Source organism: Diadema antillarum, unplaced genomic scaffold (genome assembly GCF_040938485.1).
Source record: "Diadema antillarum isolate AM-2024a unplaced genomic scaffold, OU_Dant_1.0 seq00000447_RagTag, whole genome shotgun sequence".
In the NCBI taxonomy this organism is placed as follows: Eukaryota; Metazoa; Echinodermata; class Echinoidea; order Diadematoida; family Diadematidae; genus Diadema; species Diadema antillarum.
In genome coordinates, this window is record NW_027271421.1 from 1,087,132 (window position 1) to 1,231,310 (window position 144,179).

General features: G+C 37.8%; 2 protein-coding genes and 1 long non-coding RNA gene across 3 annotated transcripts; 1 reads left to right on the forward strand and 2 right to left on the reverse strand.

The window, feature by feature from the left end:
- Positions 1-4,876: 4,876 nt before the first annotated feature.
- LOC139732776 (RNA polymerase-associated protein LEO1-like) lies at positions 4,877-34,652 on the forward strand. The gene is made up of 14 exons (XM_071643621.1): positions 4,877-5,039; positions 13,572-13,913; positions 15,386-15,575; positions 15,855-16,114; positions 16,838-16,921; positions 18,740-18,861; positions 20,371-20,585; positions 21,836-21,926; positions 25,369-25,466; positions 27,076-27,210; positions 28,787-28,922; positions 30,100-30,292; positions 32,268-32,359; positions 33,337-34,652. The coding sequence occupies exons 1-14, from the start codon at positions 4,982-4,984 to the stop codon at positions 33,451-33,453; spliced, it is 2,133 nt and encodes a 710-aa protein (XP_071499722.1). The 5' UTR covers positions 4,877-4,981; the 3' UTR covers positions 33,454-34,652.
- An 8,215-nt stretch (positions 34,653-42,867) lies between these two features.
- On the reverse strand, positions 42,868-115,836 carry LOC139732794 (cilia- and flagella-associated protein 337-like). Its single transcript, XM_071643637.1, has 28 exons — positions 115,730-115,836; positions 110,894-110,977; positions 106,277-106,330; positions 98,889-98,954; positions 97,234-97,268; positions 96,166-96,289; positions 95,433-95,535; positions 94,740-94,827; positions 93,767-93,900; positions 90,095-90,193; positions 86,056-86,158; positions 85,539-85,603; positions 83,751-83,815; positions 82,681-82,840; positions 79,985-80,142; positions 79,226-79,390; positions 75,215-75,330; positions 73,415-73,487; positions 72,775-72,945; positions 72,182-72,370; positions 71,226-71,388; positions 68,727-68,861; positions 66,968-67,119; positions 61,328-61,366; positions 59,246-59,387; positions 52,954-53,072; positions 44,155-44,293; positions 42,868-43,136 (listed from the first exon to the last, which is right to left on the reverse strand). Exons 1-28 carry the CDS (start codon positions 115,799-115,801, stop codon positions 42,868-42,870), a joined length of 3,282 nt encoding a protein of 1,093 aa, XP_071499738.1. The 5' UTR covers positions 115,802-115,836.
- Positions 115,837-128,648: 12,812 nt separating this feature from the next.
- LOC139732777 (uncharacterized) lies at positions 128,649-131,170 on the reverse strand. The gene is made up of 3 exons (XR_011711047.1): positions 131,126-131,170; positions 130,416-130,453; positions 128,649-129,544 (listed from the first exon to the last, which is right to left on the reverse strand). It is a non-coding gene; the product is annotated as an uncharacterized lncRNA (long non-coding RNA).
- Between the last annotated feature and the right edge of the window lie 13,009 nt (positions 131,171-144,179).

The following is a 144,179-nucleotide window of genomic DNA, read 5'->3' on the forward strand; positions in this document are numbered from 1 at the left end:
AACGTAATCGTCATTCGCAATACTGCAAAGGTCACGTTCTCATCATCCTCAACCTGTCAACCCTTGCCATCATCAATGGTTGTGGATAGTAGGCCTATAATCACTCTGCAGAAGTTAAGGAAACAATGAAATCCATCGTCAGCCGGACTATAATATTCCCATTCGGGTCCAATCGCACCTTGAATGGGGGTCGCTTTTGATCCCGATCGTGAAAGATATCGTATCTTATCTCAACAGCCCGCATTGGTTCGCGGTATTCGTATTGGAACGTATCAGAACGTAGCTGCACGCACCAATCGGGGATCATGATCGTAATGATAGTGGTAGATCGGAACCAATCATGGACTCAATCGGGACAATCTTATCGGATCGTATTTGAACGGGAGACCAGATCCAGACAGATCGTATTGCTTGAAATAGACCAATCGTGATGATGTTGCATCCAAGCGAAGCAACACGTGACTCGCATAACCTCGTATCCAAACATGAAATTTCAGACGAGTTCAACGAAACTTCCACGAGTAGTTACGAATGTCCAATCGTGGCGTTCGTAATAAATCGTACGATAGTGGGAACCCCGCTTAACGAACGCCATGATTGGCCATTCGTAACCGATCGTGGAAGTTTTGTTCAACTCATCTGAAATTTCACGTTTGGATACGAGATAACGCGAGCGGATACGAGAAGCAATGCTTGGATGCGTTCACGATAGACACGATTGGTGTATTCCAAGTAATACGATCTGTCATGATCCGGGCTCATTTCATAAAAGATGTTAATAGGATAGCAACTCTTGCTGAAATGGCAACTTCCCATATAGCAACAGCCAATTCTGGAAGCTGGATTCTTGTCGTTGTTATGACAATTGCCATTCCTGCAAGAGTTGCTATCATATCAACTTTTTATGAAGGGGTCCTGGTCTCCCGTTCAGATACAATCCGATAGGATTATCCAAATTGAGTGCACGATTGCTACCGATCTAACGCAATCATTACGATCGGGATCTCCGATCTGGTACGTGCAGCTACGTTCTGATACGTTCGATACTACCGCGAACCGATGCGCTCTGTTGAGATAGGATACGATTATTTTCACGATCTGGATCGAAAGCGACCACCATTTTTATTTTGGCCTACGATTGGACTTGAATGGGAAAATCATAGTCCGGTTGACAATGGACTTGTTTCCCTAGCTTCTGCATAGTGACTACCCACAACTATTGATGGTGGCAAGGGTCGACAGGTTGAGGATGATGACAACGTGACATGTATAGAATTGCGAAATACAATGTACCTACATTATCATCAGAGAGGAAGAAGGCAAGCAGCACCCAGACGAGCCATAACCTAAGATAGTCCCTCCTCTAAGTTATTCTAAAGAAATTGACAAATTATGACATGCTCACCCTCCCCCGAAAAACAGACATTTTAGATCAGATCATTGCCATCTTCACCCGCAGGAAAAAAAAAAAACAACAACATGCGAGACAAAAATGTTTGCGCCTTCATCTGAAATACATGTACAAGATAAAATAATGAAATGGAATCTAAAATGAGGATGACATGTTCTGAATACTAATTAACATAATATGGTTAATATACCCTCAATACCCCGTATAAGAATGTTGACCGAATCAATAGTAGGCCTACTGCTTGTGTGTCTATAATTCACGTAGTGTATCATACCTAATTATATGCCTTCTTATTTCAAAATGTCTATCTTATCGGGGAGGGTATTGGAAGTTTGGTTTGGTTTTGGCTTGATTTATTATTTTACTTAACAATGTTTAATCTAACTACAATATACACGCAACAGAAAAGTGACTCCCCTGATCAAAATGATGCCACTTTTTTAATGAAAAATGTTTAAGCAAAATTATTTGGCAGGGGTGAGAAAATGAGAGTGATCTTTAAAGTCATGTATGAAGTAACCACATTTACGACAATTGTCATACTTTTAAATGTCACATGCAGAAGTTGATTTTGTTGCGTATGTGAAACATTCGGCTTCTGGCGAATGCTTCAGTGGCGTCGTTATTTTATCATCCATGATGTCATCCTCCCCCTTTATGCGATATTAATAGCACTTTTTGCATTTCTTGCTCTATCTTTTAAGTGTGCACGGCCCACCCAACCAGGACACATCTATACTCCTTCTTACATTATGTTCACTCAGCATGTGCTGTTAAATGTTGGTTAGGCCGTACTACTATCTGATGTCAATTATTTCAATAAGCTAGATAGGTTTTGCATTTTAATGGGGATTGACCATAGCTATTTTCCTCTAAATTTGTGCTCAACCAACCATAAAAAAATGTTAAACATGAAAAGTGTCAGGATACAGTATTATAGGTGTGAGGTATTCAAACGATGGATGGTGACACAATAATTGTTTTCAGTACTTTATCATACACGAGAAACACAGTGCTTCACAGACCCCTCTTCTCTCCCCTCCCCCACAAAAAATACTCTAGTTACTACTATTGCATGCACTTGATGTGTGCTCGCTCATGCAGGATTCAGGAAATTATTCTCACTTTTATATACTGACGTTAGTCAATAGAACACTACGTGCAGACATACCATTGCCAAGATTTTGATTTGTTTTGTTTTGGCGATTTTCCTTTTAATTACGCCATTTAGATTAGGGGGAACTGTTTTTGTTGCTGTTGTGTGCCTGTCATAGGCGCCGGAAGTGGGGGGCAGGGGGGGGGGGGGGCGGCCGCCCCCCCCCCCAATCCAAAAAGTGGGGGGGGGGGGGGCAAAACGCATTTTTGCCCCCCCAAAAAGCCCCCCCCCCCAAAAAAAAAAGTAGTAATAATGATGATAAAAATAAATGAATAAACAAAGAAAATAAAATAAATATGATTATATATGAATAAAAGGGAAAAAATATGGCTACAAACGGCAGCTTTTGGACTGTAAAATGTCAAAATTTTCAAACTCGCTCGCTTCGCTCACTCGCATCCAGCAGTTGAGCCCGGTGCGCCTCCCCCTTAATTTCTAAAGCGAAAAACATAGCTACGACGGCAGTTGTTGGACTCTAGAATGTCAAAATTTTCAAGCTCGCTCGCTTCGCTCGCTCGCATTGAATCGCTATGCCATTCTCCTAATGTTGCTGACAGTAATTGCCAGTAGTTGCGCCCGATGCCCCCACCCCTTAATTTCCAAAGCGAAAGATAAATAGCTACAAACGGGAGTTTGGGGACTGTGAAATGTAAAAATTTTCAAGCTCGCTCGCTTCGCTCGCTCGCATTGAATCGTTATGCCACTCTCCTAATGTTGCTGCCAGTAATTGCCAGCAGTTGCGTCCGATGCCCCCCCTTAATTTCCAAAGCGAAAGATATAGCTACAAACGGGAGTTTTTGGACTGCAAAATGTAAAAATTCTCAAGCTCGCTCACTTTGCTCGCTCGCATTGAATCGTTATGCCATTCTCCTAATGTTGCTGCCAGTAATTGCCAGCAGTTGCGTCCGATTGGCCCCCCCTTAATTTCCAAAGCGAAAGATATAGCTACAAACGGGAGTTTTTGGACTGTAAAATGTCAAAATTCTCAAGCTCGCTCACTTTGCTCGCTCGCATTGAATCGTTATGCCATTCTCCTAATGTTGCTGCCAATAATTGCCAGCAGTTGCGCCCGATGCGCCCCCATTTATTTCAAAGCGAAATATGTAGCTACAATTAAAACTCCAGTTTTGGAACTGTAAAATATCAAAATTTTCAAGCTCGCTCGCTTCGCTCGCTCGCATTTTATTGTTATGCCATTCACCTTATGTTGCTGACAGTATATAATTTGTCGATCGTTTCACACCGTCATTCCATAATCCATGTATAAGGAAAACTTACAATGTTCCTCAATGACTGCGTTATTGAATGTATCACATTCCGTAATGTATTGTAGTCCCATTATTGCTCACGCACACACGCACTTAAGCATACAGACCGTCAAAATTACTTTATGGTTCCCCCCATGTTTCGACCCACCGTACGCCACTTTACACATATATATATATATATATATATATATATATATATATATGTATATATATACATATATATATCTATAAATAATAGATGTGTGTGCGTGCGTGTGTGTGTGTGTGTGTGTGTGTGTGTATGTGTATATTGTGTAACATATGCATGGTCTAATCTTGAGCCCCCTCCAACGTTTGCCCCCCCAATCCAAAACTGCTTCCGGCCGGCGCGCCTGTCTCTATATAATGGTAAATGATAACAATAATAATACAATATTAATCTCCCGAAATGATAGACAACTTCAATATAATATAAGCCCACGGGCACCTAATAAATAATGGTAATAAAATGCTCATACAATCACACAATCAATCATTTGGAAATGATAATCTAAATATGCAGGCTACCACCTTGTGGAATACAAAATATGACCTGCCCGCGACAGGAGTAAAATATAAAGGGAAATGTGCAAAAAATGAGCAGAAGGGAAGTGATAAAGTTTATTTTGATCATACAACACGATTAAGAAGCACGATTAGGTGAGATCCGGTGCGTTTTGTTACAATCCAAGATGATCTGATGCGATGATCACGATTAAAAATTAATCTTGTTGATCGTAGACAATTTTTGAACCGCTGATTTTCTACACTTAATTAACGCGATTACCACGATTGACCTCTTGAAAGATCATCCTATACGATCAGTGTACCGGTACCAAGATTGCGATTTCAAGCGCCAATCGTGACAGTGAGTGGGAACGTCGTAGGGAGATCCATCGACTTGCGAATTGCACACAAGTACACAACTAGTGATCAATCGCAGCGACTCGCATCCACTGCATACTGCTGTACTCTTTGCAGCTGCATGCATGCTGAGTACGTACTCGCGAAGTACACAGTGCACAAAGAACTCTGTGCGTGGAAAGTCTTTGGTACAAAGATTAGGCCTACTACCATACCCCTAATCCCCCAGATTTCACAGTGGTGAACCTGACAGATGCACTGACCATGTCGGAAGAAGAAGGACTTTCGAGGAGTGAGGCAGAGAGTGAAGGGGAGCTTCAAAGTATGTAGAAACGATATGAAGGGAAGACTATGTTGTATCTGGGCGTCATGTTGGAAATAAACGTGCATTACAAGTGAAGTGTAGGAAATTTAGGCTAATGTGTTTCACGTACAAGTACCAAAGCCTTAGTCCCGCGGTATGTCTATTTTTGTAGGTAAACTTACATTGTATGATGGGGGGTTGTGTTTCCGGACACTTAAGTTCGCGCGTGAAAACTTACCTATTTTACATAGAATATGCACCCTTCTTTACCTCAAAGACTTGATATAGACTCCTCATATACTAGACAATATACTCTGAAAACGGCGTGAGAATTAACCTGCTAAATCGTTGGATTTTCCCCTTCAAAGTGACTCCATGTACGAATGTATCAAAGAGAGTTGTGCACGCGTTGATTTTGTACGGGAAATGTATGGGGAGCGAGCGTGCACGGTGTTTACATTCTCGCCGTACGATCGACGCTATTGAACATTCGATCGAATTGGCCTAATATGACATATGTGTGTATAAATAACTCGTAACACCTTGTGAGACTTTCACTGCGTCATTTTCATTATAGACGCACTTACAGTACTGTACACGCACTTACAATACGCATCCGGTCCCACAACCTGTCCGGTCCCACAATGCTTGGTGATACATGTCATGTAGGGTGTTAAATACTACGGCGGCTCGCCTGTTTATACTCGTGAATTCAGCCCCACCGTGTGGCGTTCATCGGTAGATAAGCACGGCGGTGGGGCTTTCTTCCACAGTATAATACTCGTGAATACGGCCCCACCAAACGGCGTTTACGCGAGATGCATACGGCGGTGGGGCCGATTTCCACAGCGTAGCATCGCACGGGTGCACGCGCACTGCGGTGGGGCCTATTTCACGATTTTGCCGTAAATCCAATTACCGGACGCTTTTTTTCGTGGCTTTGAATTCCGTACTCAGAGGATGAAATTTCGGCTAAAAATAACACCACTTATTCACAGACTCCTGGAAATTACGAATTCAGCCAATTAACTTATGTCAGTTGTTCGTTCCAGTTTAAAGAAAATATGCTTCAAACATACGGTACCCCTCTAAAAATAATTGATTTTTGCGCGGTGCAAAATCGCATTGTATTATCGGACGCGATTTTCGTAATCGAATAATCGAGGTCTTTCGCACCTAGTCCTTGCACCAGAATCACAATTCATCCCACAAATCGCCGTACACATTCTCACCAAGCGGATGACAAAGAAAAAAATCGGCAAATGAGGCTCAAATTTCGTATTTTACGGTAAAATGTCTGTCTTGAACATTTCGAACAGTTAACGCAATAAAACCTTGTGAGAAATCGACAACTGGTTAGAGTATTTAACATACCTTGGATAACATACCTTGGATGTGGGCGTAAAGTTAGACTTAACTTATTTGCCCCTCAGTGTCGTCATTACATGACATTAATAACTTTTTGTTAGGCGCTGTGCAGTATTACATGGACAAAAAAATATCCCTTCGGGGTTGTGTTCTTGTCTTGACTCCAGAACCTCTCTAGGTTAGACTTGAAACTATTCACGGATGGGCTGTCAACTACAAATGATGGCAACTTATTCCACTCACTAATAACTCTTTGAGAGAAGGAGCACTGTCCCACTTTGGACTTTACATGTTTCTTCAGTATCTTAAATTTATGACCACGCGTCCTTCCTCCAACTGAGAACTCAAAAAACTCTGAAGACTTCATATCATCAATCCCATTCACAGTCTTCAAAATCTGTATCATATCAGCTCTATGCCGTCTATATGCCAATGAAGGCAATTTCAAATGTTTAAGTCTTGCTTCATAACTCAAAGGTCTGAGTGGACGTATCATTCTGGTAGCTCGATGCTGTACATTCTCTACTTTTACAATATTCTTCTTCCAGTGAGGATGCCACACCGACGAACAATATTCTAATGTTGGTCTAACAATAGACTTGTACAGTTGAATAAATCCTTTCTCATTGAAAGTAGAAAATGCATGGTTAATAATTCCGATCCTACGATTCGCTGCAGTACAAATTGTGTCCACATGATGAGTAAAATTTAACTTCTTGTCGTAATTAACTCCAAGATCTTTTACATATGTAGCTACTGGGATGGGCGGGTTTGATTCATCCATTGTATAATTGACACATGGGTTATTCCTTCCATAATGAATAACTTTACACTTTTCCTGGTTAAAAGGAAGCTGCCACTTTTTTGACCATTCCATCACTCTGGTTAGATCAGCTTGCAGATTCAGTACATCATCATTGTCATATATCTGTGAATACAACTTGGTATCATCAGCAAAAAGCTTAACTTCACATCTGCCACTTAATAACACATCAGGAAGGTCGTTTACGTACAACAGAAACAAAATCGGCCCCAGAACGCTACCGTATGGGACTCCACTAGATATCGCAGTTTGTGAAGATGAAACACCATTGACCACCACTCGTTGTGATCTTTCACTTAAAAAAGACTTAATCCACTTCAAAAGATTCCCAGTGATCCTGTACGCTTCTACTTTCCTAATCAGTCGTTCGTGAGGTACACTGTCAAACGCCTTACTATAATCTGAATATACAATCGATGTTTCCATCACTGTCTAATACAGTGTACTTTTGTCCATGTTTCTGGCACAGATAATAGCTGTGCACCACAGATTCTTCCTTTCCTAAAACCATATTGCTCCTCTGTAAATAACAGATTTGAGTCCATGTGTTGTACAATTTTGTCTCTGACAATGGTTTCCATTAGCTTGCAAATATTACTAGTCAAACTCATCGGCCGATAATTATTTGGTTTCTTCTTATCTCCTTGCTTATAAATTGGAGAAACATTAGCATTCTTCCATGCCTTTGGAAGTTCACCTTTTGACATTGACATGGTAAATAAATCTGCAATTTAGACTCTACTTCTAGTTTATGTGCTTTGTCTATACCTATACCTATGGATACCTATGGAAGATTCTGAACGCAGGCTGAACCTCTGTATTCAGATCCAGGTTTAGTCCTTGAGATGAGCTGGGTCATGACCAGGTGGCGTGGCGTCGAACTTAAATTTAATGGGTTTATTGTCCCAGAATTTATCCAAACCAACTTCAAAACTGAAGACACTGGATGCATCTACACTGTATTAAATTTCTTGGTAAACTACACATTGTATTCCATGGTTTCCTGATACGCATGTAAAATGAGTTTCTTCTTGTAGTGGTATGTGAACGAAAAATATATAACTTTTTACTATACTACTCAAAAAAAGTTAAGGACCACTTTTTAAAACGTACACATTTGTACACATTTGTACCACTTCACAATGGGCCCACTTTTCAGGATATGCAATAATGCGAGAGACATCATGCAACAACTGAAACCACCCATGTGTGAAATTGTTACAGGGTGTTTGAGGAGATTCAAGACAGCCATATTCGGGTATTTCTAGAAATACAACACCCGGTTTGAAAATTGTATACACACATTAAAAAGTGGTCCTTAACTTTTTTTGAGTAGTGTATGTCCTCTTGTACATTTTTTTATTAAACCCAAATCAGGCACTACTTCCTGATCATATTTATGAAATGATTTAAAAACGTCAATCAGGTCACCTCTTGCCCTGCGGTATGCTAAAGTTGAAAGTCTGAGGTGCCGTTGGACATTTTCTAAAGCTAATATATGTTTTTTCAAATAAGGACTCCATACCGCATGGGTGTATTCTAAATGAGGTCTTACCAAAGCTTTGTATAACAATAAAAAATTGTCTTTATTTAGATAAACAAATGTGTGTCTTATTAAATTCATAATTTTATTGGCTTTGTTTATTTGTTCCTGAAAATGTTGTTCAAACTTAAGTTTAGAATCAACCGTGACTCTATGTAGGTCCTTGCATGAATCTACGTGTGAAAGGTAATGTACAGTATTTTCAATATTCATAGTGTAATCATACAAGTTGTCTTGGTTGCCAACCGTAAGAACACAACATTTTTGGGGGTGAAACCTAAGAAGCCACTTATTCGACCAAGAAATAAGACAATCAAGATCTTTTTGCAGAAACACAGCATCTCTATTGGAAGTAACATGTTAAAAAATTTTCGTGTCACCAGCAAACAAATAAATACTACTGGAAGTTACCTGCTCGGGAAGGTCATTAATATACATAACAAACAACATAGGACCAAGGACACTTCCCTGGGGAATACCACTAATGACATCATCCCAATATGAGACAGCACCATTAACACAAACACGCTGCTTCCTCCCAAGAAGAAAGGATTTCAGCCAATCAAGCAAAGGATTAGCAATGCCGAAAGACTCAATTTTTGCTAACAATCGTCGATGCAGTACCTTGTCAATGTCTTGTCTATGGGAGCTGCACGCGCGGATTACGAGTTACGGGCCCCTTGGCGCACAACTATTCCGCATCGTTCGCGTTTGAGGACGATAGCTACAAATTTCCGATATCGATCAGTGAACTTTTGGTCCTATTATTGGAATCTTCAGCATTTTTCCTGCATGTATGTGAGTGGGATTTCATAGAATTTCAGTCGTGAAATGTGATTCAAACATGCATAAATATTAACTATGACGAGGTGCGGGTCACTCAACTATATGAAAATTTGAGGTAAAATGTGAATTTCTTTGTGTTTTTACATTTTTATGTCGCGTTTTTTGCGATTTCGGTCCACACAAAGTTCTGTTAGGCTAATCTACGAAGTCTCGGGCGTACAGAATGTCATTAGTACGCAAAAATGTGCGTGTCCGGTAATACCATACTTGCCTATACTTAGGACCGGTCGTCATGTCAGCGTCACTGGCAGCTGGCACCAACCCCATGTAACATGTTAAGGTTTGACCGTGTGCAAAAAAAAAAAAAGAGCATGTAGGCCTAGACTCTAAGGCCTAGACATAGCCCTGCCTAACCGCACCAGCGACCCCAACCCGTACCCGTAGGCCATACCGAGTCGGGGTCGCATTGCAGCCCTATGGCTATTGCTATTAAAAAAGTATTGATGTACCACCTAGAGTTCTATATGGCTTAGTATTTTGGTGACCAGAGACCAAAATACAGGATTTTACAATGAAATTCATAGCCATACTGTTGAGTGTTAGATAAGATACTTACAATCAGAGACGTGGAAATCGATTTACAATATATATGTTTTAAGAGCCCAGTGAAAGATTTTATCCGAGGTTTTAGTCCCTCTGCACTTCGTATTGTAGTAGGCCCGTTTCAGTTAGGCGCCACTTTTTGTCAACCTAGGTGTCAAAATTTCAAGTTCTCTTGTAGAGATAGAATGTCATGATTTTTTATTCCTAAGAATGTGAATTTAATGGAAAATGTAATGCCTGAGCTTAATTATTATTGCAATATTTGATACCATGAATGATTCTATTGGAGATGAAGGTAATTTTGATGAAAGATAGTGCTATAATGTCATGGACAGAGCTGAAGCACTATGTGTCCAACAGGTAATTTGAAACTGTAACATGATTAAGTGATATTTAAGCAAACTTGGTGCCAGATTTTGTGTTCTTATTTGGTTTTATTGGAAAATTGTACCACTTTGAATAAAAAATATAGTGTAAAATAGAGTATATGACTTCAAAAAGTTTCTGTTGTTTTACACTTCCTCCTTCAGGGTGTGTAATATTTCATGGAGGTAATACTTATGTTGGGGCACATACACACACTTTACTAACATTGTGAGTGTCCATCTTTTTACATTTAAAATTTCAGCTGGAAGATATGGTGGATGTGACAAAAAACAGATGTGAACGGACATTTTACACGTTGACCAATAAACAACAGAAATACATGTAAGGCAAATGATTACCCAAAGAATAGTCAGCACAAGTCAGTTCACACTAAGAAACAAATTATGTTTCACAAGAAAGTTTTGTTTCCAGCATAAATGACATCAGTAATAGCCAATAGTGGCGGATGTGACATGTGAACGGAACACCAATTTCCTTGGTATTTTGTTTTGTACACACCTTGCATATAACAAATGATTTTGCATGCAAAACCACCGAGAATACTATATTCTATAAATTCACAACTCACTGCTGGTAAGGGCTCATGTGCTGTAAAAGTTATGAATGCCTGAAATCCCATGTGGCGGATGTGACGGATTGAAGATGTGAATGGACATTTTCAATCTTCTTAAATTCATACTTGATAGTAATAGTTCAAACCATTATTGAAATTTTTATCAGCTTACATACACTGTACGATCAAAGTACATGTATAAGTTTTTTTTAGCTGACAACATGTACACTATGTTCATTGGATTCTGAATGTTTTTCAGAGTAAATTGGATCCAACATGGTGGACGTGATGCTGAAATTTAGAACAGAATTCCAAATATTCATCTTTATCATCAACTGGTAATTGTTAAGCAGTAGGGCCTACTCTGTTTGCAAGAACCACATAGAACAGTCACATTTTTAGAACACAAATCACTGCACACAAGGGTCCACATATTTTCAAGTTACAATGTATGAATGCAAGAAACTCCTTGTGGATGTGACAAAATCAGATGTGAACAGACATTTTTTACCTGCAATTGATGTGCAATTGTGGCATCCTTATTCATGAACCAGTCAAATCATAGTGTTTTTGTTAGAGCAACTATGCATTCAAGTTTTTATGCCTCCGCCCCGAAGTGGTGCCGGAGGCATTATGTTTTCGGGTTGTCCGTCCGTCCGTCCGTACGTCCATCCGCATTCGTTTACGCGATAAGTTGAGTAATATTGACTGGAATTTAACCAAACTTGGTCCAAGTATAAAATATGATAGGGCAATTACTTGATTAGATTTTGGGTGAAATCGGCCAAAGGTCAAAGGTCAAGGTCAAATCATGAAATTGTATCTGTTTAAGCGATAACTCAAGACTGGATCAAGCAAATTTCACCAAACTTTGTCGGAGGATAATGTTTGGTGGGACAATTACTTGATTGATTTTTGAGTGAAATCGGACAGAGGTCAAAGGTCAAAGATCAAGGTCAAATCCTAAAATTTATCTGTTTATGTGATAACTCAAAACTGAATGGAGCAGCTTTCCCCAAACTTGGTCCAAGGATGATGTATGATGGGGCAATTAGTTGAGTAGATTTAATAGGGGATTTTGGATAGATTAGGATCAATAATAACGGTATGATGGAGTCTTCTTATATCAGGACTGTGGCTGCTACACATGTAGTTGTAGCTACAACTTTGTACAGTGTAGGGCTGCAAATCAGCACATAGCAAGCAGTGCTGCCGCCCAGCACATCAACACACAACATCAGCAAACAATTTATATCCATATCGCAACTATTAAAGAGCATGCATATTCTCTGAGTAGCGCTGTTTTCTTGAACTGCATTCAAGTATCTACAATCGTACCTTGTATAGCATACAGGGTAAACAAGGTACATGTAGCGATGTCATGCATCATGCTGCCGCTGACTGTACCGATGTACCAAGACTTCAAAGCAATTGATGTTCAATCTAAAGTTCCCCAATCAGTCATTTTTGCTATTGATTTTAAATCCACTGTAATAAAGATGATGAGAATGGAGTGACAAAAATTGTAGAAAAGTACAAGTAAAGCTGTCTAAAAGGTACATGCTGATATACACGTAATAAACCACGTGCTGTATGTACACTTGTACAGTGTACCTGTGATTTTCACCGCTTCATTGGAACCACAATCTTCCTTTCTTGGGGCATATTTTGATGGAAACACTTCCATTGTCCATCATTAATGTCTAAAATGATACATTTAATACTTAGAAATAATCACAGGGATTTCGCAGGGATCATAATGTACTTATAATTGTACATGTATGTTTTTCGCTCAAATTGTAAAGGGGAATCACGTTCAAGGTAGTTGCAGTGCTATGTATTTCTCAAGGTTACGGTATCTCTGAAAACAGTTATTTTGTGGATCAAACTGAATGAAGGCGTACAATTCCTTTGATGCATGTGTCCAAACTTATCAGATTACTGTGCCATCTTCATGTTGCTGTTGTGTTTCTGGGTGTCGTAGTGCTTAGAAACTTATTGCCATGGATGTGAGTTTAGATACTGCTCATGGTTCATTATTTTAATTTTATTTCAACACATTGATAAAAGGAACTTGCTCAGCCAGTGGATGTTATTCTGGAAGTCCATGCATACAATATAACAGATAAACGGCAGAATACAAAGTAGATTCAGCGTACAATTATGATTTAAAAAAAAAATCACATGGAGAGATGTTTACAATCCCCACATACTGGATTTCATGTGGGATGATTAACAAGTGTATATGGGCCTTCGTTGTATACCTGGAACCAGCCTCCGCTTAAGGTGGGGCCACTGTTTATGAAATACTGTACATTAAATTTTTTTGTTTGCTGTTCACTGGACATTGACATAATACAATAAACATCAGGATTTTCTGAGTTTGCCACCACTATATGTGCGTCTGTACTGAACATCTCTAGCTTTGTGAGGCACGTGCATAGACAGGCTATTTTGTATTTACTGTATTTGTTTTCGTATACACAGGTTCTGACCATGAAGAGTTAGAAGTCCAGTCAGATGGGGATCAGGGTCACTCTGAGTTGGGAGACAGAAGTGAGGAGGAAGGACAAGAAGAAGAAGAGGAGGAAGGAGAAGAGATAGCTCCTGGGTCTGGCAGTGAGGGAGAAGAAGGGCATTCTGATGAAGGACTCATAGAGGAGGAGGAAGAAGAAGAAGAGGAACAGCAGGAAGAAGAGGGGAAAGAAGAGAGAAATGTCAATGATGATGGAGAAGATGACATGGAGGAAGGAGAAGTAGCTGAAGAAGAAGATGAAGGAGAAGATGTAATGTCTCCAGATGTAGACCAGGGGGAGCTTGAACAAGAGGGTAAGAAGATTGACTTTTGTTACTGTAATGATGTGACATCATATAACGTTAATTCAGTTTTTTTAAAAAAATATTTTATTCTGGATCTGACATTGATTACAGATAGTCTTGATTGTCAATTATGTACATTGAAAACATATTTTTCTTCAAAGCCATGTGTAGTATCAATAATTAGACATACAAAAAAAAAATGAAAACATAGATGGAGATGGCAAAAGAGCAGAGATATGATATACTTGATTTGTAGGAACATTAATCCTAAAGAATCACTCCACTACCCTGCCCACTTTTTTCTGCCTTTGTGCTTTCCATCTAATACTTTAGATTTTAAATGTACTTTAATTCACAAAGTAGGTGGTAGAATGTTATCATGTATAGTGTATACATACAAGGCATATTGTATACAGTAGTACAAAGACAAGGTACTGCATATTTTTGTTTGTTTTCACTTGAGATACAAGTAAATATTTTAAGACTCTATATATGATATCAGAGAAATGTTTGAATATAGATTGCATGAAATGGGTACATACTATATGTATGTTAGTTGTCTTTTTGAATTTGGAACAAATTAGATTTGGGTCAAAGTCAGAGAGTTTGGCACCAGATTTCTGGGTTAGATAATTAAAAGAAAATTACTATTTACATTGTAACTTCAGAATGATTCATTCCAGATCATTTCAAAGTACAGTGCAGTTTTGAATGTGGACCTACAGTAGCAATGATAAATGGGCCAAATCAATTTTAGTTGTACAAAACTGAAGAAGTCAGGGTCAAGTCTTTGCTTCCATGTACTAACTTAGTGCATACATGTTAGATACACATACTTTGTCCATGGAGATTGTATGACACACCAATACACCTGTTCTTGAAGTAATCATGATCAGTGTCTGCAACCAGGGTACACCGGTATATTTATTCATTTTACACTTTGTGAGACTCAGCCAAATTGTCTTCATATTTAGACTCTTTTATAATACACGTAACATGTTGGAACCCAGAATTTTCTGCATCTTAGAATGATAAAGATCAATTATCATGTCATAAAGATGTGAGGATACAAAATGATATTGTAATAGTATACATTTGTATATTAGACATATTGTGGTAGAACATTTTCCAGTTTGTTGTAATGTGGTTTTGTTAGGTATTTTTTTTTTTTTTGCTTTTAGATAGAAACTAGAATGGCATGTAATGTGGGTAAACTATCTGATCTCATTGTTGTTAACCAAGTATGCCATATTCTAGACTTACATGTATTATTTCTTTACAAACTTGCTTAAGTGTCTACTTATCCATCAGATAGTTTACAATTGTACTCATTGGTACAAGCTTGGTAGGGTCCCAATCATGAGTATCACCACTCATTGATAGAATTTGTTCTTAAAATGTAATGTCAATAAGGACACTCTGACACAATCGTAAAGTTTTGACACCTTAAATATCTGTCGTTACTGTATGTCATATTTCAGAAGCTGAAGATGGTGAAGAATTTCATGAAGAAGATCAAGAAGAGGAACTCGGAGAAGGAGAGTACGAGGAAATGATTGAAGAGGAAGGGGAAGAAATTAATGCAGAGGAAGAAGGAAGAGAAAGGGAAGAAGAGATAAGGGCAGAAGAGGAAGAAGGAGATTCTGAGCAGGAAGTAGAAGAGGGGCAGGAGCAAGAGATGGAGACTGAAGACAGAGAGGAGGAGGAGATTGATGCCGGTGATAGAGAGGAGGAGGAGATTGATGCCGGTGATAGAGAGGAGGAGGAGGAGATTGATGCCGGTGATAGAGAGGAGGAGGAGATTGATGCCGGTGATAGAGAGGAGGAGGAGGAGATTGATGCCGGTGATAGAGAGGAGGAGGAGGAGATTGATGCCGGTGATAGGGAGGAGGAGGAGGAGATTGATGCCGGTGATAGAGAGGAGGAGGAGGAGCTTGATGCCGGTGATAGGGAGGAGGAGGAGGAGATTGATGCCGGTGATAGGGAGGAGGAGGAAGAGGAAGAAGAAATGGAAGCTAGAGACAAGGAAGAAGATCATGTAGAAGAAGAAGATGAAGAGGCACACTCACAGGATGGAGCTATGGAACAAGAGGAAGAAGGTGATGGTGAAAGCAGACTCCTTATTAGTCAAGATGATGAGGAAGTGGAAGGTGGAAGAGGAGAACGAGAAGATGAGGAAGAACAAGAACACCAAGCAACTGTTTCTGAAGGTATGTACAAATGTATACTGGCTGGTACTGTATACACCAAATATTTCGTGAGGTTTTTATTTTTGTGAATTTGGCGAGTCAGGAGCTATTTGCGAAATTAAAGACATGCTAAAATAATGACTCTGATCCTGATATGAATGTGACTCACACGTTTACATTTCTCCATTCAGTATAGTACTCCATGATTGCGAATTTAACCACTCGCGAAATCGTCGGGAAGTCCCAATTCGCAAAAATTGAGACTCGCTAAATATATGGCGTATACAGTGATACAGAAGGCATTTGATATGAAGTGATATATAAGATTAGCGTTACTCCTTGAAAAGTAGATGCTACCCAATATCTTATCTTTCAGTATGAATTAAGAAACTTGGAAAGGATAAACCTATCTTTTATTGTCAATATTTATTACATAGAAAAGTTGCATTTCTAAAGGTCTAAGTCTATTACCAACAAGACCTAATTTGCAGCTGATATTGTGGGTCAAGTGACTAATATCTTGTGATATGTATTTTACATTAGAATTTTACTGCACTGCAAGGGATATTGGGACAGAATGTAGCCATCATGCAAACACTGATGTTGGATGTAAATATGTGGCATGGCATGTGTACTATACTATACTATGTACTATGAAGGAGAAGGGTCTTTTGAAATGTGAAATATACCCCAATAAATGAATATATGCATGGATGGTCCTATTCTGCCTCTTGTGTGACACAGGGAGTGACAGTGATGACAACATTGGAAGAAAGCCAAAAAAGAAGGTGGCAGTTGACAGTGATGTTGAAGAAGATGCAGAGATAGGTAAGTACTTCCATTCATTTTCCCCTTGCATTTATTCATTGATTTGTCTATCATGCTTTTCTTTATTCATTATGTAAATTTACAGATAGCCAAAAATTGTATTATGACAGTTTGAATTGTCATGTTCTGAAAGAGTGCCATTTAGAAGATAATTGAGACTGTCACAGTGGATAAATCAAAAGTAAAAACATATTGATTTGTCACAAAGTATACAACTCGATGCATCATTAGCATTTTCCAGCATGTGTATAGAGATGACACAAGGGCTTCAATTTGTCTATTTAAAAAAACAAAAAACAAAACTGGAGAGAAATGTATGTATTGCTCTTTTTCCATTAGATTCTCAAGTGATTGACCCCTCCCAAGTTTCATAGTTGATGCTTGCACAGTGTCATTACATGTCATCATGACATATGACAAACATGTAGAGCTCTTCCAAGACTGAAAAAAATTTCTTGTTTTTAGCTCACCTGAGCTGAAGGCTCAAGTGAGCTATTGCGATCGCTCTTTGTCCGGCGTGCGTTGTGCGTCATGCATCATGCATCATGCGCAAATTTTTTACATTTTCTTCTTGAAAAACCCATGACCGATTTTTGCCAAACTTGGCATGGGGGCTCCAGGGAGCCCAAACCCCCCAAAATTAAGGAATCTGAAAAATTTTCTTCTCTAGAACCAGAAGTGATAGAGCTAAGTTAATACTATGAGTTAGTACATTGATGACTGTAGTTTCAAGTTTGTTTATGGCCGAATCAGGGGTGTCCCCCTTGGGACCGGGGGGGGGGGGGGGGGGGGGGGGGGGGCTGGGGGACCTTATGGGGCGTATAGTATACATTTTCATCTTCTTCTTGAAAACCCCATGATGAATTTTCACCGATCTTGGCAGGTTAGGTAGCATCCCTTGGGGGACAGGATCTCAATTCCTTCAAATGGGCACTATGCCCCACCTGGAGGGGAAGGGGGGCCCAACCCACCCCCATTAGGGAATCTCTATAGATCTTCTCTAAAACCAGAAGTGATAGAGCTAACCTAATATATTGAGTTAATGTATTGATGACTGTTTCAAGTTTGTTCATGACAGAATCAGGTGTGCCCCCCCCCCCCCCCCTTGTGACCCAGGGATGGGGGTGGAATGGGTCCAAATGGGAACCTAAATTGTACATGTTCGTATTCTTCTTGAAAACCCCTTGATGAACTTTCATCAAACTTGGCAAGTAGCATACCTAGGGGGGTAGGATCTCGATTCTTCAAATGGGCACCATGCTCCCCTTGGGGACCCTAAAGGGTCCAAACCTCCAAAATTAAGAATATTCAATGATATTCTTTTCTAGAATCAGAAGTGATAGAGCTTCAAGTCTATTTTTTTCCAAACTGAATAGTCCAACTTTCTAAGTACAGTGTACTTGGCAGGTAGTTTTGCCAGTGTGATGGAATATGCAAATGGACACCATGCCCCCATCTCTCAAAGCTCCCCCACCCCCCACCCCGAGTTTCCAATGATCTTGGGTAAGAATCTGCAAGAATGCATGGAAGGTGAACTTTGGATACTCAGGTTAGCGCGAGACCCCCTCCTCTCTTGTTCTAATTTATCTCTTGTTCTTGGATTTTAATCTGTGATTTTCCTTCAATGAACTAATTTTTTGTCATATCCTACTTGTGGAATCCACTGAGTGAAAGCCACAAGATTGTTACCAGTAAATTCCTTTTTGCTCCTTTTACATGTGACAAAGAGATACCTTTATCAGCAGGAAATGTTGTCGATCACACTCTTATTTTATCTGACTGTAATGCAGTTCTCTTTGTTCAACTTCCTGTTTGTAGGACATGCTACACAGGAAGACTTGTTTGGTGATGCTGGAGACATCTCTGATGATGATGATGATAACGATGATGATAACCTGGATGATATAGTGAACCAGATTGAAGAGTCACAGGAACCTGCAGTAAGTATCACCAACTGAGATTTATTTAAGTAGCAGTTTCATTTCTTAACTTTATCAACAAGCACAATACACAGGTATAAGTTTTATCGTAAACATGACCCAGAAATCTCAAGAGAGACAAGAACATTATCTGAAAAAAAAAATAATCAGATGCAACACAGGGACTCATTCTTAAATGCCTACAGGAGTGGGATGTTTTCTGTGGTGCATTTATGTCGTGTTCATCAATTTTTAAAATGATGCTAATATGGCACAGATAGGAATGAATATGTATTAGTCAGACATGAGTGTGCCTCAACTGCACCTTGTCTCACTTAACTTTGTTCAACAAAGCTCCGAGATGAAGTCACATGATTGTGTAAATCTCATTGATTTCATTTTCAGATGACAGTAATACTCATTGGGAAATAATCTTAGTTCGGTTTGGGAGTAATACATGGTGTATGTTCTGTAGGTGGAGTGTGAAGGTGTTGTGGAGTGATTGTGTGTGATGGTGAGTGTGACATATGAACACTCCTCAGACACTGGCTCCCTGCTTGTCCAATTAGGCATTAGTACAATCCACTTTATCAGGGGAAAAAAATGAATGTATTTAGTACCCTGCACTCATAGAGACATACTTACCTGGCATTTATTTTTTCAGATATCAGTGGTCTCAACATTGATGTACAATTTTATGAATCAGTTTTTGTGTTCATGAAATAACACCACAGGATTAAGTGATCAAGATGTAATTTACTATCAAGTGCTTTCCGATACAAAGCTGTGCTGAATGAGAGGTGCATGGAAAATTGTTAGTACATAAAGACAAGTAATTGAAAGTAAATGCTGGTAATGTAAATAAAAAAACCCCCAAAACATGTGGTTAAACACTTAGAAAATTTCAGATCAACCGCCATTACTTTTAAATTGAATGTAGCTGCAATTTTTAAAACTTACAGCTTAATTTCATCGAGGGGAACAAAAACTACAATGAGTGTATCAGCAATGTTTGAATTCCAACTGTAACGCACTGATAATTTGCTCAAGTGTGGTATTGTATCATGAAATGCAGTGCATTGGCATGCAATACTTACAGTTTGTAGTAGTCGAGTGATTAGCTAATATACAGCTGTACTAAGTATGTAGGCGAAGATATGTGAACACATCTTCTGACATGAACGGGTGAAGAGAAATGATGTACAAGCAAGTCTTGATTATTATAAAAAACGTTCTCGGGACTGGCTGTTTTCTTTCATCATGTCAAAATTTTGTTATAGCCGACCAGTAAAATATGAAAAAATAAATAGATGATAATTTGGGGGTCTGAATTTTTCCCCCGTTGCATTGAGAATTTCAGCAAAACAGTGTTTGTTATGATGGGAGTGCACTATATCCTCTTGCCACATTTGTCACATACATTGGAAAACTCAAATATGGTGTATTTCAACATTCTTTGCCTAGTATCATTTCAGTTGTGTAAAGTTGTATTATTTATCAAAACATGAATAAATGTGTATGTATTGACAGGAAGGAACAGAACAAAAAGATGATGAAGAAGAATATGAAGACAGAGTGATTAGAGGAGCTGACATCAATGAAGATGGGGAGGTGATTCAAGAAGATAAGGAACAAGAAGAAATTCCAGAAACAAGGATTGACGTTGAGCTTCCAAAACTCAGTGTGGATCTAGGGGAAGAGTACCATTTTGCCAAATTGCCAAACTTCCTCAGTGTAGAGACAAGGTAGGCACAATGAACTGCAATAATTCAACATCTGGGGCCCCGTTGCAAGAAAGTTGCAATCAATTGCAAATAATTGCTAATTTTGAAACAACCATTCTGATTGGCTCAGGGTCTGCCCTATTAAGAAGACATGCATTCAACAATGATTTTGATTGGCCAGTGACAATCAGTTGCAAGTTGCGTTTAAATGCAAAGTTTCTAGCAACGGGGCCCAGGTCACATAATAAAGCATCATTTCAAGGATTGCACAAGCAAAATTTAGCACACTGAAGTGGCATAAAAACATGGCAGAGAATTCTGAGGTGAGAAGTTCACTGTAAAACTTTTGTGCACCATAGTGCAGCATACTGTACTTTATTAAGGCATTCATGGTCTGGTGTCTGGGGTCTGGTGGGATTTGGGTACATTAGTGGTAGAGCATTTTCTCTCAGTGTTATGCACTATGGGAGTTTTTAGCAGTGTTCAGCTCACTGGATTTCTTCCTCTTACCATAACATTGGGCAAAGAAATTCCTAAAAAATATACTACCGTTGACAAGCTAAGTATTAGTATGTATTTGTCGATATTCTGTCTTCAGCTCAATATCTCTGGTTTGCAACATCTAATGTCATTTGTATCAAACCAAATAAGTCTATGCCCAGGTTGCTTCCTGAATTGTTAATGAGTAATACTGTAAAAGTGGATATTTTTGCATAGATAATTTTTCATGCTTTGCTGGGTTGGAAAAATTTTGTGTGTTTTTAATTCTGCTGAATCAAGACATTCATTATTGGAACATTTATAGTTATGTTGTGCAAAAATGTTTTCGGTATTCTTATTATTTGAGCTGATTTCTGGTCATGCAAAATGTAAGAAAATTTCCACACCGCAAATATTTCCAATTGTACTGTAGCCAAGAGCATTCAATGTGTATATTTGCAGCACAATGACACAGTGAAGTTTGGATGAGTGGAGATTTTATCAGCTATGCATTATGAGAAGTACCAGAACACTTTCTTCAGTGAAGGGAGATTGATTTGGTATGTATTTAACATGTTCATTAACTTGATCTACAGTACTCATTGCATGAATATGTTTTACTTTACATTTCATCCTTCTTGAATTTTCTGGTATGCTAATGACACCTGTAAACATTTGTGTCATTAAAAAGAACCCAACTAAAGCAGTCTTGATGAGTTTTCATGCTGCTTTGATGGCTGTCTGTGTAAAGAGGAAGGAATAAGTTTGATATTCGCTCCTTCTCACTTCAGACCCTTTGACCCTCAGTTCTATGAGGATGAAGTGCATGCTGATGAGGATGAAGTCCTTGATGAGGAAGGAAGAACGAGGCTCAAGCTAAAGGTATGAGATCATTTAGTATGATTTGTCACTAATACCCAGTGAGTGAATTCATCCACATTGAGTATGACATGCTCTCATAGGCTGTATGTGAGTGCTCAAAGGCTAACCAAACGAAACCAATCCATACTGTACTGTACCATACCATGCCAGATTGGTAGTGTTCGAGCACTCTACGGAGAAAACATACTTTATTTTTGGACTGTAGTCTGAGAGGTCATACGTTATGTAGCAAAACCGGTCATGCACCTGCCACACTTACTGTACATTCAGGTTTCCCAAACAAAGAGATCCAACTCTTTGTATTATGACGTAGTGCATGTAATGTTATGCACATTTTCTTGTGCCAACTTCTGGAATGGTTATGGTAAAACTTTGGAGCACATTGGGAAGTGGTCCACTTTAGGCTTAGTATGGTGCAGTACAGTATACTTCAGGAGTATTGGGAAGTGGTCCACTTTAGGCTTAGTATGGTGCAGTACGGTATACTTCAGGAGTGTTCAAGCACTCCTCTGATACAGGTACAGAGAACTTAACTGCTAATGCATGGGTGCTATTGTAACCTGGTACAGTTGTATGATTGATTTTCCTAAAAGACATTCATGTACCCTGACAAAATATTTGACTTTAAGTCCAGACCCATGTTACTCATACAAGAAAGCTGGCCTGAGGCTGACTTCTTTGTGTCAACAATCTCTCCCCAACTTGCACTATTGCATCTTTCTTACCGTGACAACAGTATCACTTTCAACACCAGCTTTTGATACCATCTCTCAAGCTCAAACTTGCCTGAATTGCTGTATTTTCTCTCAGATCATACTCTTATTACCACTGAGGGAGGAGCTTATATTTTCATTACCATTTATTTGTTTGTTGGTTTGTTTGTCCGTGTGCAAGATGACTCAAAAAGTTGTGAACAGTTTTCGATGAAACTTGCAGGAAAGATCTAGAATGATACAAGGAACAGATAATTAAACTTTGGTAGTGATTCAGAAATGTTTTTGGATTTTATGAAGGATTTTCGATATTTTGGCAGGGAGGGCCGATGAACATGGGAGTTCGAGCTGCGCATTTTTGAGGTTTTCATACGAGCACTAAAGTGCATGTTCTAGGTTCTGCTAGGGTGAGGCGTGCTGCGCAGCTGGAAGTTGATGACGTAACAAAAGGCTTCTATACATATGCATTGGGAAATCGGATGATGCTGTACATATGGGTGGAAATCATTGATCTTTATGGAAGAACAAGACCATTGGTGGAAATTTGCTGGTTGGCGGAGGTCTGGGCTCTCAGAGTGCTTCTCTAGTTGTTTCTGCAGCTATTGTCTATCCTTTTATCTTGCCCACAGGCTTATGGTCAAAGGGCACTGTACTTTGGTTAAAAATTTTAATTTCCAACCATATCTTCAGCCAGTAATATCGTCTTGTAAGAAAATTTAAGCATGATAATCAGTTAGTTGCCCGAAATGACAGGGTAAAAGCTCAAAGGTCAAAGTAAAAGGCCTCCAAAATTAAGTTAAAATGTCATTTTCTGACCTTTGATTCCTGGAGGTACAAGGTGTATGTCAAGTGATTATGTTGTTTGGTGTCATGGATTGAAATCATTACGCCTCTTATGTTTTTGGGTTGTCCGTCCGTCCGTCTGTCCGTACGTCCGCACGTCCGCACGTCCGTACGTCCATACGTCCGTCTGCATTCGTTTACGCGATAACTTGAGTAATATTGACTGGAATTTTACCAAACTTGGTCCAAGCATAAAGTATGATGGGGCAATTACTTGATAAGATTTTGAGAGAAATCAGCCAAAGGTCAAAGGTCAAGGTCAAATCATGAAATTGTATCTGTTTACACGATAACTCAAGACTGGATCAAGCAAATTTCACCAAACTTTGTCCGAGGATGATGTATGATGGGACAATTACTGTAAAAGTGGAAATTTTCGTGGTGTTCAAATTTTCACGCATTTCGCGCAACCAGAAACTAGCGCAAAAATGAAAGCACGCGAATATTTTTGCTTGCCATAATTATGTGCCTGTGCATGATGTCTTGATTCCGCGGAATTAAAAACACGCGAAACTCTTCAGACCCGGCCAAGCGCGAAAAATTAGTCACGCGAAAATATCCACTTTTACAGTACTTGATTAGTTTTTTAGTGAAATCGGACAGAGGTCAAAGGTCAAAGATCAAGGTCAAATCCTAAGATTTATCCGTTTACATGATAACTCAAAACTGGATGAAGCAGCTTTCACCAAACCTGGTCCAAGGATGAAGGATGATGGGGCAATTAGTTGAGTAGATTTTAGTGAAATTGGCAAGAGGTCAAAGGTCAAAAGGTCAAGGTCAAATGCTAAAAATGTTGCTATTTCCCCCATATCCATGCAATGCCCGAATGTATTTTCTTGAAACTTAGTGTAGACATGTACTACTGTGTAAAGATTCTCCAGAGAGAGTTTCATGTCATAAGGTCAAAGGTCAAAAGGTCAAAGGTTAGGTGAAAATGTTGCAATTTCACTTTTCTCGCAAATGGTTCAATGTATCTTCATGAAACTTGGTACATATGCATGTATTGACTGGCAGGGATTATCTAGGGAATTAGGGTCATGGGTCAGTAGTCAGGGTCAAAGGTCGAGGTCAACTCCTCAAAATTGTACTATTTCCCTCATATACTAGTATATGTAACGCTTGCATTATTAGTTTTAAAACTTAATATATACATGTATTATCTAATGGAGATTCTCTGGGAAATTTCCAGCCAGAAGGTCAAAGGTCAAAGGTTAAGGGTCAAAGGCCAGGTTTAAATGCAAAAAAAAAAATGTTTTGTACTGTAATTACACTCTTTCTTCATACATGTACCTTGAAAATTACTCAATGCATAAACTTATAAAAGGGTCGGTCAGAAGTCAAGCAAAAATCCTCAATTCCCCAAATACGTGTACCTGCACTCTTAGATAATTATAGCAAACCTAGCCAAGGAAAGTGGACATTCAAGATATTTTTGACAAACCTGTCATTTCAATATTTTGCCAGTTATGTGAAACTGTCATCACACATTGTGAAGACATTGTACTATACACCTATTGGGAGAATCATGCATTATGGCGGAGGCATCAGTCGCCATAGCGACATTTCTAGTTTTGAAAATGTATTTGTCATGCAGATAGGGTTAAGGTCAGAGCTTTGTTATTGGTCAAGAGTAATAAACAAGATCAAAATGTAATGAAGGATCATGTACATGTGCAGTGCATATTGTAGTGATTTTGCAAGAAGCAGAGGCATTCCAGCTGACTGCAAAGCAATTTGAAATGCATAAGTTTTTATTTGTTTTAAAAAGTAGTCAAATTACCTTTTACCAGATGCCCATGTATGAATGAGATTAAACAATTGTGATGAGTCCAAAAGTGTTTAGAAGTGATATTTGTGGTTGATTTATATGATATTTGATGAAACAGGTGGAGAATACAATCAGATGGCGGAAGGTATTTGATGATGAAGGAAATGAAATTGGTAAGGAGAGCAATGCCAGGATAGTGCGATGGTCGGATGGAAGGTGAGTCTACTGATCTGCAGGTTGAATGCTTTTAGTACAATCTGAGAAAGCCAGGATATACATGTAGTAGTCAATAGGAGTTTTAAGAAAATTGGGATGTGCGGAAAAAGGGGGGGGGGGGGGGGGAGTGTATTTACTGCATGCATTTATGCAGATGTGCAAAGTTCATGTTACACATACATTCAGTGTATAGACCTATTCAGTTTTAAAACACTATACTTATGTTGGCCATAGCTTCCAAAATAAGAGGAATAGATGATTCAATAGATTATGCAATAAATCAGGTGTATAGCTACATGTATGTCAGTGCATAAATTCATGATTGCTAGAAATACTGAAGCCCCCAGTTATGGCTAAAATAGGCAGTTACATAGAAAAAAAAGGTGCCCAAACTAGACAGGTCTATTAAGTAGATCTATGTAGATTAAGTTTGTTTTTTGTTTTTTCCTGAGATTGGATGCCATACAAAATTTGATTGTGAATCCTATCATTTGTACAAATCAAAATCATGTTCAAGTGCATGTTAAGATGATCTATGGTAACACAATTGTCATATTTGGGCAATGTGACAACCCATCCCCCCCCCCCCCCCCCCCCCCCCCCCCCGGAAAAAAAAAAATAATCCATTCACACAAAGAACAAGCAGTATGAATATTTTTCACATGGTGATGAATATTCTACTTTCTATCTATACGTACATTGTAATACGAGCCAAGGGATCAACTGTACCACCAAGATCATTTATTCCCCATTGTGTATTGTGCATCATCTCCAATCTTTTCACATTTTTATTTTCTTCCTTAAAACCACATTCAGACATTTCTCCAAACTTATCACAAGCAATTTTGGGGGCAGGAAATGCAAAATTATTTAAATGATACGAGTGATCCCCTTTGGAGCCTATGGTGGGGTAAAACAATAATACCAAAGGCTCAAAAGTGCAGATTTTCAAAGTGACAGTGATGACCTGGTTGTGCAGGGTGTTTGAAAACTCACTTGCTCACTAATGCACAGTGTACAATCTACACAGGAATTGACATTTAGGCAAGGGGTAACAAGTTTGGTTGGGGCTCTGTGTTCAAGATCAACATTTTCCTCTTAACTGTGCAGGATTTTTGTCTAATACCCCCATCCCACAGAGTCTTTTTCTCATAGTTCACTCATCGGAAGCAAAGTTTTTTGCTTCCGGCCACCCACTGAAGTGTATTGGATCGCAGTCTGATGAATCAGACTTGTTTGGTCGACTATCAGTTGAGTGTCAGACCTGTGGCGCGTGATCCTCATCGGACGATCTTGCGTTATCGGATCATTGCTTGACATGTCTGACACTGACCGACACAAGTTGGATTCATCGGACTGCGATCAGATACACTGTGGTGGGTGGCCAGAATCAAGAAACTTCGCTTCTGATGAGTGACTGAAAAGAGAAGATCTTTGTGGAATGGGGTATAATTACTTGTTCAGTGATTGTCCAGTAGACCATGTTTATGTTGTTTTTTTTCCAAGAAAGATTTCAGTTCTTTCTTTTCTCATTAACCTCCAAACTGTCTCCTGAAGTATTTTCTGATGCATGCCACAAACAATTTGCCTCTTTTATTTGGTCTACTAGCCTCTCCCTACATCTTGGTCAAGAGGTGTTTGATGTCTACAAGATGAACCAGCAGGGTGATTTCAACCATCTCTTCATAAGGCAAGGAACTGGTCTCCAGGGACTGGCAGTCTTTAGAACCAAGCTTTCATTCAGGTAATTCTCAGTACCCCTGTAGAGATTGTGTGGCCCCTTTGGCCTGTATTCTACTGTAGACCAAGGTTTAAACCCAAGTTAGAATCATTCATGGTTTAGCAAAACCTAAAGTTTAATTTTGTATTCTGCTAGCGAGGTTTTGTAAAAAGTCTATTTTGTGTTTAAATTAAACCCAAAATTCTACTGTATGTTGTAAATTAAGGTATTTAACTACTTTGTGTTGTACCTCCAGTGTGTTATACCTCATATGCAGTAAGGTTACAGTCAGGTGTTTTTTTATACCCCCGCCAAACAAAGTTTGAAGGGGGTATATAGGAATCAGCGGACGGTCGGTCGGGCGGTCAGTCGGGCGGTCGGTCGGGCGGTCGGGCGGTCGGGCGGTCGGTCCGTTGCAAATCTTGCGTCGCGAACTACTTCCTCAGTTTTCAACCGATTCCCATAAAACTTGGCACAGATGTGTGCCTTGGGTTGTAGATGTGCAAGACGTATTTTTTGACAGTACCCAAAAGTACGTTGCCATGGTAACGGCATATTATGGGCAAAAATGGGTACAAATCTTGCGTCGCGAACTCCTCCCACAGTTTTTGATCAATTTTTATGAAATTAGGTACAGATGTTCATCTGAATATGTTAATGTGCAAGACACATATTTCCGCAGTGGCAAAAAGTGCGTTGCCATGGTAACGGCATGTTATTGGTAAAATATAGGGCAAAATGCTTCATGGCAAAACTGCTTCATCAGTGTTCTTCCAATTCTCATGGAATTCATATTGAATGTTTGTCTTAGGATATAGGTCAGCATGACACATTTCTTGACAGTGACAAAAAGTATGTTGCCATGGTAACAGCTCACATATTATGAGCCAAAATGATGGAAAATTTTGTGTTGCAAACTACTTCTTCAGTTTTTGCCCAATTTCCATGAAACTTGGTACAGATGTGTGCCTTTGGTTGTAGATGTGCAAGACGCATTTTTCGACAGTACCCGAAAGTACGTTGCCATGGTAACGGCATATTAATGGCAGAAGATCAAGGAAAGATCTTGCGGATTTAACTACTTCCTCAGTTTTTTGACCAAAGCTTATGAAATGTTGTTTTGACCAAAGCTTATGAAATGTTGTTTGGTGGGGGTATAACCAGTCGCTGTAGCGACATTTCTAGTTTTAATTTGTTTTGTTTTGTTTTGTTTTTTTAGATGCAATGAAATCTTATAAATCCACTGAATAGTCTAAAATGAGTGAATGGCAAGGTTGTTTAGATATGTTGATGGCACTATATGTACTTTATGTTTTGAATAAAGACTCTTTCACCAAAATTACAAGAGTATTGTTCATTGATAACTGTTGGAGAAAGATTCTTTGTGAATATTAATCAAGAATATGAGTGCATATGAATCAAATGTATGATTAACCCGTTATCAAGTGAAGATTCTATACGTAATGGTCTATGGTTCCCTGGAAGGTACAGCAATATCGAGTGTTTCAGTGACTATGGGCTAAACACGATATAGGGTTGTCATCGACACAAATGCACTGACAGATTTTTTTTTTTTTCTCTCTTTTTCTTCTTTGTGAAGACCACATTCCACAGACAGTGCAACGCATAGAAAGATGACTCTGTCCATGGCAGACCGATGCTCTAAGACTCAAAAGATTAAAGTGGTTCCCATTGCTGGCAAGGACCCAGAGGCTCAGAGGGGAGAGATGATTAAGGTGAATTTTTGATGTGGTTGCAGTCAAGAAATAGAGAGTTCAACCATGTCCTATTCATATACAACACATTCTACCCAGTGGTAGTGTGTGTAGGTGAAGATGCAAGATACTAGAATTGGATGAGATTGTACTTGTGTGTTTTCCAGCAAATTGATAGCATCTTGTTGTCACTCTATGGGAGTGAGACATAGATGAGTGCATGGACGTGGTTTTTAAACTCACATTATCACTGTCTTGTGGGTATACATGCATCCATGCTTTGAATTGGACATCAGCCTTCATGAAGGATTTCACTCTATGGAAGGGAGGATAGTAACAGATCACATATCAACAATTGTTTCCATGAATATGAAGTGAAAGTAGACAGAAGAAAAATTAAGTAATTGGATATAATTGTGGGTAATGTATTAAGTGTGTAGTTACAGAGTTCTGTGATCTTTGATAAATTTACGGTATATCAGTGCATTATCATCTCAGCCATATCACAATTTCTATTATCATATCATTTCTAGGGTGGTAGAATATATTTATACAAATGGGCACCATGCCTCCTGGTTGCTCTAGGGTGACCCCAGAGCTCCTAAATTAGAGAATCTAGCAAAAAAGATGTCTTTTTGTAAGAGCTAAATGCACTGAGTAAATGCATCAGTGCATGTGCACTTTCAAGTTTGTTTATGCTAGATCCAGGGTCTGGGACCAGATTGGCAGTCTGTTTTTACATCTCTATCTGCATGGCCAAATTTTGTACAAACTTGGCAGGTATTATCGCCAGTGTAATAGAATAAACAAAATAGACACCATGTCTCCCTGAAGACCCCTAAAGTACCAAGTTTGTCAGATTCTTCGTAGGTAATAGGCAGCGTGAATGCTTGGAAGGTGACCTTGTGATACTCAGATGAGCACTAGACCCACTTGGTCTCTCGTTATATGGCGAAATAAATAAATCATTGTCCACAAAATGTTTAACTTTGCATTTTACCAGCATTTTAAGTTAGCAAGGTATCTTTGATATAAGAGTCTCATTATAAACAAAGTCTTGTAGTGAGACTGTGAAGGTGAAGTTAGACTCCTATGATACATCTACTTTGTTTTATGATTACCAGTATGCACTTCGAGCTACCTTTTGTGTACTTAAATGTTTGTGTCAATGTTTGATTTGACCTATCTTTGTATGCAGCGAGAGGAAGAAAAATTGAGAGCAGCATTACGGAGACAGAACCAGCAGAGACGGATCAGGGAGAGATCCCACCAGCGAGGGTTGAGTGCCTCCTACCTTGAACCTGACAGGGAAGATGGCTTTGAGGAAGATGATGATACAGCTATCAGCCTCTCAGCCATCAAGAAAAACTTCAAAAGTAGTTTAGCCAAAGGTAGGACTTCTCTTCTCTAACTGTATTCTAACTGGCGTATGATATTGTCTTTTGATTTAGTGCTTGAGCAGAATACATGTAGATATTTGAAATGTAAACACGGAACAATGGTCAGTTGCAAGATCAATAATTGCAATGATTGTGAGAAGACATTCATCCTTTCAATCAGTGGTATAATAAGAAAAATATGAAAATATGGAATATATATTGCAGGAGGTAAAACCAGCCTCCTTGGATTTACATACCAGTATGTTGCAGTATGTAGACATACAAATGTACATAAAAGTTGAATGACAGAGATCCCAGTCATATCAGGATGTATCATGATTGCATCCTACAATCAAACCTAAATGCAAATTGTGCATTCCCTTAATCATTTGCCTCTGACAATTGCTGTAATACATGCATGAAAATCTCACCCAGATTATGCTTTAAAGTGTGGCTGCATTCAATAGTAGTTTGAAAACTGACAAGCAGAGACAAACTTCTGAGCTCTTTGTGTAACCACAGTGCCCTTAATTTTGTTTGATGAAGTAGTTTAAAAGATATGCCAGTAGTGGCATGTCTTGTTGTTGCTAGGTCCTGAAACTAATCGACTTGTTAAGGTGTCTGATACAACCACCTGCTTATCATGCAACTGATGATGACCCATTGAAATGCATATCGCTACTGGGTTAACAAGACCTTGTATCTACAAAGTGTCAAATGGTCAGGAGAGCAAGAAAACATGGCAGCCAAAGCACTATAACAAATGGGATAGTCTTTCCTTTTGCCTTGGTGTTTGCCATGGTGGCTTCATTTTTGGGGTAGGACAGCTAGGATTTTGACAGGACATTGCCTGGGCGCGCACCCCCCTTTTTTTTTAATACACGTGTACCAAAAGTATGAATGAAATCGCATGATGACCAACATAATATATATATGAAAAAAATCTCCCTACCGTATATGGTTCTATGCATGTGACACACATCATCAAGTGTGGTAGTCTTCTTATCCAGCAGTGACTGCGCAGAGAAGTAAAAATTCACAACTTTTGCACAGATTGTCCCATTTTCCACAAACTTTCACTGATGTGTTTTACTAGGATTTCTGCGCTTACTCAATGCGCATGGATACAAAGGTGAACTTGTCCTTTATCTGATTATCTGACCATTACTAAAAAAAAAAAAAAAAACATTTTCACCAAAAGTTGAGATACAAGGTCTTGACACCCCACCGACGATATTGCACATTGGAATGTACGCTACATAGAGACAGTCTGTTGAAGTGTTTGATCTATGGTTTTGCAGTGGAAGGTTTTCATTTGAAAGAGGAGTAAGTTAATGAAAATCGATCTAAATCAGGATATAGTCTCAGTTATTTTTTTTTTCAAAGTTTAAATCTTCTCAAAGACATGTAGTGTTACTTGTGTGAGATCATGACTTACCATGTTTTCATTGTCAGATGGATCTTTTGATGTAACACTACACTGTATCATAAGCATAGTTATAATAATGGTTTTGCAGCAGCCGTAACTTTTTTATTAAGCAATGCCATTTATGTGGGAATGGTGTATCAAGCAGAATCCACAAGGCAACAACACTTGAGTGAAGTTGAAAGTACAGCAAGGTTGTACCTTTGGCCTACAGTGACAATGATTAATAAATCAAATTCTTTGTTTATCAGGAGTATGGCAGTTAAAAAGAAGATATTCTACCAGAACTAGATATCATATCACTTATTTTGCCCTGTAATCTATTTTTTAGAATTTTATGACATGTTCTTAGTTTGCCATGTATAAATGTTTTGTTGCTAAAGTAGTTTTTCAGCAGTGGCCTTGTTGCTGTATGAAGCTGTTGAAATGATTTTAATCTTAAAGTCTTAGAAGCCCTTATTCTCTTACAAACTTAAGCAGACATCTGTGAATAGCTGTATTTGCTTTGCTCTAAGTTCTTTTCTCTCTGCTCTCATGTCTTATCTACACTACTGCATTCAGTGCATGAGAGAGGCTTGTATTCATCTGATGAAGACGAAGTAGACCAAGCCGAGAAACTTTCAAAAGTCAAGGCTCTCTACAGTGACAGTGAGGTAAGAGTGCAAAAAATATACTTTATATTGTGTGTGTGCATGTTATTAAAACCTTCTTGATAGTATTTTTTAGCAGATATAAATTTTGATGATATATTTCAAGATTTTGATATATGCAAGTATTTATGAAGAAGAATTGTGTAAATATGGCTGTCTTCAACAGTGGTAATGCTTCCATGCAAGGAAGATTATTTAATTTCACTAGCCCAAGACCCTTGCAGAATGACAAGGAGGGATTCATAATAGGCAAAGTGCAGTGAAGTAACACACCTTGAACTAACATCGAATGAGTTCAATAACAGTTAACACCTTGAACTGAAAGGCAGTTGGTATGATAACGGGTCATACCTCCAACTGATATGGAACAAGTGTAATACACTTCATATCACAGTCACAAATGATAAGTTGAAATTCAGTCTACATCGGTCTGATAAACATCCATGAAGGAGATCTCTAGCTTCTCTTAGCATATTTAAACTGTTGTCACAGTGCACTTAAACAGGCCCAGTGAACTGCAGCTGCTGTTTACCATACCTACTGTAGGTCTGCAGCGCATTGTTTTGATGTGATTTGAGACATTAACTACTCTGATTACAGAAGGATTAATGATACTTACAGCTTTCTGAAATGCCACATACATCATAATTATAGTACTCTGTTATGAAGAGAGTGACACAAAAATTATGTGAATATCATCTCTATCTATATTGGTTACTTGAAGATTTAGGCATGGAATGAATTGTATCTAGAAACATAAATGATCTCCTTGGCCAATGATTGACTGATTTCTGCTCATTGCTTCAATCCTTGCTTCATAATGTAAAAGTGATGCATGGACTAGACAGTGCATCCATGGGAGCTTTGCAGTGGGATAGCAAATGACTATTGTATGTTACAAAATTGCTCATCAAATTTTATGCGAGTGTTACTGTTGTGTCTGGCAATATCAGTGATCTTTGACTTTTAACCCTTTGTAGGACTCTGATGCAGAGAGCAAGAAACGCAAGGTTGAGGGCAATGAGGAGGAGGATGATGGTAGTGCCATGAAGAAGAAGAAGAGAGTTGCTGTGCTGTCTGATGATGAAAGTGACTGAGATAAAGTTCTGTTTTGCATTTACTGTTGAATATCTTTGCATGTAGGCATGGGAGAAGAATCACACTGTGTACTGGTACTTCCCATTCAATGGAGTATCTGTGACCAAATTCCATTAATGTCTGAATGAAATTGTTTTTCTGTTTGAACAGGGGTTTCACCATGCATTGTATTTGCTGGACATCCTCCCCTAGGCCCCAGCCATTTAGTGATGGTTGTCGTAGTTTAATTAGTGAATACATAATTGACAGTATCCTCTTGAAAACTGTGCAAATAATTTGAACCATGAAAAAATTAAATCTGCTTTTCCATGTGCATTAAACTGCATGGCAAGGTTTTAAAAGGATTACTTGTAGGATGCCTTCGTTGCCTCAATAGAAAAACAAATATGAGTAGGACGGAGAGGGAATATATTTGCTAAGATGTAATCTTTACAATGTTGATAGAACTGTACAGTAAGTAATGCAAAGATCTCTTCCTTGGATTGAAAGAAATGCATATATGTACAAGGCTCTGTGTGTAAGGACTACAAGTATTTACTTCTTGCTTACGGCATAGTGATTCACAATGAAGCTATCTTAGAAATCAGCTTGAAGTGAAATCTCTGCTGAGGTTTACTTTCTAGAATTCTTTTGTGCAAGAGCAGTTTTCAAGTCTCCTACCTGAAATAATCTTTTGATATATTAAATGTGTATGAACAGTGATGGCCATCTCAAAAGTCCATCCAAGTGTATGATACAGTCAACATTGCCGAAGTCGAATCTATGTGGACTGAAGAAGTAGCTTCACCTTAGAGAAAATTCGACTTATACAATGTATAAAAGGGATTAAAAATCAATGGAATATGAAGAGGGCTTTAAAAAGAACTTCGACTTAAGTGAGTATTCGACTTACGTGAGGTTGACTTAAGCAAGGTTGACTGTATAAATTATATTCATAACTCTAATTTCCTTCATGCTCGGTGTAAGCTAGGGCATGTTTACCTTGTAAAGACAGAAATAGTGGGAAAAGGAGTGAAGTTCTCTGACAATATAGGAGCACCCTGCTGAATGGTAACAAGGAAAGAACATTCCTTGGATGTTTCAATATAGGAGCACCCTGCTGAATGGTAACAAGGAAAGAACATTCCTTGGATGTTTCAATATAGGAGCACCCTGCTGAATGGTAACAAGGAAAGAACATTCCTTGGATGTTTCAATATAGGAGCACCTGCTGAATGGTAACAAGGAAAGAACATTCCTTGGATGTTTCAATTGGCACACATGTGAATTACATCAGTGAAATGTGTTCCCTAACTGGCAGAATGTGGAAATGTAACTTTATTGTTTTTTTTTTTATGACTTTGCCACAAAGTGTCGCTGGAGGCATTATGTTTTCTGGTTGTCCATCTGGCCATCTGTCCGTCCTTGTGTCAGTATATGTAATCAATTCTATGGACATTGTACTGTAACTTAGGAACCGTTTGAGGCATCCAGAAGAAACTTGGCATAGTGTATTATGTATGTATGAATGGATGAAGCTGAGCCCATCAACTTGTGAGTGCACAAGCTGAAAGTCAAAAGTGAAGGTCAAATTCGTAAAATTTCACAATTTACCCCCATATCTCTGTAATGCCTGACGGTATTTTCATAAAACTTGGTATATACGTATGTACATGCATTACTGCATAATGGTTCTCTTGGGAAAGTTTTGGGACAGGTTCAAAGGTCAAAAGTGAAATGAAAATGCTAAAATCTCATTTTTTTCCCCCCTCCATATCTCTGACTCCATATAACTGACTCAAATTAGCTTCTTGATAGTGAGTATGTATAATATGCATGTACTGCCAGACAGAGATTCTCCGGAGAATTCTGGGGTCATGGGGTCACAGGTCAAGGTCTGAATAATGTAGTGTACACTGTAAATGCTAATGAGAGGCTTTAACACTGTATTACATTGCTGTTTACCATACATGACTTGCTGTGCTCTGAAAATGTATGGGTTCGACATTACACATCACTTGAGGAGTTAATGTTAATTTGGGTACATAAGATCCTGTATGACTCTGATTGCTATGCGTGGAAGTTATTTGAAAGCTTTTGGGCTTTGTGAAGGATGCATGTATATTGTATGTATGTACAATTGTACAATGTATGTATGTACATTTAGGGCTTGTTAATTATTTAAGAAATGCAGTTTAGCATGATAGGCAGATTTATTTCTTCTACTTTTTTGTGACTGGTGTAAACTCAGTTGTGCATTCACTCTTTGCCTCGCTGTTCTCCATTGTCACAAGCTGATTTCTGAAGATGGGTGAATGGAATGTACTAAATGTGAGGAGGCCAGATAAAAAGCTGGGCATGCATGTCTACAGTCCACACCATATAAGGGTGTGGAAAAGGAAATGGATTTTGTCTCTTCTTAGTTTTCATCAACTCCTAAAAGCTTTTTGTAATGAGAAGTATAATGTACTGTATGCGTCACAGGAAACTGAGTCAGGTGGTAGCATGAATAGACCAGTTCGTAATTCCACTTTGCGCATGAGCAGAAAAAGGTCATTTGTACCAACAGGCATTTTGGTTTGTAAATTCACTGAGATAAGCACCTGTGATGCGATTATTATTAATATGATCCTTATCTAAATGTTGCTTGCCAGCACATCCACCTGACAGCAAGAATTGTATTTTGCAATATAAAAGAAAATAGGCTGTTATTGCATTCTATACAAAACAATGAAATGGATGCCCGCTAAATTGTCAACTGATAGAGTATTCTGATCTGATTAAATTTTTACGTCGGGCAAGCTTATGCATTATGCCGCTTTGAAAACGAGTAAAGTGCCTAACCAACTGAGAAAAAAAGAAAGGTCATTTATACCAATGTGAACATGAGCTAATTACGAACTGGCTTATAGTGTGGGAACGATGCTACCCAGCAAGTTTTGCTTTGCTATGTTTTGTGAGACACTGACGTTCCAAGGAAGAATTGTGAAAGCTTTAATAATCATGCTTACAGTGCTATTTTTTTTTTTTGAATTCCTGTACAGATGTAAATAAATGAGCAAACAAAAGATATGCTGAATATTCTCAACTGTGTGAATGGTTGTTTAGGTGTTAATATGTGAAACAAACTGTATTTACACATGGGACTTGGCTTTTAATATACTTTAAAAGTTTACCTTAATGTATGTGCTGATTGAGTGAAGGAAGCAATTGTAGTAGAATACGTAAGTGGAAGTTTGAGGGAAATTGGACAATCTGTGCAAAAGTTACAAAGTTTTAAAGTTTGAGTGCTACAGTTTGTGATGTCACATGTGGAATGATATGAAGACAACTAAAGAGAAACTAACAAAATTCTATTTTTGAAGTACACATTCCCTCAACTTATTACTAATGTTCATGTATGTTACGGGCTATATTCCCCCTGCCTTTCTGGAAGAGGCATCTGAAAGAGGCAAGTCAAGTGCTCTTTTAATTATAAAAGAGCACTTGACTTTACATTACATTACATTAATAAGGAAGGTGAAATTCTGTAAAATTTTCTTTATACCTTCTTGACATGGTTCTACAGTGTTCGTATGTGACATCACAAAGTTTAGTAGTCTTCTCATCTGGCAGTGGTGGCACAAAAACTATAGAAATTCATAATTTTTGAACGGATTGTCCCATTTTCCTGAAACTTTCACTGATGTGTTCTACTAACATTGCTGCATTCCTTCAATTCACATAGTTTAGGTGAACTTGTCCTTTAAGGCCAAAATAGATTTGAATTCTGAAGTGAATACATATTTGATTGATATCCACAGACATCATTACAGCTTTCAGCTGTATAAGAGATGAATATGTATTTGTAACTCTGTACAACATGTATTTTTGTTTTCCTTAGGTGTACAGCACTCAAGACTCATTCTAAGTCTAAGCACACAAAACTCATTGTATTGACATTTCGAAGACTTGTTTTTATTATGTTTGATATCTTATATGACTGGACGGACTACTTAAATGATTTAAAAAGAAAGCAGAATATGCCTGAGCAAAATGTGGCCTGCTTACATGAGGATTGTTTTCAATTTGAGTATTACATTTCACTGTCAAGAACAGTGTTAGTTCAAACATTGGCCTCTAACAAACTGTTACAGTAATACCCTAGGCAGACACATTTACACATTTGTAGGTGAACAAGGCGAACAATCGAACAAAAAAGTCCCAGAGCAGAAATGAACATTACAGGAAATTTCTGTACTATCTGGTGTAGTAGAGCTGATGTGATATTTTGCATTCAACAATCTCATTTTCAACACTGAGAAATATTATAGCAAATTATGTCTCAAATACAATGTACCAAATGTACATGAGTAAGCACATGGCACAGCAATTGTGATAAATGATACACAAGTAAAAATACCTCCCCCCCCCCCCCCCCCCCCCCCAAGAAAAGAAAAAGAGACAAATACACGGGAATCCGGTTATAACGAGATCGGATACAACGAGAATCTACTTATAACAACATAAATTGTCCGGTGCCAAAGAAATTTGCGGGTTAGCCTATGGGGTTTTGGAGTTCCGGATATTGCGAGATAATTTTTGGGCCTAAAAACAAAGAAAAACAAAGATGAATTTGTGCGGACATAACGACAACTTTTTATTCATTTATTTATTTTTTAAATGGAACTAAACAACAGGACAAATCATGCACTATTCGCAGCAAAGGTCAATTCTCCGTGAATATTGTCTGAATTATCGTTGCGTGCAAGCAGAGACTAACATCTGCCGGTGCCAACCAGAACGCAGTCAAGGTGACGCTCTGCAAGTTCATAAAGTCTCTTTTCGAAGGCCGTGATGGAACAGCATCGGAATATTTAGAAGCTGTAGCTTTCGCTAAAGAATATGACTAAAATGTTATCACAAACGCTACAATTCTAATTAGTGTTCTTAAATGGTGCACATGTATTTTTTGTATCCGAAATGAATGTTAAGGTAACCTTTCCAAAGATATGTAAAGGGAGTGTCTAACTGTGAGCGGTAAATGTTTGCGAAAGTAGCGAATTGTAAGTTTCGGGAGAAATTTTGAACATGTTCAAAATTTCTTTGCGATAAGAAGAACTGGTTGCAAAAATGAAAACTGTTTTCGGACTTGATTGCGACTGTTACCGAACCCTGATGAAATTTAAAATCTGCTATTATTCCTTACTTTCGCAAACATTAGCCGCTCAGTTGAATATATGTACCCAATTTACATAACTTTGATTATGAAAGAAATTGAATTAGACGTCAAAATTATAAAATATGATGAGATCATAAACTAAAATTTGAATTAACTCAACTCTAGCTAATCAAAATACTATTTAAGTTCACCAGTTACCGGGTACATGTACTGGTTTTTGTTTTCGTAAACGGCATGCACCCGTCAATCTCGCCGGGTATAAAACATTCACGCAAAGTACACATTCAACCTGGTGCTTCGCAACAGGGTGGAAGCTCATGGCGCTCTGGCGGTAAAAGTCATTATGGGTTTGACGCATCGCACTGTACAGTGACAGAGACAGAAAAATAGGATCGATGTTGGGCACAGTGTCATTGAAAGAAATAAAAAATGAAAGTATAAACTGTGATGTAAACATTCACCATAATACACATGATTTATATCAATAATTTGTCATAGAATGAAAGATAAATTTGGACTTTGTTAGTCAGTTTTCATTCATGCGAGTTATGCTAAATGCAGCATTGATAGCGCATTGACCTTACCAATAGTTGCATATTAAATTTTTCTTCATCTCTCTCTTCGAAGATGTGCAGAATGATTAACATGCGGAAACAAAAAAATAGGCCCCATATACATGATTATAGCTGACCTAGCATTTGTCAAATCTGAAACATTTGATAACAAGTATCGAAGAAAAAAAAAGAAGATAATTGTAATTATTGTGAGAACGCTCTTGCATTTTGCAGTTGCATTTCCTGTTTTTCTGTTCTTCAAAATGAAGTCGTCATATTATTAAGAGCATGTAGGCCTAACCCAATTTTAATAGAGCATGTTTATATAAAGTGTACTTTCCACAAGTGTTCAGATACAACGAGAGTCCAGATATAATGAGAAAAATCACCCGGAACCAACGATCTCGTTATAATGGGATTCCCCTGTACTACAATTAAGACATTCAAAATCATGTTATCACATGCCTAATGATATAGCATCTTTCACTGTATGTCCTAACTATTGATTGTCACTGCAATATTTACACTCTAAATCACAAAGACAATGAACAATGAAAAAAAAAAGTATTCATCGTAGGACACAAAAACTTAATATGTTGTATATACATAGTTTATCATGATTGAGAATTTCAAAGGGCAATTGCAAAATGCCCAATGTTCATTTCTTGAAAGGCCCTTGTGAGGGCAAAACACTGACATATCAACAAAGTATACACCTTTGGGGTGACAATGGAATTACCATAACTAGCCGCTACACATGAAAACTTACCAACAGACATTCCTGACTCCCCTTTTGTGTGCCCCAAAGCAAAAAATGTATTGATTTAAAATGTTTTAGGTACACTGTATACAGTAGGACCTTGATTATCTGGCCATCAATTATCCAGATTATCAGTTATCTGGATGCTGACTGGCTGACATTCTTTTTAATATTTTCATGTATTTTTCAGTGCCAAATCTCACTCAAAACAAACGTATGTTCAACCATCATTGAGAGAAAACGCAACGGAACATATTCCAATCATCGCAGTGGACTGTAGCTTTTAAAGCCAGTTTGTGAGATGATTTATATGTCAGTGACTAGTGTCACGCTTGTCACTAGCACTGAATGCACAGCAGTGGTTACAGTGCGATGCAGCAGCAGCATTTGACGATTCACAATATCAATGTCATGGTCGGTCAATATCAACCAAACAAACAATAAATAAAGGGTTATTTTATGTATACATACTGTATTTTGTTTTAAATATTTTCGTATCAACTTAGCATGACATGCTAGAAGTGCGAGGTCTTACTGTAACTGTGCTTCGTTCATCCAAGAGTGTTTCATTTGTGAATTAAGATTATATGATGGCACTGAAGACAAACTCACAAGATAATCAGTACCATATAAAGTTCAACCCAAGAGCATCTAATCTCCATGCACCATCTGCGAAGAACGGACAAGTTGGTAATGCACCTGTGCAAAAGCGGTCAAGCAGTACATTTGTATTTCCTTTCCATGGTCAACTGCATATGCCGTGAAACATGCAAAATATTGTTTGGACGTGAGATATGAATAGAGTGTGCACTGGAATAGCAGATTCTTTTGTTAAACACCATACGGGCACCTAAATTGGGCCTGTAAAAATCAAAATCTACTGAACTCAGCCTTGATTGCTTTGTACATCTTAATACAAGTTTTGCAGCAATACAAGCACACTACTCTGTTGGAATAGGCAAATTATGCCATTAAAGTACATGTCATTCTGAGACAGAAAAGAAGAGACATTGATAGCACAACCCTAATCTGTCAATTATGAAGTAAATTTTCAATTCAGTATCATACATACAAACATGAATTTTGGCCACAGATGAAGACACTCTAGTGTACACTTTGGGAACCTGGTATCCAATCTATGAGTTGATGTTATGGAAACCCCAGGTTCCTGGAAGGAACAGGTTATATGGTGTTTAACTTTATTTTACTTAGTACATGTATATTGGAAATACCATTTGCAGTAGTACTTGCCTATGAGTAACAAATATGGTGTGACTTTTAGTTGAAACAATACATAAAAAGATAACTAGTGGGAGAGAGAACACACAGATTGTTTCATCCAATGAGTTTGAAATAATAATAAAGGGTCTTTCCTTCACTTACTTTTCAAACCCTGAGGTTTTTAACAATCTGTATAATATTTCAGACAGCAAAAGTCACCAATCATTACATTAAATGGGTAAGTTGTACTTAACACTGGAATTTTCATGGGAGCCAGTTTCATAACACCAGCACCTCTACAGCCCAACTTCTTCTGCCTCAAGCCCACAGTATTTGCCATTGTCTTAAACCATATTTCCATTTTGGTCACTCAGTTTTTAGCACTGGACAGAAAAGAAATATTAATTATGTCCACTGTACCAGAAATATTACTGTTGCATCACTTGATATCATCGACCATTTGTTGATATGAAAATGTCCTCTCTTGAGAGAATACCGGTATGACAACACAACACAAAACCGAAAACATTTCTGCCCCCCCCCCCCCCCCCCCCAGCAAATACTACCTTTTGATGCACTTTTTTTAAAAACTGTTTGTATGAATCATTCCTTACAATTAAAGCACAAAACTATTAATTAATTTTCAATCTCACAGCCTTTTCCCCATTTCTTTTTAAATTTGTTTCTTACATCTATGTCACTTTTACCACACAATTTCATTCAAATTGACATTCTCTCTGCTGAAGATTTTTACTTAAGTCAACAGCGGTATATCACAATTATGGTACATCATTTGAACTATGGAACTGGGAAGGCCCTCTCTTCCAGCTAATCATTGTTTTGCTTGTGGAAAAAAAGTTGGCATCCTCCTGGGCTGTTGAATTCCCACACATGTACTGCTGGAGTACATTAATATAATATTGACTGGCCTCGAGGGAGATACCAGAATATATCGCCAAAACTGAAAGAATATTGCCCTCATCTTGGACTCGGCCAATATTCTTTCAGTGCGGGCAACATTTATCTGGTATCTCCCTCAAGGCCAGTCAATATCATAATTATTACCTATCCCCTAGGTAAATTAGGAGAATATGTGAATACGGCTATACACTATAATATAGATCAAGCCACATTTGACCACTAGTATCTGTAGATCATCACCAACATGTCGTATAATTGAAAAATTGTTCATCAATGTATATCATTCAACTCCAACTTCAAAGATACATATGTAGTTGTAACAGGCGAACTTCAAACATCTGTACGCTTTCACACTTTATTTCTGCTTCTGTTTCAATTTGGAGAGTTGTAATAACTGATGGTCACTGTGCAGTTATTGAGCACAAATGGACTAGTCATTGTTTGACGAGTAGTGCTGCTGGAAGTGGTCAACCTTGTATGAGTTGATTTATCGGCGTTCTTCTGCGGTGCGTGTAACGGACACACAGCGACGTCCTTGAATGTTTTCTCTTCGTGGTCGATCGGAATGTTTACATGAAAAGTGAATGGCGAAGCCCGGAAGAAGCAAAATACCAACGAATATTAACTGCTGACCTCCACGACCCTGCAAAATACCAACTACAATTGCCTCGCAAAACTACCTCGTATAGGTAATAATAATCAATAAACCTTTGATAAAGCACAAAAAGTACTGGCAGGTAATATTTACATTAACCTCTCTGCAATGAAAAAGAAGTTAAAATGGTTGATGACAATGTCTTGATGTGGGTGCTGATCTTCAAACATTGCCCATACTCTGTGACATCTTTTCAGCACTCTTTTTTCTCACCACTTCCTGTAGAGGGGAGAGTCTAAAGGGGCGAATAGTCTTGGGAATGCTGGAAGTCGATGATAAGACATTCCACACTCGGCTGCCACTCCTCTTATCTTTGGCTTTAGATCCAAGCTGTCCCTCCAACAAGAATCGATGTTTGAGTTTCATCTCTGCTTCATAGTCTAGGATGTACTTTGGGAAAAGGGAGCGCTCATCAAAAGAATTCTTCAACTCTTTGGATAGAGGGTGAAAAACAAAAATTAACTGCAAATAAAAATATTGTGCTGTGCAACAACACCTGCTTCAACACAAACTGGTCCAAATGCATGCTGTGCAACATAATACATAATAAAGGCTGCTGTAAGCTTGAGGAATAAACACATTTACGTAAGGAATGGTGTAATATTTTGTCTCTATTCATACTGTTTGACATACAATACGTAACAGCTATGCTCACTTGACTATACGTTTTACAATCAATTTCCCTGTAAAATTTAATCAACTTCAAATATGAAGTCTCTGCAGCGGAGTTATTACACAATGAATTGATTCTAATGACATTTGGATACCCTAAAATACTTTTTAAAGTGCTTCAGTGATTTCTTCCAGTATCCTTACTTTGTTTCATTTGATTTCAAATTTATTTTTCCAATGTAATTGCTCAAGAAGATATGAATGCTTGTAAGCAAGCAAGACCCCTCTGCACAACTAGGTAAGCACTATACAATCAAATTTGTCTATACACTTGTATACAAAGTGTATCTGTTGGATTCTATTTAAATTGAATTCATGGTTAGAATGTTAAATTTCTTGGCCAAATTGCAAGTACATTGTTAGCATCAGCTTTAAGCCATTCCATGAAATACAAAATTCAAGGAATATTTTGAAATTCCAATGTAGCCCAGATGATAATTTGAACTAGACTTTGACACATGCTTTTTTTTCCATACAACAATCCATTTCTCAACATGATTTTAAGAATTCAGGCTACAGGATAACTTTGTGTAATTTTTCCCTGCTTTTCATTAGAGATCACAATTGAGATTCCTTAAAAAACATTCTTCTCTGAATCAATTACTTTTCAGAGCAATCATGAATAATAATGAAACTCATTAAACAGTCACATCAAGTACCAAATGATACCAGACCACTGAACAGGAGACATCACTGAAGCACACATTATCTCTTTCAAGACCTTATTCCATTATTGTCATTCAATATAAAGCTGAAAGGTTAATATCAATAGCTCACCTGGACTTGAACCTTTGTTCTGGAGGATATCTGACCCAGTTTCTGCCTCCTCAGCTGACCTAAAATACTTGTGAGGATGAGCGATAAAGTCAGGCTTCTGTAGAGTTCCAACTTCATCCAACTGAGATACTCCTAGGGCCTGAGTACAAACACAGAATCATTTGATTTAAAAAAAAAAATAATGATATCAACAAGGGTGCCTAAACCCCCCTCCCCCATTAACCAACTGTGCTGAAAGCTTTGATTGCCTTGAAACTGTCATGTGTGAAAAGGCCTAAAATATTATACCCATCATTCATAAAGCATACAAGTCATGTGCTGTGTGATGCCTCTCTTTTTGAATGCTTAAAAAGAAAATGCGTGTTGACAATTTCATTCAAGACTGCTATTTATGTCACACATCATCATCTTATATGTATGAAAAGACAGAGTCTACAGTATGCATTTCATGGAGTCATAACATGTGGAATGAAGTGTAAATGTAACCACGCGTCACAAAACAATAAAGAAAGTTGTAAACCCTATTCGAATGAGACTCAAACTATGTGAGTGAAATGGGTCAATTTTTACTTTTTTCTATTTTCTGAAAAAGCAAATCTTCTTCTACATAATTTTGATGTCTGGAATTGTAAATGAATGGGATTCCCCCCCCCCCCCTGTTTTTCTAGAACATCATATTTGTAGAATAGTGTAATGGGGTACCCTCTACATACTCTTCACTTTCAACTCTAATAACTTTGTCAAAAGCTGCCTTAGAAGTTAGTAGTAGTCATGAATAAAATATGATAATAGCGTGTGCTAAATTTCAGTTTAATCTGATTATCCCTTTATTTTGGTTGCTTTACAGTTTCATATCCTGTTTTATGTCCCATTCATTGAACGGAGCACAGCTTGGTGAGATTAAGCACTTAAATAGACCCAAATCTTCAAAGCCTCTTTTTTTTTTTCAGAGTGCATAGCTGTGTTTTTTTCCATAACATTGTATTTAGCTACATAATGAAAGTCCATTTGCATTGGGTTATACATCATATCAAATCTGAGCGTCTACTCTTTGAGAATCTGCCTGAATAAAAAAATCCATGTCCGGCGACTTTGTGGTGGTTTTGAGATGCAAGTTTATAAACACCTGGGCCCAAATTCACGAAGGGGGTACAAATGAAACCATGGTTCAAACCATTGGATAAAAACCATGGAGCGCCAAGTCATTTCGTCAATGAAATGATTATTTTGTAACGAAATGACAACATTTTGTAACTAACTAAACATTTCGTCTACGAAATGGTAATTTTGGCGACAATATGACCAATTTCATAATGAAATATTCCGTGCGACACTTGGCGCCCCATGATTTTTGTCCATGGTTTAAACCATGGTTTCCTTTGTACTACCTTCATGAATTTGGGCCCTGGTGTATTGGCCAGAAGAACTTGATGCACCGTGTGCAATACATGCATACTTGCTACACTAAAGTTGTCTGATCCTCTCGCGATTAATGACTAAATCTACATTATGAAACTAAACTGTACGTGTACATAAGAAAATCACACCACAAAATCATAATTTGTTATGACAGAAATTCACAACCCTCCCAAAAAAAACCCACAACAACAACAAAAAAAAAAAACCCATTAAGCATAGATGTGGTTCATGTAGACATTATTTTGTCTCTTAAAGTCATGTAGAAGTATGGCTGTTTGTCTTATCAAGAATTTTTGTTATGCCACTTAATCTCAAGACACATGCAAGATGATTAGTTTTCAGAAATATACCTGAATAATTACAATGAGTCATGTAAACTGATGCAATGAAAAAAAGTGGATTTACGTGACGTCATGGGTTTATGTACATAATTCATGCTTTCCTGTTCTCCACTCTATCCCTTATTGTATACCAAAGATGCTTAACTGATAAGACAGGAAAGTGCGCTAATCCTGTACAAAACAAATAGACAGCGCGCAGTCCTCAAGCGTATTACGCACGTCACCTGAGACCACTAAAAGACAGCGCGTCTCAGGTGATGTGCGTCTTTGCCTGAGACCCGCTGTCTTTTAAGTAGTTGTTGTTTGTCAAACGTCTTTGAGGGAGTGTAGCTCTTGAACATTATTTTTAGATCATGTTGTTGCCAAATTTTTACCTCCATGAAATAATCTTTATTACTTTAAAATCTCGTTCTTCAAAATAATCCTCTTAATCTAACAAAAGGCAATGATTATAATTTTCAAATCTTTTTAAGATGATAAAAATACCACTACCTTTGGAAATGAATGATGTTTCTAGGTGTACTGAGTTTGTACTTAGCTCTCTTTTGGATCGTTACATAGGGTAGCCATTTTGTGTCCATTTTTATTTCGCGCCTTCGTATCTTGTTATCTCTACTATCTTTGTTGTACACTGTAGATATGACTTAAATGCAACATTTGCATCTAGAGGAATCACACGGCACAAACTTCAAAGATTTCAGCTAACATCTGATGAAGAGGAGGGTGCAAAACTCTGTGAGGTGATGTGTTAATAGGCATTCTGGAAAACAGGCTAATGATTTCAAACATTAACTTTTTGTGCATTGATCAAAGTAACAACAGTTAATGGTGTCAGCACAAAGTGCAATATACAAGCATGTACATACGTACATTATGCTTACACTGAGACTTTTAACAAAATCTTTTCATGATTTTCATATACATTGTATTATGATTGTCAATACATAGATTGTCTTCTGTATATCAATACACTTAAAGGAAATGAAAATTACAGCACATTTTGACACTTATTCCATAGCTGTGGACTTGAAAATGAGGTCAGTAGAAAAAAAAAGTCCTGTAAAAATACACACAATTGTAATTCAAGGCTGGTTTTCTGATACTGGACCTTAATTTTCAGCCAGCTTAGCCTCACCTGCTATAAGGTAAACCACACACACACACACACACACACACACACACACACACACACACACACACAAAAAAAAAAAAAACCACCCAAACTCATTGGTGTGATTGTCACATGACGTCATTGAGATGTAACTCGAGACCAATTTGCCGCGTAGCCAATGTAACAACAGATATAGAAGAGAATGTAAAATTGTTATCTTAGTATTGTCATACATTTTGGCATGGGATAGGTGTATGATGAGTATTGTCATTACATTTTGGCATGGGATAGGTGCATGATTACATAAAATCTGATAGGATTTGGATTAAAAAAAGAAGCATTTTTTTTTTTGGTCTTATTGAATTTACTGATTTTCTTAATGGACTAGTAGGAGAAAAGCTAAATTGGCCATCTGCAAAATGTAGCATCTGATCAGTCGTATCTTTGCCCAATCCACAGAAAGTCTAGTGTTGTATCTGATGTTTCATTTCATTTCATATAGGCCAATGGAAGCTAGCTAAGATAGATTTTTACTTACAGTAGTTGGCAGACTGCGTTGCAATTCATACTAGATGGGTATATGTACAGCAAATGACATGGCATTATCCTGTACACAATTTTGTCAGGCTTTTGACTGCATCCAAGTACATCTAAGTCCATATGAAACTAGAACCTGAATAATCATCTCCACTTCCAGGAGAGTCTTATTCAAGTCATGACTTGAATCTTGAATTGAATCTTATACGTCTAGGTTTACAAGATGCCGTGGTTGTCACAACATTTATGCTAAAATAATGCTCAGGAAAGTCTGGTACATGAATTCAAACTGAAATCAGGGAGATGTGCCTCCCTGGTCATACAACTACATAAACCTACATAGCACATATACTTTGCAAATGCACTGTACATAAAAGTCTATCATTAAAAGCAGTATAGTAGCTGGCTTTTGCAGGCCCTTACAAAACAAACATCTAAAATGACAACAGACTTTCCATGCACGTGCGGTGAAGACACAAGTTCTTAGATGCCATTTCATGGTTGGTCCATTTAGGGAATCTATGATTTGTCTGTCGAGGAAATGAGTGGAAAATTCAATACAAGACAAGTGCCATAATGTGTCTCGCCCATTCGAATACAAGAAATTGTATGCGATGGGATATAACAGATTAAAAAAAAGAGATGTAACAGATAAAAAGAGATATAAAAGGGTAAAAATTTATGGCAAAAAAAACACACGTGTCATAAAAACTTAAAATCGGGCCCTTAAAGTTTGTTGACCCCTGCCTGTGACCTTTGACCTTGTGGTGACCATCAACTTCCCAAGGGACATCTACCATCTAAGTTTGGTAACAAACGGACCTATGGAAAAAGTTATGACCCATAATAGAAACGCGCCGTAGAAACTTAACATTGGGCTCTAAAAGTTCGTTGATCCCTGCTTGTGACCATTGACCTTGTGGTGACCATCCACTCCTCAAGGGACATCTACCATCCAAGTTTAGTCACAAATGGAGTTATGGATCAAAAGTTATGACCCATAATAGAAATGCGCCATAAAAACTTAACATTGGGCTCTAAAAGTTGGTTGACCCATGCTTGTGACCATTGACCTTGTGGTGACCATCCACTCCCCAAGGGGCATCTACCTTCCAAGTTTGGTCACAAATGGAGTTATGGATCAAAATTTATGACCCATAATAGAAACGCACCATAAAAACTTAACATTGGGCCCTAAATTTCATTGACCCCCGCCAGTGAGCTTTGACCTTGAGATGACCTTCATTTATGGTAAAATGTGAAACTCTGTATGACCCCTCTTCCCTCGAAGTTTGATTGCAATTGAAGTCCAGAGTAAAGAGTTATTGAAGTTTTTGTAGCATTACGGACGGACGGACGGACGACGGACGGACAACGGACGGACAGACGCCGCAGGCGATCCCTTAAGCCCTTTTTACACTTGTGTTTCTTCACCCCGGACTTTCTCTGACCCAGGACTATCGTTAGTCCCGTACCAATTTTTTCAGCTTTTTACACTCGCCAGTTAGTCCCGTACTATCTCTTGTCCGGGGCTAAGGAGGAAACCACATGAATATTCATGATTACGCTGTATACTGTACACGTACACGCACGCACCGGCAGCACTTGATTACCTCGTTTCTGATTGGTCAGTGAGGGTCGGACTTCGTCTCCGTCGTTTAGCCCGGGATTATTTTTTCGTTCTGTTTACACTCACTTGCTTGGCACCGCAATTGCGGTGCTAACCCTGCTATTTTGCAGGGCCAGATAGTACGGGATTATCGGTGGGGCTAGCCCACTTTGGCAAAAACGAGTGTAAATAGAAAGTGGGGTAAGGATAGTCCCGTACCAACGGTGGGACTAAGGCCCCCCCTTAGCCCCACCGTTGGTACGGGACTAAGCAAAAATTTACAAGTGTAAAAAACCCTTTAGTCTCCCCTCACCTCCGGTGGGCTGGACAAAAACTACAAATATGACAACAACAACAACAAAAAATGCAGCGACCAAACCAGTCTATAGCGGCCAAAAACGGGAGACGAAAAGAGTGGCCTTTATAGACAGGTGGTCGCTATAGATAGATTATCCGGCTTTTGTGTGCAATGGCGTTATGCAGTCCGAAGTATTGGTTTCCATGTTGCATGCAACAGCTGACCTGACCAACCCTGTCGCCAAACCAGAAACCTCTGATTGGCTAAGCGTGTGCTGAGCAGCAGAGAACACATGCGCAGAAAGATGATCTAGTTGTGCATGTCCAGTATTATCTCATAAACTTGGTTGTCTGTTTGCTCTGATTTTGATATAACTACTAATTGCGCAAATAAAATTTCGCAGATAGTGAATCTACTGCATCTGGGTATACAGGCTAGCAATTTGTTAATTGTTTGCATATTCGTGCTATAGTAGACTTGTGTCAGGAAATAATCATAACCATTTCCCTTGATCAACTCAAACAGAAAAATACAAATATCTCTAGAGATACATCAGCATATCTGCCAAAAATGTATATGTAATATGACGCATCCATATCAGACATACAGTGTATATAGTCATGTATATGTGAAGTTTCAAGGGATTTGGTGGTAAAATATGGAAGATACGTGGAGGTGAACTTTTGCGATTTTTTTTTGTCCTTCCTTCGCACAGTACTTTAGATGACCGTTATGAAATCAAAAGCTTTAGTATCTTATCGCTGAGTTAACTGCATGGTATCGCCGGGCCTGTACATTTCACAAGCCAAAATGAACTGCATGCTTTTAGTTTCATGCTAGTTTCTAATCATGCAAATGTCCACTTTTACAGGATTTTTTTTTTTTTTTGCTCCTTATGCAAATCATATCTGATTTGAAGCAACATCTTAAACTTGGCCGAGACCAAAAGTGTAGTGAAGTGAACAAAATAATGTTCTTGCATTCTGTTGTATACCTGTTGTATACACCGGCTACGTGGTGAATTGGTCCTGAGTGTTCTGTTGATGACATCACATCAATCGTGGGCGGCATAACTAATTCTGTCTATGAAAGAAGGGGTGTTGCCAGGGCAATTAGCTATAAGTTGCCTATTCTCTAAAGTGGATTGATGGGATATGCCTCTTAAATACTGTGCATCCTCATATATATATATATATATATATTGTATATATATGTTTCAAAAGAAAAGCTGCACAAAGAGCTGGATGACAACATCTAGGCCCTCTAGAAACATGCTCTGATCTCTTTAAAAAACAAAACAAAAAATGCAACATATGAGGAATATAATGGACTATGACAGACTAATTCATTAATCATTTTCAAGCCTTTTCTCAGTACTGGTACCAGCTTGCCCTGTAGATATCCTCAATGCCATTCCTTGCATTAATAAGATGTTTTGCCGATAAATTCTCTGTTATATGTTGTTCTCTCCTAATGTTGATGAAAGAGGATCAATTATGAATGAAATATACAATGTATGACATTGATGCACTTGAATATAGGTAAATCAAATTAGTCTCGTAGCTGGTTTATCAGTCCCATGAAATACCAAGACACTTAAAGACCACAAATGTTTGACATCAGACATGTACAGAAACCAGGAACTGTACAAATATTCTCCACATGTTCATGAAAATAGAAATCATATGAAACTCCCTCCTGAAAATACGAAGAGGTTTATACATGATGTGAAGTTGGGTTAATAGGGTAGTATGAGTAAACAACAACCAGAATTACAGTTTAGTAGCGAGGGAAATGATTTTCAAAATATTACATCAACAAGAGAAGACAAAAACATTTATTTAAACATGTGACTATATTTAGAGGTCAAATAATCACTTTTCCTTTTTAGCATTCAAAGTCTCAAAAAGAGCATAACCATGCACACTGCATACATACAATCATTCCATCAAAAAGAATCACATTAGTATCCCAAAAGACATACCAAATAAAAATGGAAATTATAGTGAATGTAAAAGAATTGTTACAACAAGAAATAAAAGTAAGTTAAAAGTCATCCAAGGGACAACTGTGAGCAGAAGACATGAAAAAAAAAAAAAACAAAACAGCACAACAAAAACCACCCTACAACATATCACTTGATATCTTTCAGATATCAGTAATTACACATTGTGATATCAAACTCTCACACAATAATTTACCTGGGTCCACATAGGAGGCCTTAGTTTTTCTGCTGACTGATCAGGAAGAAGGAAATGTAAAACAATAAACAAATTTCCTTTAATTTTGCATACTACAACAATAGATCAAACGAGAAGACAGTTACATCTATGGAAACTGTCAAGAGAAATCCCACACTTCAAGCTACTGAGAGGTTTGAAAGAGGCTACCATTCAATCCATCAAGATGATGCAGCCCCAACTGGAACATCCCTCTGTTTTTTTTTTCCATTGGCTAGGGTTAGGGTTAGGGCAAGTTTCTCTTTTACATCATATCCATTTCAAATGTGAAAACTCTTGTCAGTAATTTATGTCAACCTGATTTTTCTCTTTTCAGTGACCAAAATATTCCCATCCAAATTTTTGCAGGCATCAGCTGGTTTTGTAAGATCATAGACCTTGCTAAAAAGTCTTTTTCATTGACTAGATCATGCCCTTTTGATTCAACTATACGTCAGACACCTTCATTGCCAACTCTACAGCTGCAAAGATTTTTTTTTTTTACTATGAAATATCTTAGGAAGAGGTTATCTGAGGTCAAATTAACACCACAAGGTTTAGATAAAGGTTTATGAAATGGTGACTATGGATCCTGATCAAATGAATAGCTGAGAGCAATCACATGACCAGCCTTTTCATCTGCCTTAAAGACCCCAAATTTTTCACTAGGTGTATTAAGTATACTAATGACTTGCACTAACAACTGCTCATCTGGGCAGCTCTATTGCCTGTGCATCCTAAATGCATTGTACTTGATTGTGTGTGGTTGCATTAGCTGGGAGTTGGTGCTGGCCTGGAAAATACTTTTTAAAGCTTGGTGTAATGTGCATTTACTGCATAATATTGCTAAATACTCCCATCAACATATGAAGGGCTTGTTTGCAAAAACCGATAAGTCCATTTTTGAAGATTTTGAAGTACGATCTCTGTCATAAAGTACAAAATAATACCTTTTAAATGATATATTGGTCACTACATATAAAGGCATATTTTTGAAGTTATGGTCAAAAGAAACAAAAATTTTCTTATTATTTTCTTTATTTTTCTTGACCTTTAATCGCAAATATCTCCATTTGGCAAATATGGACTTATCGGTTTTTGCAAACAAACTCTTCATATTTTCCCCTTTGTAATAAAAAAAGTAATTGATGTGCATACAGACATTCAACCTAAAGTATTGTGTTTGACACCCAGATAGAAGGAAAGTAGAATTTCCATGTTGTCCTATCACATAAGTGAAAAAAAAAAGATTAGAAGTGACTTACAGCATAAGGTCCTGCCGGTGGCTGGCCAGTTTTCTCCCAGGTCAGGTAAGGGAGGTCTGGAATTGTTCCTGGCTGTCGCCTCTCTCTTTTATTCATCCTCACTGCCTGATACTCTTTACCTATATAGCATGGCAAAAATGGAATGTTCACATCCACACAATTAAGAGGAATACATCTGCATTTTGAATTACTTGGGAACAGTTCACTGATAATCATTTGTCAAAGAACCAGTAATTGCAGGAACTCACAACATGTGATTATGCACCACAAAATCCACAAAAATGGCACATGCCAATTTCCTGGAGGGCCTGAAGATGTATCTTGTAAAGTATAGGCTATATATTAAGCAAGTCAGATTTTTCACAGATTTAGACTCCCCAAATAATTTTGTGAGTGGTTACATTCACGATCGTGGAGTGCAGCAATGGACAAAGAAATCAGTACACATTACTCATGTTCAGGAAGCAGAATTAGCAAGTTTGCCATGAAAACAAGAATGCTGTAAAATAGTGTCCATTTGAACTAATATATATATATATATTCAATCACCCTGGCGGTAATCCCTGCCAAGTTTGGTGGAAATCTGACCAATAAGTTTTCCAGACGAATATGAAAATGTAAAAAGTTTACACATGCAGGACGCCCGACGATGAATATCTCAAGAGCTATCTTGAACCTTGGCTCAGGTGAGCTTCAAATATCAAAATCAAAAATACTTAAATAAAATAACAACTCTCTCTGATAAACACAAGGATACTTTTGAATTATCATGTAAACAATGTGCTCAACGAGTATGCCACTCTTCAGGATTATCTGATAGTACACTGTACTTCATGGAAGGTAACTTGTACGTGTACAGTGTACTATGAAATTTAAAGTCCATTTCTCATGTGCATCCCTAGTCAGAGTTACAGTACATGAATTGATTTAAGTCATGAAATCTTTCCCTTAACACACACTACATGTACTTGATCTTTTTCTGTAAACTGTTTTTCATGCTATATCATCTTCAAGATGAATGGAAGCATTCCTTTTCAAGCACTCTTGTATGACTGATGTTAATGTAATTATCAACAGAGGCTACAGTAATGTGATTTGTGATAATGTTAATGTGAATGTGATCGCTAGCTAACATGACGAAGAAAATTGACTGCTGGGGAGGTGTGAAGCTAGCTAGACGTAGACGTCTCTCTCAACTCGCACGAGACATTGTTCATCTGCTGTGTCTTCGGAAGGAAAAGAGTCTTCGGTGGCTCCAGTGAGAAGTACAAAGAGAAAACACCCACCTAAGACAAGGAATCGGAATATCAGGAAATGGCAGCAGTGGTGTCCAGGTGAAAAAGCAGCAGTACAACGTCACTTCCGTCAACTTATTTTGACCAACACTCTTCCTGGTCAATCACAAATTGAGCAGTGCCTAAAAGAGGAGCCCATCTTGCATGAAAGAACCTGGCATAATATCAAAGATTACATTCTCAACAGTTTCAAGCAAAACATAGCCTGCAGCCATAGTCGTGTTGACAGTGGCTGAGTGACAGTGGCTGACTATCAGGAAGCTAAAAGGAAGGAACTCTATTTTATGGACTAATTTCATCTTGATTGGAAGACTGTCAGTACCATGATTTGATGACACGACATCTGTTGGTGCCTGGAGAACCCACTGTGGTGTTTTTATAGAATATATTTTATCCTGCAACTGCTAATTTCTTGCCAAGACCTGCTCGCTAATATCGCCAGTTTCACTCAGCAATCTTGTGTAGTCCCACATACTGAAGTTCAAGCTGCAATAGTCTCTGTCTTGCCAAGGTACACTACCTTTAATACTACCGACTACTGCATACAATACTCAAGTCATTCCACCAAATTCCCGAGCGAACAATCCAGCTGTGCAGGACATTATTGTTCTCTGAATAGCTCATCCCTGAACAGCATGTCAACTACCAGATCAACAAAGAACCTTATTAAAGATGCGCTGAAGGATGAAGACGTGTTGACAGCTATCAAGGAGGCAGTTGCACAGGTGATGGAAACCAAATTCCAGCACCTCTTTGAAAGAGTGGAGAAACAAGATGGGCTGATCCTTGATCTCGAGCAAAAGGTCAAAGCTGTTCAGCAGGAAACTGCCAATCTGAAATCTGATGCAGAGAAAGACCAACAGCTGATCAGGAATCTCCAATCCCGGCTCAATCAACAGGAGCAGTATTCCCGTAGAAACTGTGTGAGATTCTTTGGAGTCGCCGAAACCAGCGACAAGAGCACAGACACCGTTGTATGCCGCATTGCCAAGCAACAACTCGACGTCGACCTGAAACCTGAAGATATTGACCGCAGTCACCGTATCTATCGCGATCGAGACGCCCAACCAACACGCCATGGAACAGCTAGACCAAGGGCAATCATCGTGAAGCTGACATCATACAAGCATCGTCAACAGCTGCTGAGGAATTGCAGAAAACTCAAGGGTACCGGTGTGAGCATCTGTGAGGACCTCACAAACATCAACAGGAAGCTCCTTCAAGATGCCTTTCTTGCCAGCCAAAAAAGAGACAGCCACATTCTCGCTGCGTGGTCAGTAGACGGAAGAATCCTGGTCTCTGTTAAAACATCTGGAGGAAAGACGATGCGAAGGCAAATCCACAACGAGAGCGATCTGGATAGAATGTAACTCAGCTGAGCTTTTACAGGTAGAATTCTTTTTATTGTAAATTTACATATGATTATATACTGTCACCACACCGGATTTTATAGTATTACAGCTGCAATATAATATGTACTAATTCTCCAGGCATCATCTTTTGTATTACCCTTTGTTTAAACCCTGTGCTTTTGTATATTTTTTAGCTTCTTTTATTTTAACATATTAGATTTGTTATTGTTTTAATGTCTTTTAAGTCTGTACATGAATGTGTTATTTGTCATCGGCAAATTGATTTTAATCTGGATAATAGCAATGTGCAATGCCCAAACTGTTATGGTAACTTCAACCAGCATATTCAAAGTGGATATTTTGAACATGATTGTAGTTATTATCTTCCAATGGACTTTGATAATCTTGTGGATGATTTAGATACGACTAATTATTTATCGATATGTCATTTTAATTGTAGAAGTATAAAGAAGAATTTTAATTATATGGACACTTTTTTACAAACTTTCAGACATAGGTTTTCACTCATTGCTGTATCAGAAACTTGGCTTAAGCCACAAGAATACTCATCTTGCCTACTACCAAATTATGTATTTATAGATAATAGACGTAATGATAAACGTGGTGGAGGGGTGGGTTTTTACATATGTAGTGAATTAAAATTTAAACGAAGACAAGATTTGGAATTATTTGATGAAAACATTGAAACAGTTTGTATTGAGATATGCTGTCATAATGAAAATATCATTGTCATGGTTGTATATAGGCCACCTGCTGCATCTATTTCCCAGTTTCTGAATGCCCTAGAATTGCCTTTTCATAAGATTATGAGGGAAAAGAAAAACTGCTGTGTGGCTGGTGATTTCAACATTAATTTACTTTCATCTATGTCGTTTTCTGATTCCTTTATTGATATGTTTTCATCATATTCACTTTCTCCGGTAATCTCAAAACCCACTAGAATAACAACACAGTCATCTTCACTCCTCGATAATATTTTTATTAATAAGTTAGAGAATATTGTTGTCTCAGGGATATTCACATGTGATATAAGTGACCATTTACCGATATTTGCTGTTATAAGATGCAGTCGTAAGAGTAATACAGATCACAACAGATTTCAACGTGTCTTTGATGACTCCTCCATACAGTATTTTTGTAATATGCTTCGAACTTGTAATTGGGAACACGTTGTAAACAGAAATGGTGTGGATGAACAATTTGAAGCCTTTCTTGCCAAGTATCTCTTGTTTTATAATGAGTGTTTTCCATTGCAGAAGTGTGTACACAGATTGAAAAAGAAGGATAAACCATGGTTTAATAGTACACTACGGAAAATGTGTAAAAAGAAGTATTTATTGTATCGTAAGTATCTTAAGAATCGTAGTGTTAATAATGAACAGAAATTCAAACAATATCGGAATATGGTAAATAAGGAAATACGTAAGAGAAAACGTGAATATTATCATTGGAAATTTAACAATGTGCATGGGAACTTAAAGAAAACATGGTCTATCATAAATGATATCATGAATAAACAAAGACAGAGTAACTGTATAGATTCATTACAAATCAATGGTCATCTTATTGATGATAAAGAGTCTGTCGCACAACATTTTAATGAATATTTTTGCACTATAGGTAGCAATATTATTTCTGACGTAAATGATTCATCTGAATCTATTCATACTTACCTGCACAAACCTGCACAAAGCCAATCCATGTTTTTTAAACCTATCACAACTGCCGAAATATTAACCATTGTAAGTGATCTGAATATAAACAAAAGTCCTGGTGACGATGATATCCATGTCAATGTATTTAAGAAATCTATTTGTTTTGTAATGGAACCTTTATGTGCAATATTTAATTCATCTTTGGAAAATGGTATATTCCCTCGGAAGCTTAAAGTTGCGAAGGTAATTCCAGTTTTTAAAAAGGGGGATAAGCACCAATTACAAAACTATAGACCTATATCGCTGTTGTCAATTTTCACCAAATTGTTTGACAAATTAGTTTATGCTAGATTGATATCCTTCATTGATAACAATAATATTTTATATCATCAGCAGTTTGGATTTCGACATGGTTATTCCACTTATATGGCACTACTCAAATCAATGGAAAAAATATCAAATGCATTTGAAAATCATGAGTTTGTGGTTGGAATGTTTTTAGATTTAACAAAGGCATTTGATTGTATAATCATAGTATACTTATTACTAAATTGGAATATTATGGAATAAGAGGGAGTGCTCTGAATTGGTTTAAGAGTTATTTATCAGATCGTTCACAATATACAATTGTAAATGATATAAAATCAGATTTGTGTTATGTAAAAACAGGCGTCCCACAAGGCTCTGTATTGGGTCCCCTCCTTTTTTTGTTATTTGTCAATGATCTGCAATTTGTAAGTCCTTCTTTGTTTTCTATATTATTTGCAGATGACACAAACTTATTTTTCTCTGGTCGGGATGTTCATGAAGTCAATCATATGGTTAACACAGAAATGAAGAAAGTATATTCTTGGTTTGTTGCAAATCGCCTGGTGTTAAACATAGAAAAATCATGTTATATGATTTTTAAAACAAAGAATAAGGTAATAGATGAAAATGTTTTACAAATATACATAGGTAATGTTAAAATTAAACAAGTGAATAATATTACATTTCTTGGTGTGATAATTGATGATGGTTTAACATGGAAAGACCATATAAATGATGTTTGTATGAAAATAAGCAGAATTGTAGGTGTTATGAGTTATTTGAAATATGCACTTCCTTCAAAGATTCTTTTAACCATATATCACACAATGATTTCCCCCCATTTAATTTATTGTGCAATAGTATGGGGTCATACTTCATTGTACTTATTAAACCGTGTGTTATTATTACAAAAGCGTGCAATAAGAATAGTCTGTGACGTAAGCCCTTTTGAGCACACTGCAACATTATTCAAGAAAATGAAAGTTTTAAAAATTGATCAAATAGTGCAATTACAAGTGGCCATATTTGTGTTTTCATATTTTAAAGGCGTTTTACCTGTAACCTTCCATAAGTTATTTGTTGAAAATAGTGCAGTCCATAGTTATAACACAAGATGTGCTAATAACATATGTTTACCTTTTTTGCAATATAAATTTTCAAAGACTACAATTAGATATATTGGAGCTAAGTCTTGGAATGAGTTACCTGCTATTATCAAGGAATGTCCTACATTATCATCTTTTAAACGTAGATATAGAATGTTTTTAATCCAAAGTGCAGCTGAATAATTATTGGGATATTTGCCTTTTTGCTTTGTTTTGTTTTGTCTTTTGTGTGTATTTTGTCCTTTTTGCAATTTTGTGTATAATTTCTAATGGTATAGATTCATTCTAAAAATGTATATCTTTGATTGCAATTTGTAGCCTCATTTGTAAGGGAATCGGCCTTGATAAGTCCTATATGGTCTTTTGTGATTCCCACACATGCTAATTATAGCTGTTTGCATCATTCCTTTTGTTTTTTATGTAAACCTAATGTGCAATATATGTTATGTCCATGTACATGTACTTGTGTTTTTTGTATACTTTTTAGCATGTGGAATAAAATTGAATTGAATTGAATTGAAGTGATATTCATGGCACTACATTGTCCTGCATACCTAGTCTTGTGCTTTCCCAAGTGTTGACTTTCTGCAGTGGGTCAAAGTCAACCAGATTGTCCGTTTCCATGTCTTCTTCATCCTTTTTGTCTGAGCTGTCAATATCCATTCCATCTGCTTCATGACAAGATTCTGTTGGGTCCTTTTAAACAGAAAGCAATAGAAAATATATCTTTAGGTGGAACACACATTTCTCTGCATGATTGTAAAATCTTATACCAGGTGAACATGATATTCCCAGTGGTAAGAATAGCCCTGTCCTCCTGAAATGTAGTATTAAAGTCATAAGATCTTGGCTATTTTTCCACTTCACATTCAAGTTTTGTCATGTCTTGCTAAGATTCTTCATGGTCTATCATGGTATTCAAGACAGGCTGTGAGGGAAAGGGCCTGTTGAGTCCTGGAAGGATCAAATGTGCACCATGTTTCGGTCCAAGGTTTACCATGGATGCCGATATGTTCCCTCCTGGCTTGTCAGGTTCTGATGGGGTCTTTCATTTTTTCTCATGTTTTGATCAAGGTCTGACACATTCTTCACATTCTGTCAAAGTATACTATGAACAAAAAGTATATGCTGGGCAGCTGTGTAGCATGTTTGTGCCCAAGGTACCAAAAAGGTCTCCCAAGGAATAGCATTCACAGTACAGTCAAACCTGTCTGTAGCAGCCACCCAAGGGAGACAAAAAAAAAAAAAAGAAGCTGTTGTAGACAGGTGGCTGCTGCAGACAGGGTTGTTAACATGGCTTTTCTCTTGGGGGATTGTGTCTAGTGGTCGCATACGGCAGGTGGTCGCTATAGACGGTGGTCGCTATAGACAGGTTTGACTGTATCCTGAGACTTCAAAGAGACAACATCATGAATGCCTTAAAGATGAATAAGATTTTGCATTGGTCTGTTTGCTGGTTGCAAACATCCAAATCATTGGGAGGACTTTTGTACATCTTAGCTTCTTTGGTGGCATAATTTAGCCTTCTCTTTTCATATCAGCTGTAGCTATAGGTCTTGTCTCTTCATATTGTAGATGCAGAAATGTATTACCTACTGCTCAGACTTGAATGAAGTTCCCCTGCCCGGAACAGTTTTTATATTCACTCCCAGACCATGTGCCTAATGTTAGACCAAAGTAGGCAATGCACTGTACACTGTCATATGACGGGACAGAACAAGACTGAATGCGATGAAACAGCAATCATAAAAGATGACAAAACAGGACAAAATGCACACTGAACGTGGCAGAACATGATAAAATTTCAAAGGACTGTTAGATGCCAGGAAACACACATATTTTCCCTCTAGTTACGGGCCGTCTCCAGTTTTGTTACGGCCTATTGTGTGCTATCATGTATTGTTGCATTCATCCATTCTAGGTTTCTCATCTGCATCATTACTGACAAGGCAAATTTTGGGAGAGTTTGAAAATCTGTCCTGACATATACAGCAATCATGGCCTGTCAGGTTTGCCTGTCCCATCCCCCTGCTTTGTGTACACTAGTATGTCCATCCCATTTTGTCCACAGTGGTCTGAAATTCGATTGCTGTGCCCGCCAGGAACATAATGTAAATGTAGCATATCTTCAAGATCTTGAATAATGAAAACAGCTAAGGCCCAATAATGGTCATGATGACTGTGTTCAATACACTGAATGACTTATTTCTAATGCATAACACCACTGATGTATTTAGCACGAAGTGACTGTTTTGCTTTCCACTGTAAGTCACACAAATTACTAAAGGAACTTATCCACCATGGTACTCTTTATACAAAAAACAAAAACAAAAACAGAAATCTAAAGAATAAAAAAAGAGTACATTCTCAGCAAACCAACTTAACACTGCAATACATCAGATATATATGTAGGTACATGTATTTCAAAACTATTAATGTTGCTTTTGTTTATGTCTTTAGATCTGATATAACTGGTGCCATTATGAAATGGTATAGTCATATCACTTGAATGAAATATCACTGATTTACCATAATCAGTTTGATTTGTCAAAAAGTGTGAATATTTGAAAAGGGCAAAATTCTGGAGATTGCAACATCTGCCAGATAGATACCTGAAGATCACTTTCGCTTGGCACAGGTGGTGGAATGTATGGCTCAATCTTCCAGTGATCTTCCTGCAGAAATAAATAGAGTTTTTTTTCTGATTAAATAATTTACGTTCTTAACACATCTGGTAGCATGTAACAAAGGATGAATACATACATGGTGTCCACTGTGGTGTCATATCCTCTCTTGTCTCTGGGTTCTAGTTTGGCTATCCTACCATGCATTAATTAAGTGAAGTATTGAAGGCAAACCACCTACATTTTCCACTAAAGCTTCTTGTGGGATAAATTTCATGGTTGCTTTTCACACTCACAAATGCAATCAAATTAATGAAATCTTTCTGCTTCTCAAACTCCTGAAGCAAAGAGTGACAAAAGAAATCAATGTAAGATTCTATTATACAGTTTGAGACAATTAATTTCATAGCCACTCTTTTTTGTTTGGTGGGTTATGCTTTGTCTCCACTAAACACAGGGGTGATGTTTACCACACTCCATGCTTGGAAATATTTCTGGTTGACAGAGACAAGGAGAAATCATGCTAGAGTAGGGGAGCAACATTTAATGAGATTTACTTCATGGTGGTGGTTGTGATGCCATCAGGCCTGAGTACTGAACTTCTTGACACCCTTATGAAGGCAAAATAGCTATCAAGGCTTGTATACCACAACTTTCTCAGAGGAGGGTATGAAAGGTTACATTTGAGTGGATGTGCTGATAGGGAAACAGCATGTAAAAAGGCTACCTTTCTATTTCTTTGGGAAAATACAGCCAATCAATCATTCCAAGTAGCTTCAGTGTTTCCCAAATCTTTAATGCTACAAACCTGTATTACCTCCATACTGAATTTGAATAAAGTCCATCAAGAAACATGGTCAGTATCATGCACACAAATGTGACATGGTGGAGGTGTAGCACTACTCAATCCACAGCATCCTCTGGTACATACACCAGGGAATGAAACTAGCACCTTCACTAAATTCTTTATCCATAACTTGCCATAGTATGCAATATGTTACCACTGACTATGATGCCATTTGGTTTAATAGTATTCTATGTTTTTATCAAATTGCATGATAAATTACACTCATCTTTCTCAATGAGCAAGTTAAGATAAGGTGCAGTATTGAAATTTGTATTGTAAAGATGGCCTGATTTGATGCAGCCAGCAGTAAAAACATGTTGTGTCATGCACAAGACATGTATAGTAAAAGGTGTAGATGCAGCATAAACAAAATCTATTTAATCTTTCATTCCACACCATGGTCCTCAAACCAAATTCAAATTCTTTCTTTATGTAGTACAACCAGTAAACAGGAATAGTGTGACAAGATGAGATAAAACCTGGAAAAGCCAGAGGCTTGAAAAATCTGTGTCTTTCAAGTTCACATGTTTCCTTCCACCTTGTAACACAAGTGGTTAACCATTTAGATGGTAATCCTCTGATATTAGAACAAGGAAAAGTAGAATTTACGCGGTGCGTAATATATGTCCCCGCCGGAAGTAGCATTTTGTAGCAAAATGTACAATACAGGTTACAAATCAAGGTCAAAGGTCAAAGAAATCAAAGGTCAAAATTCTGTGTACAAGTTTTGAAGCCCTCACCTGCTGCCATCACATAAAGCAAACGGAATCGAAATCAAGTTAGAAATGGCGAAGGAGTAGCATTCTGTAGCCATTGTACAATATAGGTCAAAAATCAAGGTCAAAGGTCAAAGAAGTCAAAGGTCAAAATTCTGTGTAAAAGTTTTGAAGCCCTCACCTAGTGCCATCACATAAAGCAAACGGAATCGAAATCGGGTTAGAAATGGCGAAGGAGTAGCATCTTGTAGCAAAATGTACAATACAGGTCAAAAATCAAGGTCAATGGTCAAAGAAGTCAAAGGTCAAAATTCTGTGAAGAAGTTTTGAAGCCCTTACCTATTGCCATCACATAAAGCAAACAGAATCACAAGGAAATGTAGAAATTACGCGGTGCGTAATATATGTCCCCGCCGGAAGTAGCATTTAGTAGCAAAATGTACAATATAGGTAAAAAAATCAAGGTCAAAGGTCAAAGAAGTCAAAGGTCAAAATTCTGTGTAGAAGTTTTGAAGCCCTCACCTAGTGCCATCACATAAAGCAAATGGAATCGAAATCGGGTTAGAAATGGCGATGGAGTAGCATTTTGTAGCCAATGTACAATATAGGTCAAAAATCAAGGTCAAAGGTAAAAGAAGTCAAAGGTCAAAATTCTGTGTAGAAGTTTTGAAGCCCTCACCTAGTGCCATCACATAAAGCAAACGGAATCGAAATCGGGTTAGAAATGGCGAAGGAGTAGCATTTGGTAGCAAAATGTACAATATAGGTCAAAAATCAAGGTCAAAGGTCAAAGAAGTCAAAGGTCAAAATTCTGTGTAGAAGTTTTGAAGCCCTCACCTAGTGCCATCACTTAAAGCAAACGGAATCGAAATCGGGTCAGAAATGGCGAAGGAGTAGCATTTTGTAGTAAAATGTACAATACAGGTCAAAAAATCAAGGTCAAAGGTCAAAGAAGTCAAAGGTCAAAATTCTGTGTAAAAGTTTTGAAGCCCTCACCTAGTGCCATCACATAAAGCAAACGGAATCGAAATCGGGTTAGAAATGGCGAAGGAGTAGCATCTTGTAGCAAAATGTACAATACAGGTCAAAAATCAAGGTCAATGGTCAAAGAAGTCAAAGGTCAAAATTCTGTGAAGAAGTTTTGAAGCCCTTACCTATTGCCATCACATAAAGCAAACAGAATCACAAGGAAATGTAGAAATTACGCGGTGCGTAATATATGTCCCCGCCGGAAGTAGCATTTAGTAGCAAAATGTACAATATAGGTAAAAAAATCAAGGTCAAAGGTCAAAGAAGTCAAAGGTCAAAATTCTGTGTAGAAGTTTTGAAGCCCTCACCTAGTGCCATCACATAAAGCAAATGGAATCGAAATCGGGTTAGAAATGGCGATGGAGTAGCATTTTGTAGCCAATGTACAATATAGGTCAAAAATCAAGGTCAAAGGTAAAAGAAGTCAAAGGTCAAAATTCTGTGTAGAAGTTTTGAAGCCCTCACCTAGTGCCATCACATAAAGCAAACGGAATCGAAATCGGGTTAGAAATGGCGAAGGAGTAGCATTTGGTAGCAAAATGTACAATATAGGTCAAAAATCAAGGTCAAAGGTCAAAGAAGTCAAAGGTCAAAATTCTGTGTAGAAGTTTTGAAGCCCTCACCTAGTGCCATCACATAAAGCAAACGGAATCGAAATCGGGTTAGAAATGGCGAAGGAGTAGCATTTGGTAGCAAAATGTACAATATAGGTCAAAAATCAAAGTCAAAGGTCAAAGAAGTCAAAGGTCAAAATTCTGTGTAGAAGTTTTGAAGCCCTCACCTAGTGCCATCACTTAAAGCAAACGGAATCGAAATCGGGTTAGAAATGGCGAAGGAGTAGCATTTTGTAGTAAAATGTACAATACAGGTAAAAAAATCAAGGTCAAAGGTCAAAGAAGTCAAAGGTCAAAATTCTGTGTAGAAGTTTTGAAGCCCTCACCTAGTGCCATCACATAAAGCAAACGGAATCGAAATCGGGTTAGAAATGGCGAAGGAGTAGCATCTTGTAGCAAAATGTACAATACAGGTCAAAAATCAAGGTCAATGGTCAAAGAAGTCAAAGGTCAAAATTCTGTGAAGAAGTTTTGAAGCCCTTACCTATTGCCATCACATAAAGCAAACAGAATCACAAGGAAATGTAGAAATTACGCGGTGCGTAATATATGTCCCCGCCGGAAGTAGCATTTAGTAGCAAAATGTACAATATAGGTAAAAAAATCAAGGTCAAAGGTCAAAGAAGTCAAAGGTCAAAATTCTGTGTAGAAGTTTTGAAGCCCTCACCTAGTGCCATCACATAAAGCAAATGGAATCGAAATCGGGTTAGAAATGGCGATGGAGTAGCATTTTGTAGCCAATGTACAATATAGGTCAAAAATCAAGGTCAAAGGTAAAAGAAGTCAAAGGTCAAAATTCTGTGTAGAAGTTTTGAAGCCCTCACCTAGTGCCATCACATAAAGCAAACGGAATCGAAATCGGGTTAGAAATGGCGAAGGAGTAGCATTTGGTAGCAAAATGTACAATATAGGTCAAAAATCAAGGTCAAAGGTCAAAGAAGTCAAAGGTCAAAATTCTGTGTGGAAGTTTTGAAGCCCTTACCTAGTGCCATCACATAAAGCAAACGGAATCGAAATCGGGTTAGAAATGGCGAAGGAGTAGCATTTGGTAGCCAATGTACAATATAGGTCAAAAATCAAGGTCAAAGGTCAAAGAAGTCAAAGGTCTAAATTCTGTGTGGAAGTTTTGAAGCCCTCACCTAGTGCCATCACATAAAGCAAACGGAATCGAAATCGGGTTAGAAATGGCGAAGGAGTAGCATTTTGAAGCAAAATGTACAATATAGGTCAAAGGTCAAGGTCAAAGGTCACAACTGAAATTCTGTGTAGAAGTTTCAAAGCTCCCATGTAGTGCTATCATATAAAGCAAACAGAATCAAAATCGGGTTAGAAATAGGGAAGGAGTAGCATTTTGAAGCAAAATGTACAATATAGGTCAATGGTCAAGGTCAAAGGTCACAACTGAAATTCTGTGTAGAAGTTTCAAAGCTCCCTTGTAGTGCTATCATATAAAGCAAACAGAATCAAAATTGGCTCATAAATGACAGAGAAGTAGCAAATTGAACATTTTGATCACACACGGACGCACAGACGGACGGACAGACGGACGGACACACAGACACACACACGTACGGAGCCCGTTTCATAGTCCCCTGCTCGAACTCGTTCGGCGGGGACAAAAATCGGGTTAGAAATGGTGAAGGAGTAGCATTTTGTAGCCAATGTACAATATAGGTCAAAAATCAAGGTCAAAGGTCAAAGAAGTCAAAGGTCAAAATTCTGTGTAGAAGTTTTGAAGCCCTCACCTAGTGCCATCACTTAAAGCAAACGGAATCGAAATCGGGTTAGAAATGGCAAAGGAGTAGCATTTTGTAGTAAAATGTACAATACAGGTCAAAAAATCAAGGTCAAAGGTCAAAGAAGTCAAAGGTCAAAATTCTGTGTACACGTTTTGAAGCCCTCAACTAGTGCCATCACATAAAGCAAACGGAATCGAAATCGGGTTAGAAATGGCGAAGGAGTAGCATTTTGTAGCAAAATGTACAATATAGGTCAAAGGTCAAGGTCAAAGGTCACAACTGAAATTCTCTGTAGAAGTTTCAAAGCTCCCACATAGTGCTATCATATAAAGCAAACAGAATCAAAATTGGCTCATAAATGACAGAGAAGTAGCAAATTGAAGATTTTGATCACACACGGACGCACACACGGACACACGGACGGACACACACGGACGGACACACACACGTACGGAGCCCGTTTCATAGTCCCCTGCTCGAACTCGTTCGGCGGGGACAATGATGTAACCTATACAAAAAATGCAATGATTAAAAAAAAAATCAAGATAATGCTAAAAGCACTTCTTTCTGTGGTCTATGAATAATGGTCCTTGGTAACAAAGATGATAAGATGATATTATCAATATTTTCTTCCAGTAGTTATTACACTTTTCAGTCTGTAAAATCCAAATCATCTCAATCTTGGAATTCAAGAGTTCATGAATTACCTGTCCAAATGCTCCTATGTGGTTGCCATAGATATCTGTGAGCTGTACGCTGCAGTCAGCAGATGCAGAAATGATCAGCAATCGATCATTGCGTTCACAAAAACACAGATGGTTGATGCTATCAGTATGAAGGTGCCATGACGACAGAAGGGCTGGATGAAAAAAAAGAAGAAGTATATTGCAACTGTAAGCTTGACCCACAAGTGAGGAAGATATCAAACAAAGTATTTCAAATCATTTGCATATGATGCATGTATTGCTGGGCTGAGGACATTAGCTATATCCAAAGTTAGGAGAAAACTAACAGGCAGCAAGCTGAGTTGAAATACTTGCAATGCACTGCACATATCATTCCCATGATGAAAGCCTATGTAATGCCACAGATTCTAGAAAGCATCCAATGGCAGATGCATGTGTAGGTCATGTGACCATACATAACTGTACACCAATTTCAGAACAACATGTTCTTAGCACACTTGTTACACAATGTACTCTCGAGTCAACTGCTATTCCAAAATACAATAGACACTACACACAGTGCATGAATTGAGTACAGTTCATGTCCTGTTCACACAGCATTGTTACACTGGCTTTGACCTGTCATCATTTTTCACACTATCATTTAATGAATATAATAGTCTTTCTTGTTCAACCCTTCTTATCATATCATTTCCCCAATTGACTACTGTCCATAAAGTTACAGCTGAAAATGGTTATTTTTTAGTCATTATTTGGTAACCTTTGACCTTTGACAATGAGTGATTCAGTTTAACATCTTCATCCCATTTGCAGCAGCATACCTGGGGCAGGATGAAGGAAAATCCAATATGCAATTACAAGATGTGGGACGCACAGACAGACAGATGGACAATTGAAAAATATATAATGCCTCAGGCATAGTTTAGGGCAGAGACATAATGACATAAAGTTTCAAACTCATGATGTCAATTCAATTAAGCTACAAGGGAATTTACACTGGTACAAACTATGTGAGGTACAGTGCAGTTCTCACATTCTAAAACCCATACCCGTACACTACATTGCCTCGAGGAACTCACAGTTGTGCATTGTAGTGTGACAATGTATCACAAAACCCATAAGCAGTTGCCAGATACAATTTTTAGCTCAGGTTAAATTCTAAAAGAGATTTTCAGCTTCATAAAGTACAGGTGTATCTCACTTGTAAAAATTGGTTGCATACAACCCACCAAAACAAAAAACTGTAAATCAGATATGTAAGAGTGCTACCTCCGTATCATGGGACTATGACGGGTCTGTTCAAGTAGGCCTATACCGAATGACCCTCTATTTGTGTGTGGAACAACATGGGATATAAAAACTCAAAATAAATACTTTCATTCATCATTTACTTCCAAATCTTGGGATAGATTAGGGTATCTCTGTCAAAACAACATAACAACCCAAAAACCAAGTTGAAACAAATGCATAATTTCAGGCCTACCTGAAAATCAACCACAGTGACCATGTGTAGGTTTTGTGGGGCAAGGTCAAATAAAATAAAAAATGCACGAAACAAGCACACAGATTGTGAAGTAGCAAAGTAACTGAAAGTAATGGAAGTAACACAGAACAACACAATGGCTGTTGGAGGTTAAGATAAGTGTTTTCAAAGTCTGTAATTAATATGATACATCATGACCACAAGAAAACAGTAGTAGTGGGTGTATAGGTCAATGTATTAAAATTGATTCGAAGTGATAGACATTAAAACTTTGGGTGTAGAGACTTAAAGACTTACGTGGTGGTGTGTTTGTGATGCTCTCAGGTTGGTGCAAACAATACTCTTGGATCTTCCAGACTTTGATGGTGCCTTCACTGTCACCTGTTACTAAATAGTGACTGTCAGAACTCACTGCCATGACTATATGCCCAACTGCAATAAAAAAACAACACACAAACAGCAAATGATCACTTACATTGTAGTGCCAAACAGTTACCAGCATATTTTGTGTTCCCTTGGTTTGTATTTCTAATCACTTCCTGCCAATAACTATACCTGAAACAGATACAGTGTATATGATGTGTAGTGAGGTAAAGTTCAACAGAATGACAACAATAAACACAGAATCTTGTCAATATGTGACCGGCGGCAACGGTTTCAGGCAAAAGTCGAGAATTTTGAAAATTCATTTTTTAACTGAATCACATTGCCCATTTTCTAAGCTTTGCATTGATATAAAACACTTGTACTCTTCTGCACCATAAGTGGGCATAGAAAATGAAATATAATGCTCTTTTTAAGTTGTTAGCCTGACAAAATTGCGAGAAAACGGGCTGTGAAGATTCACCTCTTTCTCAAAGACAATGTTCGAGCGGCGATGCAAGGTGAGAATCACCCATCCGTACGATGGTGCCAATCGATACTAAGCTCCGCCTCTAGCAACCACATCGCCTTCTGATTGGCTCACTGAGAGAGTCAAATTTCCCAGGCACCTTAAATGGAGCCGAAAAACGATGCGTTTCGCTTGGTTTTGTTTTATGTCTTTCAAGATGGTGGATACGATAATTGCAAGGTTGATAGGTGTACGTATGTATGGTGAACGCATTACCCTATGGCATCCACACACTATGACCGTGTATGCATGTAACAGGAGCGGGTGGCGATTCTGCACATTTATAAATCACATTTTTATTGTGGTTGATTTGTCTTTATCATTGGGGACCCTTTTGAAAGCAGAAAATTGCTAAAGCTGGCAAGTGTCACCCTTCCTGTTTGTTTTTCGTTTTTTACAAGCCCTGCATATGTTGCTTTGTCCGGTGGTGTATACAATAATTATTAAAACAAACAAACTAACATGACCTGTTAGTTTGGTGCAATTTTGACTTGTAGTATTTGAATATTGGTCATATGTGACCGCTCCTTTCCTCTCGTCTACTGTCCTTTGAGTCAACCTGTTGTCATAATATTTACTTTACGAGTAGACATATTTGAGAATATAAGTTTTCTTTTCACACGATTATGTCATGCTGCAAGTGACAGGTGAGTTTCCGATAGCATGATGCATGATTTGTGAAGTGATATGCGATTCTGATGTGATCAAACTATGTTCCCCATGAATCTGTTTTCACGTTGGAAATTAGTGCTGCTGTTCACTTTTTGTTTCACTAGCCCCTTCCGTTGTCGAACATTGTGGTTGAATAGCTTGGATAGAAAGCCAAACAAAAAGCACGCACTACAGAGCGAGCGTATCTATTGTAGCAAGAACAATGGAGCATGTAATCATGCTCGTGTGGACAAAGTATTCCCGAAACGCTGCAAGACATGTCTCCGGAAGCCGAACTTAAAAATGTGTGCGACACACCAGCCAATCGCATGCGAGACCCTGCGCTGTAGCAACACCGGGAATAATATTGGCGCGGCGTTCGAAAGAAGCTCGAAACTGATGAGTGCGATCCAACATAGGGTGTTTAAAATTCCATTTTCAATAGGAAAAACTTAGTCTTGTGCTATGAAATTTAGTGTACATGTAGAAAACATATCAAAGATTTGATTTCTGCAAAAGAGCCTAAATCGACAAAAACAATGGTCAAAATCTTTGTACCCCGCCTAGGAGGGAGTTTGCTCTTGCAACTTTTGCCTGAGACCGTTGTCGCGGGTCACATACGTATTTATACATATTGACAATATTCAATTTGTAATTGAAATTGTATGTATTTATATGTTTTTGTATAATCTTTCAATATTTTGAGCACACAGGGACATATGCACTATGAGATATGGGCTACAGTGTATATAAGTACTGTTATTTTTTTATTATTATTATTATTATTATTATTATTATTATTATTATTATTATTATTATTATTATTATCATTATTATTATTATTATTGTTGTTATTATTATTATTACTATTATAATTATCATATAAAGTAAAGTTTCACATCATTGGCAAGAAACTGAAATGGCATGCACCAAAGTTTTATAGCAATACTTTAGGCCACTATATTTGAAAAAATAAAATTGAAGATAAAACAAAGAGCCAATTATGTGAAATGACTTTTTAAAAATGTATAAACAGGAAAACACATGCATATACACATTTATGAATTCTTTTAAACCAGAAAGCTTGTGTTAATCCAGGTAGTAAAGTGACAACCATAACCGTGAAACACTGATTCATAAAATCAAAAGAAGGAAAAGACAATGAATTTACCTACTGGAATGATATATTAGGGAGCATGATTAAAAACAAAGTTAGACATAAAGATACAGGGATATATCTTATGCTAACATACCATGTTGGTGAGCCACAAATTCTGCCAGCAGCAAGTTTTTACTAGAGTTCCAGAAGCGCACCCAACCATTGCCACCACATGATACCAAGTTGGCTCCACCACCTGCAGACAAATGCTTGCGGCCCTCAAGAAACACGAGTCGTTTGATGAAGTAATCATTCACCTGGGAAAGGTGTGTAACAATCATCACATTAAAAAATTGGCACATCTGTGTATTAGAATGAAAAATTCTCATGCAGAAAAGTCGAATGTGGGAGACATACCAAAAATTCTGGGCCCCGATATAAGGTCTTCATCTCACAAAGACCTACTTTTCCCCCACTTCCTATGCAAAAGGAAATCAGAGCTTTGTATGGAGAATGCTGCAATGTACATTGTAATGAACTCTGTTCATCAATAATATTTTCTGTATGATCACAATATGACTATATGTGATGCAGGCATGATGTGTGTAGAAACCCTGGACAATGTTCCAATATTCACGATCACTCATGACTTGCTCTGAAGAATGATTTTATATAGTCAATTAGCGACATAAATGTTACATGAACTGAGAATAAAAGGCATTACACTGTAGTTTCCATTGAAAAAACGGAACTCAAGAATCCCTATGAATACAACTGTGCTATTGCTAATAGTAGCTAACTCATAGGAGTGTAGTGATGTAGCTACTTTTGATTCTTTGAAAGACTGAATCTAATACTGTTTCTAAAAATCATTTTGCTACATAGTGTACCTTCTTTGACCTTAAAAGAAAGGCATAATGGCTGATATTGGTGTCATATGTCAGCTAATGTAAGACAGCACGGGAAACAATATCTTGAAGTACCAATTTTTTTAATTCAATAATCCATTGTGGTTTAAAGTTTAAGTTTTAGTTTAAACATGATATTGTCATAGTCCTTGTTTGAACAGTTAACTGTATATCCTTATTCTACATACAGCATTAAAATCACCTCATCACTTTCACTAGTTTGACTCTCGCCAGAGGGCGGTCTCTTTCCAGGCACATCATGTTCTCCTACCAGACCTGCAGCCTTCGTTCCTTTCCTGGCAGTCATGATGTGATGCTGGCGGCTACTCTGGGATGAGTGTAGCTGGGTTTGCTGTCTTTGTGCGCTTGGAGAGATACTTCCATGAAGGCCCTGAGAAAGTCAGACAAATATTCAATTACAAAGCGACTGATGCACAGTAAAACAGATCTTATTTGATGGTACAGAAAGAATCATATGACTCTATCATTTAGTTGCATGATAAGGGATGGCAAATGCACAAACTATAAAGTATGTACATGTACTTCGACCGAACAGCATGCATGTACATCTTGACAAAATCATAACAGATAAATATCTTGTACATGACAAAAAGCAGCAGTTTTTTTTTTCATCAAAATTCTGTGAAGGTCTTTCAAACTTTGCAACAATTTGAAAACTTATCCAGGATCTCATGAGTTTATATCATACTTCTGTAACAAAGTTGAGAGGCAGCTGTCTTAAAACATCCCTAGATAACAGCTACAGCATTCAACAAAGTGACCATGTGTCTGTACCACTTTTGACTTCTCCCTAGTTTTGGCCATCTTTCTCAGGAAGCGCTGCTGAAGATGTCTTGAGGCAACCTCTGACCCTGTATTCCAGATAACAATTTCACCATCGTAGCTCCCAGTGGCCAGAGTGTGAGGACCAGTGAAAGATGCACCCAGAATATCGTCTTGATGCTCCTAGCAGTATAGTGTATAATACCAGTGAACACATTAACACTTATAAACCTGGTGTCTTGGTACTCTGTACTGCACCATTAGATATAAACCATTCTTACAGGTAGAAGCATGCAAATTTTTTGAAAAATATATTTTGTTTTGATAGGGTTCCATTTTTTTCTCTTTTCTTTCTTTAAAACAACAAGAAGCATGCTATTGCCCAATGTAATAAAATGCATTATATATATATACTTTTTTCTCAGGAGGTACATACCATCGAAAATTAGATAGTCTTATACCATAAAAACTCAATAATACACGGGACTACACGAAGTAACATGACAACTCACAGAATGCACATTTACAATGCGTGGTATTTGATGGACAAAATTTACACAGAGGGAAAAAAAAGAAGTAATCTAAATATGACTCTTGCTTGAATTGGTGTTAAATGATGCTGAATAGATTCTCAACAGTTTCCTTGTCTCACCTTCCCTCCTCTCCATTCAGATGGCTCAACAAGATATTGGTTGATTTGCTGATTGCGAAACACTGTGATGTACCTTGAAGAGCATGATAAAAAAGGAGGAAATACCTCAAAAGCCGATTGTCAATAATGGGAAATGTTTTATGAATACATCAGACAAAACAATAAGTCACAACAAGACTTAAAACATCTAACTATGATGGGAAATTACCAAAAACCTTGCTAGTGAGATAGTTTACGTAAATCTTTGTCACACTTCCTCAGCTGAATGTGCAGTAGCACAGACTAAACATAACTAAACAAATCACAACATGTAACACGCATTCTGTGCACTACAGGATAACAATTCTAGAATATCTCAGTACCAGTGTTAAAATATCAAATCTTGATCTTGATCTTGTTTAACTTACAAAACATCTCCCTCAAGGCTTCAGAATGTAACAGAATTATCAATTCGAATTTTAGAAGGCAGAGAGACAGAGAGAGAAAATATTCATCTTTACAACTTTTTTTTTCTGACACATTTAAGACATGAACAGATACAATAAATGAATCTACAGACAACTATCTCTGATAAAAGATTGTAAATCTGCAAATATCTTTCTCACTTAAAATGACTGTTACTTGTACCTCTTGCTAATGGTACAAAGTGGCAACCATCTCTATATCTCATAATTTACGACAATCTAACAGCATAGGCTGTTAAAGATGATATAAAGTTTTGGTACCTCAAAAGTTTCCCTGCATTTTCTTGTCTTAGTTGGTGTTTCAGGTTAAAGTACCTTTCATATAACTAACACTGTGAGACTTACTCGCCCCAAAGTGCTCTCATGTCTTAGTAATCATGCAATACTAAGTAATGGTTTCGTACCAGAGCTGCCGCTGTATGGCGGCAAGGTAGTACATGTATTGTACGAAACCATTATTGCATGATAACTGCGACCAGCAGCGTGCAGCCCCATACAAAACATGTGTACGCATAGCTAACTGCGTCCAGCAGCCCCATACGCATAGCGTAATGGGGCTTCGCATTGTAGCATCTAGGATCATGCGCACACATCACATGCACACAAATTTCAAATCCATGAACGGATAAGATGTTTGTGTGCACATGCGCTGGCCGTCGTATTCAGTGTATGTAGCTCTCCCTAGGTCCTCTCGATCGAGTCACATTCAGTCATCAATTTGAACAGAAAGGGACTATTGGCAAAACCAAACGTTGCCCGAAGCCTGTTCTCAATACTTCAACTTAATTGGTAAGTCTTCAAATTGAAGAAATTTTTGGATTTTAAGTTGATATCTACCCGCGATACTAAATCTGTCATGATCCTGAATGCTACAATGCGACGTCCCATTACGCTATGCGTATGGGGCTGCTGGTCACAGTTAATTGCATGATTACTGAGACATGAGAGCACTTTGAGGCGAGTAAGTCTCACAGTGTCAGTTATATGAAAGGTACTTTAACCTGAAACACAAAAATTCAGGGAAACTTTTGAGGTACCAAAACTTTATATTATCTTTAATGTATGCCTCTTTCAGATTAAGATTCATATTTTATTTCATTGTCTGTAGGAAATTCTCTCTGTTGGCATTTATACAAAGAGGGATACACACACACATACATACATACATACATACATATATACATAGATACACACAAAAATATCTAAAATATTCAACATCTAACTTAGCACAGAAAAGAAATTTGCTGGAGGTTATTAGTTTGAGTGGTTTGAGGTGACTAAGGGTTGGCTTGCTTCTAGCTAACAATGACCTGAGTCAATGAAATATGCTTCCTACCTGTCCCATCCGATGACAATGAGGGCTCTCTTCATGACCTCTATCTGACTAATGTCCACAGGGTTGCCCATCCCAGCATTCAAGAGATGATGACAGTGACCATTGAAATCCCACATCTTTAGACAAAAGACACAATATTCCTTGGGGTTATTTGAACCTCCTCTCTGCATAGAGTGATTTTCCATATTCAAAGGACAGACTTTAAGAAGAAAATAATTCCTCCGGCGACACTTCGTGGCTGAGGCATAAAAACAAATATAAATAAATGGATCAAAGTTTAGCTGCACTGAATTATTCACTATTGTATATGGAACAATACAAGGATTTAAAACTAAAGTAAACACAGGCACAGGGTCTATAAGATTTTGTTGTAAGTTACATTACCCCCTTAAAGTCTTTTATATTGGTTAGACAGTCACAGCATGTTCATGCATGATCATGTAACTGACAAAAGAACATGTTGTGTGAAATGTAGCATGCACCCAGTTGCAGAATGCTTGCACATATTCTAATCCTCCTTGCTTGCAAGTAGTGGAGACAAGATATATAGTTGCACAATTGTTGGGATACTTTCCAGTCTATACATGTTTGGCTCACAATGCAATCATAACAAAGAGGGAGGGGAAAATAATCCCCAAACTAACTCTTTTCATCAACAGATGTCTTCATGTAAAGTGTCCATGCATATCCTTATTGTTGAGAAAATGAAATATGCCATCTATGATTTTCTGCCTACTTCTATTATATACAAAGTTTGTTTTTTCTTTATTTGTTCAATGTGTAGTTGACGATCAATTCTGATTTACCACTGATATTCTGACAGAAAGTCTACAGTCCCTACAAGTGTGTACACATTACTACTGTCTGTTTTGCGTACATAGTATTTGCAGCATTTCCACGCACACTATCATGACTAATTGTTGGTAGAAGGGGAGACACAAAAAGAGTCACGCGTAAACACTTTAAATTCATGAAATGTACCACCCCCACCCCATCGCCCAAACAGAGCTTCAAGTAAATTCACTAGCTCCAAGTTTCAGATATTATATAGAAAACATACTAAACTTTAGTATGGACCTCATTGCTACTCTGGCTACTTATTGCTACTCCTTTGTTTGTTTGTTTGTTTGGTTTTTTTTTTTTGGGGGGGGGGTGGGGTGGTGGTGGGTTGTGGTTCTGGTCATACTTAGGTGAAGAAGGTAGGCCTACCTGATAATATCAAATGTACTTTGATAAATGCTGATGACATTGGGACAGTTTAAACTGCACATTTTTCTGGCATCAACAATATACAGTCAACCTAGCCTAAGTCGACATAATCGGGACTGAGAAAAACACGTCGACTTACGCGAAAGTCAACTTACGCGAAAGTCGACTTACGCGTAAGTCGACATTTTGTCGACTTATAAATGAAAACTAATTTCCCCTATACAGCCTAAGACCACGATGCGGATCGCTACCCAAATCTTACTTTTTTTGCCGCTAAAACATACCTACTGACATTAGCAACAATTTAGGTTTAGTTCATGCATAAATCTCGCGCGGATTAGTAACGACAATGCACAATTCCCAAATCTCTAGAGAGATTTTGAGAGAGCTGGATCGGAAACCTGGGCCCATTTCTAGACACTGTACATTTTAAATTTGATTTGAAAAATCAAACGCATATTCCCCAAATTGCATGCGGCTTTGTGACTTAAATATAAGTGCGTTGCTGCAAAGATATGCATATAAATTCGTATGATTCTGGCGAGATAATTTTCAGTGCTGACTGAGTGTGATTTTCCTTCCCTAAGTCGCCATATTTGTTTTGCTTTTAAAAATTTCTATTGCTATACTCTGAAAATGAATTGTTCTCGATTCGCAACATGACCGCTTTGTATGGCGCGGGCCAGTCTGAAATAAAAAGAAGAAGAAAAGTTTGTTAATCCGAAAACGACATCTTTTGAGATTACTAACCTTAGTAAAAACAAATCTCTTTGCATTGTCGGACTAATTTAACTTTGGACTGAGATTTAAACCTTTGGCATAGCGAACTGTAACAATAATTTGCTACTATTTTTTCATTGACATTTCGTAAAGCAGCATGCGTTTTGGTAGTTTGAAACGTGTAAATGTTGCGATGTCTTTCCCCTGCTAGTGAAGACTAAGTTCGGTCACGGTGAAAGTTCAGTTACGAAATAAAAAATAATGCAAGTCTTTTCAACAACAACACACTTCTGTATAGATTTTTATGCGTTTAAACGCAGTTTCTAGTTTCGTTCAAAAACCGCAAGTCTTTTCTGCAAATGCTGTTGCGTTTTAAATACGTCGCTTGTGATTTGATGTACTTGCATCTGATATTTAGAATTGCGTTTAAACGCAATTGAGTTTAAGTTTCTTACAATTTTCTAGTTTCGGATGATTATCAAACGCAAGTCTTCAGCGTTCCGTTTGATTTGATGGACTTGCATTTGATTTTCGGGGTTGCGTTTAATTTTTGATTTTGCATACGAAATAAAAACAATGCATGTCTTTTCAATAATAACGCACTTACATAGATGTTTAGAGATGTGTTTAAATGCAATTTCTCATAGTTTCACACAAAAACTTCAAGTCTTCTCTGCAACGCTCTTGCGTTTAACTACAGCGTTGCGTGTGATTTGATGGACTTGCATTTGATTTTTAGAATTGCGTTTAAACGCAATTGAGTTTAAAAAAAAAAATGTTCCCTACAATTTTTTGGTTTCGTATGATTATCAAATGCAAGTCTTTTCAGCGTTCCGTGTGATATGATGGACTTCTTATTGATTTTTAGAGTTGTGTTTAAACGCAATTGAGTTTCAGGTTCGTACGTATAACTATTTTCTAGTTTCATATGATTATCAAACGCAAGCCTTTTCAGCAACGTACTTGCATTTATGTGCAAAGATGTTCGTGATCTGATACACCTGCATTTGATTTTTACTTGCATTTCATTACATGTAGTTGCATTTTAATCAATTTTCTAAAAACGGGCTCAGGTTTCTTATATCGCTTCGGAATAATTAATGTTAGAATATTTGGATAAACGGAAACACCTATTTCATGTTCTGATAATGATTCTCTACTAGGATCTATATAGGTGTACAAAATTTGTGCGTTTTGAGAATAACGAGAAGGAGAAAAGGGGGAAAGTGAACTGCTTTGGGTATTACACGTAACTCTCCAATGTAAATGAGCGTATGCCCTCTCGATTCTGACGTACATACATGTACAAGACAATGGACGCATGGCGCGAACGATACTGCGCCGTATGCTAGCGAATAACCGAGTAGAAATGATGTGAATCGGAGCGGGAAAACAATTCTTTTTCAGAGAATGGCGATAAGATTTTGAGCGGAAAAATTATGTCGACTTAGACGAGGGAATCAACACGTACATGTATGTCAGCTCAGTTGGCACTCAAAAATCAGGTCGACTTACCCGAGTTGTCGACTTATAAATGCCGAATAAGACGAAGAAATTTTCAAGGAATAACAAAGGTAAAAATCGGGACTTTTTTATCGTGTTGACTTTAAGCGAGTTGTCGACTTATGCGATGTCGACTTAAGCGAGGTTTACTGTACTGTAAAAGTGGAAATTTTCGGGCATTACGTGCAACCAGAAGCCTGTGCAAAAATGTGAATAAATCAAATGCAAGTCCATCAAATCAAACGGAACGCTGAAGACTTGCGTTTGATAATCATCCGAAACTAGAAAATTGTAAGAAACTTAAACTCAATTGCGTTTAAATGCAATTCTAAATATCAGATGCAATTACATCAAATCACAAGCAACGTATTTAAAACGCAGGAGCATTTGCAGAAAAGACTTGCGGTTTTTGAACGAAACTAGAAACTGCATTCAAACGCATAAAAATCTACACAGAAGTGTGTTGTTGTTGAAAAGACTTGCATTATTTTTTAAAATGTGAATATTCTTGCATGCCATATGTTCAAGTACATGTAGTTCATGTCTAATTTTGCAAATGAGAGTTGTGATGTTTACTACCTTAACAGTGCCATCAGAACTGCCTGTGAAGATCCTGGTTTCATTGTGGTCGAATGCAAGACAAGTAATTTCTGCATTTCCATGACAGTTGAGAAATTGCTTGACCTTCTGACCACTGTCCAGCATCCAGACGATGACTGTGGAGCCATGGCAAGCACTCACAACCTGCAAATATATTGGTACATTGGTATTATATTAAAACTGATCACCACTCATGGATGCCAATAAACTTTATGATCTCTTACCACAAGATATAATCACTCTGGAAGAAAGTTTTGTCTTAATAGAGGAAACACTGATGATAAGAAATGAATAATAAATGTTTCAACTTTGAGTTTACTTGAATAAGATCTCAGAAATAATTGGTAAAATAATAAAATGTAAATACAGTGTATATTGATTACAGTTATTGTACAGGCTGAAAAATTGATACAGGAAACAGGAATTGCAACATCTAAAATAAAATGCATATCGTCGCTGGGGTGACAAGACCTTGTATCTAAAATTTAAGTGAAAATGACTTTTTTTTTGATTAATAGTCAAATAATCAGGTTTAAAAGTGATGTCCTCTCCATATCCTTGCTGCTTTACCCCAAAAATGAAGACCATAGCATGTCAACAGAAGGCTATCCCATTAGAGACAGTGCTATGGGTGCCATTTTTTTCTCTTTCCTGAACATTTGATATTTTGTAGATATAAGGTCTTGTCGCTGCAGCGACGATACATGCATAGAGTTAAATTGCACAAGCCTATCGAACCTGATTGAATGTAGAATTGTAGATGGCCATGCTGACAGGCTTGTCATGGCTCATGACCCGGTCTTTGACCTCTGGCTTCATTTCAAGCATGGTTAGTTGATAGTTAAAAGAGATGAAGAGACGGTTGGTCATCTCGTGGAAGTACATGGAGGTGTACACTGTTTAGAAAAGAGGAAAACCAAAGTGACAACAAACTTAATAGGCTGAGTATTATCAAATATAACACACACAAAGCCCTGTGAATAAGTGTGCCTGCTGCTTCATTTGACTTTCAGCTAGGATTTCAAAAATAAAAAGTCAGACTGGAAGCAATTTTGTAACTTTCTCAAAGAATTTACATTAAATTCATCATTACATTTCTTTTAGGTCAAACATCTATATCACATGTTTTAGGAATTCCATGTATCTCACCTAGCTATACAGAAACATACAGGAAATAGACAAACATGTCTGAAGGAGAAAAAGCTATTTCATGAATACAGTAAATTGCACAAATTACCAAACTTAATGTTTGATCAAATAATCAAGATACTATGTAGATGTTTAGTGTATCTTACTTATATCTACAATAAAAAACAAAACAAAAACCAAAATTTAAAAAAAAAGTAAACCTCCAAAACCCCCCAAACAACCCAAACATTCACAATTGGCCAATAGATGATGGAGAAAAGCATGTCGTGCAAATTTCGTGATTAAACTGCCTTAACTTACACAATTGATTGTTATGACCAAAATGTCATAATTTGGGGCAAAATCTTTGTGTATCTCACATTCTGATATGGCACAGACAAACAAATGAAAACTGGCTGATGAACAAAGCTTTTCTTCTGTGACATAAGGTGAATACAAAGAATAAGCATAATAATGATCATACACATTGTCAATACACTCAGAAGAAGTTCTGTTTGTCTAACTTATGCATACATCTACAACATAAAACAATCTAGAAATGTCGCTATGGCTACTGGTACATAATGTATACATAAAGGATTTGACCTTGATCTTTGACCTCTGGCCGATTTCACTCAAAAACTAACAAAGTAATTGCCCCATCATACGTCATTCTCGGACAAAGTTTGGTGAAATTTGCTTGATCCAGATTACAGTTACCACGTAAATGGATACAATTTCCTGATTTGACCCTGACCTTTGACCTTAGGCCTCGGGCCGATTGCACCAAAAAGTCTAATCAAGTAATTGCCCCATCATACTTTCTACTTGGACCAAGCTTGGTAAAATTCCACTCAATATTACTCAAGTTAATCACGTAAACGAATGGGGACGGAAGTACGGATGGATGGACAATAAGAAAACACAAGGCAAGTGCCAAAATGTGTCTCGCCCATTCACGTAGAAGAAATTAATGTTTTTCTAAACCCCGGAAGTTCATTGACTCTGTCTGTGACCTTGACCTTGTGATGACCTTCAACTCCCCAAGGGACATCTACCATCTGAGTTTGGTCACAAACGGACATACGGATCAAAAGTTATGAGCTATAGTTGAAACATGCCATAAAAACTTAACATTGGGCCCTAAAAGTTCGTTGACCCCTGCCTGTGACCTTTGACCTTGTGATGACCTTCAACCACCAAGGGACATCTACCATCTAAGTTTGGTCACAAATGGACACAAGGATCAAAAGTTATGAGCCATATAAATCGAAATGTGCCGTAAAAACCTGACATTGGGCCCAAAAAGTTTGTTGACCCCTGTCTGTGACCTTTGACCATGTAGTGACCGTCAACTCCCCAAGGGACATCTACGCTCTAAATCTGGTCATAAACGGACATAGGGATCAAAAGTTATGAGCCACAATCGAAACGCGCCGTAAAAACTTAACATTGGGCCCTAAAAGTTTGTTGACCCGTCTGTGACCTTTGACCTTGAGGTGACCGTCAACTCCCCAAGGGACATCTACTCTCTACGTTTGGTCACAAACTGACAGATACATAAAAAGTTATGAGCCATAATCGAAATACGCCGTAAAAGCTTAACATTTGGCCCTAAAATTCATTGACCCCTGTCTGTGACCTTTGACCTTGAGGTGACCTTCAAGTTTGGTAAAATGTGTAACTTTGTATAACCACTCTTCCCTCCAAGTTTAATTGAAATTAAAGTCCTCAATAGAGAGTTATTCAAGTTTTTGCAGCATTACGGACGGACGACAGACGGACAGACAGACGCTGCAGGCAATCCCTCAGTCTCCCCACACCTCCAGTGGGCTCGACAATAAACACCTCCGGCACCCTTCGGGCGCAGGCATAACAATCAAACCTGATGAATAACTAACAAACGATAAAAATTAAATGCAATCTTATGAATAAATCAGCATAATCACATTATCCAAAAAAAAAACATTAAAGCCATAGTTCAATTCTCTACATCTCTCTTAGTAAAAACAAATTTAACAAATTGATACATGAAGTATTTGTTTTTTTTTCAATTTTGAAAATTATACAAATGACCCTGTGAGACTTAATTGAACTCTAATTCAGTCTGATCATATAATTAAAAAAAAATTGGACAAAAAATGACAAAGAAGAAGCATTAGTAGCTTGTGGATGGCCAACATTATGCTGGATGACCGACACCGGACAATGGACACTGGACACCTTGCCAAGGCATAACCTTATTGGACCTATTCTGGTCAAATGAGTTAAATGAGCTCGCTTCATACTGTGATACAAGAACTCACTCTCTGTCCCCTTGGGGAACATTCCAGCAATCCTTTGCAAGCAGACTTGGAGCTGTACATCCCAGATTCTCAACACCTTATCCTTGGAGAAGCTGACTAGCTGTCCTCGGGAAAAGTTGAACTGGACATGCATCACAGGAGCCATGTGACCACGCAGAAGCTAGTTACATTAGACACAAAACACATTTAATAGTTTGACAACAAAATGTTTGTCTTCTTTTCTTGCCTGGAAAATATCCACACTTTATCATGCCGTGAAATATCTAGATGTTGCTTTTTGATTGGCAAAACATGTCTCATGCCCACACAGTTTGTCCCACTCTTGACTGATGTGCTTACATGATTTAACACCACAGAAGAATATTCTATCAAGTCTGACAGAATGGAGAAAACATGCAACTAGGACTCATTCACATAGTCATTTGTCAAGGATATGTCTTAAAATATACTACATGTATTAGGCTGGTGCAGGTATTTTTCTCCCTTTTAATATATTGCTCTCTAACGTCTAATCTTTTCAATGCAAGTATACATGTATGAGAAACAAACTGAATGTGTGAACTTTTGTTCTTCTATATTTTTGTAACACTAACCACGCTTTGTTCGCCAACTGGCAAGCTAGCTAAATTGCTTTCTTCATTCATTAGCAAAGATGTCTAGAAACTAATTGTCACTGAATATAGAGAATGCTATCCTTCTAATCCCTATTCAATTGGAATCCCATTTTCTTTGCTCATTTCTTTGTTCATTTATATCAATCCTTATTGTGTCATTTTGACCTTCCAGTTGAACCAAGGCACATTGCCACACCTTAGTGGGTTTTGTGCTAATCTACAACTAGGTAAATTTTGGATGGATTACTGAATGGTGAATAAGAAAGCTTGGCAAATTTAGCGAAGTACCTGGGCACATAAAGGGTTGATTGACTTCCTGCTCTAATAAAAAGTTTTCATAGGAACGCATGTTCATACTCATACGTAATCTGATCGGAAAAGAGTATTTCTTTTTTTTTCTTCTTTTTTTTTTGCCAAAGAGTGCATAGAAAGCAACAAGTCTGAATAAATACTCACCCCAACAGCCTTTGAGACAACATATGGGTTCCACAGACACACATGATGGTCTACTCCAGCAGTGGCTGTACAAATCAAGAAAATCCACTACAACATGCTTTCAGAGCTCTCAGAAACATGCACATTTACATATGATTTACGACAGCAACACTAGAAATCATTCAAATCTTTTATGGATAAAAAAGAATCTAACCACAATAAAAAGTTGAACTCAATAAATTTGGCAAGGTGCAGCAACCAATTATTACAAACCATTTGGAAGTAATAAGAATTTCATGACCACGATAAATGCACAAGGTGGTCTAAACATAGCATCTCAAGTTCCAACCATAGACCTAGAGATGATTTTTTTCCCCCGTTTTCAGACAGACACATTGCTTTCTATGTACATACACAAAGTGGTGTTCTTTGCCTTTACATGCAAAATGTAAATAACACAAACATTGCTATACCTTGGGCAGGTTCCATTAAAAAAATGTTGCTTTGGAGGAAACAATTGTACAAATAAAAGCATCAGGCATGCAATGCCACAACTGCATTTTCATTTGACATTATATAACTTTTGGTGTTTTTTCCCCAGATACAATGTATCTGTCTGATTTTCTTTAATTCTCTTTGATCTGATTTATACCACTCATGTAACAGTATCTGCAGCATATTTCCCCCCTCTCTGATATTTCTTAATTTCCTTATAATTATGTCAAGAAGTAGAAATAATTTTGAAATTTTTCTGTGTAAAAAATTTACATAAATCAACATATGAACATATTGAAGATTTCACATATCTTTTCACATATCTTTTCTTGCTGGAAAATTAATGCTTGCTGTACATTAATTCGGATTCATCTAATGCTTCTTACATAATGAAAGTACCACATTATCAGAAGAAGAGGTAGCATCATAATGTATGGAAAAACCTGGCTATGCAGACCATTATTACTTCTGCCAAGGGAGGAGGTTATGTTTTTGTTACCATTGGTTTGTTTGTTTGTCCTTGTGCAAAATAACTCAAAAAGTGATTAACGGATTTGGATGAAACTTACAGGAAAGGTTGAAAATGACACAAGTATTGAAACAATTAAATTTTGGTAGTGATCTGAGAATTTTGGGGGAATTTATGATGGATTTTTCATATTTTGACAGGTAGGGTCACTGAACTTGGGAGTTAAAGCTACGCATTTTTGAGGTTTTCAAATGCGCACTAAAGTGCATGCTCCAGTTTCTGCAGCTGGGTGAGGCGCGCCGCGCAGCTGAGGGTTTATGACGTAACAAAGGCTTCTATTTTGGGAAATCGGGCGATTTTTCAGCATGTATACCTATGGGTGTGGAAATCACTGATCTCTATGGAAGAGCCCAGTAGTGGAGAGGAGAAAAATTTCTTTGGGAAGAGCAAGATCATCGGTGGAAAGTAGCTGCTTGGCGGAGGTCTGCACTCTCAGAGTGCTTTTCTAGTTCCATATATGTGTAAAGTCTGTCTGTCAAGAGGGGAGTCACTGGTCTAAAAATTACATTGTACTTTCTTTTATTTCAATTTGTGTTTGTCAATCCATACTTTTTAATGTATATGCATGTATTATATATTATTCGTTATACTTTGTAATTCTGTGTATCCTTTGTATATCTTTATTTTTATTTCCATGATTATGAGGAAATAAACTGAATTGAATTAAATTGAATTAAATTGAATTTCATACCTGTAAAGCAAAATAATTTCAGGCCAGTCACTATCAAACAAGCCAGGATAGGAAAATGGTTATAATTATATAAAAATTAAGAGACATAACATACCGATGAGATTCAGTCCTTCATGGTAGGCAAATGCATTTACCCCTTGTGAGATGTTGAATGAATTCCTGTCAAATAAACATTGAAATGCTGTCAGAGTTTCATTTCTTAGAACATGATTGCTATATAAGTAACATATAACAAACAAGAGACCGAGTTCCATCCATTCTTACAGCCTGTCACCTCGGAAGAATATAGCAAACTTGGAGCTTTGGAGGGACATTCACAGGGGCATGTTATCCACTTGAATATTCAATCACACTGGTAGTAATACCTACCAAGTCCGTAGAAATTTGACCATGTCTTTTAAAAGAAGAAGATCAAGATGTGAAAACTGGTCCCAAATTGGTCCCAGCCTAAAGGCCCCCCCCCCCCATGTGCAAAGAACAAAACAAAACAAAACAACACAACGTAACCATAGAATTTGTACACTCATCAATCTTCCTTGGCAGGCAGTAGATGAAATTGAACAATTATCAACCTTTGAAATGACTAAACAAAGACAAGCAGGAAGCCTTACGTTTTCATCTTTTGCTTGGCTTTCTCAATCCATCCCAGCACCATGGCACTTTGGTAGGTGGTAGAGCATGAGATGAAGCAGTTGAGGTGTTGAGCATACCTCACTATCAATGAATAACAACAGCACAATTCTTATGTGGAATGTCAGACTCTACATAAGTATGTCTGAGTTTCTACAGTATTCTTATCGTATGAAGTTCATACTGATGAACTGATAACAAAATTAAGGTACATTTCTACAGTGCAGCTAAGATACACTAAGAATGAGACAGTCTTAAAAACATTTCCAAAATCCAGAGCTATCAAAAAACTATATCACTACTTTAAAAACAAATATGATGTATTACATCCTCATAGTCTATGGCTTCCCCAGTATTCCTGCCCTTCATTTACCCCATTTAATTTCACTTGAACATTTTGGTGAAAACATATTTCATTCTGATTGTTTAAAAAGAGTTTTAGAAAGTTTTAAAAAGAGTTTTAGTAAACACTTAATACAGTAATAGGCATGAAATTTTTACATACCTAGGATATTTATCTTTCTGACAGTGTAATTACACCAGTCCTTGTATCTGAGATGAAGATATATCACCCTATTGCAACCCATGTTAAAATCTTTAAGTAAAATTTCTCCAATATATGGCCAAACTGCCAAATAAAATTTTCTGTTAGTCAGTTATTTTCAGTTATTTACTGTATACACTGTTATTTTCACATACAGATATCTTTGCAAATGAGGGACATTTTTGCGAGATGTTTTCTTGAACTGACAGAGAGGCCTTCATAAGTGCACTAGGTTACCTTTAATTAGCGCTTGGTGACATTTTCACATGTTGTTAAATTCAGTTTTCAGGTATGATTTGCAATATTTGCGAAAATCATAACCTCGCAAAAATAACAGCTCACACAGTATTCAATTTCATTGTTCTTTAATAATATCTTTAAACATTCGTCTATTTATATTTTGCTATCAAAAAATTCTTTATTTTTTCTTTTTACATTGTTTTGTAACATCGAAAAAAATAGCGCTTCCGAAGAAAAACTTTCTGGAGCATCAATTTTCATAAAAGAATGTGATACCGTACAAATAACCTGCTAGTGGGCAAATAATTCAACATTATGGCTTTAAACACCTTTAAAACATTCCCTTATCTATATTTTCCCTCAAAGAATCCTTGACATTTCTTTACTCACATATGTGACCGTGCACCTCAAAACGAACATAAAGTCGCACACACTGATTTTGCGTGAAGACTGAAAATAAGTGAAATGGGTCAACCTAGCCGAACTTGATTTTTTCATATTTTCTGAAAGAGCAGGTCTTCTTTTACTTTATGCTAAAATTTGGTATCATAAAACAGGCAAGAAAGTGTGTTTTTTAGCAGTTTATTTGGAACATTTTTGGTAGAATAGTGTGATTAGGTGTGTCTTTAGAATCCCCTTTTCATTTCTGAAAAACCTTGTCCACACTCTTCACTTTCAACTCTAATAACTTTTGAAAGGGTAGTGCTACTGCTTTGAAAGTTGGCATTAATTATGGACAGAATTAGTTAATAAGGCATGCTTAATTTCAGTTTAATCTGATAATCCCTTCATTGTTGTTACTCTGGTGGTTTATTTCCTGTTTTTTGTCCCATTCATCGCACAGCCAGCGCGGTTTGGTAAAGATTAAGCGCTTGAATAGCCACTGTACTTCAGAGCCTCTTTTCTCAGCTCGCACTTTTCCTGAGTTTGTGCTTTCTTTCCAATATTTAGATAGGTTAGGAGAGTCCATTTGATTTGAGTTATATATCATTTTAAAGCTTAAAGTCTGCTCTTTCAGAATATGGTCTTATCTAAAAATTCATGTCTGGCGACTTTTTGTTTGTTTTGAGGTGCAGGGTCACATATAGTTCTGATCTAAAAAATAAGAAAAAATAATCATCGCTTCCAGAGGCTATCTTCTATTTCAGTCAAATTTTCATAAAAGAACATAATCCCTTGCAAACTACAACGTATCTCTCCTACATGTATCTCTAACAAGATAGTCATTTCTACTGCGAGGTTCTTTGATAAGTGTATCATTTTTATTTGATAACAAATGAAGACAGAATTAACTGACCAGAAAGAATATAATTCATTAGTGGAAAATGAGCAAAGAAAATGGGATTCCATCAGCATTTGAACCCGAGACCTCCGGATGCTAGCCTGGTGCTCTACCGACTGAGCTATAGAAGCCCTAGTTCAGTGTTCGTCCCAGAAACCTTAAATTCTCAATGCTCGGATGGTCAGAAGCTATAGCAGTGTGTTTGTGTGTGACACACATGCACACATTTAAACCTGGCATAAACCCGAAGGATAATTAAACTTAGGGATAAATGTGAGGGATCACCTAAGTGATGCAGCTTTTTGAGTATGTAACAAATGAAGACAGAATAAAATGATCAGAAAGAATATAATTTATTAGTGGAAATTTTTATTTGATGCTAACAACTATTCAAAGCGTTCTTTATTTTGCTCACTTTCTTCACATCATACTGCTCTGGACCTACTTTTGATCCCTTCTAAAGAATGACAGTATAATTCCTTCCACTTAGCTTATTTAAACAAACAAAACACACACATACACACACATATACACACACACACACACACAACTAATATGCTACTCTTCTTTCTCCCACCACTACCTACTCCAAGTATGAATAACAAGCAAACAAATACTGTAAAAGTGGAAATTTTTGCAGTGTTGAAATTCTTGTGCATTTCGCGCAACTAGAAACTAGCATGAAAATAAAAGCACATGAATATTTTTGCTTGCCATATGTTCCAGTAGTTGATGTCTTGATTAAAAACACACAAAACTCTCCTTACCGGACAGAGCGCAAAAAAATTAGTCGCGCAAAGATATCCACTATTACAGTACAGTGTGAAGGTGTAGAACAGCCATATGACTGCAAAAGTATAACAAATGTTTAGACTAGGTACTTTTCTAACATCCCCTTACACAATGAAAAACAGACTAATGGCACAAGGACACAAGTATCTTTTGTAATCAGTGACATTCAGCAGGTTTCCTGATACACCTGTACTCTCTAAAGATTCAAACACAATCTTCCTGTGTCATCCACACAGTCCTTTTTTTTTCCCCTTAGACTGAAACAAACAAACAAACAAACAAAACAGAAGAAAACTAAAAATGTTGCTATGCAACTATTATGCCTCCACCATGTCACATTGTTCTCCCAATAGGACTGTGGTACATTTTGACAATGTATTAAAGACAAGTTTCACATGGTTGGAAAGAAAAAAAAAATGAAATGACATATTTGTAAGCTTGGCACAACCATGAATGTACATTCCTTGGACCAGGTCTCATTTCGATGGCTAACATGTTTCAGAGAGCAAATATTTGGGAATTTGAAAACTTTTATTTGACCTTTGACTTCATGGACCACAACTTTCTTCAAACAATCACTTACTAATGAATTTCCAGAACGATACTTTGAGCTATTTTTCAAAATATGGGAATAGTAGTGATGTTTCAAAATTTTCACTTGATCCTTGATAGTTTAATTTAGTGGACGCACTGAAGAATCTCCGAGGTAAATGGCAACAAAAGTGAAATCTTTAATAGCATTTTTCACTTGACCTTCCATCTCATGGCCTACAACTTTCTCTGTATAATCTTTATCAGCAGTTATCATGAAAATACCGTTAGGCATTGCAGAGTTATGGGGAAAAGGATTATAACTTTGACCTTTGACCTTTTGTGTATGCATCCAAAAGTTGATAGGCATAGCTTCCTCCATTCATATATATATACATTGTACGTGTGTGTGTGTGTGTGTGTGTATAAACATTATATGGTTCTCATCCACAAAATCAATTTCGGACAGACGGAAAGATGTACGGACAACCAAAAAACATAACGCCTCTGGTGGCACTTCGTGGTGGAGGCAGGAAAAAAGAAAAATCATTTCTGAAATGAGAAGAGGCTAATGATTAATTGAATGCACTTCTTTAATTGAGAATGAAAAATGTATCATGTTATAACTTGCCTTGCCTTGCCCACTCCGAGTGACCATTGTGTCTTATCAGGCGACAGTATTTGAACCTGTCTTTCATCAGTTGCTTGAAGCTCACATTCACTATTTGTTCTGAGAAAAAAAAAAGAAGACACAGAAAAAAAATGTTGTTAATTTCTTCTGACTTTGAAATAAATATGGCAAAATATAAAAGATTGTGTTTTTTTTTACCATTTGTCAATTTGGCAATTTCTAAAAAACTAGAACTATCACTCATTGTGATTAATATACCCCCACAGACAACTAAGGGAATTAGCTCAACCAGGATTAATTTTTTTTAATAACTTTTTCCATGGAAAAAAAAAACTGTGACCATGGCAATGCACTGTTCAACAGTGAATAAATGCATTGCTCACTGTTAGTCACATGTCCCAGATCTCAATTCAAGTGCTCAAAAACTGAGTGAGCAAGATAAATAAACTGACAATTTCTATGATTTTCATTAAAAATTGTGTTACCATAGCAACACAATGTTGCACATTAAGAAAAAATGAAGTTTGCACAACTATATATCATAGCGTCACATGTGCCAAATTTCAAGCAAAATGCTAAAAGGCTGACGGGTTAGTTAAATTCACAATATTGATGTATCATTTTCATTCAGAATATACTGTTACCATGGCAACACACTTTCAACACTGACAAATTTTTGCACATCTAGGTAATGTAGAGGTAACATGTACCAAATTTGAAGCCAAAATGCTCTAAACCTGAGTTAGGAGAATCGAAATGTTTGTATGATTTTCATTCAAAATACACTGTTACCATGGCAACACATTGTTTCAACAATGATGAAATAAAAAGTTTGCGTATCTCTGTACTATAGTGGTCGCATGTGCCAAATTTCAAGCTAAATGCTCAAAGACTGAGGGAGTTAACTGAATCCACAATATTTTTGCATGATTTTCATTCAAAATATGCCATTACCATGCGTTTGCATATCTATGTACATGTACCACAGTGGTCATGTGTGCCAAATTTCAAGCTAAATGCTCAAAGACTGAGGGAGGTAGGTGAATCCACAATATTTTTGTATGATTTTCATTCAAAATATGCTGCTACCATGGCAACACATTGATCAACAATGACGAAAGATTAAGTATGCACATCCACGTACTATAGTGGTCACATGTGCCAAATTTCAAGCCAAATGCTCAAATACTGAGGGAATTAGCTGAATCCACAATATTTTTTGTATATTTTTTAGTAAAAAAATGCTGTTACCATGGCAACACATTGTTTAACAGTAACAAAAGATTAAGTCTGCCCATCTATATGCTATAGTGGTCACATGTGCCAAATTTCAAGCTAAATGCTCAAAGACTGAGGGAGATAACTGAATCCACAATATTTTTGCATGATTTTCATTCAAAATATGCCATTACCATGGCAACGCATTGATCAACAATAACGACAGATTATTGCACATCTATTTACCACACTGCTCATGGGTGCCAAATTTCAAGCTAAATGCTCAAAGACTGAGGGAGTTAACTGAATCCACAATATTTTTGTATGCTTTTTAGTAAAAAAAAAAGCTGTTACCATGGCAATGCATTGTTCAACACCGACAAAAGATTAAGTTTGCATATCTACATGCTATAGTGGTCATGTGTGCCAAATTTCAAGCCAAATGCTCAAAGACTGCTCAAGGGAGTTAACTGAATCCACAATATTTTTGTATGATTTTTCATTCAAAATATGCTGTTACTATGGCAACACATTGATCAACAATGACGAAAGAGTAAGTATGCACATCTACTGTACATACCATAGTGGTCACATGTGCCAATTTTCAAGCTAAATGCTTAAAAACTGAAGGAGTTAGGTTAATCCATACATTTTTGTACGATTGGTAAAAAAACTGCTGTTGCCATGGCAACAGATTTATTAACACACACATCAAAGGTGTCTTGCACAACTACACATTACATTGATCGCATATCCCAAATTCAAACTGAATTGCTACAAAACTGAGAGAGAAGTTCGATCCACAACATTTGGTAAGATTTTTATGAAAATCTCCCTTTGCCATGGCAACGCATTATGAAATAATAATGAAAAAGGTGTCTCGCACATCTGCCCGTGATAGTGGTCACACATGCCAAATTTGGAGTTAATTGCTCAAAAAATGAGAAAGTAGTTCGATCCATAAGTTTTTACTAATATTTGCCGTTGCCATGGCAACACATTATGCGATATTAACGAAAAAGGCGTCTTGCACATCTATCTTTGATAGCGGTCACACATGCCAAATCTGGGGTCACTTGCTCAAAAAATGAGAGAGTAGTTTGATCCACAATATTTTGTAGGATTTTTACTAAATTTGCTGTTGCCATAGCAATGCATAATAAGATACCAACAAAAGAGGTATCTTGCAATTTTCCTCTGACAGTGGTCACACATGCCAAATCTGGGGCTAATTGCTCAAAAAATGAGAGAGTAGTTCAATCCACAATTTTTATGAAAATCTGCCGTTGCCATGGCAACGCATTATTTGATACTGACGAAAAAGGTGTCTTGCACATCTACCTTTTATAGCGGTCACACATGCCAAATTTGGGGCAATTGCTAAAAAAATGAGAGACCGACCGCCCGACCGCCCGCCGACCGACCGACCACCCGGCTACCCGGCCACCCGCCTTCCAAGTGATTCCTATAATATATACCCCCTTACACACTATGTGTGGGCGGGGGTATAAAAAGCTTTTGTCAAACATTATGGAAGCTAGGAACCGCCAATGTACCTCAGAGCATGAATATGTCAGGCACATAGGTGAAAGAAGACAAGTTTAATTCCAAAATTGCTTAATTGGACTCTCTTTTTGTTTCCAAATTAATTTTCATTCATTTTTGAACTGAATTATATTATTACAGGAAGGCTGAGCACTGCAACATCTTTGTGATTCAAAAGCTACACTTTTACATGTACATAATGACATTTTAGAGCATTTAAGATCATTCATGTGAAAGAAAAGCTGCGCACAAAGAAATCTCTAAATAAAAGACTGGCGAACTTTGCACGTACCAGGGTATCAGACAATTTCTCAATCATGAGCCGCATTCACACGAAGCATAGTTTTACTGCCTGATATTTTGCTTTGCATAGTTTGGGCAGTCTGACTACAAACTTCTTGAGAAGCTACCATGAGGGAAATTTCCTGCATACACTAGAAAAATATCCCACTTATCCCAAACTATGCCTACAATGTAGTTTTGTGTAGCATGACCACACATGGCTGAAGCTTCCAGAAGTTTGCCACATGATTAAGTTCATTTTATGCTGTTTATGAATACAGGGCATTATTTTGCATGCATACTGTTAAATGTACATTCTATGTTCAAGGAGGGTGAATGGTTTATGCCAATGTAGATCATGCGTATTAGAGCCTGAAACTACGGGAAGTTTTGCATCACTCAAAGTACATGTAAGTTATCTCTGTTGTGTGATCAAGTGCTCATACAAAGGGAAGTTATTGGGAAGTAAGCTACAAGTAGTTTTGCATAGTGTAACCACAGCTATGGAACATAAAGAGAGATTGGTACCTGTTGACTGTGACATCAGTAATTTTTACACATAAATAACACACAGAAAATTCTTTCACAAAATGAAGATGTCTACAGTCAATATATATTTTTTCTCACCCTGTCCTTCTCCACCAGGCTGTTGTGGTCTGTCAAACAGTGCTATATTCGCTGAAGTGAAGTGGAAAGCATTAACATGCCCACCAGTATCTCCCATCACTAGAATGGCTTCATTCGAGTTCTTTGGGTTACTCCTTTGTAAAAACAAACCAATCAAATGAGCAAAGTGTGAGCGTGCATTTGTATCAAATTGAAAATCGCTATATGACTGTTCATGGAAAAAAAAGATAAATGGCAATGGCTTAAAAATAAAAGGGAGAACTCTGTTTTTGTCTACATCTGATAAAAAGGATTATTGCCAACAAAACTGCCCATGTGTTGCTGGGATGGCAAACACTGCAAAGCTTATCTTTGATGATGCTCCAGTGTAACATCTATAAGGCAACATGATACATTTGAACCAGCTCGTGATTACAGAAGTAATTAGGAAGACGTATACATCTGAGATGATTACAATAGTTTAACTTGCAGCTCAGTGGTTCAACAAAAGCTGTGATACAGATATTTTCATGGTGTAATCATTGCATCAACTCACAATTCATATGAAATTCATCATACATGTACAAATTGTAGTCCCAAAGCATTAAAAAATCCTCTTTACATACATGTCGTAAGACTGATGAAAACTGATACAATCCCATAAAGAATTATGTTTCTGATTTGGGTGAGTCAGGAAATTCATTCAGGCTGTCATTTCTGTGCTTGTGATACAACCCCTGCCCCCCCCCCCCCAAAAAAAAGAATTTACGAAGGCCTCTTATTTTTACAGAAATAACTGCAGCTAAACATGCAGAAAATCACTGAACCCCAGAAAGTCAGATTTCTCTGATGAGTGATACACAAGGGCACATTATAGAGCATGACTCGGTAAAACGAAAAATTATTACCGAGCATTCTGCTGGTGTACACACCAAATAATGCAGGGGAGATTTACTGTTAGAGGTGTGAGCGAAAAAGAGCATGCAAAACTCACCAGTGATCCATGCTGAGAGGGGTATGTTCAAGCCCATACACTCTGTACTGTACATTGAACTCCAGTTTGGAACTGAGATCATAAAACACTGAAAAGAAGGCCCTAATGAATAGTATGCACTGCAGCGTCATCTGAATATTTGGTGCTTTTTACAAATTGAAACACCATGTTCCAAAAGGTTTTAATTAGGGTTGACATAACTCCTAGTAAATGCACTTTACACAGAAGATTGTAGTTAATGAACCCCTTGACGCCTCTCTATACATGTAGCCCAAAGCTCACTTAAATTAACATGCAATGCAAATATAAAGTGTGTGTGTGTGTGTGTGTGTGTGTGTGTGTGTGTGTGATTAATTGCCAAGCTACCTTTGACATTAACAAATGAGAACATGTAAATCTAAAACTAATGTATACAAAGTACTACTTGTACATGGTTTTAAGCCAAAACAAATAAAAGAAAAATGATAGCAAATAAGTAAATTTTTTTTTCCAGAAAAAATCTTCCACCCATAAAATGTTGATTTTTTGGTGACGTCACATTTACTCATATACACATGTACGTGAAGTTATATCAAGCTCCATTTGTTTGTTTGTCATCACATGTAAACAAAAATCAGATGTTTGGATGGACAAACACATGTACAAATAGATTATCAAGGTATTAATAAACAACAATAAAATGCTGAACGTTACCGATCTCCTTGCTAGTAAATGCAAGAGCTATCTTGTTGATGTTTTGGAGGACAACAAATGTTGTGACCCACACGTCTCTTGGCTTTACTGATTCATTGCTAATCTACATAAGACAAAATAAGAAACAAAAGAAAAGAGGAAAGATATAGAAAATAAACATGATGGCATAAAACTGATATTAGAAATGATGAGGTAATGACAACAGTGTCTCAATAACACAGCTAAAGTTTTAGCCTTGAAATTGGATCACTATGAAAATTTGTGAATAAAGGTATGCTTTCAAATCATTTCATCTCTCACATGGCTGTCTTTGAGGCTTTACATTGTTTGGTCTGTTTGATAACTTCCATACGAGCAATAGTAAATCACAACCCAGCTTCATCTGACTTCTTTCAAATCTATGCAGGAACGTCACGGTACATACATGGAATGTGGTCCACTGCTTGACAGGAAACTGTGAAAATTCTGTGTGATTAATAAAATTCCCATTGTCAACAATGCTAAGTATGCTGCAAAAGCTGTTCAGTTATACAGTTGCGAGTGCAGCGCATGCACAGCCCTACACTAGCCATTACATTATATCTAACTTGTGGACTCATGACTTTAATAACAATCAATTTGCATAGTTACCAAGTACATTATAACTGCAACTGATATGCACTTTTGCTGTGCAGATGTTCACACCCCAGATTAGCTTATACGTGTACATTGTAAATGTGTCTCCCTTTCTCACCTTGATGGATTTCTGCGTTCGTAGTTGACTGTCAAATGTTGATATGCTGCCCTCTTTGCTCACGATGATATAGCGAGATGTATTCTTGATGTATGCTACCTTCTGCACAACATCCTTGTGAGGACTTGTGGAACAGAATAACCAGATATTACTGATGGTATGTATAGTAACATGCACAAAATCATGTCTAATATACATCTGAAATATAACTTCACGTGTTCAATAGAAGTAAAATCTTTGTATCCTTGAATGAGCAATCTGTATCATTGATAGCATTGGCTCTAGCTCTGCAAGATTTCATCAAATCAAAATTACTCAGTCTAGAACCTTCAGTCATTTAATCCAAAGTACAATCATGTCTTGCAATCTCGGCCATTTTGAATTTCTGCAGCACTATCGTTGGAGTACAATGTTCATGAGGCATTGAGTGTAATGAATGAGTAAAATCTACCCATGCAATGCCCCCCCCCCCCCCCAAAAAAAAAAGAAAAAAGTTTTGCATGTGTATACTTGGGATGACTTCAATTAGAATTGAATGACCAAGTAGTCAGTAATCAGTCTGTGTTCCCATAACCAACTCTAAAAATGGTCATATGATACATTATTTTTCAATGATTACTGCCAACCACAAAAAAGGTTGCCAACACAAGGGCATTTTGTCAAAAAGGCCAATTCTGATTATGATTGTCAAAATACTAGTTTTGTTCTTGTAGCTTTTCTTAAGGGACATATTCATCTGTGTTCGTTCATTAAGCCAAATCATCGCTGAAACTACATGGCATAGTTTTACACATTTGTATTCAAAATCAATCATACATTCCTATCACAATTTTCTCCAATATCAAATTGATCTCATAATTAAGACAGACTCAGGGCTGAGACAGACACTTGGCAATTTGCAAAATCTTTGAAAAGTATATAATATATATTTTTTTCTTCTGATGTATATGACAAAAGTAATGTAAAGTTCATAGAGAATCCTTTAGATCATTATGTGCTATAAAGAAAATCATAAATTACCATAATTGTTTTTTATCAATATAACTTTCCACTTCTTCTCAGTCTTACCTGGGGAGGTGTTTAATATCCTTCCACTGGGGTACCTGAAAGTCATAGAAAATACCATTGATCATTACAGCTCAATACTGCCTGACAACCAAATTACACTTTGAGAGTTCACTCTCTCTTCACTTTATTCTTCATGGTTGATATGCCAAAATACAGACAAATTCCACTGGACACTATATACATGTAAATGTTTACCACAGACTGACAATATTTCTCTGATAAATTCCACCCTTCGTCACAATCATTACTGAATGGTTTATTGCATCATAACAACTGGGCCCTGTTGCATAAAAGTTACTATTGTGATAACTTTGCCATCCAATGGTAACTACCATGGTAATGATACTCAACAGCCAATCAAAATCAAGAATTCCATGGAAGTTACTATTGGATGGCAAAGTTACAATAATGGTAACTTTTATGCAACGGGCCCCTGGTGATGTTGTGTCCAAAAATACAATTTCAAGTCGTAAGGCTGATGGGTGACATACGAAGCTAATATTTCATATGCATTGTAATTTCAAAAATAAATAAAAATTGTAAAGTAATATTTTGTGGCAACTGTAAAATCACACATCAAATTATTAACAGGCATTATACATGATGATTTAAAAATTGAATTATTCAATCAAATCTAATCAAAATATGTAAGTAATGCATTTTGATTAATTCCTGGAATAAACAGTCATCAGGGAGTTTTTGAAAGCATGATGCAGCTGGTATTTGAGCGTGCCATGTGCAAAATTTGCTTCTGCACATGATCAAATCCGAGAAACGTCCCATCCTGGGGAAAAATGGTACTGTATTCGGCCAAAATAGCGTTCGGTCCCGATGCAGCTGGGCAGGAGTGAGCCAGCCAGCCAGCCAGCCAGCCAGCCAGCCAATCAGCAATCTTGTCCCCATGCCTCCGTCCTAACGGGAAAGCGAAACTGCATAGATATGGGGACGGAAGTCCGAGTACGGGGACTGTCACAGGTGAATGCTTCTGTGTATTCTCGGTCTTTCCGTCCTGTAGCGAAAACTCCCTATTCACTCTTAATAATTCTTTCTTGTTTGCTGTAGAAACACTTTGCATGAATGAAATACACTGCATATAGAGGCAGGTACAACCTAACAGAGCATAGACTAGCAGATTAGAAATAATAATAATAAAAAAAAAACTTTTAACAAAACTCTTAAAGATTATGCCACCTTGCTTGTCATTAAAACTTTTAACAAAACTCTTAAAGATTATGTCACCTTGCTTGTCATGGAATATCTCAATGTCTCTGTATACACACTATACTTCCACTGCCCAGATTGGGTTAAAGGCTAATATTTCACTTGAACAGTGATACATTTTAGCTTTAAGTGGGTATCTCATTGGTTTGGAGACTAGATGGTAAACTGGTGATGACTAGAGTCTTGATGAGCATGGAGACATCTTTGCAACCACTCCATAACTTAAAGATTCCTGGAGACTAGCCTGGTCTCCAAGGAGTCTCTCCAACGAGAGAATCAAACATGTTAGACAAAAAGAATATAGAAATAATAAAATAAAAATTTTAAACCATAATTCTACTTTTCCTAAGAAACTCACATTTGTACAGAGACAAGAGACCAAAATCCAACAAAAGATATTACATGTCATTCCAATACAATATCCTCATACATACCTGTGTTGACTTTACTCTGTCATCCTTCTCTACATACTCCAGAAGAAGGTGTGATGTAAACTTGTCCTGTGAAGATGATTTACAGGACAAGATTGTGACATTTTGAAGTGCATAATAGTCAGGAAACAGCATTCATCTGATTGCATGTAAAGCTCCCTTATCCATTCATACTGATAATCTCATGTATGCCATTATTTCTGATGCCTGTCACATTTTGAACAAGAGACCAAGGAGTCTAGCACTCAGCTGAGCATCGATCATGAGTTTACCTCCCACAACATTCTTGCAGACTAGGATGGGGGGGGGGGTTGGGTGTGCGGACACTTAAGACTCTCACGTACTGACTTGCTTATTCTACTTTGAATATGCATTTACGCGCAGCTCCTCACGGACAAACAACTGTTTATGTAAGCGCGTCATTGTCAAACCAGACGCACTTTACAGTACGCGTCCGGTCCCACAACCTGTCCGGACATCCAATGACTGGGTATACTAGTCCTACTCACGAAGAACAAAGCAAAATTGGGGAGCTTTTGGGGATTTCCAGAAGGGCATGGTGTCTATTTACTATCACACTTGCAATAAATAATACCTGCCAAGTTTGTAGAGAATGTGAATAGGTGTGAAAACTGGCCCTGAATTTGGACCCAGCACCAAAGGGATAGTCCCTGGATCTGCTTCAAATAGTGTTTGAAGTGTATTTACTCAGAGCATTTCTGGTTTCATACAGGGGAGGGGTGACTCTAGGGGTATAGTGCCTATTTTTACAAATACAGTAGTCTCTGCTTAATCTGGTAGTGTCTGGCACAGCATTCCTTACCCGATTATGCGGAGACTACAAAGAAGATACCCCATACTAATCACTCACCTCTCTGAATCAGACACACAGCACGCATCACACATATGTCACTTACAGTCACAGCTCATCTAAAATCACACAGCTGCCTTACCTGTGTCTGCAGCATAATTTTGCAATCATTCATCGTGCAATCATTCATCATGCATGTGGCCTGAGGAGTGCTCATCAGGCCACATGCATATTTCTAAACATTTGCCATTTGAAACTAAATTCCTCAATGCATATGTAGCCAAATGCTGCAACAAATTGCTGCAACTAATTACGTCACCTTATCAACAAATGGGACATTTATATATATATATCAGCTGTTTCATGAAGAAACAAGAACCCATCCCACTGAATCTTGAAGAGAAACTACAGAAGCTGAAAAAGGACATCCAAGCACAGTCATACACAGCCTACTGGAATCATGTAGAATCTCTCTTCACACCTACTGACACATCAGATGAGTTTAGTTATACCTGTATGAAAAGATTCTGGAGCTTTGTGAAAAACAACAGACTAGACAGCAATGAAATTCCTTCGTTAAAGAAAGATGGAAAATCAGTGACAAGTTCAAGGGAGAAGGCAGAAGTATTGTACCGCCAGTTCATGAAGGCATTCACTCTGGAGACAAGTCCACTCTCAGATCTTCTCCCCGTAGAGTCTCCCTAATCACCCATGTCAGAAATCGACATCACCACAGCAGGCATTAAGAAGATGCTGGATAGACTCCAACCTGGAAAAGCACCTGGATCTGAGGGAATCCCAGCCCTAGTTCTGAAGAAGTTACGCTTTGTATCTTGTGTAGTTGCTCCAGCACTTTGCGCAATCTTCCATCTTTCCTCCGAAACCAGGGAAATTCCACATGACTGGTTATGGGAAAATGTGGTGCCTATCTTTAAGACGGGGGACAAAAGGAACCTAGAAAACTATCGACCCATCTGTCTTGCATTTAAGCTGTTGGAACGCATCATTGCTAGTAACATGAGAATTAGCAATAAAAGCAACATCCTGTATGACCATCAAAATAGCTTTTGCCGAAGACATTCCTGTAAGCTTCAACTTTTGGGCCTTGTTAGTGAGCTCTTGGAAGAATATGGAGGAACACAATCAGACTGAAGTTATTGTGGCCGACTTCGGAAAAGCCTTCGTTAAAGTTGGACACAGGAGATTACTTCTCAAACTGGAGTACTACAGCATCAAAGATGATTGTAGCTTCCTGAACAACTGAAAACAGCAAGTTGTACTGGAAGGCACAACTTCATCTCATGTGGAAGTAGGATCAGGTGTCCCTCAGGGTTTTCTGCTACTCTCACAAATTTATTCTGCACAACATCACATGAAGTTCAGAAGTGTACCATATTTGATTTGAATCACTTAACTAGAAATGTCGCTATGGCGACTGGTATGCCTCCGCCATGATGCATGATTCTCCTAATAGGTCTAAATAGTACATGTGGACAATGTGTGATTACATTTTCACAAAATTGGCAAAATGTTAAAATGACAAGTTTGTCACAAATGTGTTGAATATTGACCTTCCTTGACCTAGGTTTAATTGGATGAATAGGAGAGCATGTATTTGGGATTTACGGACTTTAACTTGACTTTGATCCATTCATACGTTTATAATGCATTGAGTAATTTTCAAGGTATGGAGAAAAAGTGCAGTTTCTGTATTGAATAGTAAATTGTTACCATGTTCATCGGGCCTTTGACCCTAAAATTCATAAGATAATCACTGTCAGGCAGAACATGCATAACTAGAAATGTCGCTACAGCAACTGGTTATACCCCCGCCAAACAACATTTCATAAGCTTTGGTCAAAACAACATTTCATAAGCTTTGGTCAAAAAACTGAGGAAGTAGTTAAATCCGCAAGATCTTTCCTTGATCTTCTGCCATTAATATGCCGTTACCATGGCAACGTACTTTCGGGTACTGTCGAAAAATGCGTCTTGCACATCTACAACCAAAGGCACACATCTGTACCAAGTTTCATGGAAATTTGGCAAAAACTGAGGAAGTAGTTTGCAACACAAAATTTTCCATCATTTTGGCTCATAATATGTGAGCTGTTACCATGGCAACATACTTTTTGTCACTGTCAAGAAATGTGTCATGCTGACCTATATCCTAAGACAAACATTCAATATGAATTCCATGAGAATTGGAAGAACACTGATGAAGCAGTTTTGCCATGAAGCATTTTGCCCTATATTTTACCAATAACATGCCATTACCATGGCAACGCACTTTTTGCCACTGCAGAAATATGTGTCTTGCACATTAACATATTCAGATGAACATCTGTACCTAATTTCATAAAAATTGATCAAAAACTGTGGGAGGAGTTCGCGACGCAAGATTTGTACCCATTTTTGCCCATAATATGCCGTTACCATGGCAACGTACTTTTGGGTACTGTCAAAAAATACGTCTTGCACATCTACAACCCAAGGCACACATCTGTGCCAAGTTTTATGGGAATCGGTTGAAAACTGAGGAAGTAGTTCGCGACACAAGATTTGCAACGGACCGACCGCCCGACCGACCGCCCGACCGTCCGCTGATTCCTATATACCCCCTTCAAACTTTGTTTGGCGGGGGTATAAATATGTAGTACGTTTCAAAATAACTTGAGCCACTTCCAAGATATGGAAGAAAAACTTAGTTCAGGGCAATTCCGCAGTTAGGTGGACATGACATGGATAAAAGAAATGTGCCTCTTTATCTTACTCTTTAATTTAGATATCAACTAATGCCATGGATGTTCACCAATCACTAAGGTCTTTCAAATTCAGTAGATTTTATTTTTTGTATTTATTGATTTTGCGAGATCTAAAACCATCATTTAAAATGTACATGTGGGACTGGGGATGCTGAAATTCACTTAAATGCCAATTACAGTGGGTTGCTTTGAAATTTTTTCCTCAAATTTTTGCTAAAAGGTAAAAGATGAATACATTTAAATACTCCAGAAGTCATGTGACATTTTGTCAATTACAAAAGGGTGAAATGACCTGCGGAATTACATGTACTCCGGACAAATGTAACGTTACTAACCGTAACGTTACTAACCATGCATTTGAGGGTCTAGCTAATAAATTATCGGTCGAACTGCTAAAAATATTTGCGTGAACATTTGCCATGATGCAATAATTGAAATTAATGCAACACTTTGTTTGAAGTAACTTGAAATTTTGCATACTTTTTGTTACAAGACATTGATATTTTTGTCATGTCCTTTTTTCGTAACGTTACTAACCAGCCCTTTTAGTTGCCATAGCAATTCTAATACTTATTGGATTGTTCTCATTCTTTTCTATATCATAGACCTGGGAAGGATGAACATGTTTTAACATGATTTTGACTTGAAATGAATAAATGGTGATTTAGTAATAAAAATAAATATCTAAATTTCTTTAAATGTAACGTTAATAACCGCGGAATTGCCCTTCAGCACTTTCACTTTATCTTTGACCTTTTGACCTTTGAGGCAAAAACAAAAGAAAAAAAAAAACTTTCCAGAGAATCTCTATTAGGTTATGCATACACCTAGTGTAAGAAAAAATAATAATCCTGCTGGCATTGCATAAACATGAGGGAAATAGTAAAATTTTGAAGTGTTGCCCTTGACCTTTGACCCCTGACCTTTGACCCCATGAACCCTAAATTCTCTAGATAATCACTGCCAGTCAGTACATACTATGTTCCATGAAGATATCTTGAACAATTTCCAAGGTACAAAGAAAAAGGTGAAGTTTTAATATTTTTACTTGACCTTTTGACCTTTGACCTTTGACCTCATGACCAAAACTTTCACCAGAGAATCTTAATTGGGTAATTCATGTATACACTTAGTTTCAAGAAAATATCTTCAAGCATTGCATTGACCTTTTGACCTTTGACCTTGAACATGTGCACCCAAAAGTTAATAGGCACAACTTCACCCCCTAATACACATACATGCCAAGTTTCATTAGGATACCTCAAAAGGTTTTGATAGTTACCCTGTCCACAAAATTCATTACTTACGGACGGACGGACGGACGGACGGAAGGACGGATGGACAGATGGACAACCCGAAAACATAATGCCTCCGGCACCACTTCGTGGCGGAGGCATAAAAACTGAAAAAAGAACTTCACTGCAAAGGTTTGTCCCGATTTGCTGGCCATAATGCACTGCTCCCATGGCAACACACTTCCGCTCCTTTGTTCTACACAACTTTATATTACAGTAACGATGTGTTTAAAGTTCTATATTTTAACCTGATTTCAATGAGATTCCAGACGTAATGCCATGTTACCATGGCAACACAATTTCCAATACTCTAATATACTGAAAATGTGCCTTGCACATATTTACATTGCGCTAACAGGCATGTCACATTTCATTGGAATTGTATGACAAGGCAAGTGCCATAATGTCTCTCGCCCATTCGCGTACAAGAAATTGTACCCGAATGGGATATAACAGATTAAAAAAAAGAGATATAACAGATAAAAAGAGATATAAAAGGGTAAAAATTTATGGCAAAATAGAAACACCCCATAAAAACTTAACATTGGGCCCTAAAGTTCATTGACCCCTGCCTGTGAGCTTTGACCTTGAGGTGACCTCTATATATGTGGTAAAATGTGAAACTTTGTATGACCCCTCTCCCTCAAAGTTTGATTGCAATTGGAGCCCAGAGTAAAGAGTTATGGAAGTTTTTGTAGTGTTACTGACAGACGACGGACGGACGACGGACGGACAGACGCAGCACGCGATCCCTTAGTCTCCCCTCACCTCCGGTGGGCTTGATAAAAACTGGGGAAGTAGTTCAATCTGCACACTTTTCATCTGATTTTTGGAAACACAATGCCCTGTTACCATGGCACAGCATTTGGTACTCTTGAAACAATTCTTGCACAACTTAATATAAGTTTGAAAAACTGGAGAAGTACACTTGTAATTTCATCGGCTAGTCTTTTGTCTGATTTTGAAGGCCATAATGTGCCATTACCATGGCAACATACTTTCTGCTATGTTGTAAAATATATCTTGCACAACTTTAAATTGAGCTTAGCATGTGTGCCAAATTTTGTTTGAATTGCTTGAAATCTGGAAAAGTAGTTTGATGCACAGACTTTTTACCTGATTTGGGGGCTATCTTTCCTCTCCTCATCATTTCTATAGCAGCTGCAATGCTTTAATCTGATATTGAAAGTTTGCTGATCGTCATCTTCATTGTCAGACATCTGACTTGATAACACAAATGTAGGTGTGAGTCTTGGTGATGATGGGATAACTTAGTGTTAAGGCGAGGGAGTTGCTGCACATGAAAAGTCACGGTACTGCTTTGTTTTTCCCCACTGTTTTTCTTTTTTTTTCTTGCAATAGTCTCTCCTGGACAGCACTGCTGGATTAATGGATTTCGGATGCATTGGTTAGATGAAATCAGATTTCTCAGAATTGACAATTTGCCTTGTACCACCCACTCTGGAATGTCAAACTTTCAAATAGCAAAAAAAAAAAAAAGATAAAGAAAAATGTTTCTGACCTAATGATGCATTCTTATAGGTGTGAGAGGTTCTTGCATAGGCCATTTATTTTGCAGTGTTTTGATATTTGCAAATTCTGATGGTCGATTGCCTTTTGCAAACTTAGCAATACACAGCAGTATTACCTTCTAGACAAGAAATGCAATGCATAGAGTCTCTCAGGTACGACATCACTAACTTTTCTTCTGAAAAGGCTTCAGTCTCACTCCAGCACTGCTCTTTTCAATCACAAATTCAACTATTTGTATGATATCATGCTTGCAGTATACACAGTTAAAGGCACATAGTCAAATGTGTACGCAGGCGCACGGTGCAAGTTTCCTATAGAGACCTACGCTATCGACTCCCAGCGCTTACGCTGTGGCCCACTTCCCCAAGTCCGAAGAAGTCCGATCCACTGTAGTCAATGGTCCAATCACAGTTCGGCTCATGATTTGGCTGAGGGGGATAACAGCTTTAGCAAACTTTTTTTTGTGATGTCATGATAAGAAGCACATATGCATGCACCCTGGCATTACTACAGACTGTGCGATGCGCAGAGAAGACAACGAAGGCAACGTTACTTACAAAATAGCAGCACCTACGCACTTTACTCTTGATGACAGTTCAACTTAGGTAATCTTCGTATCAATGCTAACGGTGATCGGCAGTATCATCAACAGTGCCCTCTACCCTACCGGGACTACAAAGTATGTGCCTTTAAAGAAGTTTAAAAAGCCACATAGGTTAACAGCAAATGTAAAATCTTGTGGAACCACTGTAGATGGTGTGAAGTATAGTAATCACTAACAAAAATCCAACTGGATATATGATAAAGGGATATGACGATTCTACAACCATATACAGTGTATTGTGCATATTTCATACCAGTTCACTGAAATCTCATGATCAAAGTAAGACATACAGTAAGTCCAACACAGTGAAAATCAAAGAATCAAGGTTCAGTGACATTTAGGTAATAGTTTGTTATCACCACCAAACTTTGTGTCAATCTTACCCAATTGACAGTGCCTTCTTTCGTCACATCAATCTTGTCAAAAAGCTCAGCATACTGCAAAAGAAAGTAAACATAAGAAGTTGTGATTATTAGACTGCATGCACGAAGTCTTGCAGCAAATTTTGTTGGTAAATTCTTGAAAAGTTTGCGGTCACACTGCCCAACCTATGTGAATCAAAATAGTGGACAGAGAAACTATGCATAGTTCTGTGTAGGGTGACCATGCCTCAGGTGACTCATATGAGCCTTTATTCCCATTTTGTAGAATAGATTAACCCCATTTTAACTGGGGGGTCAAATTGACCCCCCCTCGACGTTTCGCGCCACGATTCCGCAATGTGCAAAGATTTTGCAGCATCGTTTCATGACTTTTTTCATTAAAGTCTCCCGCATATTTTGAGACCAAATTTGTGACGTCCGGGTACACCGTTCTGAACTTACATAATGTTTTGCATATGCATGTCAACCCGAAAACAGCTCAAAAATTCATGATATCGCGTGCAAATCCAATGCAAATTGTGTTTTTTGGTTGAATTGATATAAATTAGATTATTTCAACTTTTAACCATTAAAATTAATCAATTCCAGTGTAGATAAGCTTGAAAAAGTGCCTGCAACAAATTTTAGCAAAAAACCAACTAGAAATGTCGCTATGGCGACTGGTATGCCTCCGCCATAATGCATGATTCTCCTAATAGGTCTATAGTACATGTGGACAATGTGTGATTACATTTTCACAAAATTGGCAAAATATTAAAATTACATGTTTGTCACAAATGTATCGAATGTTTACCTTCCTTGACCTATGTTTAATTGGATGAATAGGAGAGCATGTACTTTAACTTCGACTTTGACCCTTTCATAAGTTTACGCACTTGAGTAATTTTCAAGGTATGGAGAAAAAGTGCAATTTCTGTATTGAACAGTAAATTGTTATCATTTTCATCTGGTCTTTGATTCATAAGAGAATCACTGTCAGGCAGAACATACATAAATATGTACTAAGTTTAGAGATTACTTGAGTCGCTTCCGAGATATGGAGAAAGTAGTAAGTTCAGCACTTTCACTTGATCTTTGACATTTTGACCTTTGACCTTCTTGGCAAAAAAAAAATCCCAGAGAATCTCAAGTGGGTAATATACATGCATACATTAAGTTAAAAAAAAAATAATCCTGCTGGCATTGCATAAATATAAGGGAAATAGTAAAATTTCGAAGTATTGCCCTTGACCTTTGACCCCTGACCTTTGACCCCATGAACCCCCAATTCCCTAGCTAACTACTGCCAGTCAGTACATGCATGTATACTTTGTTCCATAAAGATACTTTGAACAATTTCCAAGATACAGAGAAAAAAGTGAAATTTTAACATTTTACTTGACCTTTTGACCTTTGACCTCATGACCCCAAACTTTCACCAAAGAATCTTAATTGGGTAATACATGTATACACTAAGTTTCAAGAAAATATCTTCAGGCAATGCATAGATATGGAGGAAATAGTGCAATTTTAAGCATTTGACCTTGACCTTTTGACCTTTGACCTTGAGCATGTGCACCCAAAAGTTGATAGGCACAACTTCACCCCCTAATACACATACATGCCAAGTTTCATTAGGATACCTCAAAAGGTATTGATAGTTACCCTGTCCACAAAATTCATTACGGACGGACGGAAGGACGGACGGACGGAAGGACGGACGGACGGACGGACGGACGGAAGGACGGACGGACGGACGGACGGACGGACGGACAACCCGAAAACATAATGCCTCCGGCACCACTTCGTGGCGGAGGCATAATGAAAAACAAAAGGTCGAAAAAACAATAAAATACATAAGAAATTAACAAAACAATAAAAAACAAAAGAAATTGATTTTGATTGTGCTATTTTTTAACAGCACAATTGTTTGCTGTGTCTTGAGGAATTCTGACACAAAAATTTAGCAATCCTTCAGTCTTTTTAATGGAGTTTTAGGTGAAAATATGATTTCATGCATAAATTTGCATTTATAAAAAATAGAAAGTCAATATTTTTCTATTGTATGACCATGTAATCTTGTAGTTGACATCCGGCTCTATCTTTAGGCACAATTTCGAGGTGATCGCGCGATCGGCGGCCGAGATCTGGGGGGGGGGGTCAAATTGACACCCCCCCCCCCCCAAGTAAAAACTTGGTCTCAAATAGCCCAGTTAAAATAGGGTTAAGCTATAATGTAGCAAGCTTTATCGTACAAAATGTAAGTAATGCACAGAAAAATGTTTTTCAGTAGCAGCAAACCAGGTACTTTTGGACCCTTCTTTTAACAGCAAAATCTGATCAGTTTTGGTGACAAAGTTTATTCGTTAGAACTAACAATATGACCAAACTGGCTCTTCCCTTTAACTTCACCAACTTGTATTTCTTGTCATTTCTCCAATTTCTCATTTCTTATTGTTTTTCTCCTACATTTGTAACTGCTGTTCCATTTCCTTTCCTTTTGGAGAAAAATGTGTGGAATAGAGGGTGACGAGAAATATCCTTATCATTACTGTAGCACAAATCAAGCTTAATATGGTTTCGCCACATATGACATACCCATAATCATAATGTCTCCAACAGAGTGTAGTGCTGAGGGATAACAAGGAAATTTTATGGGGAGAGAACCTACTTCACATAAAATTCACATCATTTCACTTTGCTGCAAAGTTGCTTCATCATAGCATGTCATGGCATGACATAATTGCTCATACATGTATCCATTTGAAACAATGATATTTTCATTAAATATTACCTAGATATTACACTTAGAATTTGGTAGTATTTAAATGAGAACAATTAAAGTGCAGTGTGCAATCAACAGGATAGCCTCTGCCTTCTCAAGCAATTACTCTACATATTCCACAATTACCTGAGTCTGCTGTCACATTTTGACAAAGTTTATTAATCTTGATTAACCCCTTCTGCACAAAGGTGATATTTCATATCAATTTGGAATAATTGGACTGTCCTAGTGAATGCTATAACTGGAAAATGAAAGTTTTAGCTAAGTTCAAGTGACCTTTGACCTTGGATATTATGGTGGTAGTTCATCTATTCTTACCAGTTAAGTTTATCATCAGATATTCTTCACTGAAGTTATGGCAGGAGAGTGGCACATTTTGTACAAGTACCCTGGACATTGACTATGTCCTTTCAAGACTATTACTCCCCACAAATGACTGCCTATTATTTTCCATCTTTCCTAAACAAAAATATCATAATTGGATGTTACTTGCTGAATTCATTGTTGCAAAATTTCATTGCATTTACTGATAGAGGATGAGTCCCGAGTCTACTCAGGCAGGTGTCTACGGGAAATGTGTGCTGTAGCAAAATCGGTCCATCCTCAAAGGGATAAAAGAAGAATGATCTTTGACACACATTTGACCTTGCACCATTGCAGGCATTTAAAGGGGATGGCTAGTAACTGATTAGTGGGAATCAGTGGGAATGCTGGGGGATGATTGTCCCAATTCTTGTGGGATTCATTTAAGAGTACATTATATATCTATTGTTGTGTGAAAATTATTTGCTTCAGAATGGTCTCATATTCAAGTAATTTGCAGTTCAATGTTTCTAGGTTAGAATGCCTGTACAGTGAAGAGGCATTAAACTGCACATTAATTGAATATGAAACTGTTCCGAAGGAAATAATTTTCACAATATATATTGGGTAATACATGCATACATCAAGTTAAAAAAAAATCCTTCAGGCATTGCATAAATATAAGGAAAGTAGTGATATTTTTAGGAGTTGACCTTGACCTTTGACCCCTGACCCCCAACTTCCCTAGATAATCACTGCCCATCGGTACATGCATATACTAAGTTCCATGAAGATACCTTGAACCATTTGCGAGATACGGAGAAAAACATGAAATTTCAACCTTTTTTTTTCACAATATAACATGTGACCTTTGACCCCGTGACCCTAAAATCCATACAAAGTACTATCCCCCAGGATATACCCTCATACCAAGTTTGATGTAAAACCATCACATGGTTCTTGAGGTACCGACAAAAACAAAACGGGACGGACGGACGGACGACCCGAAAACATAATGCCTCCGGCCACTTCGTTGGCGGAGGCATAAAAACTCAGGTTGGACTTGAACCAAAAACCTTTTGATTTCTGGAAAGGCATCACATCCACTGCACTACCGAACTTCTGCCTGATAGCCAGTAATGGTTCTAATCCCTCGTAGCAGTGGGTAGTGCACACTAATTCAAATTGAATGATTCTTGGGTTATGTTGTTTTTATTGCAACTGATTGACAAATTGCCCTTCACCAACATATACACTAAGCAGTGATTATTCTGTGTTCCCCCCCCCCCCCAAAAAAAAAAAAATAAATAAAAAAATAAATAAATAAATAAATCATGGGTACACACCTACTCAGGATGGACTTGAACCAATGACCTCCTGATTACTAGACAGGTGTCATATCCACTTAAAACTACCAAGCTTCCACCAACAGCCAGTGGTGGTTCTGATTCCTTACAGCAGTGGATAATGGATTCTTCTTTAAATTAATGATTGAGTACTATGAACTATCATGGATACAACATAAATGATTGCAGAGTTGAAGTTCTTACCTCTGTTTGTGTGCCTTTTGTCAACACAGTGTCCAGAAGATTGCAAAATTCTTCTTTATCAAGTCCATCTCTGTCTGTATATCTCTGTAAGAATGTTTAAAGATCAATGTATCAATGCCCTAACCTCCATAAGTACATTTTTGATGTGCTATTTACCTGTCTTACTTTTATCCTCTTTAGTTTTACAACTGGATACTTCTAGTTTCAAGCCAAAACATCGGTAGTTCTGGTACGCCTGCCAAAGTTGTCAAATTTCTCTCCCAAATGTGAACGTATGCCTAGGAAATGTGCGGAATAACGCTGTAATAACAAGATATTCGATGGGTAACAACAAAAATGCGAAATATTAACAAAAAGGTTCAGTCTCAGAACTTACCCAAACGGGTCAGGCTAAACTCGGACTCGGGATAACTCGGCCTCGCTCTGACGGCGGGCTGAGTTGTCTTGGTTGTCCCTCTAGATTGTAAAGTGTTGTACTATGGGAGTGCCCTGTATAGCACTTCTGGCTACTCGCAGTAATGGTCCGAGTTGTTACAACGCGTGCATCAAAAAACCTTTTGGCGCGCACGCAAAATTGGTGTGCGCCTATCAAGCACCTCTAAAAACAATCAAAGACACTTGATAAACAACAACAAAAACTTCAAAGACAGCGCGTCTCAGCAACTGAGGTGATGTGCGTGTACGCTTGAGGACCGTGCGCCGTCCATTTGTTTTGTACAGGATTAGCACGCACTTTCCTGTCTGTTCAGTTAGGCCTCGTTTGGTATTATACAGTAGAATACATGGCGATCACGAACTGTGTATAAATTGTCTGAAATAGGGTCGAGGTTTCCCTAAGACCGAGTTAGTCTGGATCCTTCTGGAATAAAAGTCGGTTTTCTGACTTTTATTATTTTTCTCAAAATACTCCAAAACGACTCATCATCCTGGCAAATAGCGTCAGCCAGGTAAGTTTCTTAGTAGACTCTTTCGATATATTGCAAGCAAATATGAAATGGTGCCAGACGGGTTTTCAAACCCTTACCAAAACTTTGTTTTCACTTTAACCCTAACCAGGCCGGGCTTTTTTGGGTGTTCTGTGGCCGGGGAGGGGTTGATTCAACCCCCCCCCCCCCGAGATCTTGGCCGTCGATCGCGCAATCGCCATGAAATTTGGCACGTGCATTACCTGTGGCATAATCTACCAAGCTATACAAAAAGAAATGGAAATTTTCGTCATAATAATTAATTATGCTAATATATGCATAAAATCATACATTTTGCTCTAAATCAGAAATTAAAGCTCCTAGAATCCTAATTTTTGGTGAAAACATTCTTTGTAGCATTCCTAACAATGTACTTGAAAAAAAAATTTGGTATCAAAATCAATTTCTTATGTATTTTATTGTTTTATGAATTTCTTATGTATTTCTGTTTTTTCGACCTTTGGTTTTATCATTTTTTTTCCACAAAATGTATGACAGAACCTATATCAAGCATAATTATGCTAAAATTAATTAGTTTCAGCCTATAAAAGTGAAAATAATCATATCTTTATGAATAAGAAGAGAAAACTCAATTTGCATAGACTTTACACACAAAATCACGTTTTTGAGCCATTATCGGTCTGACAGGCATGTATAGAACGTTATGCAGCGTCGTAACGGTATGCACGATTTTCGCGAAAATGGTGTCAAAAGATACGCGAGACATGAAAGTAAAAAGTCAGCGAACGGTGCGGTCAAAAAATTTCGCGCGGCGGAGTAGTCGCGAAAAATGTCGAGGGGGGGGTTGATTCAACTCCCCCCCCCCCCCCCCCCCCCCCCCCCCCCCCCCCGGCCTTTTTAGGGTTAAAGTGAATGAAAACTAAGTTTCGGTAAGTGCTTGAGAACCCGTCTAGCACCATTTCATTTTTTCTTGCAATATATCGAAAGAGTCCACTAAGAAACTTACCTGGCTGACGCGGTTTGCCGGAATGATGAGTCGGTTTGGAGTATTTTGAGAAAAATAATAATAGTAGGAAAACCGACTTTTATTCCAGAAGGCTCCAGACTAACTCGGTCTCGGGAAAAATTCGACCCTACTTCAGACAATTCACACACAGTTCGTGATCGCCACATTCTACTGGCCACTGCATAATACCAAATGAGGCCTAACTGAATGGACAGGAAAGTGCGTGCTATTTCATCCTGTACAAACAAAACAAAAATGACAGCGCGCGGTCCTCAGTTGCTGAGACGCGCGGTCTTTGGAGTTTTTGTTGTTGTTTATCAAGCGCCTTTGATTGTTTTAGAGGTGCTTGATCGGCGCACACTAATTTTGCATGCGTGCAAAGAGGTTTTTGATGCGCGCGTTGTAACAACTCGGACCATACTGCGAGTAGCCAGAACACGAAGCGCTAGTTTATACAGGCCGCTCCCATAGGACAACACTGTACAATCAGAGGGACATCCATTACAGCTCATCCCGCCGTCAAAGCGAAGCCGAGTTATCCCCGAGTCCGAGTTTACCCTTAACCCGTTCGGGTAAGTTCTGAGACTGAGCCTTTTTGGTTAATATTTCGCATTTTCGTCGTTACCCATCGAAAATCTTGTCATAACATCGTTATCCTGCACATTTCCTAAGCATACGTTCACATTTGGCAGTGAAATTTGACAACTTTTGCAGGCGTACCAGAACTTTGTTTGGGCTTTAATGACTACTGCATGATTAATTCATACAATGTCAAAAGGCAACACATAACACTTGCAATACAATCACCATCAGACAGTTCAATTGCAGTGAGTAGAAATCTCTACATTAGGTGTTTTCACATCAGCTTGATGTTTCGAAATAGCGTACTATTTTCTGACTTGGGAAATTTTCCCGATAGCGAAATAGCGCGCTATTTGAAAATGTGAACACAAATTAGGGCGCTAATTGTATCGCTCTGATCAAGAAAATTTCTCGAGTCCAACTCGGGAAATTTCTGAAATAGCGGGATAGTAGCACGCTATTTGATAATGTGAAAACGACTCGAGAAATTAGCGCGATGCATCCCATCTTGCCTAGCGTGTGTGACCCGATCGATTGAGGCAAACTGCACACAAATCATGACGAATTTTGAGACGGCACACACATTACTGATGCTGTTTGCACATACTCAGCTGTCAAATTAGCTCGACAAAAATTTGGGCTGATTCTCTTTGGGCTGATGTGAATAAGAAATGAAATAGCGCGCTAACTCACAATCGTGAAAAATTTCTCAAGCTTAGATTTTTATCGGGCTGATGTGAAAACGCCGAGATTGTATCTCATTAGATGATTCTGGTGTGATACCGAATGTATGGGGAAAAAAAAGCATGGTTAATTAAGCTAGGCTTTATCTGAAGTGCTGAGGATTGCTAGAATCTTCAACATTTTGAGCATACCGGTATTCAAAAGCTCTGTGGTGACAGTGCAGAAGTACCAAAGCGCAGGTTTTTATTTTCTTGAATTTTGCGAGTCAGGTGCCATTCGCGAAATTAAAGACACGGGAAAATATTGACTCTGATCACCACGTTGAATGTGATGTACACATGTACATTTCTCTGTTCAGTACAGGACTCCAGGATTGCGAATTTAACCACTCATAAATCGTCGGGAATCCCCAATTCGCGAAAATTTAGACTTGCGAAATACAGTATATGGCGTATAGGCCTACAGTACAATACGTAGTCCTGCAACATCATTATCCTTGGTATATGACTTATTCTCTGATGTTACAAAAGCCCTGCATGACAACAAACTTAGACAGCAACATAGATAATTGATAGACAATATGCCCACTCTTGCACACAAAAGTAAGATATCATTTCAATTCATTCATTCATTCATTCATTCATTCATTTCTTTATTGGTCTACAATGTATGTCAGACATAGAAATTTGAATTCCACTGGCATTACATTGCGACAAAATGATCATGATAATACAAACACATTTTACATCACAATTACATAATTACGTCTATGATAAGCACAATGAATACAAACAACACCCTACAACTCTATTACACAATACAATATATCAGTTCTTTATAACCCTATCTAAATCAAGCTACTTCAACCGTTCTCAGCCCCCAATTTTAAATTTACAAAATATACAACTTATATCAGAAAATTCAAAATAACACACACACACGCACACACACACACACACAAACACACACAAATGACTATAACATGAGTCTCAGTTGGCAACTGCCATAACAACCAGTAATATCAAACATAACTAAATAAACCCTCTGATATCCCCTATAGGGTTTTATAGAAAGTACATCAAATCACTTCCAACATCTACTATTTCAACATTCATACTTTAATACAATATACACCCAAAACCCTTTGCTCCATAACCCACACAAGAGAAGGAGAGAGAGAGAGGGAGAGAGAGAGACAGACAGACAGAGGGGGAGAGAGGAATGTGTAATTTGTCACTGGCCCATAATCCTGTTCCCTGGAGCACGCATGTGCAGATGAAACAAAACAAAACAGAAACCCCCCTCCACACAATTAAAAAATATCAAAATATAAGCTACAAACAAAAACTACCATAATCATACCGGTAAACATTTTAGTCAGAACAATAATGTCAGACACTGCCAAATATACAAAATATGAACAGCAGCTACAATATACGACTGTTTCAAAATGTGAGTTACAAACAAAAACTACCAACATAAACACCTGCCGATTAATATTTCAATCAAAACAAAAATGTCAGACACTGCCAAATATACAAAAGATTACAGAATAAATTACAAAAAGAAAAAGAAGGTGCTCTTAAAAACTAGAACAGATTGCCCTCTATGATATATTGGCAAATTGAGTATACATACCATAAATGCAGCTTTTAAAGCCTGTAGATTTTGGATGGTAAGTGTGTTTTCAATCTTGACTCCATAGATCATCACACCAGAGGAGCTGCCTAGACTAGATTCAACCTTCCTGTAAAGGCAATGCATGGTTCCAATTACAGGGCTACCTTGTACAAGAAAATCTTCTGATGAGAAGCAAACTCTGACGAGTCTTAAAAACAAAGCACACACAATGCCAAAAATACCAATAAAAATACAATTTTGTCTTCTCTTAATGACATCTTTGAAATTTAGGTTGATCATGGGAACATTTTATGCTACAAGTTCACAAGTGATGCAAGCAACATGACCGACAACCGACACTGCTACATGTGATTTGACCCCTAGCCTACATGTAACCCTGGGGTGCTCCATTAAACTTTGTACACTGTGGGAGCTCCCCGAGCAAACAGGGTGCTTGTTTTGTACTATACGGAAAAAAAATCATAACATCAGGCACTCTGAAACAAAAGTGCTCTATATTATTTCACCACCAATAGGCTGGCATTTATACTTCTGTTTTTGTTTTTTTTTTTCTCTCCTTTTTAATCTAACTTATTCAGGGATGATATTGAGGTTTAAAACAAAAGGAAATCACAATTTTCAGGTGATTTTGATACATGAAAATAGCAAAATGTGTACAGACTTGAGAAAAAAAAAATCTGAAATGAGATTTAAATTTACAGAATATCATGCCTGCTTATACCTATCATATGGAACTTACTAATTTCCAGACTGTTTCCATGGTCTTGAAAAGATCTGCAATACACACTTTAATTGTTATGTCAGATAACCTCTCTCGAGGGTGACTGCTATAGGCAGGTTTGACTGCATAACTCCGCACTGTCACTAGATGATGACAAAGTTCGATTATTGTACACTTACTTGTTGCTGCGACTTTGCTCCATGGATTGAGAGCTTCTGCCTTCTGGTGAAGAAGCCATTACTATCAAGGAAAAGAAGGAATTAAAAAGAAAATGGTCAAGCCTTATGCACCGATTATGTACAACTACAGTGTATGCAATGATTTCCCCTCCCATTTGTACCCTGTCACTGACAAACATGATGTTAAAAAGATTAGTACATACCAGAGTTAAAATCAACAAGGGGTGGTATTCTGAAATCCTTCATAGGGAGAAATTTCTTCCTAAGTCAGGAATTTTTCCTAAGTGGTATATCCCCTTCCTAAGTTTCTTCCTAAGTTTAGGAAAAAAACTTAGGAACAGACTTAGGACATCTAAGGAAGTATAGGAAGATTTTCAGAATACCACTTAGGAAAAAAAAATCCTGACTCTAATAGAAAGAAATTTCTTCCTATGAAGGATTTCAGAATACCAACCCTAGTCTATACTATGCACTTTCTGTCTTTGAACAAACTCCAGGGATCCAAGAGGTATTCACTGGTTTGTTTTTCAGCAATCCTACTAATATCAGCACACACTCATACCTTGCCTTGCTTACTAGAGTTAAACTGCTTAAGAATAAAAGTCTTTTGGACTGATGGAAACTGTTCCTGTTTTCACAATTTGAATCATACAACATGTATGCACAACAAGAAATAATATCACCTACGTATTGTATATGGATACCGTAGGTATGGGTAAACTCAGCCTAGCGGGTTAACTCGGTCCCCAGCAAGCGCATTACAAGTGGCCGAATTAACCCGCTAGGCTGAGTTTACCCGTAACTATGGTACCTGGTACAGCAGCATACAGCCTCCTAAGGAACAATATAGAAATCTATACTTGATACTTGATGAGGTAATCCCTTTGGCAGTTCAAAAAGGAAGTTACACTATACAAAGTATACTGGAAGTGAGATGATAGCAGATAGAAGAACCACCAGATACTGGAATGCCTTACCACAAGCAATAACCAATATAGCTGATCCAAGTTTATTCAAAGATACATTATTCAAACACTTTGAGTAATGTCCCCCCCTACCATGACCTATGAACCAAAGTTGAGTAAAGGAAGTAAGTTATGTTTCTGAAATTTCAATACACGCATGTATGGTGTAAAGATTTGGTGAAAGGTCATGACTCAACTATTTAATGTTGGAATCATTATTGTCATTACTGTTGTTGCATAATAATGTTCAGACTCGCTATTATAGTGTATTTATGTTTGTATATATTTTGACAATCAAAGAACTAGTACGAAGATTGAATAATTTGAAGTATTTATATGCAGAAGTGTATATAGAAATGTTTGTATTTGTCCTTCAACTGAAGTGCCATATATGTGCTTACATCTGTATGTCCATTTTGTTTGAATTGTCTGTTTTTATAATATTATTTATCCAGATGCATACAGCTTCTTTCCCTTTCTTTCCTCCCTTTCCCCTCAACTCACTCTTCTTCTTCTCCTTTATCCTTACATTTCTCCTGCTCTCTCTTTGTGCCTCCCTTTTCTTCTCCCCTAGCCTTTGTTTCTTTTTTCTCCTCTCCCCCTCACTCTGTTCCTGTCTCAGCCTCACACTACATGTAGCATCTTATCTCTCAACATTCCTCATTCCATGCCTCCTCCCTTATTCTCTAATACCCCTTTTATTAGCTTAAAGGGTTGTGATACGTCACTAATGGAGGCTATAAGATACATAAGACGTTTTTTTTTTTTTTTTTACTCAACTCTGTTTTTGTTGCAATATCATTTATATATGGTACTGAATGTATTTCCACTACTGATGTATTGATGATTTGTTTTGTTGATGTCGTAATGATTGTATTTTGTTCGTGTTTTGTATACAAATGTATGTAAGTTATTTTGTCTAACTGTATTTTTATCAATGTAAATCAGACACAATTCAGCTGTTCGGCTGCGAAGTTTGATCAATAAACCATTCCATTCCATTCCATTCCATATGGTGGTGGGCAGGTATAGCAGTCTAGTAAAACACGGTTAAATTTTGTGTGCCACTTGTGGCTTTATTTGGATGCTGATAATATACATCTGCCGCCAGCTGTACCCCAGTCCCCTATAAACTGGTACAGGGGTACATAATTAGGTGCATAGCACTGTCCGTCGCACAATAAAAAATGCTATGAAATATATGCCAAGTGCAACGTTGAAACCATTCCAGCTCCAGCTCCAGTGTATTTAAAAATATGGGAACCTGCTGGTGGCTACATCACTGTGATGAAAGGGAGGGCATCCTTTATGAAACTGGTCATTCCTTTAGAATTGACACAAACAACAAAAGTTTGACTCTGTATAGACTGTAGTCCGAGACTGAGAATGGTGATTTTTTAAACCTTTTTAAAAAGGTGAGTATACTAGGATGCTGAGAAGAACTGCTCTTTTTGCCTAAAAACCTGGATCTGGATACAGTTTACGATACATGACTGACCCTTACACGTTGGATGAGAGAAAATGTGAGGTGGATCACTTCACTGGGGTGTGCACCCTACTCTCCTTTGCCTTTGGTTGCGATGAATGAATGAAGTTTGATTCAGATATCAGTCGACAACAGTTAACACTTACAACAGCAGTACGCACGGCAGTTTGTTTATATTTCAAAGCTCTTTGATGTGATTTTGACTAGAACTATTGATGCCAGTAACCTCAACATATTAGATCAATAACCACTGATCAATACTAATTGTAGGTTTAGGGTTGGCTTAATGTTCATGCATAGAGTTCTACTCCCAACTTGACCCAAGGGACATTTGTAAGTCGAAACTCGTTACAAGTTTGCTTGAACTGAAGTGAAAACGCTGTCAGCAACAAGTTGCTGTGATTTAAATCTGTAAGTGTAGTGTAACACGGTTAGTCTTCGACCTCTAACGTTACGATAATATGATCAAGTGAAAACAAAATCAATATATCTATACAATACTAAATCAGGTACTGGTAGACTTGTCACCCTTATCAACTCTCAAACAATTAGACCCTCTGTAGGCCTGCGGCCAATCAATAATGGGGTCAATAATAGCCAACAAGGGCCTTATGATTCATGAATGTGCCAGGCTACCACTCGTACTCTCGAGTGTACTCAACTGCTTACCACGGTGCACGGTGCAAGCGCCAGCTAGGCCGGCCTTGGAAAAAGGCGTCAACGTGAAAAACCGGAGCTAATTAACTTGAAAAGAGAATTCAGACAAAGTACATCTAAAATCCTGTCCAAAAGTTGTTCCTTTCCCTGTCAGCTTTGATGTCAACGGCCCGCAAACATATTCTACGCAGCTTTTTCATTTTTCCTTCACGAAAAGGTTCTGTCTTCGCAACGTGAAAGTTCAGCAAGCGGAGGAGCTGCTGCGGCGATCCTGTCGCGACGCACAGAATTATGTGTACATTGTACGTGCGACTCTCTTGTGCTCACGATTGTTGTGTTCCTTGCCAACGGCCCAGGACATCTCGGCCTAGAAACAGCTTTGCTCTTACTCCAGCATTTCGAAACTATGCTATGGTGTGGTGGGAGGGCGTAAGCACTGTGCATGTGTATGGTACGCGTGTGATTGACAGTAAACAATAAGATGTCATGTTTGTGTGTCATGGGCGTAAATCGGGGGGGGGGGGGGGGGGGAATCCTGAATCCTCCTGAAATGGAGGGGGGGGGGGGGATGGCCTGTACAATCTCTTATGATCCCCCCCCCCCCCGACAACATCATGTTGAGAAAAAAAATGGAGGAAGCAGAAATGTGATTGTTATGTATATTGTATCAATTTTGGCATACTGCATGACGTTCGTGTGGCGTACGCCCGCCAGGTAACAGAGCTGAACAGTATTCTATATTGGGTGCTGTTCGTTATTCCGAAGGTTCGTTATTCCGAAGGTTCGAAAAAAATGTAGAAAAAGATTTTCGGATCAAGGTTCCGAAGGTTCGTTAAGCCGAAAATGAAATAAGATTCGTTATTCCGAAGGTAGAACGGTTAATCCGAAAATGATATAAGGTTCGTTATTCCGAAGGTTCGTTAATCCGAAGATGAAATAAAGCTCAAGGTTCGTTACGGACCCTATACTAGTATCACTTCGGATCAACGAACCTTCGGAATAACGAACCCTATTTCATCTTCGGATAAACGAGCCATCGGAAACAATAGACAATATCGAATTTTCATTGCGTAATATTCAAGCAGTTTTTTTTTTTTAAATTACTACAACGTATGTTGTCATTACAGTGAATTTATTTTGTCATTACAGTGAGTTTATTTCATTTTCGGAATTACGAATTTCATTTCATTTTCGGATTAACGAGCCTTATTTATTAAAACATATTTGTTCTGTTATTAAATGATTATGATAATTATGTTGTATTTTGTATGTTTAATTATATTGTTTTGTTAAAATTATGTAAGTTGTAGTTTATGGTATTTTACTCAATTATGTAAAGCGCATAGAGATTCCAGGAATATTATGCGCTATTATAAGCAGCTATTATTATTATTGTTATCATTATTATTAAGGGGGGGGGGTGTGGAGCCGGGAAATGTGCTAACGTCTTGCCAGGAAATGTGCAAATCTCTAAATTTCATCAACGGGAAATGTGCAAACGTGACGCCGGGAAATGTGCAAATGTTCAGTTTTGCCGGGAAATGTGCGAACCATTCATTTCACCTATATTATGTATAGGCTACTCGTAGATGGAAGAGAAACTCTCAATCAAAGCTGCACATGAACCATTATCATCTTTACCACCTGTCTTAGCGACAATCTTTTTTAAAAAAAAAAAAAAAAACATTTTCGGCATTTTTCTTGTATACCCCACAAGGAAATTTCACCAGATTTGGCATATAATATGTTGATGGTTATATGATCGTAATTTGTTGAAATGAGCCCCACCCCCACATATTATATATTACATATTCCACATTTTTAGCATCTCCCTGAAATAGCTACGAGGGATTTCCACCATACTTTACAGATAGCATGTTTATGGTAATAATTATGATCTTAATTTGTTCAAATGAGCCCCCCCCCCCCACACACACATACCGCCGAAGGGGGGGGGGGGGTCTAGGTAATAGCTTCAGCGTCCCTAAACTCTGATATTTTTTTGATCTTCTTCTTTCAAACCGAAAAAGATAGAGCTAAGTTAGTGCTATGAAGACAGAGCGTTAATGAATGAAATTTCATGTTTGGTTATGGCGGATCAAGGGGTCTCCAGATTTGGGGGGGGGGGGGAGGTTAAGGGCAAGGAGAGGAATTTTCTACATTTTCAGCATCTTCTTGAAATATCTACGACGGATTTTCACCAAACTTGGCAAATTGCATCTTTATGGTGATATGCTCTTGATTTGTTAAAACGAGCCCCCTCCCATACACACACACACACACACACACTGCTAAACTCTGGAATTTTCATCTTCTGTCAAACCTGAAAAGATAGAGCTTAGTTAATGCCATGAAATTTTATTTCACGTTTGATTGTGGCGAATAGAGGGGTGTTCCTATAAGGGGGGGGGAGTGAGGGGGAGGGAGGATTTTCACATATTCTGCATCCTCTTGAGAAATCTTTGACGGATTTTCACCAAACGTGGGAGGTAGCATCTCTATAGGGTGATAGAATCCCACTTTGTTTGAAGGGGCAACAAGTCCAATTTGTTACCCTTCCCCAAAGCGGGGGATAAGACCGAGGTATCCCCAACGTCATAAGCAGACGTGAAATTTCATCAAAGTATAGGTCTATACCTTCTAAAAATGTGATAAAATTGTGTTCAATTACTCTTGGTTGTAAACAAAATTTTTTCAAGTATGTATTCCTATTTTCATATAGAGGATTTTCCAGAAAATTCTGAATTCCACGCGAACGACCCCACTCCCCTCGTCTTGTTCAAGGGGCGGAGATGGTGGGGGGGGGGGGGGGTGGGGGGATCTCCATCCCCTCCCTTCTTATGGGTTGGGGCAGTGCTCATTTAAACAAACTGAGGTCATGTCACCAGATAAATACGCTACGCTACGTGCCAAGCTTGGCGAATATCTATAAAATGTACAATGTATAAGGGTTTCAAGAAGAAGCTGAATATGTGAAAAATTCGCCTCCCCCGCCCTTGAAATTAATTCATGAATTTACTATAACAGCACTCTATTAGCTCCATCACTTTTGTATAGAAGGCTTTTTTTAAAGCTGAAATGGAATTTATTACCCGAGGGATGCGTCTTGAGTTTTCAAGAAAAAGACGAAAATGTGAAAATTAAGCATCCTTTACCCCCTCCTTTTTTGGGCATCCCTTAGTGAACCTACTTCATGCATTAACAGTACTTACTAAACAAGCGCGGTACTATCTTTATATCTCTCTTACGTACGTATGGTGGGAGAGATGATATACTCACTCTCAATCCCTTAGGTTTGAGCCTTCATCTCACCCCAATCACGCCCGTCCCCCCCCCCCCGCGGTTTGTTGCCCCTTAGTGAGATTCTATTACTGTAGTGATGCTACCTCCCACGTTTGCTGAAAATCAGTCATAGATTTGTTTAAGGAGATGCTGAAAATACATTCTTTATCATCCATCCCGCAACACCCCGTATCCCCCGCCCCCGCCCCCATCAGGGCATCCCTGGATCCGGTATAATTAGGCATGAAAGTCTTCACAACACTAACTTAGCTCTATCTTCTTTTTTTTTTTTCGGGTCGACAGATCAGAAAAATCCAGAGTTTAGCGAATGGGAGACTTCAACTCCCCCCCCCCCCTTACCCCCCACCTCAATCTTCGGCGCGGGGGGGGGGGGGGGGGCTCTTTTTAACAAATTAAGATCTTATCACCATAAGGATGCTATCTGCCAAGTTTGGTGAAAATTCGTCATAGAGTTTTCAAGAAGATGGAGAACATTTGGAAAATCCCCATCACCCCCACCTACCCCCGACCAGAGCACCCCTGAACACGCCATAATCAAACATGATATCTCTGTCAGTAATGTCTTTATCGCACGAACTCTTTCGGTTCGACAGAAGTTAAAAAAAATAAAAAAAAACCAAGAGTATAATGACTCTGAGGGTTCACCCCCCCCCCCCCCCCCAATTCGGCGGTGGGGGGGGGGGGTCATTTTAACAAATTAAGTTCGAATCACCACTATCTGCCAAGTTTGGTGAAAATCCGTCATAGATTTTACAAGACTATGCAGAAAATGTGGAAAATCCCCCTCCTCCCCCTTACCCCCCTTATCAGGGCACTCCTGGACCAGTCATAATCAAACCTGAAATTTTAGTAACTAGTATCTTCATATAACATAGTTCTATATTCTTCGGTTCAACAGAAGATTACAAATTCCAGAGTTTAGGGACCTGAAGCTTCAGCTCCCCCCCCCCCCCCCCGGCGCTGGGAGGGGGTGGGGCTCATTTTAACAAAATTTAATAAAGATCATATCACCGTAAAGATGCTATCTGCCAAGTTTGGTAAAAATCCTTCTTGAGATTTATCAAGAAGATGCAGTAAATGTGGACAATCCCCCTCCTCTTCATCATCCCCCCCCCCCTCAAAATCAGGGCACCCCTTGATCCGCCATAATCAAACATGAGATTTCAGTCATTAATGTCTTCAAGGCACTAACTTTAAGGCACTTTATATTTTTTGTTCGACAGAAGAAGATTTAAAAATCCAGAGTTTAGGGACTCTGAGGCTTCAACCCCCCCCCCCTTCGACGGGGGGGGGGGGGGAGTTTACTTGGGGGCTAATTTAAACTTATAAAGATCATATCACCGTAATGAGGCTATCTGACAAGTTTGGTGAAAATCTGTTGTAGACTTTTCAAGAAATACTGAAAATGTAGAAAATCCCTGTCCTCCCAATCACCCCCCCCCCCCGCGATCCGGGCACCCCTGAATCCGTCATAATCAAACATGCAATTTTAGTCATTAATGTCTTCATAGCACTAGTTTAGGGACTCAATTTGAAGCCTCCTCCCTACTTATGGCACGGTGCCCTACATCGCTGGATCTGCCATTAAACTTGAACTACTGTCATCAATGTCTTTATAGAACAAACCTAGCTCATTCTTATTTAGAGAATATAAGAAGAATTTCGATAAAACCGTAGTTATGGGACTTTGAGGCCCCTCTCCCCCCTTTTCGGGGAGGGGGGGGGGGGGTGGCTATTATAAAGAAATCGAGATCCCATTGCCATAATCGTGCTACCTGCCACTTCTGTTGAAAATCTGTCAAGGATTTCATTAAGAAAATATAAATAGTGGAAGCTCGTGGGCAGTTTTGATATGGAGTTTATCTACTATCTGTATACACAATATCGCTAAAGTATGTAGTTTGCACATTTCCCGGCGAATTTTTGCATATTTCCCGGCGTCATGTTTGCACATTTCCCGGCGAGACGTTTACAAGACACATAAAAGACACATGCATAGGCATAATTCTCAAAATAATAGACCAGAAGAATAAAGAACGCTCAGAAAACTGAGCTATAATTGAATAATTGATCCGGAGTTTGTTTCTTTCGCCCTAACTAGGCTGGGGGGCCTCGGAGCCCCCCCCCCCCCCCCCATCACATTCCGCGTGGTATGTCGTCATCGCGAAGAGGCATCGTCGCGATGTTTCGACCCAGTAGGCCTACGCAGTTCCAAAGTTACGCATTAAATATGCACATGCATGTCAGGTCAAAATATGCTGATAAAAAACCCCGTGAATTCTTGTACGATTTCAATGCAAACTGTGCTTACATTCAAATTTTATAAAAATGCATGATTGATTATTTTTGGTTTATTGATGAAGATCAATAAATAACATACTTTCACGCTTGCAACAATGTCGTGGTCAAAGTTTGCTAATGACACCAAAGAGAATATCTAAATCCAAAAAAGAAAAAAAGAAATGCGTCTTTGGAGCTTTATCTATATAGCAAATAGTGCATATATTAGCATTAATTAGCGTTTAACCTTTTGCGAGATATTCAGAAACCACTCTGTGAGATGTCAAAGAGCATGCAATTCTAAGGGTATCAAAATTTTATTTGATGAAAATCGGTTATGAAGTGGCTGAGATATCCAAAAACAAGGTGATACAAAGAGATGCTAATAAAAGGCGTGGCCTGTAGCCTTTTATTATCACTTTTTTTGTAAAAATATCTCAGCCATTTGTTAGCCAATTTTCATCAAACAATCGTTGAATCCTTCTTAAAATTACATGCTCTTTCATATTTCATAAGAGGTTTCTCATTATCTCACTTAGGAATGTTCAAAACATGAATCCCCACCTCAACCTTAATCCTACTGTACAGTCTCTTTAAAGGGAAACCGATTCAGGATTCAAGAGGGCGCTGTTGCATAGGCCCCATCAGTGCCGTATATTAATATACGGCACTGGGCCCCATAGAGCTCATACCACCTACGCATCTGCCATGTTGTTCTACACTACTATAAAACAGGTAATTATTCGTATAAAGGAGCGCTCATAACGGGGGGGGGGGGGGGGGCTGCAGCCACACACACACACACACACACACAAACACACACACACTCACACAAACCCTTTGCTTTAAAAAAAAACAAAAAAAAAACTAACTAACTAACAGAAAAAAAACAGCAACCCTTAACTCTTTTAAAAACAAGTACAAAAAAAATAAAAAATTCCCGTAGGTTTCGCCCGGAGATTCCGCTGGGGAGTGCAGGGGGATGGGGAGGCGATAAGCATTGACCCTCAACCTGAGTATCCGTGCATGCACTCCCCTCCACGCAGGGACACACAAACACATACACACATCACCACTGTCACACACATACGCACACACACCCACACACATTAAAATAGGTTCCGTGGATCCTGCGGTGAGTATGAAAATGATGGTAAATATTTTAATCTCAGTTCGTTTCTTAATTCGCTTGTTCCGCCTGCTATATACATAGAGATGTTTATTGTTTATTGATACCTATGTTTATTGATACCATTTATTAATTAAGGCAAATGTTCTTTGTTTATGATGTAAAACTTGATCTATCTTGTGTTATGTTTTTTGTTGAAAAAGAAAAAAGAAGAAGAATGAAAATAAATGAATTGAATCGAATTGAATTGAATAGAGATCCTTCTTAGACAAACTTCGTCAATAGCTTAATCGTGTCCATGGAACAAGTGCATAGCCGTTATAGTAGTCCTATACTAGTAGTTGATACCATCGGTCCAAGACAACTTGAACGTAAACTATATTTACGCTATCGCCACTTTATAGGCCTATACGTACAGCCAACTGAACTAATTTTAATCAATGCAAAAGAAGGCATCTGCATTTACACTTCGATTGGCAGTTAACGAGCTTTACATCGTCGATCTTTGTAATGAACAAGAGACCCGCGGGTCTAGCGCTCACCTGAGTATCGCAAGTTCACCTTTCACGCAGTCACTAATCTAAATTATTCACAGCTCTACCAAAATTTGACGAGGCATTCTCAAGTGGAAGATGAAAATGTACAATAAGGGCCCAATTTTTTCAAGATTCCTTAATTTGGGGGAATTGGGGCCCCCTGGGGCCCTCTGGGTGGGGCATGGTGCCCAGTTTGATAAATTGAGATCCTGACCACCTAGGGATGCTACCTGCCAAGTTTGACAAAAATCCATAATGAGGTTTTCAGGAAGAAGATGAAAATGTACAATTCAGGCCCCCATTTGGACCCTTCCAACCACCCCCCCTACCCCCAAGAGGGGCACCCCTGGATCTCCTATGAACAAACTTGAAACTACAGTCATTAATGTACTCACTCATAGTATTATCTCAGCTCTATAACTTCTGATTCTAGAGAAGATTTTTAAAGATTCCTTCATTTGGGGGGTTTGGGCCCCCTGGGGGCCCCCTGGGCGGGGCATGGTGCCCATTTTAACAAATTGAGATCCTAACCCCCTAGGGATGCTACCTGCCAAGTTTGGTGAAAATGGGTCATGGGGTTCTCAAGAAGAAGATAAAAATGTACAATTTAGGCCCCATTAGGACCCCTCCTCACCCCCCCCCCCCCCCCCCTGGGTCCCATGGGGGGCACCCCTGATTCTGCCATGAACAAACTTGAAACTACAGTCATCAATGTGCTAACTCATAGTATTAACCTAGCTCTATCACTTCTGGTTCTAGAGAAGAAGATTTTTGCGGATTCCTTAATTTGGGGGGGTTTGGGCCCCCTGGGGGCCCCCTGGGTGGGTCATGGTGCCCACTTTAACAAATGGAGTTCCTAACCCCCTAGGGATGCTACCTGCCAAGTTTGGTGAAAATGGGTCATGGAGTTCTCAAGAAGAAGATGAAAATGTACAATTTAGGCCCCATAAGAACCCTTCCCCACCCCCCTCCCCTGGGTCCCAAGGGGGGCACCCCTGATTCTGCCATGAACAAACTTGAAACTACAGTCATCAATGTACTAACTCATAGTATTGACTTAGCTCTATCACTTCTGGTTCTAGAGAAGAAGATTTTTACAGATTCCTTAATTTTGGGGGGTTTGGGCCCCCCTGGGGGCCCCCTGGGTGGGGCATGGTGCCCATTTTAACAAATTGAGTTCCTAACCCCCTAGGGATGCTACCTGCCAAGTTTGATGAAAATCGGTCATGGGGTTTTCAAGAAGAAGATGAAAATGTAAAAAGTTTACGCACGACGCACGACGGACGACGGACGACGGACGACGGACGACGCACGACGCACGACGGACGCCGGACGAAGGGCGATCGCAATAGCTCACTTGAGCCTTTGGCTCAGGTGAGCTAAAAATGCAGCGACTATGACGCTATCTAATCAGTGTATCTTAACCATCCTCAGTAAGCGATTGAAACATTTTACATTTGTGCCAATAGAGATAGCACAAATGTAAAATGTATTGTGCGTCAGGAATCGTCCGGCGCTGCGTTGAACGCTACTTTGAAAAGTCTGCACGAGTCGTGGATCACATTCACCTATAGGGATCACACTTACACTACTTTTGTATCGTATAAACAAATTGAGAATACGGAAATGTAAGGTCAAAACACGAAAGCATGCCACAGTGTGATCTTTAACTTTGTTATTGATCGACGTAATAGATACAGACATAGATTGACATTACAATGACAAGGCCGTCAGAATAATATCTTCTGTTCTGTACCGCTAATTGAAGCATTGTAATTTGCATACTTCAAAGAATCATTAATATGCACACAGGTTGCTTAAGTAGGAATGTAAGATTTGATGCATAATTGGCAGTTTAACACAATGGTATTGCTTAGAGCGCAGTCTTCTACATTTTGTGGCCATTTTTTTTTTCGAACTTGTCATCAGAATGTGCATAGGCATTCAGTTCACGGGTATCCAGCAGCGCCTATATGGAGATAGGCATCGAAGCGGTATTTTCCTTGCAGATTCCCATTACGAAGCGTAATAAGACCATTTATTTCCATATGTCCAACCCTTCAGATAAAGGTATGTCGGGAATTGTTTAATTCATACACTGTATATAATAATTCGTGAGTATTTATAAAGTTTGGCGATCATGTGGATCACGTTGTCATGCGTCTGGTCCTTCTGAAGGCCTATTGTTATTCTCATTCTGCCCATCTCTTCGACATCGACTGCTATCGGCCTTTATGACGTCATCATAAGAAGGTGGGGCATCGATTATATCTTGTCCCATGTTAGTCAAGCCAATGTCACCTTCGTTTCCATCTCCGGGGGCAAAATTGAACGGTGATGAGGTGTAGTCTAAATAGATGGGCGGTGGTGAGAAGTCATCGGGTCGAATCCCGGGTGACGGGGGCGAGTACACACTCTCGACATGGAGCACACGATTTTGATTAGCACCGCTACTGTTTTCGCCATCCTGTCGTGATCCAAAAGACTTGCAAAACGTCGCACAACAGCAGATTAAAATGACGAGAGCAATGATAACTGCCACCCAAATGTAGTCACCTGCCAGTAGAGGTTTGAATGACAAACACAATCGGTCATGACATACCTCATTTTGATAAATACTCGATTGTGATTTGCTGAAATTGGTTGCATAAATTCAACAAATATATTGTTCACAAGACAATAGAGTGTAACTTGGCAGGAAGTAAACGAAGTCATTTTTCATCTGATTCTGATCGCCATACAACTTACAACTATGGGCTGCTTGTAACTGGGCATTCATGATATCATAACCCTTCGATATCTCAAACCCATGCTATAACTCTATGAGCTCATCTAGACATGTGGAGCTGAGATCCATCGAGACACACTAAGGTAGGCATGCTTGTTACTTTTTATAATTTTGATTTTGCAGATAAAACAAAGTCAGATTTGCATCAGAATAAAATGACTGACACAGTCAACCATTAGAATAGCCATAAATGTTTTATAGGGATAACCTTCCCCTTTGGACCAAACATCAGATATAAACTCTGTCATGAGGACTTGGCCTTATGGAAAACAAAAGCTTATAGGGTCGAATCTAAATTCACATACGATCTCTGTCTCACCTATGTACTACAATGATCATCTACAGCAATGTCAAAAAGTTATATGCAACTGTTGAGCTGTAAGCACAAATATTGTGCACATATCTTTTTTTTTTCAGATATTATAATTATTTTGAAACGACTTAATCCCGATTACTTTATGACCAGTCATAATGATGTAGTAGTATACATAATATATATATATATATATATATATATATATATATATATATATATAATATATATATATAAATATGTATATATATATATATATATATATACATACATTTATCCAGTTTCTCTTCTGAATTACATATGGTCTATGTAAATAGCAAACTTACCTATAGCCACCATCATTCGTAGTCAATATATCCCGGCGCTTTACAAAAAAAGAAAGAAAAACAAAAGAACTAACATCAGCGATTACATTAATGATATAAATCCAGCCACATTGTGTGTAAAAATGCAAGCATTAATTATGAAGGCACACATTTGTTGAACATCATGTTCCCATCAGGAAGTGTATTTGGCTATGGGTTTTCAATCCTTTATTTTATGGAAAAAGATAAAATCCCTGTATTGGAAGAAACAAACTCCCTTTAATCCTTTAGTGGGATTACTTATTCTTGAAATTGCACGTTGCATACATTTTTCCCCAAAGCAAAGCATCACAAGGGCCTACCGCAATGCCAAATCTTTCAAGATAAAAGTAATGATATGGAAAGATGACCCATCGCCAAAAGAACGACTGTTTCTGACTAAAATTTGTGAACTTCAGCCGCGCATAGATCAAATAGGAGATACAACATTTAACACTGAAGAAAAAAAAAAGAAAGAAAAACAATGTGTTGCCTCTTTGACCTCATCGACACAAGAAAGCATTATAGCCCTCGGTCAGCGTGACGATCCCTCTTTAAGATCCATGGAAGTAAAAAAAAAACAACACTTTGGAATGTAAAAAAAAAAGATATCAAATAATAAGAATAAAAAAACACAACTAAATAATGTCCTTGAAGCCCCCTTATAAGTAAAGTAGTTGTGCGATTCCCACCTCTTACACAGCACCTGCGAATCAACCTATAGAGTTGCCAGCAAATATCATCATCCACCCCACGGTGCCATGCTGTCCGAAAAGAAAATGACAATTAGAAGAAAATCTTTTTAATCTTCAGAATACAATACAAATTTTGCGAAGAATGTCATAGACTGCAAGAGGAAAAGACTTGGTAAAGCATATTATAACTCAGTCCTTCTTCACGAAAGACTAATATCAAAGTCTTCTTTTTTTTTTCTTAGATCACATTTTTACTTCTTGTCTTTTGTAAAAAAAAAAATATTGATGTGCTAGTTTGTCAGCTTCGTGAAATCCATTCGGACGATATACTTTTTATTTTTAAGATTTTAATTTCAGTTTATTTCTGTGATTTTTTTTGTTCAAAATACAATGGATAGACGAAAGTAAAAAAATAATATGTATTTGAAAATCAAGTTTTGCAACAAATTCAATATATCAGACATTGATTTTAGATACAAAATCCAGTAAACAGATGGTAAAGTGTTGCATTTGCTGTTCCATGAATTGTTCCATGTCTCACAGGCGCCGTCAAAATGAACATACGTAATTATACTTCATGTGATGACAGCTCTTTCCACGTGACGAAACAACTATGACTCATTGGATTACTCTATAAAAGATCCGCAATGACATGGATATATCTATTCATCCCTCAGATGAATGTAGGACGTGAATATAGTATGTTATTGTATCTCGAGCAAACAGATTCCGAAGGATATTTGTTTCAAAATGTTTTTCCCCAAGTTGGGGGTTCTAAGTTAAGGAGTCCAAACTATAAAGTTGTATCAGAAACAGATGGGGTTTAGATCTTCCTAATCTCCGCTCTCTTTCGATGGAAGGTTCTCATCTATTGTCGGGCCTGTTTATTTTGAATTGTATATAATAAATATTGTTTGATTTTATCGTTCCATATTCCCCTTTTAAACAAAAGTTAATAGATGACAACAAATTGAATGAGTGAATTATCGACTACACCAAGAAAGAGAAATAAGCATTGCCTGCAGGGTATAGATTCGAAGATACTGATTTAAGATGAATTCTTACATGAAATTTATTGAAAGGAATGACAAATCCTGAAGCAATACGGAAACGCAAACGTCGAAGAATATGTTTATATAAGGAAAAAAATGAAATCAGATTCCAGATTTCTTATTGCATGCATGTTTACAGAAGCTAGATCAGTCGTGTCAATTGCATTATTGTTATTACTAACTTCATTTTATTCTATTTTTCTTTCTTTATTCATTCATTTATTCATTTATTGTTCATATTATTCATTTAATTTGCTAAAGAAGCAGTTTTTTGTTTTTGTTTTGTTTTGTTTTTTACTGAGTTACCCACATCCAACGGCGTGATAGACAGGTACTCAGACCCGGAAAGGGGGGGGGGGGGGATGAGGCGATCACAATAAGTTAAATTTCTTCAAATTATAACACACACGAGCGCGTGCGCGCGTGCGCACACACACACACTCACACAAACACACACACACACATGGCCATCAACGTATAGGAAAAGTGGCAGTCCAGCTTTTAGGGGAACAAGAATATATTCAATATTTTGTGGGGGGACACTCAAGCTGAATAGGGAGCGAAAAGACCGAGCGGGGGAGCATTAATACTAATAACATACTGGAGCAGTTTTTTTTTAAACATCAAACAATGTAGATACCAGCAAGTATATCTGTCTTGATGAATATCGCTCATTAAAAAAAATGCTGGTCTAGACTTGAATCTACCACTTCATGACAGGCCTGCTGTATGATGGGCGGTAGATGATCAAGAAGAACAAGATACCGTCTTATGACGGGTTTGATTACAAAACAGAAAATGAACAGTAATGTACTCATAGAACTGCACATTGCACCAGTGATGTTTAGGTGTGTATGGACGTATGACATCAAATTCTCTATGGACTAGAAAACTACCCCACCCCTGGTGCAGCTAGAAGTTGGCTCTCGGAAATTAAAATTAAGACTAGGTAATGCTGCCTTTATATTTTTTCTACCTCAATCACATTCAGAATTTGTCAGTCATGTAATGATCAGCGATACCAAAGAGATAATGTTCTCTTTCAAAAAAGTCACATAGTGCTAGTGCTTTCTCCTTTGCTTTAAGAGATCAGCTTTCCAAACTACGAACTTAAGTTCACTTCGCTGGTTTTGTTTTATAGTTACAAAGTTTCGTTTCCTACAACGATTAGCCTGAGTATAATTTCACATATACCGAGTATGAAGTGCCTAAATCCCAAAAAGTAAAGCGCGCGTTTCAGTAGGCGATGGATCAGCAGCGCAATTACACTGTTCATGTGGATATTGCAAATGTTGATTAAAGAGGAAAATATTAATCCAGTGCAAATAAAATTATCTGATAAAAAGAGTAAAATTTTACGAGTTCAACGGTACAAATTTGACTGAAATCGGACAGAATATGAGAACTATATGACCATTGAAGTTTTGCTAATTTCTGCAAAACAGTTCTTGTACAGTGGATATGAATATGCAAATGAGTGAGCTAACCGTGTCATACCCTTACAATTTTAATTGATCATGTACAAAAACCAAAACAAAACAAGGCAAGTGCCAAATTGTGTCTCGCCCATTCGCGTACAAGAAATTAATATTTTTCTAACTCCCGGAAGTTCATTGACCCGCCTATGACCTTTGACCTTGTGGTGATTTTCAAATCCCCAAGGGACATTTACCATCCAAGTTTGGTTACAAACGGACAAAGGGATCAAAAGTTATGCGCCATGATCGAAACGCGCCATAAAAACTTAACATTGGGCCCTGAAAATTTGCTGACCCCTTTCTGTGACCTTTGACCTTGTGATGACCTTCACTTCCCCAAGGGACATCTACCATCCAAGTTTGGTCACAAACGGACAAAGGATTCAAAAGTTATATGAGCCACAATCAAAACGTGCCCTAAAAACTTAACATTGGGCCCTTAGAGTTCGTTGACCCCTGTCTGTGACCTTTGACCTTGTGATGACCTTCACCTCCCCAAGGGACATCTACAATCCAAGTTTGGTCACAAACGACAAAGGGATCAAAAGTTATGAGCCATAATCAAAATGCGCCATAAAAACTTAACATTGGGCCCGAAAAGTTCGTTGACCCTTGTCTGTGTCCTTTGACTTTGTGGCAACCTTCAACTTCCCAAGGGACATCTACCATACAAGTTTGGTCACAAACGGACAAAGGGATCAAAAGTTATGAGCCATAATCAAACTGCGCCATAAAAACTTAACATTGGGCCCTAAAAGTTCGTTGACCCCTGTCTGTGACCTTTGACCTTGTGACAACCTTCAACTTCCCAAGGGACATCTACCATCTAAGTTTGGTCACAAACAGACAGATACATCAAAAGTTACGAGCCATAAACGAAACGCGCCCTAAAAACTTATCATTAGGCCCTAAAGTTCATTGACCTCTGCCTGTGACCTTTGACATTGAGGTGCCCTTCATGTTTGGTAAAATGTGTAACTTTGTATAACCACTCTTCCCTCCAAGTTTGATTGAAATTGAAATCCTCAGTAGAGAGTTATTCAAGTTTTTGTAGCGTTACGGACAGACGACGGACGGACGAACGGACGACGGACGGACGGACGGACGACCGACGGACGGACAGACGCCGCAGGCGATCCCTTAGTCTCCCCACACCTCCGGTGGGCTCGACAAAAAAAAAAAAAAAAAAAAAAAAAAACGAAAAAAAAAAAACGAAGAAAATTCTACGTTTCGGTCATTGAAGATTGAAACAAAACGTTATTCCTGGTTGAATAACTTCAGAATAGTGATCAGTTAGATATATGAGGATTTGAGCCTCGGGCATAATTACGTTTGAATGAAAAACTGGCAATTTCAAAATTTTATGTACAAACTACAATTTTTTACATGGTAAGTTGCGAGGGAATGACATGCTCGCTTTGCCATCTGTATATTCATATTGACTGTTCAAGAACTGTTACCCCCCAAAATAGCGAAACTTCAAAATGTCATAACTTTCTTATTTTTCTTTCTTTCTTATTTATTCGATCAGATTTATACTCTTGAACTCGTAATATTTTACTCTTTCTAATCAGACTAATTTAAACACTGTATTTGGACTGAATTTCCCCTGAAAAAGTTTGTTTTCATTTTTCACCCGACAAGATGGCTGGATTGCCCATATTCAGCTGCACCAAAATGTCTTCTATTGGGTCTATAGTTCTATGTTCTTTGGGCGGACCACTTGAATGTTGATATCGGTGACAACTATCATTTTATTTATAGGTTTTCCCGGCCAATTTCGCACTTTTGTCAGTCCATTTGATAAAAGGTTAATTCAATTTAGCGAAAATCCTCGTCACTGCACATTCTGTCATTCAAAATTGCAAGTTGGTCGTTCAATTTAGCATTTCGATCAATGAAATTTGCACATGTGCCATTCGAATATTCGTAAAACGAGCATTGAAACTGGCACGTGCTCTTCAGTCATTCAAATTTGCCAACACTGGCCGAAAGGGGTATTTCAGTCATTCAATTTCGCGTACGGGCAGTCAAGTTCCTAACATGTTCATTCAAATTAACGTCATGTTATTTCTTTTTTGAAAAGGTGATAACATTTAAACGCGTATTCTATGTGATTTTTTGTTTCATCCACGCACTGTTAAGCAGTAAAAGTATCATATTTTTTACCATACATAACTCGGGTTTGTTGTTCTGTAACGCCCCTTTTTTTCATACATTTTATTTTAGGCCTACATGTACCAATACTACAGATAAATTTCATCTTCTTACAGTCATGACAGCGCAAGTTAGATACAGACGTATTTCTCAAGAAGACAGAAAAAGAATTATAGAAATATTTGATGATCATAACCTTGACTTCCTAGAACTGGCTTACACACTCGGAATAAAGCACTCAACGGCAAGATAAGTTGTCAGTGGTTGTGGCCACATGATGCACTATATCTTCGGTCTGGAAGAATCACTAAGCACATTGAAGAAAAAAAAATTTTGCCAAAATCTCTGAAATAAGAACGAAAATATGAAATGTAATGACACCTGCAAAACAATAACTATGTTGAAAAAAAATAAAGAAAGAACCAAAGTATAAACATGCGGGCTAAATTGACTGCAAAAAATGTTAAATTGGATGCCCCGAAATGAATTTGAATGAACGAGTGCGGCATGTCCGTGATCACGTGACTATATCATTCTAAATTGAAAGAACGAATAACGAAATGGTGTTTGTTTTACGAATTTCAATTGAAAAAGTGTTAATGAGAATGAGGGTAAAGGTAATTTGAATGCTCCAAAATGAATTTGAATGAAGAGATCATAGAATTGAACTACCGAACATGTCATCTACGCTAAATTTTGCTAAATTGAATGCAGCAATTAGGAATTGGATTGACAAAAGTGCGAAATTGGCCGGGAAAACCTATATTTAAAAAAAAAAATCATACATGATGTTTTATCAACATCCAGCTTCAGTTTGTTTGCTAAAACCATTCTTGAACTTTGGCTAATTCATTATTCAATATTGCATATTTGCAGTTGATATCATTACTTGAAATTTAATAGGTTACAGTGATATACACATAAAGTGGACAACATAAAAAGTAAATGGCCTACAACACAGCTTGATACTACTACTAGTTACTAAGTACTACTAATACAAATGATAACTATTTCTCCTTGAGTGTTTTTGCAGGATCTGATCAAATCGCAATACAATCAACATCCGACATTCACGAAATATAGAGACAACATAATCAACATTTATTAAGTTTCCTTCTAAGCATTTCTTCTGATACACATATATTAGGCAGAGTCGTTTTGGTGAAGTATTCCAGACGACAGATCCACCATATGAAAATGTGCGATCAGAAGCTTCGGTTTTTGCTTGTGGGATTTGTAGGATTGTTTTATCATTTTGTGACAGGAATTGTAGACTGTATGTGTGGTAGCAGGTGGGATAGGTATTGACGAGCTATTCATCATGCACTTGTAAACCAGAAGGGCTAGTTTGTAATCAATGTGATCTTTGTTGGGGAGCCAGTGTTTTAACTGCTTTAGTAAAGGAGCACTAGGTGATCTATTCTTTACAACCAGCACCAGGAGAGCCGCTCGATGTTGGACTTGTTGAAGTCTGTTCACATCACTGACATTCATATTTGCCAGCAGAAAATTTCCTTAATCAAGCCTGCTCAGAACAAGAGAGCATACTGCATGCATGGTTACCTGCATTCTCTGCACGATACTTTCTAGCATGAGATATGTTTTTCAGATCGAGGTTTGCTGTCTGACACACTCTACTGACATGATGTGACATTGAAAGTATCTGGTCAGAATGAACACGTGGAACACCTAGCCTTTAGGTCGACCAACAGTATTATTTCATTATAAACATTACTGATGGGAGCATAGAACCACCCTATTTTTTCTACACAATGATACAATTTAGAATGAAATGAACATGTTTCACACGTAGCACATAACAAAGGGATTCTTAGGTCATCATAACAAGGTAGCAAGCACGCCAGCTTAAAAGAATAAATGGAAAAGTATAGCAAACTGAAAGAAAAAGGTGCATGGCACGTAAAAGCTTCAAGGGCTTGCAGTGGTGGGATCACCCGTTGGAAAGCGTTTATCAACCGATATCACGGGGGGCACATTGTGCCCCTAACATATTTTCATTTGCCACTCCTACGCCCCTTACCCAATTTTAACCAAATTTGGTGACTTTTCCTAAAATTGTATTGCAAACATTTTGATATATAATTTAGCTACGTCCGATATTGCTGGTTGCCATGGCAACCGTAATCTTACAACCACGTTCGTCAGATTTTGCATTTTTTTTTCTGTTCCAATTTCAGATAACGATATAATAATGGATGAAATGGACGTTTTCTTGACTGTAATTTGCTAAAGGACGGAAATACGAAGTAATGATGGCTGTGCATTAGCTTGTAATGGTCTTCTTATTACAATATATTTTCTTTACTTTTTGTGGCATAGACATAAAACAACAGATGTATAAAAAATAATTGAAAAAAAACAGTATTTTCCAAAGACTACCCTTTTATTTTGTGTCTTTTTCACACAAGGGTTGCATGTACTAGGCCTATCATTTTTTTCTCATATTATCAATCTGCAAAATCAAATTTCCAATACTATGGAAATATGAAATGTGATACCAGTATCAGATACCTATTGCAAACAATGCGTCATAGGTCTCAAATATTTCTCTATATTGTAATGAATACTGCCCCATATGTTGACCTTGAGAAATTTCAACCATAACAAATAGTGAAAGTTGACTTGCTTTTCCTTTGTGGCAACTATAAAAATGATTGGTATGAAATGATAACATATATCCTGGAAATAAATAAATATAAAGAAAAAGCGTGATTTTAGCATATTTCATATATATTTCTTTATGTTTTGGTAAATAGCGGGAGGGAGCCGAAATACTGTAGCTTGGGATTTATAGGGTTAACACAGGAATGAAAAAAAAATGTCGCGAAATATGAAGATTAATCACAGCTATTGAATAAACTGATACTATATAGCTACTTTGAGAACCATGTGCATCTTTAACCAATTCATTTATTTATTTGGCTTTTAAGAAATGTGAAGTTAAGAATGTAATCCCACAGATTGAATCTTGTATCAGAGCGACAAAGGAATGGTCGATACTCAATGAGCTAAAATTGAACAGTGCAAAACAGAATTTCTAAATATCTCTTCGCGTTTTGGGGCAGTAGAATCCATAAAGTCTCTTGATTTTGATGGTACTACAATCCATGCAGCACACCGTTGCAGAAATTTAGATGTTATCTTGGATGATGAATATATTGCTCATGGAAAATTTTGTGTCGTGAAAATGTCCCTCTGCTTCATTCGCATTTGACAAAATATGGAAAAATCGAGAGTTCATTGACAACACACAGCAGAACGATTAGTTCATGCTTTGGTCATGTGCCACCTAGATTTTCGTAATGGAATGCTTTGTGGGTTGCCGGTCAAACAGATACAGAGATTACAATCAATCCAAACTCTAGTAGTACTAGTATCCAAAAATCATGAAACATGAACAAATTTCACCAGTTCTAAGAAGCTTACACAGGCTTCCAGTCGAAAGTTGGATTCAGTTTAAGATATTGCTATCAACTAGCATTCGAATGTTTCTATTTTATAGTTTGCTCCACATATACTACAACTTCAAATCTACACACCAGAGAGTAACCTTCATTCAAAATCCACAGATTCATTTGTTATTCCAAATACAAGAAGCAAATTTTATGGATCACGAACAGTTGCTTTAACGCCTCACCCTATGGAATATTCTACCCCATAATTTAAGACAAATCACTGATAGCAATAGATTCGAGTCTGTTTTGAAAACACCCGCATTTTTTATCTTTACAGTGTAAGCAAACATGAAACTCGGTACCATCACTGTAATTGAAATTGTATGTTTTTGTATAATCTTTCCATTTTTTTAGCTCATAGAGACATCATACATGCTGTGTTATGCGCTCTCTCTCTCTCTCTCTCTCTCTATATATATATATATATATATATATATATATATGTGTGTATAAGCACTGTTAATTATTATTATTATCTTTAAGCCAATGAACTTAAACCTCCGCAACAAATTAATTTCTTGATATGACAGTTTGCGGCCATCCATACTACTCTTTTTAACAACCTCCATTTCCGATGATAAAAGAATCAACGTCACAACAAACTGACGAACAACAGGAATTTTCACGTATATTTTCACCAAGACTCTTTCATTTTCTATTGTGACCTCGGTGACCTACCAAGTTTGCACTTCTGAATAAAGAAGCCAAACCCTCAGGGAAAAAAAAATCGATAACAAATAAAATGTGGATTACTTCAATTTACACATGCTGCTGTATGGTTTATTTTTATTAATCTATAATATCACGATGTTATCATGGTATTCAAGACGCATATCAAAGATGAAATTCCGCTGAATCAATTTTCATTTTTAACGGTGTTCCATTGCTTGTTTTGCTGGTATGAATAGCTGTATTATTTATAGGATGATTAAAAAGAAAAAAATCTGTCATCCTTGCCAATGTCCAGGTTCCTATTTAAGATCAAGGTCTTTAATTTGCATAGATTACAAAGACTTTGTCCCAATTGTTTGAATACTTTTGGAATACTTTTTTTAAACGTTATATTTACTTTGTAAAAGTAATAAAGTAAAATAGAATGAAATAAAATCAAACACACAGCACACCTTCTATCGCTTACATAATTTGTTGATTATACAGTAAAGCTCAAACAAATAGTTCTCTCTCTGAAATCTGATTTCTGGCAACTTTGAAGGAGCTTTCGACAGTCACGATAATATCAGAAGCTGATAAATAATTATCACAAATGATTTGAATATCATTTTTAGCATTTCCTGGAAGATATTATGAAAGGAGTAGAATCGTGACTGGTTGTTTTTTTTTTCTCAGTAGTGGTCAATCGGTTGTCTAATGACTGTTTGGCTCCAATCACAATTCTTGGTTAATTCCAGCATTTATTGTGTCGCGGTCGTGTCTCTTTTCATCTTATATTAAGATCCGTCAACGTCTATCACCCACGACGGGATTTCGAGAACAAACACTTGAAATCCATCCAAAGCAAATAAAAAGAAGTGCTCGTTCATGGCAACTACCATGTGATTTGAAATCTATTTACATCTACAGAATCTATCTAAATTGCATTTTATGGAAAGGCAATAGGGGCTCATGCTATATTAATAAATATCATCCTGAATATACCTAGGACAAATACGACACCGGACGCATGTCATGACATCAAATTTCACCATTACTCATTCACTCTCATTATACATTGTATAATGGCATCATAGCGAGAGGAAACAGCTAAACTATAACAAGACGGTCAAAGGAAACGGAGTGGAGATTCAATAGGACTATTAACTCTATATATGTATACGTGAGACACACCGACTTGACTATATAGTGCGGACCCACCATAGTGTCCACCAACAGCTGACAAGTGTTTTGAGTCGTGCAGTTATAAATACTTACCAAGTGGGTAGAATTGCTGGTATGATAAAGAACCAAGTTGAACGTTTAATTCACCGTTTTCTAAATGGCGCTTGAATAATCATTGTCTTGCTCGTGTCAATGGCGCATTTGGAGGCTGGCACAAACTCAGTTCCAGGCTGTGTCCCTGATAGCACTATCATTCATGCAAATTGTAACTTTGTCGAAGTTTGTACTTTGATCCGATGGCTGTGATAACAAAGTTAAACAGTGGACGTGCCACAATGCTTAAATCGGGGGATCATGTGGATGTGTATGGTAGCAGTGTAGTGGAAAGGTAATGCTGTTCGGAAAGCCAAGAAATGGCCTCCCAGAAGACTACTGGTGATATTTTATTCTTTATGAGGCTCAACGTAGTTACGTCTTGCTTACCAAGCGTATATTTTAGAACAATGACGTCATCGTGTATTGAGTAGGCCTACAATATTAGATAACATTAGATTTAGAAATGAGAAATGAGGATCTTTTTAGGAGAGATTTAAATATATGAGTCCTTGGTTTACTTGAATTATATCTATAAAAAAAATCCTAACGTAATGTTATATATCCTACCAGACATATCCTAACCAATCAGTTATATTATTTACCTAAGCCAAAAACAGACAATAAGAAACGTTCCTTCTCATACTCCGCTTGTAAAATGTTCAACTCACTACCAATTCCCGTTCAATCATCCCCTTCATTACCAGTTTTCAAGAAACGCCTCCGGCTTCACCAGTCTATCTTTTGATTTATTTATTATTTCATATGACCACCACTTGTATAATGTCGCACTATGTTTTCATTTGTTGTTTTTTTTTCTATTTGTATATATGTTGCCCGATATTATTTGTGATTCGTGTTTGATTTTGTAACCTTTGTATGTGATGCAGGGCTCCCTTGCAAAGCAGGCCATTGGGGCTCTGAACGGGACAAGCCTGCTTTTGAAGAAAACATGAATAAATAAATAAATAAATAAATAAAAACACTTTATATTGTTGATATCATGTTTATATGTGAAAGTCAATCCCTACAGAGATTAGCAATGTTACAGATGAGGAACACAACACATAACTTGCATTCTTATAAAATACTTATTCGCTCTATAATTCATAACAGTAGATGCTACACGTACACGTACATGTTCCATTTTGATGAGAAGACCTAGTCATTGCCTTATAAGAAGCCAAGGTATTTAGCAGAACTGGCTTGAATGCTTTTGAAATATTAAACTCTGTCACCAAAATGATGATAATAGAAAACGGAATAAATGAAAATGTTAATTAATAGATAGAAAAACTTTTCTATCGATTCAGTCTCTTGGCCTTGAATTGTTCTCCCACGGGGCCTGGGATCATCACTCTACAATATCCCATGTAATATAGACCCATCTACGTGCTGTATACAATCATGGCAATCAAACATCTTATACTTTTAATCTTATTAACTTTTCATTTCTTTCTCCATAACGACTGTTTATTATTGGGTGGGATGGATCTCCTTCATACTGACGTCCACAAAGCTTGAACTGTTATGATGATATTTTTTTTTCTTTTGCCTCGTCCGAGGATTTATTCAGGGTTCCATTCAAAATACACAATCAAAATAATATTGTCATGACGATGTCACATAAAAGTGATACAAACACAATCGTGCATTAGAGATTCAACAATTCGATTGGTAACAATTGTGCATTTATCCTTAATGTTCTATGTTTTATGTAACATTGTATTTCTATTCTCGTTCTAATTTCTCTCATAAACACGTGCTTTAAAGAACAGCTTCTTTTATCATTACTGGTTTCATTCCATTTCAAAATAAGCTTATAAATCTCCAAAATGCTATTGTCAAAAACAAACTATAGTGACTCTTGCACTGTATTTTCAGCAAATGTGAAACGTTGATATTTGTTACTGTTGCATGGTATACATCTTGTAACAGACTCCTTAAGTACTAAAAAAAAAATCATTAAGTTTGTATGCAATGAAGGCATGAACGATGTCCTCTCTTACTTTGCAGTTCGGGCACAAATCATCATAACTTAAACCCCATTTGAATAGATTACTTCTCACTGGCAGTAAATTATACAACAATTTCAAATGAAATTCTCGTAGTTTGTTTTCTTTTATATATTCTAAATTATATTTGAATACACTGGCCCAATCAGCTTGGAAATGAAACTTGTTCTCCCAGTATAAAGAACATGTATTGGTTAATTTTTTTTTTGAAGGTATCAAATTGTACAAAGCCTTGCTGCTTAGATCCATAATAAAATTACTTTTTTTTTTGTTGAAACACACACCTGGTATACACAATACATTTTCTTTTCTGATATAACTATCAAACATTTCCTTATCTATCATATTAATCCGTACTACTGGAATTGCTTTTTGTAATGTTGCATAATCAAAAATTGCAGTACATTTTCTTCTTTTAAAATCTATTTTTGACATAATGTATTCCAGAGACCGGAAACCATTTATTGTTATTGATTCTTCTATAGAGTATGCCACTTTCATACCAATCTTTATAAAACAGTGAAAGCTTGTCAAATAATATAATTTTTTTATGCCAAACAATCTGATTTCAAACATTAGTTGACCCACTGTTTGCACTGTTGATATCTTTCACTGTAGTACAATATCGTATTTGTTCCCATGCCTGTAAAATTTCTTTATAAAACTTAGGGATTTTTGTATCAATATCATTAATAATACTCGTGTTGTAGTTACAATTCAGCAGCAAAATAATACTCCCTAGCAAATCAAACCAATATGAACACATTATTTTCCATATATCTCTTGAGTCATTGAGAAAACGACCCAGCCATTTCAACCGAAAACTGAACAATTGTTTTTGTATATCCATCATCTTTATTCCACCTTTACTGAAATCCTCTGTAATAATACTTCGCTTTATTTTGTCATTTTTTCCATATTAACTTATACATCATATTTTCCAA

Bases quoted from the DNA above. Each gene is read 5' to 3' on its own strand.
- LOC139732794 (XM_071643637.1), bottom strand. From the start codon at position 115,801: ATGATCTATGGAGTCAAGATTGAAAACACACTTACCATCCAAAATCTA. The intron at 83,816-85,538 runs GTATGTTATGTC...TGATTTGTACAG, and splicing joins TGAAGGACTGAATCTCATCG to CCACTGCTGGAGTAGACCAT. The intron at 59,388-61,327 runs GTGCCAAGCGAA...TCTGTTTAAAAG, and splicing joins AGCCATACATTCCACCACCT to GACCCAACAGAATCTTGTCA.
- LOC139732776 (XM_071643621.1), top strand. From the start codon at position 4,982: ATGTCGGAAGAAGAAGGACTTTCGAGGAGTGAGGCAGAGAGTGAAGGG. The intron at 27,211-28,786 runs GTAATTCTCAGT...TTCTTTGTGAAG, and splicing joins AGAACCAAGCTTTCATTCAG to ACCACATTCCACAGACAGTG. The intron at 28,923-30,099 runs GTGAATTTTTGA...CTTTGTATGCAG, and splicing joins AGAGGGGAGAGATGATTAAG to CGAGAGGAAGAAAAATTGAG.